Here is a 144,179-nt window from a genome sequence, read left to right as displayed (position 1 = left end):
GAGCATTGCTCCTGACTTTTGCAGTGAAATTTCACAGGTACATAGATCTCAATTTCTCAGGAAGTGAAGTGGTCTGGAAAATGTTCCCTGCTAATTAATAACACTGGATTCTAGGATTTGGTCACATTAGACATTGTATTTGATGTTTGAGAACAACTTCTGTGAAGGCAAAGGGATGGGAGAGGGCAGTGATACAGACATATGCATTTTATATGATTAGCAAAAGCTAATTTAATAATGCAGCAGAGAATTTGAAATGTGGCAAGCCTTGCCAACTGACTATATACATTCTCTCCTTCCCTCCCTCTTTCCTTGCCTTCCTCTCTCCTTTTCTTCCTCCCTCCCTTCTTCTTTTCATCCTTTCATTCTTTAATTCCTTCCTTTCTTTATTTTTTTTGTCCTTATGAGATAGAGGTGAGTGGATATATAAGTGAAATTTCAACTAATTCTACTTCTAGCTACCTTTGGAGAACACTGAGGTTAGAAAGACAGTGAGGTGGGCTATAAACTTCCTTTTGAATACACAGATATATTTTATTAACACAAAACTGTCTAATAGGTGAGTCCCTTGAGAACAAGTTGACTTCTGTGAAGTGGTATTTAATCTTTGTACTTCATATTTTATTTTAAATAATAGATCACATTTTATTTTTATAGCAATAGTCACACATAGTCATCACCCTGTCCTCTGGAAAAGCGTCCCTTTCTTTCATATGAATAACTTTACACAGATTCTCTGCCATGAGCAGTGATACCTTCTACAAATCCTTTTTCCTCCTTTCACATGCTACAGAAGGGAAGAGAGGAATTGACTGTTTTTGTTTTGCTGCATTTCTTTAGATTCTTAAGCTGTGCACACATATTTTCAAAGTTTCATTCTTACAAATGTACACATTCACAAACTATCTCCGCACAGTTCCAACTATTTTACTGGATTAATGAACAAAAATGAAACACTAATTAGAATTCCTCTAATTTAACATCCCTGCCTTGCAGGCAACATTATTTAAAAAGTTGAAGTTGCAGTACAGAAGTAGTTTTATGTACTGCATAACAGAAAGTATTTCTCATTGCACCTCAAAGTCATTATCCTGTAAAATGGCTGCTTGCCCATCAGTTGATTGTGCTCAAGCTTAAGTGAAATGGTACTTGCTTGCTATACCTTTTACACTGACTACAATTTGAGACCTCAGGAACTTTATGTTTATAGTTTCAGTGTCTGTGAATGTAAGCCCATATCTGTTGGCTCAAACTTTATATACTCGTAAGTATAGTTCTATGTTTAAGACTCCAGATGCTGCTCTCGTGGTATCTTGTGTCTCTGCTCTTTCTCACAGCCACTCCCCCTTTCTTTAGCTTTTCGGTGAGCTTCCATTTACAACTTCTTTGTGCTTCAGCTTTCTGCTGTTCAATGTGCACAGTACGCAATTCCTCTGCTTCACTGCTAGATCGATAGAGGAAAACCTTAAACACTAGAGCCAATGAGAAGACTCAGCCAGTCAACCTTCTAGTGCTCAAGCCTTATTAACTAAGTTCCACCCCCAGGTCACCAAGGTAAACCAGGAACAAATCCCCACATAGGTGCCTTCTGATGTCTACTCACACTCTGCAGGTGTACACCTCTTCACTCACATTCTGTCATCCAAAGCAACAAGATTTGAATAATCCATGGTTCATTCTTCTTTGTGTAAGTGTGATAGAAAAATAAATATCAATATAAGTGATATGAATGTTGTATTTATTTTTAATATGTGTTACCAAATTACTACAAAACTCAATCACTTGAAAGAGCACAAACATATCATTTCCAGATCCATAGATTGCAAGACTATTTGAATCTCACTGGGATAAAATCAAGGTGTCATTGGAGATATACTCCTTCCTCAAAGTTCTGAAAGAGGAGCTGAAGTTCTGATAGGGGAGCCATCTTTCTCTGTGTTCCTTCCATCTCAGTCTTCTCCTCATTCAGACTTACCTGGGAATGTGACTGAATTTAAAAGTCTTACATAGATAACATGAAGAAAAGATCGTTGCTCATCTTAAAGCTTACAGTCATGTTATAAGGTTGCTTTTGCTAAGTAGCATGCATATTAAGAGGTTCAGAATAATAAGGAATATTTTAGGGGTACCATTATTCTACCCACCTCCAGAGTTCACACAGACCTGAACAGTAGTCTAACAATGACTGAAAGAATGCTTTGCTGATGCCCATAAGGAAATGATAATGAACAAATACGGACATTTGGGCTTAGAGTAATACCTCATTGGTTAAGAACACTTTTTTCAATCATTATTGTTGTTGTTGTTATTATTATTGTTTTTATTATTATTATTATTATTATTATTATTGCAGTGAACAATGGTTCAGTATTATTATTACTATTATTATTATTATTATTATTATTATTATTATTGCAGTGAACAAGGGTTCAGTTCCTAGCACACTAGCACACCCATGGTATCTCACAACCTTCCATAAAGTTCAGTTGAGGATCAACATCCTTTTCTGATCAACATCCTCTTCTGACCTCCATGGGCACCAGGCACATACATTGTACACAAACATGCATATAAGCAAAATAATTGAACTTTCATTTGAAGAAAGTTTGAGACAGAGTCTTGGATATTTTAGAGCTCACTATGTAGGCAAAAAGCCTTGAGCTCACAGAGATCCCCCAGCCTCTGCCTCTCCCTCAGCCTCCTGAGTGCTGGAATTAAGGGCTTGAGTTCCCACATTTGCTTCTAGAACAAACAAACAAATAAATGTTAAAACAAAAGACAGAAATCTGTCTAGAGATCCAAATAATATAAAGCAAGAGTTTCAATCTTGATTCACTGTGTGGGACTTTTCCCATTTAACTAAAACATTTTCCGTTTTCATAAAAGAAAGGAACTGAAAGTGCTTAGGAGAAATTTCCTCAAATTATTCGATGGTAACAACACATAAGCCTTGATCTTCCGGCAGCTTTCACACGTGCATTATTTCGAACTGTGGTCAACTGAGAGGAAGTCAGCCTCTTTACTCCTCGTTTTCTAACTGAAACTCCATGCTCTGTGACCAACATGTCCAATTTCAGCGTCCCAGTCTCATACCCAACATTTTACCATACAGTCATGTCTGCTCAAATTTTCTTTCTATCACCCATAGCAGTTAAGTGAAGAAATGAAAAAGTAGATTTTAAATGTGCTTATCACACACAAACACTAGACAAGGCAATTGGAATGTTGAATGTTTTGTTCTAAACCTTCTTTCTCTGATTATATTCTCAGAAAAGGATCATGAACACCTTCCATATAATAATCACCACTTTTCCTCTAAACTAATTTAATACTTTCTATAATATATACATATATCAAAACATCACCCTATAAATATATGCAATTGTTTGTCAGCTAAAATACTATGAAGTAAACAGTCACAATGGTTTGTGCCTATTGGAAAGTGGGGTAAAAGAATGGAGAGTTTAAAGCAACCCTTTGCTATATACAGTGCTCAAGGCCAAGCCAAGATCTGTAGGGAATCTTTGTCATCTTTGTCACAGAAATCCAAAGACTTGGGGACATAGAAAAAGGAAATAGTGTCAACAAGCATAGAAAAAGTACCTGGATTTGATTACAAGAAACACACATGCACTCACACAAACACACACACACACACACACACACACACACACAGAGAGAGAGAGAGAGAGAGAGAGAGAGAGAGAGAGAGAGAGAGAGAGAGAGATGCCAAAAAAAATGAATAAATATTAAATTACAAAGACATCAAAAAATTAATAAATTTTGAACAGCAAAAGAAAAAAATCAAATTTATATTCCCTATCTTTAAAAACTCTATTCTCTCTGGTATTCTTTTTTAACCCGAATGGCCATCACCCCTACACAAGTCAGGTAAATAAACTCTGAAGAAAATTTAAGTGTTGAATCACAATGAAAAATAGTAATTTATTTGAAAATTGCTAACAATGTAAAAGTCTTACTAATAAATGTAATATATCTAGATTCACCTAGTGTAAGCTACAGAGAAAACTCTGCAAGTGACAGAATTTTCATATTTATCCAATAAGTTTGTCCTTGCCAGGGATTGTGGTCCATTCTTCTCTGAGGAATCCGGGGAGAAGTCAAACAACCAAAGTTACATTTAGCCTTTATCCTTCGGAGACTCAGCCAGTTAACTACTGGCCAGTAGCCCAAAAGTTCCATTTGTCAACACTACTCCAATGAACAAGGGATAAGAACCTTTACCTGAGTGAAGTTTAAGAAGGAAACATCCAGAGAACATCTCAAATTTGACATCTCTGCCAATGAACACTGGAAGAACTATAGCTCTATAATTTGTAGACAACTTTCATATCTCTCCAGTATAACTTTACATATTTTGAAGAAGCATTCTCAAAATACACATTGGAAAAATAAGGCTGGAATCATTTAGAGGGATTTGTGCAAGATCTCAAACTTAATTCCTTTGACCAAATTACTCTACTTTTTCTAATAATTGCTTGCTGTGTGGCTTTTCCTGCAGACTTACAAAAACATGTACTCATACTGAGTAGGGTACTGATGACAGACCAAAAAATTGATACAACCCAAGACTAGCTCACAGAGCCCATAAGTTCATTAGGTTCTCTCAGAAATATAGTTAAGGGATTATTCACTGGAGCATGGACAACTCATGACAGCTACATCACCGAAAAGCCCAACTCAACACAGATGAGAATTCAAGAAACATGCATCCTTGGAGCTTCCTGCATAACTTGACTGATCTGGGAGTCTCCTCTACATAGCAGTCATTTCCTTACTGCTCATATAACATTGGAATTTTTTACTTTGGATTTTGTATGTTTCAGGAACTTTCTGAGACTTGTAAATTGTCTACTTAATGTGCTTTTTGCCCCAAATTCCTTTGAATTTTAATGAGCATCATTATAGAAAGAAGGAAATTGTTATACAATATTACTATACAGATATGTCTCAAATAACAGCAAATGTAGGGTATTCACAATATTTACCAAGAGACTACATGAAAGACAAAAGATGGTTATAATTAATTTTGATTTTTTTTAGACAGTTACATGTATCCTAGATATATTGGCCATATGCCTCATATGACTTTTGGATAATTCTTTTGCCCACATATTGTATTCTAATTATTTACTAAGAGAATTTTCATGGGTAGCATCCATATAATATATACAATATTTTTCTCCATTTAGTCTCTGTTCTCCTTTATAAACTCATACCTGTTAGAGACCTGCAACTCTCAGTAAATCTTACTCATTCCCAAATATAAATTGATTCTCAAATAGCTATATCTTTTTTTTTTCTGTGCACTTCCACATTTGCTAAGTTCATATATGTATTTAACGTGGGGGTAACTTGTTCTTCAAACCCAGAGCTTTGTTTATGCTAGGCAAATCCCTATCACAAAGCTGCATGCCATTCTGACATTAACTTCCCTTTGATAATTTCATATTCATTAGATGCACCAGTTCTTTGATAAGATTCTGCCACTTTACCCTCTCAGTTGTTATTATGCCTAAGAACTCATAATCTCTGCCAGTCTTGCTGAATGCTTTTCTTATGGTCATGGAGATTTCACTGCTGAACACTACTTGATAATTATTCCTGTAGACCTTTTTGTACCTTACTGAACAGAATAGAAAATTATCAAAGCAACTATCCCTTGTACTTTAAATGTTCTATAGAATTATTAATACAATTTTTATCTTGGACTTTGCTCATTTATTTTTCTAAGACCCAGGCATGCATTTATGGAAGACCTCTTTGCTCTAACAATTAAAACTTTGCTCTTAGTCTAACAGCCCCAACTCTCTGTCTCTTTCTGTCTCTCTGTGTGTCTCTTTATGTGTCTTTCTCTGTGTATTTTTTCTGCCTCTCTCTCTGCTCTCTCAGCTCTCTGTCTCTGCCTCTCTGTGTGTCTCTGTGTCTCTTTCTGTCTTTCTGTCTCTCTCTGTCTCTGTCTCTGTCTCTCTCTCTCTCTCTCTCTCTCTCTCTCTCTCTCTCTCTCTCTCTCTCTCTCTCTCCACACCCCACACCTGGAGTTTTCTTCTAGACTCTTTAATCTTACAGGATTTCTGAAAGACTTCTCTGCACATGCTGCTGACTTGAAATGACCTAAACTATGGCATGACATTGCACAATTAATGGTTGAGAGAAAGAATTTGTTTAGTCCCAGCTGGCAGAAGGTTCTCTTTGACTCAAATGTAATGCTTTAGGATTAATTTCATTTTCTCTACAGACTCAATTACACTACTTGATCTTGCAATGAATATTTATACAATCCCAATAATGTTAATGCCATGGGGTTTTAATCTGCTCAGTTTTGTAAACAGCACATGGAATCTTAAGACTATGAACTGTGGAAATGTTGAAATTTTTTATAAAATTCAGTCAAAAGAAAGATGAAGGAAAGTAGAGAAAAGGGAAATTAGTTAATGATCATATGGTATAACTTCTATTTTTGAAATTACCTGCAACTGCTACAACTCTCTTTTACATTGCATTAACACAATATCTAAAAATATATCCTTTATGAAGAAAGGACACTTGGGGCAGGTGGCAAGATAGCTCAGTGGATAAAACTGTTGCTGTAAAAGCCTGATGACCTGAGCTTTATTCCTGGAACCCACAACAGAAGGTCAGATCTAGTTCATAAGACCTCTGATCTCCATATGTGTGACATTGTATGCATCCACATCCAGGACACACACACATCATAGGCAACACAGATGCTTACATACACTGATGATAATAAGGTAAATAAAAGGAGGGGATTTATCTGGCTCACTGATCTGGAAGTCATTGGTTTGGCACTAGTATTAGCTTGATTCCATTGAGAATAAGATGACTAAATATTTCACACAGCAGATCAAATGAGACATGGAAGTGGGACAGGTAGGATGGTCAGTCTTACACAGTACTAGCAGTTTTTTTCATAGAAGCCAACCAAAGATCCCCAAAAGAACAATCTGAATACTTTCCAAGAGCAGCACCAACAATGCTCTAATCATAAGTAGGCACAGCATTTAGAAAATCCAATCAGAAATTGGCATAATGACATGGTGACAAAATTTCTAAACATGAATCCTTGGAAGACAGAACACATTAATGAATCATAAAATGAAATTATACACCTGTATTAAACTTAAGGGGATTGCAAGAATCCCCCTCCTAAAATTGATATAAATACATGAAAGTAAAGAGATTACAACTGGAATGGAAAACTTTACTTTTGATGTTATGATCTGTCTGTCATACTTAACACAGATATGGAATTTATCTATCCTAAGCGATATCATTAAACCCCAGACTGAGAAACATAAACCTATGACAACGTGGAGTAGTGGTCTGCATATGTTTTCCCCACTCCAGTTCTTTGACTAACAGGACATACCAGTTTCTTGCCATGAGGCAGCTATCAACCAGGATATATATTTTTATTATTGACTGAGATCCCTATTATCACCACTGTCTGCTTCCTTGAGCCATACTCTCTGGAAGAAACAAAAGCCAGGTCCAAAGAAGGCCTCTTATGGTTTCTAAGCATGGCCATTTCTCAGTTGATCATGAATGTGCTTCTGAAAATACAAGGCCAACTCTCATGCTCTTCATAAAAAAAAAAAACAAAAACAAAAACAAAAAAACAGTAAACAGACCAACAATACCAGTCTGATGGAAGTACCATCTAAAAAGAGTGCTATTTTCTAATAAACTCATGACTGTTTTTCAGATACGCTATGCATGGTAGTTGTTTATGTCCTGCCTTCTTACCTAAGTGGGTAGTGTGCACTAGCCAGCAATGGTATGCATGTTAATAAAGAATATTAAAGGGAAAACTTGCACAATTGCAAAATAAGAAGCTTGACCAAACAGTGGCTGCACAATTTTTGCATCCCAATATCTAGAAGAAATAGGAAAAAATACTGAAAACAGAAGCTATAAATATTACCCTAAAATGGTATATTGAACCACCATGGAGATGAAGGGGCTCTGATTTTTTTTTCTTCCTCAAATCGAGAGAGAGAGAGAGAGAGAGAGAGAGAGATCATCTGTTAGACTCTTCCAATCCTCTTTACAAGGTAGGAATATAAATCTAAATTGCAATCCATATGCCATACCTCTAAGGAGAAAGGACATTCTGTCCTGTAACATTTAGTCATAAACCTTTTCTAAGCCTATAGTTGAATCTCTTCTGTTGGAAGAATTTTCTAGATTATCTAAACCATCTAAAGCTTATCTGGCATCAAACTGTTCTTGCCTCTTGTTTCTTTCATTCTATGAAATAATTTCCCCAACCGCTAGGAAGCATTTGGGTTCACTGCTGATTTTTATCCTGCAATGATTTTTTTATATATAACTGTAAACATTGAATTTCAGATGGCTCGGCTCCTGCATGATACTGATTTTAAGATAGTGAGGGATTAAGTGACTTTCTGAACTGCAAGTCACATAAGAGGCTGGGAGATTATATCGATCCTTAAGTGCTTCAACTGTGGACTCATTCAAGAATAAAACTCCTGCAATAGCTCCAATTGCTAAAGGATTCCTGACCGTTTTTTGACATTTAAAATACACAGACACAGAAAATTGCTTGATTTTATTTTAAATAACACTTATCTGAAGGTGAAGAATTTTTTTTTCATTAAGGATATTGGATGATGAAACAAACTGTGCTGAGGTATGCTAGCTATGGAAAGTTTGATTAAATTGACTACATACTTCTAAGATATAGGTTGAGTATTAGGTAAATCACATGAAGACAATGATCAAAAGAAAAGCTCTTAATCTTCAGAAGCATTGAGATATGGAGGTAAACATTCTGGCCTAAGAGTTAAAGTGAGTCATTTGAGTATAAGCTTCATCAATTAGTTCTGAAATACTCTGCCAGTCAATAATATTCCTAAGACTCTGTTTCCTATTTGAAGCAAGGACCTAAGTGCATCACTTCAAAAGTCTTTGATTTCTCAAGAAGATACTACTTCTATCTCAGTGACCTTTTCTAAAAGGTTGTGCAAATTTTTCCATACTCAAACACATTTAGAAAGCAGGAAAACAAATGCAATGGAAAAAATAAATGTATAACAATATTGAAAATCCATAAAAGTTGGTCAAAAATATTTGTTTTAGCATTATATATACATATATAAAATACTCATATATAGAAAAATATTATTTTCTCTAGTTCCTCCCTCCCTCCCTCCCTTCCTTCTTCCCTCCCCCCCCTCCCTACCTCCCTCCCTCCCTTCTTTCCTTCTTCCCTCCCTCCCTCCCTCCCTCCCTCCCTCCCTTCCTTCCTTCTTCCCTCCCTCCCTCCCTCCCTCCCTCCCTCCCTCCCTTCTTTCCATCCTTCCTTCCTAGTTCTAACCAAGTCATACAGTTAGGAGCCATCCATTTTGTTTGGGTTGTTTGGGTTAGTTTTCTGTTTCCTATTTGTTCACTCATGTGGAAATCTTATCTCCCAGGAACAGATGTGGAGTTTTCTGTTTAGGATTTGGGTCAATCATCCTTTAAGTCCATCAAACAGATGCAGTGTGACAAATGATAAAAATGAGAAGCAGCAATATGCACTTGTGGTTGGCAATCAGCACATTTTCTTCCTTCTCTGCAGCAGTGTCACAATAATGTCATTTTTAGGTGTTTGCTCTCTAGGGAAAAGAAAGGTCAGAGCAATTCCTCATTTGTTTCATGCTCGTCTATTGTTGTCCTTCACCAAGATAGTTCTTTGGTCTACCTACCAGAGATTCTTTATACGAGAGAATGTAGTACCACTTGAAAGAATTTCTATGATTAATTTTGCTTGGAAGGCATCTCCCTGACATTACTTTAGCTATACAACATTCTTCTCTACAGTCCCCACAACTACCTGAAGGAAACTGATTTTCTCCCTATGCACTGCCTTACATTGTTACTTTCAAACTTCTGCTCATGCTGATCCTACTGCTTGGCATCCTTTCCTGATATACACATAGTAAAATGTTTGCCATTCTGTGTTATCTATTCAAAGCAGCAAATAGTTGATGAAGGCTCCTGTGATGTTCTTGGAGGCTCAAATGACTCTGGGCTCTCTGGTTTTATCATCCACTGTTCCTATCTCTTTCAAAGTACTTTTCACTTTTAATCACCTGCATCTTTTGTAGTTGCCCTTTCATATAAAAGTGACTATGAGCCAAAATGTCTTCATCTCAGTATCATAGTTCCAAACGGCTGAAATGGAAGTAAATAACGTTAATAAAAATTAGTGGGCACCCATTTTTATTTTTAAATTTTATCAGTTATCTCAAATTTTATAAATAGTAAAATCAAGACCCTATTACAGTAGTAACTGAACCTTATAATCTTATTCTGATGAAAATGCAGTATATACATGTAGGAAATGGCATAATAAGACATACTATTGTATATAATTTGTATATCCTAACCATTAGAAAGAGGATTATTATTAAATTGGGTTTATTATTGAAATATTAGGATGCCTACTTAGACTAATATATGTATTCAAACTACAATGCTAAAGTTGATAAGAATAATGATTTGATATAACCAGTTAAACATTTAGAAAAGTTAAAATGTATTGATTTTAAAAAGACTAAAAGATGACCTAATAAAACTTATATATACTCTTAATATATTCATGATTTTAAAGTATATTTCAAGAAAAAACACAATTTTTTAAAGTGGCACATAAGACATTCTCAATGGGCTGTGAGCAAAGCAATCATTGCCTCCATGGAGTCTTTTTTCTCCAATATTACTTTAACCAATTTTAAGGGAAAAAAGGAAAAGAATTACAAAAACAGAAAATGAGGATGATGGTGATATTTTACATGATGTGATTGTATTTTGTGAAAACACAAGCAATTGTCTGAGAACCTGTCAGACTCACAGGTTCAGTAATGTTGCCAGGAATCAAATTCTAAATGAGAAATCAAAGGATGCAAGTATACAGGAAATGCTAGAAAATAGAACGGGTGAAACATACCAATAACAACACTCAAAGAAAAGATACAATTATTAAGAAAAGCTTAGCAAGTTTATATGTAGTAAAGCTTCTTATATAGCAAGTGCCCTAAAGCAATACTAGTCTCAATAGAACGAACAAGTAAAAAAAAAAAACAAACAAACAAACAAACTAAGCAATCTGTTAATCTTCCATTATATTTTAAAGAACCAACATTAGAAACTTGTCAACTTTCACTTATTTTATTTATAAAGTAACTTGATATTTCTGGTGGTTGAAATAAAAACGGCACTATAGGGAGTGGCACTATTAGGAGGTGTGCCCTTATTAGAGAAAGTGTGTCACTGGGGTAGACTTTGAGGTCTCAGATGTTAAATCCAGGGCTAGACTGACTTTACCTTCCTGTTGTCCAGATGGAGAAATCTCATCTACCTCCTCAGCACCATATCTGCCTGCATTCCACCATGCTTCCTGCCATAATGATAATGGACTAACCTTCTAAACAGTAAGCCAGCCCCAATTAAATAGCTTTATTTTATAAGATTGGCATAGTCATGGTATTTGTTTATAGCAATAAAATGCTAGGACAATATTTAAGAAAACTAATAATCCTCTGTTGCTTATGGCTATACAATAAGGTATTCTCTTATTGTTTCATGGGTTTGATTGTGTACTTGATATAAAAATTAATTATAAAATTCATAAATCAGGCTAGACAAGAATCCCAAAGAATGATCTCAAAATGACAGTGAAGCAAGGTATATCTGCTGAAAGATAGTCCATATAAAACACTTCAAATTTTTTAATGTTTTAAAAACGTTGACACTAGACAGACTGATGGACCAATAAATCATACATGGGGGAGTATCACATAGCGAAACAAATACATCAGGAATTTATCTAATGAGTATTTTTTTTTTACATTTTGTATTGATAATAGATTTTTCTCTCATAATAAATCTGAATGACAATTCCCCCTCCCTCTCCTCCTCCTCCTAGCTCTCTCATACTTCCCTTCTCCCCCAGATCCTCCACTCCTCCATCTCCTCTGAGACAGCAAAAGAGGTTTGAGGTCTGAGAGAGACTACAGGTAAACAGGACAAAACAAAATATAATAAGACAAGATGAAACAATTCATATTTAGGCTGGCAAGGCAACCCAATTCGAGGCTCAAGAGCAATATTTCAAGTCTACTGGGAAATGATGATTTAGTGATAAAGCGAACTGGTGCTATTGGCTAAATGCCAAAAAGCACAGTGTGTGTGTGTGTGTGTGTGTGTGTGTGTGTGTGTGTGTGTGTGTGTATGCATGCTTCATAATTTTGTCAGGGAAAATAGGTTAAAGATTTAGAGGCATTTTAATATAACCATAAATGAGTCAGAACCAATAGCAGGAAAAGTATTTTGTTGTTTAAGAACAGGAAAACTTTTCCATTATTCCAATCCATAAGACATAAAAATTGTAACCCATTAGCACAACTACAAACATGGCATTTTATTAAGTCATTGGTGAAGTGGAAAGGTAAAATTATCAATAAAAACACATACCCACAAGCAGAGTTTTGGAAGAATAGTTATATAGAGCATCCAAGGTAGAAGAGAAGTAACTAGAAAATTAATGAGAATTTGATAATACACATGAACAAAAATGGCCATACAAAAGAGAGAAACAGCACTGTCCTACTGTCCTACCTGTTCACATAATCTTTTGCATGTCCCATCTGAGGATACAAACCAGATAACCAGAGGCTGTAGTATACTCCAAGGATCTTTCCTCTTTCTCCACCACTAGGAAGTATAATGCTATCAATTGAAAACATGTGCCAAGTACCTTTGTGTCTCACTTATAAATCTCAGTTACATAGCACTCATACACCAACCTCAACTCCTTAGAAACTACAAGAACCTTATAGCTCCACAAAGGGTTTATTTGTGCAATAGAAGGTACATCTGGACTTGGTGACCCAAGAGCATTTCTGATACTTCTTTCACAATCATCACTCAGTGACTGCAAGAGTAAACATCACACACCACCCGGCAGATCCAAAATATGCCAGGTTGGAATATCAGCAACTAATACCTATTCAACAAAGGTGGGTGTGGTAGTTTGAATAGGAATGGCTACCTATAGACTCATATGTTTGAATGCTTGGCCCATAGGAAGTAGAACTCTTAGGAAATGTGACCTTTTGGAGGAGTTGTGGCCTTGCTGTAGGAAGTATGTCACTGTAGAGGTGGGTGCCAGAACCCAGAACATTGCTGTTCCCAAGTACAGAAGCCTTGTCCACTAGGATTACCTGAAAATGGCTGCTGTAGAATGAATACTTTGAAGGGTTGCTCTCTTAATGAAGCGAGAGTTGGTATCGCACTGCTCTATTCTAAGTTAGTCCATATTACATGAAAATAATAGTTTTTGCCTGTTTTTTTTCTAGATAGATCATCTTACAAGGAGCTCTACACCTGAGTAGACACATGGACAACACCATGTGTATAGCAGTACACTTCCTGGAAGGACAAGGATTGAATCATAATTAATTTATCAGAGTAAATGTACAGGTGCATGGTATATTAAAATTATATTAGGAAACACAGGCCTAATCACTTGCAAGACATGGTAGACAAAGGAAAGGGTATTTCTCCCTTACCTGGACTCTGTAAATAAGTGAACACCTGACAGTGAAATGGTGGCTGTCCTACCAACCCTTCATTTGACCGCCTGGTTGTATGTTGAAGGATCAACAGTCTGAGCTTCACTATTTGTCCTCACTATTGATTCAAACTACTCAGACCACCATCTGTCCATCCTCCTGCTTTCCCATCTGGATCTGATATCTTTTGCCTGCTCATTTGTCTGGACCTGGTCCTGTCTTTGACAGTTGCACTCAATCCTACAGTATAACTTCATGTTGTAGTCTACAAGAGCTGCTGCCATGCTTCTGCAGAGACCTTCACCTGGTTTCTTATGGCCAACTCCTCCCCTAGACTCCTTTGCATTATTTTCCCTTCAACTCCCCCCACCCTCACTCCAGGCCTGTAGGATTGTCATTGCCTCTTTAACCCTTGGTAACCTAACTGTATGATATGTGCAATCTGAACATTTGTATTAGGAATAAATATTGGAATAAAATACCTTGTGCTTTCCTTGGGGATATAAAGAAAAAAACAGACAATTGTGGCAAATTGCTGACATTGAAACATTTATACCTTGAGAATATATTATCAGCCAGTAATTTCAAATGCTTTGAAAAGGAAAAAATGTGACCATGTTTCTGACATAACCTGCTTATGACATATAGCTGTCCAGTACTGTTATAGAGAAGGAGTATCTATGTTACATGAAACTTTGTCAGCTATAAGTAAAATTGGACAAAAACTTGGATTCTATGATTACAATAAAGAACACACAACAGACTTGAGATAAATGTATCTCAGAAGAACGGGAATGCTGTTAAAATGTTCCTGGCACCTTTTAAGTTTACACATGTCTACAACACACACTAGAGATATACAAAGATGTATAATTTGAAGTGTATTAGGAAAGATTCGTTTGTGGGTGACATGGCAGGAAAGCTTAAAGACAATGATTTTGTGAATTATCATACTGACCATAGATCAGACAGAAAAGTCATGCTTCTTGATTTCCATTGTCCAAACCTCTTATAAAAGGCTCAGACACCCCTCCCTTAGTTCTCTACACATTGCTTACCTGTAGTAGGTGAACAGTGGGCTTATTGTACTAACTTTTCATGGGAAGACATAAGCAAATGTATATTTAACCCGGGTAGGGCACACATGAAAGATCAGTAAAACGATTCAACTAAACTCTAGGTAGGTAAGGCAGTTAGTTTAGTGGAGTTACTCAGAGAGAACAGGTAAAGGGTTACTTATATGAGAGTGGATAGTACCAACCCAGCTGCATTAGCACAAAGTCACAGTCCATCACAAAGGGGAGTTTCATGGGCGATGCATCATGGAATCTCACATTCATTTAACCTGCTTTCCTAAACACTCTACTATTTCTCAAGATCTCTTGACACTGGGACTGGAGACGGAAAGGAATAATGTCTGGAATCTTTGGTGAAGGTGCTAGGATCCGACCCCCGACCCCTGTCTTTCTAATAAAGAATGTTAGCACCTCCATCACCACTACCATATCGCTGTATTGTTCTGCTCAGTTGGTTAGCATAGCTACAGATCCGAGGTAATCTCCACTTCAATATGATGATGAGGTAATATAACACCCGGAGGGGGAAAGCCACACTGCATCATTCTACTTCTTTCCTCTAACTCTCACTTTATTTCTGCCCCTTTGTCTATTGCAATGTTCCCTGAGACTTAGAAGGGGTGGTATATGCAAGATGGCTTTCTGAGCAGTGTAGATGCCATGCTGAGACAAAAAAGTGTATGGAATAATTTAGCAGCCTATGACTCCACTTGGCTTTGGCTAAACTAACTCCTCTCTTTTAACACTTGACAGCCTAGGACCCTTACCTGCATATAATATGCCCTCTGAACTATGTACCTAGCATCCTGTTATAGCAACACAAACACTTCTGTCTGAACAAAGAAATGCTTCTTCTACCCTTAATGGCCATCAGAGTTAAATGGATTATATTTTATTGTATTTTACTTAAGTCAGGGAACAAAAGCTATGGTCTGGTCTAGATTGATTTGGGGTACATTTTTAAGAGGCAAATTCTGTCCTTAAAGTAAACTCTTAGGGCAAAACACCTCTTTATCATCTTATGCTTATACATAATTAGGCACAAACTACTAAATTCAGATGCATGTGTAGCATAAAGAGAATTATAAAACTTACTCTGTCAATCAAGCTATAGAGCCACCCATGCAAAGGATGCAACTTAGCACTCACATGACCCCCCCTTTTTTTTTGACCCCATAAATAGAGACTCCAAGCACTAATCTACACTCTATCACACTTGACAGTATGCCTAACGTGTACTATTGATTGGATTTGAATAAAATCTTGCTACTTTGTAAATCCATATGAGATTTTATAACCATTACATGAGTACTTAATATTTGGTAGCTTGAAACAAACAAACAAACAAACAAACAGCCATGACCCCAACCTGTCACGTCCAAAGGAAACTCCTTTTCCCCAAACTCCAAAACAAAAGACAAATGGCTATCTATGGTATCCATTAGTACACCAAAGCACATGCTGGTCTCCAGGCTCCTTCAGTATCACAAGTACCTGTCATATTTCAAAACTCATGTTAACATCCTAGCTCCTTCTCTATCTTCCTGTACCCTAAACTCTTCAGCTTCTCTACTCCCAGATACTCATTTTCTTATAAGCTTGATATTTTTGGCTAGGCTCCTTTCTTTGTCTTCTCTCTGTGTCTTCCTCCTTCTCTTCTTTCTGCTTTCCTGTGATCGTGATCGTCTACTTTCTGTGTTCCTTCCTTTCCTGTTTCCTTCATGGCCAAGTCCATTCTCTGTCCATATTCAGCCTCCTATTTTCCTACTCTACTCTGAACTCATCCAGATGCCTCCTGCTGTTGTTGTATACAATTAATGCTACTCAATTGATCCCTGATCTGAGTGGCAGTGCTTCTCATTACCACGCTAATGTTTTGTGTTCCTGAATGAAACACACACTCCTCTCTCTCTCTCTCTCTCTCTCTCTCTCTCTCTCTCTCTCTCTCACACACACACACACACACACACACACACACGCCTAAAACAGCTCATTGGCTGGGTCACTTCCTAACCTCCAAATGGCTAATCAACCACCCTCTGATATTTCTGAGTTATTACTTACTAAAACCTATCTTGACTGCTCCTGAGCTAGACATACAACCCTCTCAGGCTGTGTTCCCTCACACCTACATGATATCTATTCTCAATGTCTTCTACATCTCTCAGGCATGGTGTCTCTCCACCTTTCCAGACATGGAGGCTTTTGCTTCCTTTCTCCTTCATTGGTCTCTTGCCTGGGAATCCTAAAAGTCCTGCCTCTCTCTCCCTGTCCAGCCATTGGCCACCAACAACTTTATTTACCAATCAAAACCGACTGGAGCTAACATAATGAAAACAACATTGAAATAAATGTTCTTTCTTTCATATTAATAATAAGAAGCTAACCATTAATTGTTCTATGGGGTGGTCATGTTGTCAGTTTATACCTATCCCTCATAGCAATACCACTGCAGTCATTATTCTTCTTGTCAATTGGACTGATGATGAATCTCTCCATCTGTAGCCATGGACTACTGCAAGAAAACCTTTTCCACAATCAGTGCCAAAAGTGTATGGGCAGAAACACAAACATTTATCAATAAATTTCACAGTCATATCATACTATATCTATTAAAGTAATTAGAGCACTTGCTTCTGCCCAGACTTTTGTGCTGGTTAACAGAACCAGAAATGAATCACTCCTCTGAGCCACTCTTTAGATCCCATCAGAAAGATATTGGTTACAGCCATCACAGTTGTATTACTATTGCACCAATGGACACACGTTACCTGGAATTTTCCCAGTATAATATAGAGGGTTCACAACAGAGTATACTTGGAGATAATTCTTTGCCAGAAACCTGTAAGGCACAACTTCTGACACTGTGAAAACCTACCAGCAAGGAGGAAGCTTCCGATTCAACTGAAGCTTTACTTCTTAGTGGTTGCTTAACCAATGAATGCAGTGTCTATAGCAATAGATTCTAACCATTGAAGTTCTGACAATAGTGCCAAAAGCATTGGGTGGTCTAGATGACCAAGAGCTCACAGGGAGCCAGTCACTCTCCACAAAGACACTGCATTTTAAACCCCCCAGCTGCTGTTTTACTAGTGTCAAACACTTGGAGGTTAGTGCTTACCTTAGTTTGCTTTCTCTTGCTACAGTAAAATCACGTCTAAAGCCAAATTGGAGAGAAGGGCGTCTAATTGGCTAACAGATCACTGCTCATTCTCAAGGGAAGCCAAAGTCGGAACTCAGAACATGAACCTGGAGGCAGTGACTGGAACAGAAACCATGAAGAAGTGCCATATTCTGCTTTATTCCTCATTTTTCTCAGCAAGTTTCCTTAAACAATCCAGGAATACTGCCCAGGAATAATACTTGTCCAGAATGAGCAAGGTAATTCTCCATCAATTATCAATCAAGGAAATACCCCTAAAATATGCCCATACACCAGTCTTACAGAGGCAATTGTCAATTAAGGAAGCCTCTTCCTAGGAGTATCAGACTGACAACCAACAGCTGTCACAGTTCTATATATCACACATGTGGTTTTTTTTTTTTTTTTTTTTTTTTTTTTTGGTGGAAGATTGGAAGGAACTTTGAAGATTTGCTACTGTCCATTCTGAACAAGTGCAAATCATATTCCAGAATTAGTAGCTAAGAAGATGAAAAGAAAAAGTCTTAGCAATGTCTAATATAGCATGAAATACCCTGCCACTTCGATCATTTCCTCAAAAAAGTAGCTTTGGTTACAGCAGTGGAGATGATAGGCACTACTTTTTTATTTTTAGCTTTATATCATCTATAGTCACTTACCATGACACAGTTTTCTTCCTTATCCTTAGACACTGCCATGTAGGTTCTAAACCAGCAAGAAAATTGTAGCCACTACCCTGTCTCTTCCTCAGATATGATTAGCATTTGAAGGCATCCCTAACTGAAAAAATAATCTCTAAACCCAGTATGCTTTTTTGTTTTTTTTGTAGAAGAGAATTTATCTCTCCCTTTTATCTAAAGTAGTAACTTCCCACTCATTTAATTAATAGTAAAATGCTTTCCCAGTGAAAAATCACTCCATTCTTTGATATAGCTCACTTCTAGTTCTACCTAGTGCTCAGGGAAGAGCCAGGTATGGATTGAAGATTTTGTGAACTTATAAACAGTTTAGGCTTGTGTAGTACCTACACACGGTCATCCTTAAATCTCTTTCAGGTCCTAGCCCCAGATTATTCTTTGAGCAATTTTTAAAAAGACAAGAGACTGTAAGTCTGATCGTTTGGGAAGATGGAAAATTTATATAGCAAATATATCACCACATAATTTCTTAAGTACACCAGTGCTTTTTTTTTTTTTTCAAATAGTAGAAATTAGCCAGATTCAACTTGCCTACCTGATAGAATTATAGGGTTCTTTTTCTAATAAGCACACAAGGGACTTAATGGTAGAGCAGTACTTAATCGTGGTTATGACCCTGTTGCCCACTTCAGCTGTTCCTTAGATATGTTCTTTGATATGAATAGGAACCTAATGGCCAGTTTTAAGTCAGGGTCTTCTTATTTTGTTACGAGAATGGAGCCTAATTGGAGGTCTGTCTTAGTGAACAAACATTAGAAGCCTAACATCCTAAGTTTCCCTGATGTGAAATGGAGTTCATTAGCATAGTAGTTATCTTTGGGGACTTTTGGGGGCAGCACTCCCCTAGCTAAATTCTACTTGTATTGCTTAATGTTTCCTAAGTAAATCTATTAGGAAGGTCATTATAGCATCAATTCAATTGCAAATAGATGATCACATCTGTGTCTTTCCACAATGCATGAAATCGCTTAATGAAAATAAATTTACAAACTATAACTGTTGAGTTGACAGCAATTTTCTAAGTAATCTTGAGTATCTTAAGAAAAAAAGAAACATGGGTTTATTTAATCCAATCTTAGTTGCTGATATTACCTCTCAGATCACCCACATTCTAGCTACAATCACACATAATCAAGTGTATGCACAAGAATGCACACACACACACACACACACACACACACACAGTTAAAGAGACAAAAGCAGAGTTCAAGGAATTCTAAAATGCCTGAGATACAGAAGCTGAACACTGATAGCAATATAAAGAGAGTCTTGTGGGAGTCCATCAGATAATGAACCCTATTTTTTTATTATTAGCTCATATTTTATCTTCTAACTTTATTTTTTTCCATTTTTATTAGGTATTTAGCTCATTTACATTTCCAATGCTATACCAAAAGTCCCCCATACCCACCCACCCCCACTCTCCTACCCACCCACTTCCCCTTTTTGGCTGTGGCACTCCCTTGTACTGGGGCATATAAAGTTTGCGTGTCCAATGGGCCTCTCTTTCCAGTGATGGCCGACTAGGCCATCTTTTGATACATATGTAGCTAGAGTCAAGAGCTCCGGGGTACTGGTTAGTTCATAATGTTGTTCCACCTATAGGGTTGCAGTTCCCTATAGCTCCTTGGGTACTTTCTCTAGCTCCTCCATTGGGAGCCCTGTGATCCATCCATTAGCTGACTGTGAGCATCCACTTCTGTGTTTGCTAGGCCCCGGCATAGTCTCACAAGAGACAGCTACATCTGGGTCCTTTCAATAAAATCTTGCTAGTGTATGCAATGGTGTCAGCGTTTGGATGCTGATTATGGGGTGGATCCCTGGATATGGCAGTCTCTACATGGTCCATCCTTTCATCTCAGCTCCAAACTTTGTCTTTGTAACTCCTTCCATGGATGTTTTGTTCCCAATTCTAAGGAGGGGCATAGTGTCCACACTTCAGTCTTCATTCTTCTTGAGTTTCATGTGTTTAGCAAATTGTATCTTATATCTTGGGTATCCTAGGTTTGGGGCTAATATCCACTTATCAGTGAGTACATATTGTGTGAGTTCCTTTGTGAATGTGTTACCTCACTCAGGATGATGCCCTCCAGGTCCATCCATTTGCCTAGGAATTTCATAAATTCATTCTTTTTAATAGCTGAGTAGTACTCCATTGTGTAGATGTACCACATTTTCTCTATCCATTCCTCTGTTGAGGGGCATCTGGGTTCTTTCCAGCTTCTGGCTATTATAAATAAGGCTGCTTGTCAGCTGAGCAACTATGCTGCATTGTTAAGTCACAAGGACAGAGTTTTTACATGAAATTTAGTGTTAAGCTAAGCTAAGGGAGTGATATGAGGGATCATGAAAACTATTGATGTAAATGGCCTGACTGGGTCAAGATGGGCAGATACATGGACAACAAGTCCAGACAGAGGATGCTAGTGTATGGATGTTTAGCAATTAGGTTGTATAAACAGTGAGGAGTGAGCTGAGATGAAGCCCCCAGTACAGTTGAGAGTTCTCTACCGGGTGTTCCTTAGACATAATGTATATGTATATGTATATGTATATGTATATGTATATGTATATGTATATGTATATGTATATGTATATGTATATGTATATGTACATATGATCTGATGGCATGCTGGTGGTGACTAAAATCATCACCTTTATAGATATCCTTTATCAAGGTGAAGGTATTGCACCCTTTTCTCCATCCACTGTCTTAGAAACATTCTAGGGTCTTATTTTCTTGGTATCACTTTAATACTTCCAATTTTATTTTCCCATAAATTATACAGTGCTGATTTACTTTGATAATTTTATCAACTGACACCTTGTCTTCTTTAACAAATAGCTCATTTATTAGTTTGTGCCTCAAGGAGGGATTTCAGAAATATGTTTTTATTGACACTAGGGTGTAAAATCTTTCTATCTCTAGGTTTGTCCTCAAAATAGGGTCTTTCAGGACAAGACATAGGCTTTAAAAAAATTCACTGTTTAATGCCATATGGAGGAACTTCAAGCAGAACACAGCAAGATCTCAACAATCCCCTAAGATTACTTGCAATTGTGGAGACAGGAGGCTGAAGCAAGAGGAAGTTATAGCTGGAATCCAACATGAGGTTCCTGTAATACTTCCTTCATCTTCTAGGGAGTGCCAATAGCTCCATTACCATTATACAGAAGTAGCTATTACTGCATTGTTCTGTTCAATTAGTTGCCATGGTTACTAGACCAAGGTAATTTCTACTCCAAAATAGTAATGATCATTTTATACCTGGAGGGAAAAAAAATCTATGCTTCTACAGGACTAATGATGATCTTAGAAACTCTCTAAGTAGCTTTATAGAGATAATAATATTAAATTTTCAAATTGCCACACTATGGTCTGAAACTTTACATAAATATGGGTATTTTTATGAGCACACTCTTCCAGAAACAATATGTTTGTCAATAATACTTGTGTCTTTTTTACAATGTTGTAATTTATTATTGAATTAGAGGTAGAGATTTGCCTGATAATGCTGTTTCTCATGGTAATTTGACCAACCAAGGTGAACAGATTTTTTTCTATTCCAATCTTAAATATTAATGTTCACTCTCACTTACCTGTCAGACATCACACAGTAAATAGGTCAATCTACAAGTATATATCTGTGTGTGCATATGCTCAAGCACGTGCAAGCGTGCACACATATATTATAGAATAGATACAAAAGGCTATAGTTTCAAGAAGTTTCAGAAGTAGGCTAATAGAAACACAGAGGCTGTATCAATGTCATGAAAACAATACCAGAAACATAGATATACACATTTGAGGTTTTCTACAATATATTTCATAACAATAAACTTACAAGTTATAACTTATTTCACTTGTGCCAACTTACAGATATTACCACCTAGCTTGGCAATATGGCTGATGTGAATTTAAGGGCATTTATTGCGTTCTTAGCGACTAGAATTAATTTTCACAATACATTTCACACAGCTTTCTAACATGGTATACAATAACTTAATTTCTAATATAAATATGTAACATGTGGTTTTCTCAGCCATAATAAAAGGAATTTGATGGAGACATCTTTAGGGCTAAGTGTTCCAAGGTTTCTTATGTTCTGTATAATGTCTGGTTGTGGGTCTCCATATTTCTTCTCATCTGATCTAGGAGAAAGCTTCTCTGATGATGTCTTTTGCCCTCCACATTGGCAGTTTGTTGGAAAGCTATTTCCAACGGCATCATGAAAGCAAGAGAGCTGGTCCTGCCCTTCACCTGAGCAGCACAGTAGAGCTGTTCCTGATAGCAGTGTTACTGGTGAGGTGGCCCTGAAGGCATGAGGGTAGGAGAGCTGGCCCCAAAACTTGTTTTCTATGCAGCGAAATGGGTAATGGAGAAATGTCACCCACCTCTCACCCCTTGCCACATATGGAAGGCAAGACAGCTAGCCCTAAGGTCATCAGAATGAGAGAGCTGTCCCTGCCCCTCACTTGCTACAACACTTGAGAAAGCAGGATCTTCATCTAACATGTGCAGCAGGATAGAGCTGGCCCTAATTGCAAAGCTGAGACATGACACCTGAGGGCATGACAGCCAGAAAGGTAGTGGACTAACCAGCACTTATACCTCTCAGACCCAGATCCAGGGTTTGAATTGGCCCACCCAACATCTACCCCATTCATGAACTGCTGGAGTGCATGAAGCCAGTCCAAAGTTACAGGATCTCCATGACACAGGGCAACAAGAGTATATCCAAGCGACAATGCAGACACACAAATTCATGAAATTGTGTATAAGACCCAACTCTGTCTACACAATTACAGTACATGAGTTTTGACAAAAATGCCAGAATACACACTGGATTAGGAGAGCATCTTCAACAAATAGCGCTTGGAGTACTAGATAGCTACATATAGAAGCATAAAATCATATCTTTATCTTAGATGTCACATAAAAATCAAGCCCAAGTGGGTCAAAGACCTCAATATAAAACTTGAAACTTAGAAACGGCTAGAAGAGAAAATAGGGAGTTCACTAGAAGACACAAGTATAGGTAAAGAGTTTCAAGAAGAACAATAACAAGAAAAACAAAGAGAGTAAGAACAAGAAGAAGCAAAGGAAGCAAAAGCAGCAGAAGCAGAGGCAAGAAGGTTGTTTATAGTTTAAACCAGTGAACCTCTATTCATTGTGTTTGTTGTTAATTGTTACAGACATAGTGTATCAAACATTTAGTAGTCTTGTACAAAATATTTGAAAAATATACTGCCTTAAACCATTTATATTCCCAGATGAAGGACACACACAACATTTATACTTTAATATGCTTTAAGGAGCACAATAGCTAGGCAACTGCCTACCCTCCATGCTGTTAGAATCTACTTCTTATCAGTAACCCCATTATTACTTACTATGTGTCATCTTGGCTGCTCTTAACTCCAAAAAGTCAGACCTCTGAGCCATGTTCTCTTTGACCAGAGGCCATGTCAGCTCTCGTTGCTTCTCTACTGTATGTTCTTACTATCCCATGGTAACTTGTTTTCCTCCTCTTCCTTCCTCAAGGTTTCTAACCCAGAAAACCTAAACATTGCCTATCTCTCTTGCCCCCTACTATTGGCTGCTGGCATCTTTTGCCACCAATTAGAATTAACATGGGGGCCAGGTCCCAAAGGCTATGTGTTGACTCCAAATCTTGGAGAAGAGCATTTAGCATTAGAATACAAACAGCGTTAGACAACCCTCTACATAGTAGTTACAAGTTAATTTTTTATGTCTTTCCATGAAGTATTAGTGCTTATTTTATTTCATCATTTTTTATTTGATAATCCACCCAAGGTAACAAATAACAGTGGTGATAGTGACTCACTAGCCCTGGAGTAGTGAACCCAGACAATAGGGACCTCAAGATCTAGAGGAGTATGGCTGTTAAAAATCATCATTAGCGTCTCTGTGTATGGGACTTGGCTCATGCTGTGTAACCTACTGTTTGAATTTAATCTGTGCCTGTTAAACTTTTAAAACACCTGTTCGTGTGTGTGTGTGTGTGTGTGTGTGTGTGTGTGTGTGTGTGTAAAGGTCTTGTATAGAAAAAACACTTTTTTTGTCAGATTTCCCTAGAGCTTCCTATGGACAAAAATTCTTGTGTAAAGTTGGTCTACTCTGAAGCCATCTTGGTAAACTTCCCCAACCGTGTGAAGTTAGAATTCCTTCAGGGTGGTGCCAAGTTCCATTTGGAATTTATTTATGGTTGCTTGGGTGGAGAAGCCGTTGTCTTCACAAACCTTGATGTTGTTAAACTGCCAGTTACTGTTGTAACTTTTAATGAGTTTCATCATTGAAAGGGTCATCCAAGCATGGTCACAAATTGGTTACAAAATGGTTGTTGGCACACCCTATGCAATCTCAAAATTGAATAATGGTGTCAGATAAAATAACAGATGGGAATGAAGCTTGTGTATCATCCATTATCATGTATACTCAATAAACAATTTAATTCTCTTGAAAAAAATCTTTACTATAAGAAACTTAGAAAGACATCATGCACCACAGTTAACCACTCTCAAATCTATACATGTTGTGGGAAATATTAAAAATGACCGGCAAGTTCCCATGCTACTGCCAGCAACTCTCTGCCCCCAGTGCAATTCCACCACTGGCTCTGTTTCTAGCTAGCCCTCACGCTCCAGTTCACCTGTCTCTGGAGCCTCCAGTTCCTTCTCTGCCATAAACCCCTGTGGTCGGTGGTCCCACATTCCAGTAACCCAGTAAAACAAAACTCTTGAAGCTTATAATGAACCAGTCATATTTATGTATCAATAAATTCTCACTTCACAAGATGCTCATACAATAATTTCTGTGACAATTGATAATGATATAGGTTGCCCACCTAGATTAGACAAGTTACGCCAATTATTTTATTCCTATTAAATAACACATCTACCTGTGGCTATTCAAAGCCAGGCTGTTTCTTTTTGTTGTTGTTGTTGTTTTGTTTGTTTGTTTGTTTTAATTCCCATGATACTTTATTTATTTCATTTTATTTTTTATTTATTTTTTAATTAGGTACTTTCTTCATTCACATCTCCAGTGCTATCCCAATCATCTTGTCTGTCGTCCATCTTGCCTCCTCTCTCTCACCTGAGTCATTCTCTGTTCCTGCAACTCTTAGATCTGCCTCCTTTTTCCCTGTCCAATCATAGGCCTCCTGTTGCACTAATATTTTGATGTAATTGGACAGGGAAAATCCTGCCACATATCACCCTTTCTGTTTAAATAAAAAGAAAAACTTTTCTCTCAAAATATAAATTGAGTACAACTATTACTGTTTTGTAATTTATAAGGGATAAGATATATCTACACCCAGTCCGCCATTTTTGTCATTAAGATAGAACAATGTCATCAGTCCTAACTGAAAGACTTAAAATTCTACAGCAGACTTATGCCCTGGCTTTAGATAATATGCCATCTGAAAACCATCCTCTCAAATCTGTTCTCTCAATGTAAATAGCCTGGTTTGGCTATGAGACTAAGTCTTCAACCCCAGCAGAAATCCAACAATGACTAATATTAACTGAAAATATATAGGAAACCTAACACTGCTTCCAGAAATGAACATCCATAACAATTTATTTTATTTCTCTTTTCTAAGGAGAACTGTGCCCCTGATCTAGAACTCTAGAATACTAACCCCTAACTCTAACCTTACCTCTGTGATTCTGTATATTGTATCTTGCTTATCATTGATTTAACAAGTAATATCTACATATAAATTAATACACAGCATATTTGTCTTTCTGAATCTGCTGTACCTCCTCCCTTAGGATAACTTTTTTCTGGTACTATCCATTTTCCTCCTAACACTGGCACTTTTATTATTAAATATAATTTTATCTACCATCATAAACAACAACCAAAATCCATGACAGAGCTAAATCTAGGAAAGCCATTGGCATTTTTCATCTTTCATAATTCAGCTCTATTACCCAAATTCAGTCCTTCTTTATCCCATAGTATTTATCCTTTCTTGTTCTACTTTCCACATGTTATAATATTTATACACATTATACTGTTTATTCATTTATTTGCCTAAATTCAGCATATTAGTGAAAATATACAAAATCCTCTACAGCTTAGAAAAATTATAGGAGTAATGGATTTGTTAATTAGCATGATTGAGACATTTCATATACTAACACATATCAAAATGTTGATAAATATATAGTCACATTTATACATACATATATATAATTTTAAAATAGAAATAAAGATGCAAAACTATTCTTTCTTCAGAAGCTATAAACCATAAACTAACATGGTATGGTGTGATGCCTAACATGTGGATTATCATTGAACCCTGCTGGATTATCATGTCGATTTACTTGTATTAAAAATAGTCTCACAACTAATTATCCTTCATTTAAACACAACTAGGTTGTTATTAAATAAGTGAACAAACTCTATACATAGTCCTTTTTGTTCTGTTTCTATTATGCATTGAAATGGAAAAAAAAACTCAATCTTTTTTGATCCAATTAGAAACTTTCTGGATTATTCTATTTGGAGACACTGGAGCACTAAGTTCTACAAGCCAGTTTTAAAAGATTGTTTATAGGACTCAGTTTCTGAATAAAGAAATGCCCCAATAGCTCTCACAGTAATGGAAAATAATTTTCAAAATCTCATTCCACACAACATTTTATTCAAAATATATTTTGTTATGTAGGTCATTTAAATGTAATAGACCATCAGACATCAGTGTGCTAATAAAATGTTAGAAATTTTCAGAAGTATCAGCAGTGCACCAAGCTGTGTCACCTACAATGGGACTGTCTCTGGTCATTATTTGGTATCCTGATTTCTTTTCCCAAACATTGTCTGTCAATAAGCAGCTGCATCTCTTCGGCTCTTATCATCGCCTTCCAGTCTCCTATGAAGGCTTATCTGCCATCAAGCCTGAGCATAATCCTTCAAACTGTGTCCTAAATCTAAATCTTACTCTCCATAGCAACTTTACAGCATCCTCTCGATCAGTGCCCGTAACAGCCTCCACCAAGTTAGGTTTTTTCACCCATAAAAAGGTAGAAAATCTCTTTCTCTCTCTATCTCCTATTATTTTTCAAAACTTAAACTTTCAGAATCTTCCAGTTATATCCTCTGTGGTTAAATTCTTTATAAGAGGCCTACACATTTTCCTTCCCACTCGGCCATCACCTGAATGCCATGAGATTTTTATATTTCTCTCTCCATGGCAATTGTTCTCCTCAGGCAGTTACTCTTGTTATTTCTGATAAAATGAACACATGTCAGCCTTACCATTTCTTTCTGGGAGATGTAGAAATCCAGGCAAACTTTTACTGACATCTTCTCCTGAAAGGTGTTCAGAATATAATTTGGTCTATTTTTCTATCTACATTTGTAGACAGTTCCCAACCTCACATGCTGATTTCTTTCAGCTTGCCTTTATAAAACTGTGTTTTAAGAGGCCTACCCTGTTCTGTATGTTGTGTTTGATGTCCCGATGACACCATTCAGTCCAATGATTCCAGTTAAAGTGATGCCTATAAAGTGCGGATGTGCTTTGTACTCTACGTGGCTCTGATGGTGTTTCCATGTAGAAGGACACTGGAACCTTTCATTCCAGGGCTGTTTATGCCCCCCCCATGTGCTTTTCAATTCTTTAAACCAACACCATATCTCCTCCCTTTTGTGTCAATGTAATTATCCCACCGTTTAATGCAGAAAAGAGAGTTAGATTCAAGCCTTTATTTCCCCTTACTCTTCACGGTTTCACTAAGTGCTGGGGAGTCAGTCTACAAAAAGTCCCAGTTCTGTTGGATGATTCTCACCTGCGCAGTTCTGACACTGTGACCTCGCTGATTGCTTTAAATACTCAGCTCTGTCCTTTGTCCCCTGGAGTTCACACCATTAATATATCCCCGCCAACATTATAAATGTGAACTTTCTGAAATACATTTCTGTCTCTCCAGCTTCAAAATAACTAACTGGCTTCTTACACTCTCCAAAATTCAATAGCTCTCCCTGAGCATGGCCTGCCAGTGCAGAACTGGGAGTCTCTGAGCTTCCTCTCTCATTACACTTGTCCTGCAGCCTGTGATTTATCCAGATTGAAACACACCAGACAAATACTGACATTTCAGCCATACTAAAACGAATGTTATGAGTCTCTGAGAACTCATGCTCTTCTAAACATTTCTTCCTTAGCAATCGTTCTCACGTGATTCAGCTGGAGCACTGACCTTGAGCAAAGACAAGGTCATCCTGGTGTGCATCCTCAAAACTCAGTTACTGGATCCAGTTTTGTTGTGATGGTTACATAGTTTACCTGTGTGATCTCTAGGCAGATACATTCAGTATTCCCTAAGGTCATGCAAAGCGTCTTTCTCACCTCCCTGTTGCCCTTTGAGAAGGTTGTCACATATCATATAGTTCATTGGTGCCAAATGAAATATTTCAAGCACTATTTACTAATACTCTTGTGCTAATTATTTGATAACAGTGCATATATTCTTACTGAAATTTATGTGTTTAATTTTATATATGTCTACTAGTTGATTTTCTCATTCTATGTCAGAAATTCCTGATAGAGCAAGTAAAGAGGCTGAGAAGATGGCTTGCTATGTAAGAATGAGGACCTGAGTTTAAATCCTCTGGACTTTCATGAAGACATGCTCTCTGTGGTGCACTGAGAGCGAACAATCCTTGCAGCTTGCTGTAGACAACCTAGTTCCAGGTTCAGTTAGAGATCTTGTCTCAAGGGAATAAAATGGAGAGTGAGAGAGAAAGATACCAGATGCCCTCTTCTGAAGTTCATGTTGGGAATGGATATATGCACACACACACACACACACACACACACACACACACACACTCGGCAGCTTACTTATGGAAGGGAGAATTACAGCTTGAGGAGACACAGTCAAACATGATGAAGGGAGAATTACAGCTTGAGGAGACACAGTCAAACATGATGAAGAAGGCATGGTAGAAGGAGAAGGAGGTAGCTAGGCACAAGCTACAGATCAATGCTGAGGTTCAATTTCCTTTGTGCCGACTACATTCGGGGTGGGCCTTCCAAGCCCAATTAATTCAGTCTAGAATTTCACCAACTAATGTGCCCAGAGGTCCTTTAGGTGACTGTATATTCTATCAAGCTGACAATCCATAGTAACAATTTAAGTAATAGTTTAATCTAAACATCAATCAGCATTTTCCCTTATTGCAAGCACTAATATTCTTGTTTATAGCTTTACAGGCTCACTTCATAATTTTGGATACTCAAGTTCATAGACACAAAAGTTTCTCATTGCATAAAGATAACAAAATGCTGTTTTAGCAAACATCAATTTTGAATTACTAAAAGTGCCTTTGTGAGTAAGAAAGATTGGTATGTATGCCAATTAGTGCCAACTGAGTCTTAAATATTGTAAGGTGATATAAAGAAGAGGTAGTCAGAGAAACTCACATAGACTTACCATGAGTGAGAGCTTTATCCTCAGGACCATAGTAATGATGTTTAACACACAGAATCTATCCCAAAAGATGTTAAGCAGCTAACCAAGCTGTGTCTATCCTAAGAGTGTTTCAACTTCCTCTGTACTGATCTTCTGTGGACTTTGATAACTCGGTGTCTCAAGGCAAATTAACTTAAATTTTTGATTTTGAAATTTTTAATGAAATAATAAATAGTAAGAAGCAAATAAGACATTTTGCATAAATTATCCTGACCCAGTACTTCAAACACTTTACTTCTTTGCTTCTCTGAAATGTTAGATGTCCTAGAACATTTTAAGATTCATATTTAAATATGGTTGTGTTTTAAGAAGTCTTATTCATTAAGAAAATAGAAATAACTTCTACAACTTATCTAATGTTAGGTTTGCAAATTGTGTGCATATAGATGTCACATGATATCGACAATTTTTGTGGTAGTTTGAGGGATATTAATTTGCGAATTCACATACATGTCAGCTGCAAAACCTTAGATTAACCTGTGTCTTTGAGCATCGAGTTCTTTACACTGCTCAGTTCTATAGTGATGATGAGCATGTGATAGGATGCGGAGAATAATTCAGTTTTCCTTCAAATGAGTGACTCTCAGTAAATACATTTATATCAATTTGTATTTGCAGTTGTCTTCATGTATCAAGATACACACTTGTTTCAGGAAAGGAAGATCTGTATTTAGAAAAAAAAGAAACCATTTGAATAAAGGAAAACAAGTTTAAAAAGAAGGAAAAAAGAAAGGAGGATGGGAAAGGAGAAGACACAGAGAAGAGCATTATACGCCAAGCAGAAGTAGACTTCTAAACCTCTCAGGCCCAATCTCAGCAAATCCTATTATAACATTCTCTGAATGTAGTGTGCATGTTTTTCTGAGGTTCGTGTTAAGACTTTGAAAGCACCCACAGTACTGCACAACAGTGTCTTCGAAAGAACTTACCCTCTCCCCATTGAAGTAAAGGATTATTGATGTAGGACATATAAACAAAGGAAAAAGACAGAAAAAAAGGAAAAAGGATTTTTTTTAAAGGAGTAGCAGAATCTGGGAAGAGGTTGTGAACCTTGAGAAATTTGAACTGAGTCTTGAAAGAGAGGTAGGGTTTCATCAGGAGGAGAAAAAGAAGCAAAGGTGTTTCATGCTGGGAGGAAATGGGGAGCAAAGACCCTCCAGGAGGAGGAAAAACAGAACTTTCACTATCTTCTAAGGATGTGGTCTGTAAAGATGGATGATGAGGGCCACTGAGCTGAGCTTATGAACTACTTGGGTCTGTACTACTGGGATCTGTGTGTTTAAAGATGAGAAAATTGAACCCCATGGCTAATGTCAAATCTCTTTTCCCTAGCTCCTTCACGACAAAGACAGCCTACAGTCACACTTCCTACATGAGGTTAAACTGAATGAACCTCTCTCTACTTTTCCCCTCACCACTATAAACTATTTGATAATTCCTCTATTGAAGAATTAAACCATTTTCCTCCAAGTACATAGAGAAAAGATACCACAACGATTATTATTATGCAGACATGCAGACAAAAATGATACCTATTTTTATCTAGTGTGTATTTTAATAACTTTTTAAAGTTTTTTGAGTTTTTTAAAAATTTTATTCAATGTGGATAGTGTTCTGCCTGTAAGTATGTTAGTGTACTATGTTTATGCACTGCCAAGAGACTAGAAGAAGGCATTGGATCCACAGAACTGGAGTTACAGATGGTGAGCTACCACATGGTCGATGAGAATTGAACCCAGGTGTTCTGGAAAAGTAATAACTGCTTTTAATTGCTGAGCCATCTCTCCTCCACCCAGTTATAATTCCAGTGCCATCTACCCAGTTCACTGATTTCCTTGTTGGGTACCTTTTACTAATTCTTACACTTCAAACACTCCACATTCACACAGGTCAGGAAAACTGGGCTTAAAGTCATGTTGTACTGAGAAAAAACTTCTTTTCACCACTTCCTATACTATCTTAGGCTAGCACTAACCTCTTTTAGGAAAGAATTGAATAGAGTAAATTAAATGATTAAAAATTTATGGCTCATCCTCTAGATACACTGCAAGATCTTCTATAGATCTTACTAGTGTGCATCTCCAGCTTCTTTTAACTAGAGGAAAATAATTTGTCATGCATTTTTACTCTTTTTTTGAATTGACTATATTTAACTTTTTTCTATATTATATCAAGTGCAGTTCGACTTTAGAGATTCAGTTACAAATAAGCACAAGGCATTTCTAAAATCTTCTTCCAATTATGAATGTTACCTTAAAATATTCTCTAAACAAAATGGAGAGATAGAAACTAATGAATTACAGAACATATAATATCTCCATTAAAAAATATAATAATGAGTAACAAAAGTTTGACATATTTCATAGCATGATTATTTACCTAGAAAGCCCAGCAATGATGGCACCATATAAATATAAAATATAGTGACAATTACTTTCTTTGTATTTGAACTATTATGACTATGCAGATTATAGTTTTATCTTTGCTCTCCATTTCATTCACTATGAGGTGATGGAACACATAGCAAACTCCATTTCCAGTTTCCTTTGTCAAGTGAGTAACTGAAACAATTTTTAGCATGCAGTATTATAGGGAACCATAGGAAAGTAGTAAGAGAAGGAAAATGTTATCTGTCGGCCTTGCCTTCTTCCCTCCAGCTCCTTTGTCAATGACACTTCTTTCTGTGTTCCCCAAGTCATAGAAGGTCCCCTGTTGCCACACTTTGCTCTCTCTCCCATGCTTGTCTATAACTATTATTCTAATTCACTGGTGTTCCATTTCTTTTTTTTCATCTCACCAGCCTCTGTGTAACAACATCCCAAAGCAATTCACTGTATTTTAAATAAGCGTGGTTTCCCTTTCCCACCAGGGTTCTGGCTGACACTGCATGATTTTCAAAAGAATGGCATAGAGCCAGCCTTTGCCATCTCCTCTGATGACTATAAATTGGGCATGATGGGAAGACTCAAAAAAAAAAAAAAAAAGCTAATGACAGTGTCCAGCCCTCTGGAGCCAGAAAATGGTACAGACACAAATATGTACTGAACCCATTGTGCTAAAGATGTACTCCCTGAAGTCACCCAAGGCAAAACCGACCTTACATCAGTCAGTCCGAGGAGAGACCAATATGACAAAATAGCTTTCAACTCAAAACTAGGACAAAAGCAGGGTGGGGGTCAGAGAGGTAAGGAGTGATTTTATCTCCTTCACTTTGAAAGCTTCAACATTATGTTATGCTTTTCAACTTTGAAAATTGCCTTGTTCATAAAATTTTTATGGGTAATTTTAGTATTTTCTGAAAAAAAAAACCCACAGAATACACCATGATTTTCTGAGCTCAGAGCTTTTATAAGTCAACAACCAATTTCTGATTATTTAAAAAGTCACTTCAGAAAAGTTGTTCTCTTTAGGTACTCATCCTATTTTTAGTGAAGAAACACAGAGAAACAGTAGCACCATATTGATGGCCTTTGAGAATAAAGACAGTTTCCAAATGTTCAATACTTTAGTTTCAGAAAGCAGAAGGAACCTTAAATTTATTTTAGAATGAAAAAATAAATAGAATGAGTGACTTATAAACATCCATTTGCAACAGGGTTTTATGATAGTTTTATGAAGTTGGGCAATAGCTCAAGGAATTCCAAGTTCTGCTCTCTGAAACTCTACTGAGTGCTGCCAAACCAAGAACATGTAACTTGTCAGCAAACCAATACTCAGCAGCATCTTGAAAATAGATACAACAAACTCCATGATGCAAGGGGGGCCATCCAGAACTTTCCTACTTATCTTCAAGTATTTAGACTGACATAATTGTTAATTATATAAATATATATAGAGAGAAGACTACCATTGTACAATCATTGTAGCCTTACTAATACATTTTGGAATATTATTCATATATTTTTCCCAACTCATCTGGCATTGTCAACAAAGTGCTCTGACTTAACCAATGAAAACAATTAATGCCCATGGGATGTGGACCCTTAGGAAGGATCATATCACACAGATACTGTACAGAGGATGGCTTAGGATAGAATCGACAGAAAGTTCCTAAACGTGGTTCCCTACGTTCACAAAACGAAAGGGAATAGTTAGGGCTACACCCCAATGCCATATTTTTCTTTAAGATAATTTTTACTAAGAATTTATTCCACAAATGATGGAGGAAAAAAATGCTTCAGTCAGAGCCAAGCAAAGTTTTGTCCTATATTCATAGGAAAATAAAACCCAATTATTGAGTTATGCATGTCCCTAAGGACCTAAAGTTTTCTTTTCAAAGAAGAAAGTCCAGGAACAAAAACTATAACATAACCTAGAACTACCCTTGGGCTATTAAAATATTATACTGTGTATAACAATATGTGAGGTGTTGGAGATAGTCTCCAAATTAAGAGGCAATATAAACTTTTCAATCATAACTACAGTTTCAATTTTCAAGACTCCAGGATAGTCTGGGGGGAATTCCGCACACCTCACTGCTTCAATAACATCAGTGTCTCAGTTCATCAGAGCATGCTATGTGTTGTTCAGATGTATCAGAGGTCTCTTGCTCACACGTTGAAGACTGAGAAGTCTAAAGTTGAAGTGGCTGCTGGAAGACTAAGTATCTAGTGGGTATTTGCTGTCTTGTTCTTAGATAACTGGACACTAGATATGAACATGAAAGGGGCTCTCTGGGGTTTCTGATATGTACACTAAATCCTATTGATAAGGGCAAAGCCCTCATGACCTGACCTTCTTTATACTATTTCATTATTTAACAGTAGGCATTAGAATCTAACATATGGATAAAAGCTGAAGGAACTCAACCATTAGAAATCAAACAACAATATGAACTAACCAGTACCCCGGAGCTCTTGTCTCTAGCTGCATATGTATCAAAAGATGGCCTAATAGGCCATCACTGGAAAGAGAGGCCCATTGGACTTGCAAACTTTATATGCCCCAGTACAGGGGAACGCCAGGGCCAAAAAGGGGGAGTGGGTGGGTAGGGGAGTGGGGGGGTATGGAGGACTTTTGGTATAGCATTGGAAATGTAAATGAGCTAAATACCTAATAAAAAATTGGAAAAAAAAGAAATCAGTTTCACTCAGGAGCATGTTGGAAAAGTGAGATTTATAGTATATTGACTCACAAAATCTGGGTATGGCATCCATAAATCTACATTTTACAAATCCCATTGGGCAACTCTGACACATGCCAATATTTCAGAACCTTAGGTCTAATGAATGGCAGAATTCAAAGACCAAAGTGTGGACACTTTGCCCATTCATAGAATTTGGAACAAAACACCCATGGAAGGAGTTACAGAGACAAGTTTGGAGCTGAGACAAAAGGATGGACCATCTAGAAACTGCCATATCCAGGGATCCATCCCATAATCAGCCTCCAAATGCTGACACCATTGCATACACTAGCAAGATTGTGCTGATAGGACCCTGATATAACAGTCTCTAGTGAGACTAAGCCGGGGCCTAGCAAACACATAACTGGTAGCCCACAGTCAGCTATTGGATGGATCACAGGGTCCCCAATGGAGGAGCTAGAGAAAATACCCAAGGAGCTAAAGGGATCTGCAACCCTATATGTGGAACAACATTATCAACTAACCAGTACCCCAGAGCTCTTGACTCTAGCTGCAAATGTATCAAAAGATGGCTTAGTCGGCCATCACTGGAAAGAGAGGGCCATTAGACTTGCAAACTTTATATGCCCGACTACAGGGGAACACCAGAGCCAAAAAGTGGGAATGGATGAGTAGGGGAGTGGGGGTGGGAGGGTATGGGGGACTTTTGGGATAGCATTGGAAATGTAATTGAGGAAAATACGCAATAAAAATATTTTAAAAAATAAGGTCTGATATGGATGTTCTAAATAGACTCAACCATTTACAATGTAATTTGAATAGGTTACTCTTTGTAAGTCAAACTTACTCAATGAAATCAATGTAATCAGACACTCTCTGTATTATTTTCAGTGTTTTAATAAGTAAGAGCCACTGCATTGATGCAGAAAATTCAGCTCAGATCTACCCTAATGAAAGAGGAACATCAAATACCATTTTACAAGGAAGTTACTACTGAAATAAACTCCTACATGTATCCAATTCACCTTGAGAGATATCTGCATCATAAAGGTTTAAAAAGCACAGAGCTGTCCAAAATACTCCACAGGAGAAAGACCATTCTGTAAGAATGTGAAACATGGTTAATATATTGAGAGGTATAACCTGGACTTAATCCATATTGCATTACCTCCTTGGAGAAAGAATATACAAGATTTCAGGCCATAAATTATTTACATATACACCCATAGATCCTCTAAGTATCAGGGACATCCTCTTGAATATGCCAAGACCTGTGAAATTTTGCTAAAGATAGCCAGCCATGTCTATAAGCAAAGGCTGTTCTTTAGTGATTTCTAGGGCAGGCAATAGGATTGCAGAGGATTCAAGAATGTATGTCACTTCTGGAAACTAGGAATTTCCTCAGGCTTTTCTCATGTGTCTACTGTGCCTCCAAATATCTCCTTGTATCTTCCCTGTGGATTATATAAAAGATGACTTGTAGCCAGTAGAACTTCATATACATGGTTTCAACTGCTAGCCTTGACCCCATATGTTGGCTTTGAGCAGAGTAGAAGGATATAATTCAGATTCTTAAAGGAGAGAGCGCTAAAGTTTCTGCCCCTTCTGAGATAGTTCTACTGTATCTCCCAACTACAAACAACCCCCTCATTTGAAGTTTCTATAGGTTGATTCCTGGGACTGAGAGAACATGGGCCATTAGGATCAAGCAAATGACATTATCTCATATACTTTTTTACTTGAATGTTGACTATGAAGATTGTAAGAATCCACAAATAAATCCTACTGAGGTTGACACTGAGTTAAGCCTGTAACTATAGACTATTTTATGCTCATATGCAAAGAATCCTGGTATTGAGATCTCTGCAAAGCTGCACTCAGGCAAACTACTTTGAAGAAACAAAAAAGGAAAATAGGTGTATGTGTGTTTGTGTGTGTGTGTGTGTTAGTTAGGTTTTCATTGCTGGGAAGAGACATGACCAAGGCATGACAACTCTTATAAAGGAAAATATTTAATTGGGACTGGCTTATACCCTTTTAGAGGTGTAGTCCACTTGTGTCATGACAGCATATAGGCAAACATGGTACTAGAGGAGCTGAGAGTTCTACATCTTGATCAGAAGGCAGCCAGAAAAAGACTACCATCTGTTTCAAGATCTTGGTGTTTTGATGTATACTATAAAATAAAATTGCAAACAATTGAAAATAAGTGTTCAAAGGCCACTCCGTATGGGACAGTCAGCTCCTGGAATTCTCCATTCTCCCTGAATGAGGTACAAATAAGTTCTTCACAAAGTGCATGCAACAGATTATTTATACACCCTAACATTCATATGATGACATCCCCTTTCCAATGTGAGTACTGCTGTACTATTGGGATAATTAGGTCAGGAGGGTAACTAAGATTACTGGATATATAACCAAATTAATGTTTTATAGTATGGATCCCCAGGGAGCTTTCACCTTCTACTGTGTGAGGTTAGTTAGCCATATCCAACTCAGAGAACCCTCACTGAGTCTGGGCCATGCCATCACCTTAATCTTGTACTTTCAGCCTCCAACACAAGAACAAAAATACACCCCTGTTATTTGTAAGCCACTCAGTCTGCCAGACTTTGTTATAGTATCCCTAACTGATCCAGACAACACAGAAGTTTCCTTAACAAACAAAAGACATTCATTTAGTGAGATCCAAATATTTTCTAGGGACATGAGAATCTGCTGAGCTACACACACCTGTAGGCTATGGCTTTTGGGTCAAAGTTGAATGACCTGACATTTATCTTCTTAAGAAATACCTTTGAGATGAACAACTTTATAGGTTTTTATAAAACTGAAAAATTATATACTATAACAATTCAAAAATACACTTATAAAATAAAAATGTGTTCCTCATATTTCTGATAATCAATTGTTATGCATATATGTACAAGTGTGGACTTATATGTATGTATATATATATTTAATACATGTACATATCACTCATAGAGGTTTATTTATATAAATGATATTATACAACACAAAAACACATACATATTTTCATTTTATTTTTTCTTTTAAGTCAATGCTTAATAATCACTTCTGATAGCTTTTCCCCTTTCCCTTTCTCCACTTGCACTTTAGGTTAATTGCTTTTATTCTTTCTCATTAGAAAGTCAAATAATAATCACAAAAAATGTTCCATGGCAACCCTCCTGTCAGCACATTTGTGGGCATTCTCTCCTGCTCCTAGGATACCTTAGAGGATGTTGCATCTAAGGGATTCCTTCACTTAGAACTTAGTCCTTTATCTGCAAGGATCCCTCTCATTCTTCCTCATGTCCTCAGCTTCCCAGTTTTGGAATTTCTTGAGTTGGGCTTTGGATCTCATCCTTCTTTAAAGTTATGATCTAATGCTTATATCCACCAAGGAATAATCCCCACTCTGTTACCTCCCAATGTCTCTCTCTAATCCACAATGTTTCCTGAATTTATAATAGTTTATCCATCTGTTTACAGTGCTCCCTCACAGTACTCATAAATCTCTCTCAAGTTCACCATGCCTGATGCCCAGCTATTTTCTTGTTGTTTTCATTACAGCCACAGTATAGTCAAGTTTAGAAGCCAGGATTTGGGTGTTCCTTCATTACTATTGGATCTATTAAGTGAATGGACAACATTCGGTTAACAGACTATCATGCACATCTTTCAGAATGCACTTGAAACTGAGATCAATTGTTGTCAATGTGTTTTAGGGTCACTTATGAACTTATACTCTAGTTTTCAGTTCCTTCTTTCATATGCCCACAGACTATCCATAATTGATTTCAGCCTCAGTCATACTTTCATTAGCACAAGACATTCAATACCTATCTACCATCGTACCCAGGAGGTGGTGGCAAGATGGGCATATTTCTGTTCTTCAGCCTGTCATTTAAGTAGATATGTGAGTCCACGCATCTAAGTTTAGAGTGATTCATCTATAAAATGAGGGGAATGTACTAGCTATTTTCCTTTACTCTATTCCCTAGGACAGTGACACACGCTTCTCTTGGAAGACAATTAGAAACACAGAATGCAGGCCTTTGCCCCAGACATGACATTTTAAACAGACCTTTGGTGATTCATGAGCATAGCCCTGAACCTCCTGCAGGATGGAAGCCCTCATCACGATCCCAGTTCTCTTACTCTTTCTTACTCTGTTTATTGACTTACCTCTAGAAATATATTCCAGGTTTACATTCCTCTGTGGAGTTAGCTACCTCAAGAGCATGATGGCATGTACCAGTCTCCTTCTCATGTTCAGGTTTCTAACTCTCCTTGTACATCTCCCCATGCTAAATATTCTCTCCTCCATCTGAGTCTACATGGAGATACTCAGGCCCCATTGATTTCTTTTCATCTGAATCCTGGGACTCTGTACTTACCTCTTCATTGTCTCCATTTAGAAAAGCAATAATATAAAGCCAGTACAGAAATCCTTGTAAATATGTGGTCAGTTTCCTTATAGAAAAAAGAAACTGAAATGCCCAGTCATAATCCCCAATACTCATATCAGATGTCTGTACCCTAACCTGTCTTCCTCAAGAATCTTGCCAAATCAAATTAGTCTATCAGATTTTCCATTATCCTGGATGTTTTCTCTGCAGCTCAGCAAATTTCCAGCTTGTGTTAGGTTCATGTTGAACTGGGCTCTCTTACTGCTACAAACTCTGGTTTTAGCACTATACAGTGTGTCACTAGCCTCCTTATTTTTCTCCACATTCTCTTTTAGCCTCCATTCTTTCTTCTTTGCTCTCTTACTGTGCAAATTTCTCCATAAACAATCACCTTTTCTTCTCCTGTTTCCAAGGGTCTGACTTCAGCCACTGCAGGCTTCCTTACTCACAATAGAGAGGTCCATCTACAACTCTACTGAAACTGGGCTCTTTAATTTAAAGACATAGGTAGAAAAGGGAACACGTTCATGTTGACTACGTCTCATAATTCAGCATCATTATTAGTTTAAAATGGAAGAGAAGCTACATAAGAAGTATGTGGAACCAGAAAGCATCTTAACAAGTTAATTTTTCTAGGAACCAATAAAAGGTAAATTACAACAAAAAGGTGTTTTTGAGATCACAAGTTGACAGTGACTAAAAATAATAATTCCAGAGTTATACAGGATAGATATGTCTTTCAGTGTATATAGTACTTATTCTCTTTTATTTATCCAATTTATTTTTGTTTATTTGTTTATTTTGGTGTCCTTTTAGCTTTTAGTTATTTGTATGTGTGTGTCTAAAACAAAGCAACTGTCCATGTGAGTTATGGAACATGTATGTAGATGCCAGTAGAGGCCAGAAGAGGGTGTCAGATCTCTTGGAACTGAATTTATAAGCAATTATGTGCTACCTGCTGTAAGTGCTGGGAGATGATATCAGCTCCTCTGCAAGAAAAGCAAATGTTTGTAAGATGCTGAAACATCTATCTCTTCAGCCATTTGTAAACTGCATAATTGTTATTTGATTGGTTGACTGATTAATTGACTGGTATACCTATTGTTTCATAAGTTTTATTTTATTTATTTTATTTAAAAATCATCTTTTTATGACTTTTTCCTAAGAAAAATATCTAAAAGTGTATATGGGTAGTTCGCTTTAGGTATAGTCATAAAAGTATTTCCATTAGCAGAGTGATTTGGAAGAAGACGTGTCAACCAATTATTTATTTCCATTCCTTAAAAAATTTTTCTTCACCAATGCATTCCAAGCAAATGGGTAGATAGTTATTCTAACCATTTAGTTTGTCCACTTTTAGTAGTTGAAATGAAAACTTAAATGTCAAGGTAGGTGAAAGCGATTGATTAAATGTTGGAAAATAATAAAAGGATTTCTTATTTTCCTATGTCATCAATAGCTAAGCAAAAGAAAACATAAAAGAAACAATAGAATAACTGAAATCAGCAAGGTTAAAAGAGGCACTGATCTGTAAACTGATATGAAAAATATGTCCATCACCTGTAATCTCAATTTCCAGGTAATGGAGAAAGAGGAACACTCCTCCATTGCTGGTGGGAATACAAGCTGGTACAACCACTCAGGAAATCAGTCTGGCAGTTCCTCAGAAAATTGCACTTGAGGACCCAGCTATATCATTCCTGGTCATATACCCAAAAGATGTTCCAACATATAACAAGGATACATGCTCTCCACTATGTTCATAGATGCCTTACTTATTATAGCCAGAAGCTGGAAAGAGCCCAGATGTCCTTCAACAGAGGAATGGATACAGAAAATGTGATACATTTAAACATTGAAATACTACTCGGCCATTAAAAAACAATAACTTCATGTAATTCTTAGGCAAATGGATGGAATTAAAAAGTATACTTAAAAAAAAAAACGAAAGAAAGAAAGTATCATACTGAGTGAGGTAACTCAGTCACAAAAGAACAAACGTGATGTTCACTCATTGATAAGTAAATATTAGCCCAAAAGCTCAGAATACCGAAGATACAATTCACAAAGCACATGATGCTCAAGATAAAGAAAGACCAAATTGTGGATGCTTCAGTCCTTCTTAGAAGGGGTAACAAAATACTCACTGGAGCAAATATGGAGACTAAGTGTGGAGCAGAGACTGAAGGAAAGGCCATCCAGAGACTGCCCCACTTGGGGATCTATCCCATATACAGTTACCAAACCCAGACACTCTTGTGGATGCCAAGATGTGCCTGCTGACAGGAGCCTGATATAGTTGTCTCCTGAGTGGCTCTGCCAGAGGCTGACAAATACAGAGGTGGATCCTAGCAGCCACCCATTGAAATGTTGCACAGGTTCCCCAACATTGGAATTAAAGAAAGGACTGAAAGAGCTGAAGGGGTTTTCAAACCCATACGAAGAACAGTATCAACTAACCAGACCCTCAGAGATCCCAGGGACTAAACTACCAACCAAAGAGTATACATGGAGTGACCCATGGCTCCAGCCACATATGTATCAGAGGATGGACTTGTTGAGTATTAATGGAGGAGCGGTTCTTGGTCCTGTGAAGGCTTGAAGCCCCAGTGTAGGGGAATGCCAAGGAGGTGAGGTGGGAGTGGGTGGGTAGGTGAGGGAGCACCATCATAGAAGCAGGGGGAGAGAGAATGGGATAGGGGGTTTCTGGAGGGGAAACCAGGAAAAGTAATAACATTTAAAATGTAAATAAATAAAATATCCAATAAAAGAAAAGGGACCTTATGAAATTCCCCCCATCCACATTGACATGACAACTGGTATTGTCATTATGCAGGCCTTATTTGGCAACTGTGTTGTTAAGATGTCATTGGGTAGAGACACCCTACCATGCCTCAAAGACACAGTCTCACCACGGGCATCTATGAATTACCTTGTAAAATTGTGGTCTTTCTGTGATTATTCATCTGAATGCAGAAGGCTGGATAACTTACAATGGAAAGTTTATTTGGTTCCATTTGGTTCTGGACACTGATATGTTTATGATAAGGTGGCTGAACCTGGTACATTACAACATGTTCGAAAAGCTGAAGGGCAGGTAGTGGGTGTCCATCATTGAGTGCTGGGAAAACAGAATATACAACAAGCAAGTTGTAACGGCAGAGTTAAATTATTACAAACTTTTCACAAGAACAAACCCACCCCTTCAAGAAAGATGTGAAACCAATTTATTTTCCTAATTGCCATTAAATGGTGCCACTTCTCAGTGCCATCTCTGTGGCAGTCAAATTTAAGGTAATCAGAAGGGATAGACCATATTCTAACTATAGCACACTCATGAAACCCAGGCCTAATTGCCCAATCACCTCTCAAGATCCCATCTGGCATATGGCAATCAAAATTTAACAAATATGATAGAAATTACAAACATTCAAAGTACAGCATTGCTTTTTATGTCTCCCCCACACACACTTCTTTAAGTCCCTGTAGCACCATACATCTTAACTATTTTCAGTATCAATTCAATCCATAGCATTGAATAAATAACATACTTCCAAAATACAATGGCAAGGGCCGACATATGCAAATGGATCAGTAGAAAAGAAGGGAAGAGTAACAGGTCCCAAGTATGTCTAAGTCAACATAACACCATAGTATTGTAAACTGTCATCCTTGAGAATCATTAGACTCTACAACCTCTAGTCCAGATACACGAAAATGAGTACTGGGTTCATCTCAATGCTTTACTGGCCAGAATTTACACTGCTCTCATTTGATGGGGCTATATGCTTGCATTTCTCTTAGCTGGCAATATACCAGTTGACTATGCAGTTCAGGGGTCCCAAGAGTTGTTCCTCCAAAGCTTCACTAATGGATGCTGTCTCTGGTGGCTGCATATCTGCAGGACTTGTCTTCATAACGATAAGGATCTCTACAGCATCTTTAAAATCTGGATGGATGAAGCCTTGGGTCTGCAGTAGTGCATCCTGCCCAACTTGCAGAACTAGTGACAGAAGGAAACCACACAAACTTACTGTTTGGGGCCTCCAAAGTGCCTGCTATCCCTATATCCTACAGTAGGAACAAGATACTTTTACATGCGCATCTTCAGACCAGCCCTTACTGCTGGGAAAATTCACTTATATAAGAGGCATAGGAGGTTTTCTTGGTCATCAACCCATTTGCAGAGGACATTTTAACACTGAGATTATAATACATTGCTTAGTTTTCAGAGGAAGATAATTTTCTTTTTCTCTTTCCTATCTTTTCATTTGACTTCCAAAATATTTTCTTGAAACTTTTGCAACCCTTTATTAGTATACATCAAATTAAGACACATCTTAAATAGAAACCACAGGGGACTCTACCTTACCTAAGGTCAGGATGGTTTTCCAGGCCACTTCACGATTTGTGTGGTAGATAAGGTCAATCTACTTAGGACCAGCCTGTGCCACAAACTTCTGTCCTGAAGAAAGCTAAGTCAGAGAAATGGAAAGCAGTTTGACTTACTAATTTACAGTTTCTAAGAGCTGCAGACTACAACCTAACGAAATATCCATCAATTAAACTTAAAAGCCTTCTTGATAACTTTGTGGATCAAGTATTTCAGGTTGTACGGGTAGCTTCTGGAAACTGATTAAAATTCAAAATCTGTACCCAGCGGTTAAAGACAGATGCTAAGATTCTGCATCTTAACATGCTGCCTGGGGCATCCATACCTGTTCTCAGAACACACTTTTAAAAACAGGGACTTTGAAGGCGCTTGTCGATTATCTTTGGATAATGGATTTTTATTTGTAAATGGAGGAATGAAAGCAGGTTGAAAAGAGGAGGACAGTTTGAGCCTGGGGTGGGGGGGTGGTAATTCAAGCCTCTTTTAGCTCCTAATGAGGTGGGTGATCGATTGGGGCAGAGCCTGTGACACTAGAGGTCACACTGTCCTCAACATGTCCTTCTCAATAAAACAATGAGTTGGCTTTCTAGCATGTGAGATCCTTTTTTAGTAAATACTGTTTTAATTTTGCTACTTATGATGAATCATTTTACAAGCGCTTTAATTAAAGTAAACGTATTTATTTTAAAAGGCTAACTGTCCTGTTGAGAATACATCACAGTGACTATTTGGTTATAAAGAAAATGGAAAATTAAATTATCTTCCCGGGAAAGTGACCTCTTCCCTTTACGTAGTCACATACTTAATGAAACATCTAGTGGAGAATGTGGTCAAAGAACCATGACATGGAGGGTTAGGATGTGCCTTCTCCTGCAAACAGTTTTTTTTTTTTTTTTTTCATTTCATCTCAACATCTGGCTTTTAATTAACTGGTGGAAAGCAAGAGAGATGCATGTGCAATCTCTGGTGTGTTCAACAGAGTAATAGATTTTCCCAATAAAAAACTGGAATACAACTGGAATACACAAAATCCACAGTTAAAATACCATGCCTTGATGACCTAATAATAGTATATTTTCAAGGATAAACTTTAAACAGGAAGAAAAGAATGGGGCAAGAAGAAGCCGGGAGGTGCCATTTGTCTTTACAGAGCCTGCTGTAAGTGAGCTCACTCATATTCTAGGTCTTTGGGATCAGCTCTGTTTGGAAGCATCGAAGCATCCACGGGTCACCTTTCCCCAGCTGCCTGAGCCCTGTTGTTTTTGATCGCTTTCCCTGGCAGATGTGATATAATTCTTTTTGCCAGCCTTCTATATCCAGGCAGCTGCTTGAAACACAGGCCCTTACCTCAGAAGTATAGCTTCCTCTGGGCAAAAGCACTTCTGACACGGGGCATCCCACTCAGTAGGGCAGGGTGCTGTCATCTTCTGACAGCCCGAACTCCCACTGCAAGATGCAGCTCTTCCTCTGTCCCTTCTGCCCCGGTGTCACATTAAGAAGTCTGACCAGTCTATATCTGCAAAATCTCTCTTTATTGTGACAGATCATAACCACCAGGCATACCAATTAAAATACAGCAAGAGGGTACAGAGAAAGAGAAGAAAAAAAAAAATCTGCCATTTACCAAGAAGCCTGTTTCCTCGTGTGTAGGTAGCTTTCAATGCTCATTATGACATTATCTGATTAATGGATTGGTTTTATGCCCCCCCCAACCCCCACCCCGACACACACAGCATGAATACAGTGCCCATTTTAAGCTGGTCTTATTTACCTTTTATGTCGCTGAACTTTCTTTTTGCCATAATTCTTCTTCATTTTTAGGGAAAAAAAAAAAGCTCTGTCTACTTCAAGTTTGCTGGGAATGCCTCGTATTTCCATTAGTGGAACACTTCAACGCCCACACACACTTCAGAACATGCAAAGTCACTTCTTTTCACTGGCAAATCTATTTTATTTTTTCCAAGTGCATTTCACCTACTTAGCTTGCAACTTAATTTAGGCTCCAGGGTATGCTCTAGTGCTCATCAACAAACATATGGGTGGTTTTGTTTATCCTTGTTTTGATCATGGCAACTATCATTTATTAAATAATTTCCTAAAACATGTCACTGTAGATTTCTGCAATATTTACTATTTTTATTCATTTGTGTGTATATGTATGTGTATGTATATGTGTATGTATATGTATATATATGAAAGTGGAAACTATGTGATGGTTAATTGCCATTACCAATCTGACCAAAATTATAATAATCACTATGGGATCACATCTCTGAGCTTATCTATGATGGTGTTTCCAAAAAAAAAAAAAAAAGTTAAGCTAAGAAGCACTTTGAATGTAGGCTGAACTGTCCTGGTTCATAGCTGAGGTCCTGAGAGACAGGAGGATGAGAAGCAGGAGGTCAACACATGACCAGCTGCCTCACATTCTGCCCTCATTCCTTTCCTAGCCCTGTGAAGTAAACCTTCAAACTGTGAGCCAAAGAAACTCTGCTCTCTTTTGGTTGGTTTTTGCAGGGTATGCTTCCATAGCAATAATCTTAGAGCTTACATGCAATTCAACCAACTCAACTCTAATCTAAATCTGTCTGATGTCCTTATATCCTAGTCAGTGCCTGGCTTGATAGCAGTTAAAATTCATAACCTGACACTATCCTCATTTTTCTTTAATGGCCCCTTTTCAGTCCCAAGTAGTAGGCCTAGAAATTTACACAAATTGCCCCAGGATATCCTGAAAGACCATCACCAAAAAAAAAAAAAAAAAAAAAAATCATTGCTTCCCCTAGACCAATTCTCCTATATTAATACAAACTTTTGTGACTGTGCCTCTTTCCATGTTCCAGACCTCAGTGCTTATAGAAATGGTACTCTTAGCAGCCTTGGGCTATGTGAACCCTCACCTTGGTTATCTTTCTCCTCTGTAGTTATTATTCCTTTTCCTTCAAACTCATTCCATATATAAGTATCCATTTGGGAACCAAAATCTTTCATCCTCCAAGCTTCCTGATATATGCAATGATATATTACCATAGGCTCCTGTCTCTGACAATGTTACTTCTTTCCCTACCCACTCCATCCATGGTGCTTCTTCGTAATTTCTTTCCCCATATCTGGTCCTTCGCCTCCCTGATGCTCAATTCCACCTCAACCTCGGTGATGGGTCATCATGATCCACTTGTTTCTACTTCTGAATATTAATTGCTGATACAGCTGCTGAAACCAAGCAGCTATGACGATTGATGCCACCACCATAAACGCATGGAATCCGATCCCAGCTGCTCTCTAGATCCACAGGGCTCAGCAATTCCTAGTCCAGGCCCTCCATCATTCTCTTAGGCCATGTTTCCAGACCTCCACCATTTTCCAAGAGCTCCCAAGTGCCACCAGCTTAGTTTAGACTTTAACTTGCCCCCTTGTGTCATTTTCCTTAATTTCCCAAAATGTCCCCTTTATTCTCAGTATTGGAAATTTTCTCTGCCTTACAGACGCTTTCAAGGAATGCACACTCTGCCTTCTTCATCCCTGTGCTGCACATGACTTTACCTGCAGCTGATTCTTTTTTTCTATCTACAGATGAATATATGCCCCTGTCATTCTATGCATCTTTAGTTCTTTTCACCAGGAATTTTTCTATTGTTAACACATTTTCCATGTGCTTTAAGCTTTTCCCTTTCTTGTTGGTCATTACCAACATCGATTAAACATGTGTAACTCCCCTACACTCCAAATCTCTTATTGTAATCATAACTTTATGTAATTATGGAACAGAGTTTGCAATAAAATATAGTGAAGCTTTTAACTGTGTTTCAGAGGATAAGTGCTACTGTAATTAGTTTTTGTTATACTTATTAATATTCTAAAGTTATTTTTATCATAAGCATTTGATGCTTTTGTAGGTAAACTAGCACTTTGTAAACACATGAACTTTTTCCTATAATTTTTTTTTTTCAGCAAAATCAGTTTATTGGCTTTAGCAGGTATGGATACGACTGTCTTGCCATCTCTGAGCGCCCTCTGCTGGCAATCCTGAAGAATAGCACACAAACAGACCTTAACAGCCCAAAAGTTTGTAAGTAACTACAGCTAGGCCTGGTGGTGCACACCTGTAATCTCAGCACATAAGAGGTACATACAAGAGGATTAGGCGGCATATATAGCAAACATTATCTACATACTGAGTTCGAAGCCAGCCTGAGATATGAGAGCGGTACTTGTAGTTCCTAGGCTTCACAGATGTAAAACTATTGACTGTGGAAACTTGCATAGCACCTTTGGATACATAGCTCCTGGTAAGGAGAGCTAATCTTCAAGGAGGCTCCAATGGGTGCAACTTAGGCCATACCAAATCTTTGAAGCCCTGTGTATGAAGTGCATGATGCTTTCAGCAATGCCATTCTACTTTGAAGTCCAGGGAGGAAACCAAGGACAATGGCAATAGCCTATACTATTTTGGAGTCTCTTGAACTCTGCTGAACAACAGCTTGAAAACAGAGTTCCCATGGCCAGCCCCGAAGCTTTTGGTAGATGGTCAGTGACTCTTGGTATTCTTACAAGGGAGTCTGAAGTTTGGAAAGGGGGGGTTTGGAATGAGCACATCAGAGTGGTGGGTGGCTGTCTGTCAGATATGCAGCCTGGACAAATAGCTTTGAGCGGAAGGAAAGTGCATTTTCCCACTCAGTCAAAAAATCCTGGTGAGATTTTCTTAACCTTCACAGCTCATTCCTCTACATGTGTGTATGTATGGGGTGGGGGTAGCCAGATTCTTGGTCATTTTGTATTCTCTCATGTTCTCTTTGTTATTGTAATTAATGGTAATTATGAAGAACCCTATATCAGAATACAATAGTACTTTTCATTCTTTCAAGATACTGAAAAACGTGTGTGTGTGTGAGAGAGAGAGAAAGAGAGAGAGAGAGAGAGAGAGAGAGAGAGAGAGAGAGTGTATACCACATTTTGGCTAGTTTATATAAAAATTTTCAAATATGACTTTCACTTTCTCTGTACTGTATACTTCAAGTAGTTCTTATAAAGAGGCAGCTGGACTTTAGCACGCAGATAGTCTTGTCTCTTTCAATAGGAATGCTGAACACCAAAACATTTAGAATAGCTCCTCAAACGTCTTTAGTTCCATCATTTAAACCCTGCTCCTCCCTTTGGCCGACTCTTCTGTGTTTCTTCCAGACATCATACTGCATTCTTTCCCCCACTACTTACTTGCTAGGCAAGAGAATTCTCTGGATAGCCGTTCTGGTCCAACTCTTTCACTCTTCTCTTTTGTGCTTCTCAGGAAAGCCTGAAAATAGCTCTTTTAAATCAGCTGGAGATGGGAAGGGAATTCATGGGAAATCCTGAGCTCTGTTATTGTCTTCTGCAAACAAGACAGTGTCAACACAGTGGTTAAATAGGCACATCTGGATTGTAGCACTCTGGGCAGGTTGACTTTCAGGGACTCTTGACTGCAGGGCGTGGGTGGCATTTGCAGATGAAACCTCCCCTACTCTGGCAGTTATCCTGAGCAAGCTGGGATTGGCTTGAAGGGAATCTTTGCCTTCTGTTGTCCCTTTATCCCTAGCTGAACAATGTAAATCTGCTTCATATGCTTTGTACTTGAAAGTGTGCTGTCTCACTAAAAGTTTGTAACCAGATTCTTGGATATTTTGTATTCTCTCGTTTTCTCTTTGTTGTTGAAATTAATGATAATTATGCAAAACTGTATAAAAGCTTAATAGTACTTTTAAATTCTTTCAAGATAGTGAAGAAACCTTTTTTTCTCCTAAAAATGTGTTCTTAGATAAGCAACATAAAAACACCCCTGAAAGCTTGTTCCTCCTGGAAATATAGGGCCTAACACTGGGGTTTTGACATGTATCTATGATTTCACAAACTACTTAGTTACTTAAAAAGGGAAAATCTTCAGTAGTATAATTACTTTTGTATAATTTAACATCATTCTATTGTCACTTATGTGCCATTTTCATACATTTAATTTCAATTGCATCTTAAATCCACAAAATGGCATTGTTTAAAAAGTCAGTATTTGCCCCACTTGCTGGACCCCAGGCAAACCCAGCAGCCATGAGGTCTGCCCAACCATTTTGAGCTCCACCATCCAGGCCACACCTCTACCTGTAATGTCAGATCTTCACTCCACTCCCCACCCCACAGTTCTGCCCACTTCCCAGGAGACCTGCTGCCACCCAGGACCACCAGTCCCAGAGGCCTGTGACTCCCAGGGACTACCAGGCCAGCCAACACCAGAAACAACCAGATGGCTGTGAGGAGCGGGTGTGGCGGCAGTCCCAAAGGCGCCAGGGACTGCAGCTAAATCGTATGACTTGCACCTGACTTCCTCATATAAGCCACAAACATCTTGAGAGCTGCGCAGGTGTACCAGGATACTGGTGAATCCATTTTGATGGAGATATGCCCCTGCTGCCCTGATTAGCTGAAGCTGTGTGTCTGGTGAGGTGGTGTGGCCTGCTGTGTGTGGATGGGAACTGAGAGTATAAAAGAGTGAGAGGCCCAGGGTTTGGGGGAGATATAAACAAGGGAGATATAAACAAGGGAGATATAGAGAAAGAAGAAACAGGACTGAATAAACATGTGCAGAAGGATCCTGTTGCAGGGTCATTCTTCCTGGCCAGTTGGGCATGCGCAAGAAGTGGTGCCGAAACCCGGGAAAAGAAACATCTTCAGGCACAAGTGAAGACCCCCTGCTACAGGGAGGATTCAGAACTGCATCACGGGGAAGGAGCGGTTAAAAGGTTCCCGTAAAACAGACTGTTGAGAAGGATCAGGCGTGGATTCAGAACTCTTCAGCTGGGGAACGGTACTGGTAAGTCTCCCAAATTGATCCCTGGGTTAAAGGGGGATATTTTTAAGAAAAAGAAAAGATGAGGAAAAAGATGAAGAGAAAGAAGAAAGATGAAGACTGAATAAACTGCTGTTAGAAGGACTGGTGGTCGTGTCGTTCTTGCTGGTCGAGAGTGGACGTGACAATTGGTGGCCCATACGGGGAATCGACTCCCCCACCGAATTCAGAACTTTCAGCAGTCAGTGGTTGCAGGCAGGGTAAGTTCATGGTGAGTGAAACTTACGACCCCAGGAGTTTGGGAAGGACCTCGGATAAAATAGAGGCAAGCATAAAGTTGCCAGGAAACAGACACAAAGTAACGATAAGGTTCCTGACTTTGGGACAAGTTAAGGTTCCTGGCTTTGGGACAAGTTAAGGTTCCCGGTTTTGGGACAAGTTAAGGAACTATGATAAGCTCAGTATAGTGATCAATAGATCCTCGCTGTGTAGTTTTGCTTTTTTCTCCCATTGACCCTTTGTGGGTAGGTCTGATAGTTTTGGTCTTGTTTGTTCTGATATATGGACTCTGTTACTGTTTGAAACTGTGTGTAGAGACAGTCAAGACAGTTCAGAAAATCCTTACAGAGCAACAAGAGAGTATGTTGGAAAAGGAGAAGGGCTTAAAAAGAAAAAGGAAAAAGAAAGACACAGTGTTATCAGGTGGACAGAAAGGACAAAATAAAAGAGCCGAGGTGGAGGAGGAAGGCGAATTAGCTTCTGCGCCTCCTCCCTATGCCTCCTCAGCAGCCACCTATAGGCAGACCTTCTGTCCGGAGATTTGGTGTATTGACTCCCCAGATGGACACACAGGTGATTGAGGTTATGGACTCATTACCACAAGGTATTGTGTCCACCCCCCCTGGGGATCGACCGGATCCGGTGTTGACGTGGGCGAGAGGGTCTGTTTGTGTGTTTCCACAGGACCAAACGGAACCTCTTTGGGTGCCGGAGAGATTGGTGAGACGCTGCAAGAATGAGGCTCCTGATCCAGTTGCCCCTGTGGATGTGGTGGATGATCCCACAAGCACAAACGATGGAGCCGAGATGGGAGATCCTTTCGGTGTTCCAGAAGCCAATACCAGCTTGACATGACGTTCAAATTTTTCCACGCCTTTTTGATCCCTGAATTCCCCTTAAAGAGATAGCCCCTCTGGCTATCTATCCCTTGCTTCAGGGAAGATGAGCAGGGATGAGAGCCCTGGGATGTATGCTTGTTATAGTGTGTGTGTGTGTTGTGTGTTTGACACATGTGTTAGGTGCAGCGTGAGCAGGCCCGCACTTTCGCCATGGTAGCGTAGGCTTTTGCTGCAGTGGAGGCAGGACAATCTCCTCAGATTCGGTTTACCACTCTAAAAGAAATTATGCTGTGTTATGCTGTGGGTTGCGAGGCTAAGCACTGCACAGAGGATAGCTTGCTGTTGGCATCCTGTGGAAGGCATGTCTGATTGCATGAAGGTTCAGTGTCCTAGTTCCCTTCCCCCAGGAAAAACGACACGGGAGCTGGCCAAGACCTCTCTGGGTGATGAGCCCAAGGGATGGTTTTGTGTAGGGCCCCTATGCTTGCACACTGGGGATCAGACCTTTACCTTCACCCATGAGGCTTGCTTGCAGCAATCAAAATCTGGCCATAGATTAATGAACATCCTGGCCTTTTGATGCACCTGCCACAAGCAAAACACAATCTCCCCAGGTGTGGCTTGGCATGATAGAGAGGTAGTCAGTGATAAGACTCCCTGGGCATGTCACCAACCTAAGACAGAGATCAAACCAATGCTGTTTGTCTCCCAAGGACGGGTAAGGGGCATGGCTGCGGGGAGCTATCTACAGACATTCTCTCTGCCAAAAAAGAAAAAAGGGGGAGATGTGAGGAGCGGGTGTGGCGGCAGTCCCAAAGGCGCCAGGGACTGCAGCTAAGTCGTATGACTTGCACCTGACTTCCTCATATAAGCCACAAACATCTTGAGAGCTGCGCAGGTGTACCAGGATACTGGTGAATCCATTTTGATGGAGATATGCCCCTGCTGCCCTGATTAGCTGAAGCTGTGTGAGGTGGTGTGGCCTGCTGTGTGTGGATGGGAACTGAGAGTATAAAAGAGTGAGAGGCCCAGGGTTTGGGGGAGATATAAACAAGGGAGATATAAACAAGGGAGATATAGAGAAAGAAGAAACAGGACTGAATAAACATGTGCAGAAGGATCCTGTTGCAGGGTCGTTCTTCCTGGCCAGTTGGGCGTGCGCAAGAGATGGCTATAGGCAAGCACAAGAACACAATCAACAAAAGCAAATGCAATATGGCACCATAAGAACCCAGCTTTCTTATTACATCAAGCTTTTGATATCCTAACACATCACGGACCTAGAGCAACACTGACCTTAAATCTCAGCTCATGAAAATGATGGAGGCCTTTAAATAGGAAACACATAAATTCCTTAAAGAAATCCAGGAAAATACAATCAAACAGGTGAAGAAAATAAATAAAACTGTTCAAGACCTGAAAATACAAATAGAAGCAACAAATAAAATACAAATGGAGGCAATACTGAAGACAGAAAACATAGGAAAGAGATCAAGAACTACAGATGCAAGTATCACCAACAGCATACTAGAGATGGAAGAGAGAATTGCAGGTATAAAAGATACAACAGAAGACATTGATTTATCAGTCAAAGAAAATGTCAATTCTAAAAAATTTCTTACTCAAAACATGCAGGAAATTTGGGACACTATGAAAAGACCAAACATAAAAATAATAGGAACAGAAGGGGGAGAAGATTCCCAATTCAAAGGCCCAGGAAATATCTTGAGCAAAATCATAGAAGAAAATTCCTCTAACCTAAAGAAAGATATGGCTATACATGTACAAGAAGCATACACAGAATGCCAAATATATTAGACCAAAAGAGGAAAATCCTCCAACTACATAGTAATCGAAACACTAAATGTACAGAATAAAGAAAGAATACTATAAGCTGCAAGGAAATAGGCCCAGCAACATATAGAGCAGAACTATCAGAATTATACCTGGCTTCTCAACAGAGATGTTAAAAGACAAAAGGGCCTGCATGGATGTCTTGCAGACCCTAAGAGACCACAAATGTAAGCCCAGGCTACTATACCCAGCAGAACTTTCAATCACCATAGATGGAGCAACCAATATATTCTATTACAAAACCAAATTTAAACAATATCTTTCCACTAATCCAGTACTATAGTGGATACTATAAAGAAAACTCCAACACAAGGAGGGTAACTATACCCAAGAAAAACAAGAAATTAATCATCTCACAGCAAAACCAAAAAAAAAAAAAAAAAAAAAAGGATCACAATACACATACTGTACCACTGCCAACATAAAAATGACAGGAACTAACAATCAGTGGTCATTAACACCTCTCAATATCATTGGATTCAATTCCCCAATAAAAAGACACAGGCTATCAGACTGGATACATAAACATGATCCATCATTCTGCTGCATATAAGAAACATACCTCAGCAAGAATGATAGACATACCTCAGAGTAAAGGGCTGGACAAGATTTTCCTAGAAGCAAACTGAAACAGCCATTATACTATCTAAAAAAAAAAAAAAAAAAAAAAAAAAAAAAAGACTTTCACCCAAAAGTAAACAAAAAATGGGGAAGGACACTTCATACTCATCAAAGGAAAAAGGCAACAAGATGACGTCCTCAATTCTGACTACCCAATCTCCAAATGCAAGGGAACCTACATTCATAAAAGAAGCATTACTGAAGCTTAAATCACACATTGAACCCCACATGTTAATAGTGGCAGAGTTCAACACCCAACTCTCAATAATTGACAGGTTATTGAAACAGAAATTAAACAAAGAAATAATGAAACTAATAGATGTTATGACCCAAATGGACATAATAGATATCTACAGAACCTTCCAGCCAAACACAAAAGAATGAATCTTTTCTCAGCACTTCATAAAACCTTCTCCAAAACCTACCATATAATTGGTCACAAAGCTAGCATTAACAGATTTAAGAAGATTGAAATTACCTTGCATCATATCAGATAAGCACAGATTAAGGCTGTACTTCAACAACAGAAACAGCAGAAAGCCCACATTCTTGTGGAAACTGAACAACTGCATACTCAGGGATCACTTGGCCAGGGAAGAAATAAAGAAATTAAAGACTTTCTAGATTTCAATGAGAATGAAAGCAGAACATACCCAAATGTATGGAACACAATGAAAGCAGTGCTAAGAGGAAATCTTGTTCATAGCACCAAGTGCCACCATGAAGAAACTGGAGAGATCTTATACTAGCAACTTAGCAGCACAGCTGAAATCTCTAGAACAAAAAGAAGCAAACTCACCTAAGAAGAGTATATGGTAGGAAATAGTCAAACTTAGGGCTGAAATCAATCATTAGAGACAAAAAGAGCAATACAAAGAATAAACCAAAGCAAGAGCTGATTCTTTGAGAAAAATCAGATAGACAAACACATATACAAACTAAAAGGCAGAGAGACAGTGTTCAGATTAACAAAATCATAAATGAAAAGGGAGACAGAACAACAGACACTGTGGAAATTCAAAATAATCATTAGGTCTTACTTTAAAAACCTGAACTCCACAAAATTTCAAAATCTAAATGAAATGGATAATTTTCTAGATAGATATTAAGATCAGGTACACTAAACAGTTCTACAACCCTTAAAGGAAAAGAACTGTCTATAAAAGTCCCAACAACAAAAAGGGTAGATGATTTTAGCTCAGAATTCTACCCAACTTTGAAAGAAGAGCTACCAACACTCCTCAAACTATTCCACAAAATAGAAACAGAAGGATCAGAGCCAATCTCATTCTTTGAGGCCATACTCACCCATACAAAGACTCAAGAAACAAAGTGAATTTCAGACCAATTTCTCTTATGAACATCAATGCAAAATAATAAAGAAAACACTTGTAAACCAAATCCAAAACAATATAAAAAACATTCATTATGATCAGGTTGGCTTTATCACAGGGATGCACAGATGGTTTAATATAAGAAAATCCATCAATGTAATCTAATATATAAACAAAGTCACATGATCATCTCATTAGATGCTGAAAAAAACCTTTGAAAAAATCCAACATTCTTCATGTTAAAAGTCTTGGAGAAATCAGGGATACAAAGTGCACACCTAAATGCAATAAAGCCAATATAAAGCAAGAAAATAGAAAACATCAAATTAAGTAGGGAGAAACTTACAGCAATTCCACTGAAATCAGGGACAAGACTAGGCTGCCCACTCTCTCCCTATCTGTTTAATATAGTACGTGAAGTTATAGATAGAGCAGCAAAAGGAGATCAAAGGGATACAAATTGGAAAGGAAGATGTCGAAGTATCACTATTTGCAGACGAATTGATAGTATACTTAAATAACCCCAAAATTTTTACCAGAGAACTTATACAGCTGTTAAACAACTTCAGAAAAGTGGCTGGATATAAAATTAACTCAAAGGAGTCACTAGCCCTCCTTTATATAAATGATAAACAGGCTGAGAAAGAAATTAGAGAAACAATACCTTTCACAATAGCCACAAATAATATAAAATATCTTGGTGTAACTCTAACCAAGCAAGTAAAAGATCTATAAGACAAGAACTTTAAGGCCCTGAAAAAGGACATTGAAAAAGATCTCAGAAGATATAAAGATCAAACATGCTCATGGATCGGTGGGATTAACATAGTGAAAATGATGAATTTGCGTAAAGCAAACTATAGATTGAATGCAATTACCATCAAAATTCCAATATCATTTTTTTCTACAGACCTTAAAAGAGCAATTTTCAGCTTCATATGGAAAAAAAAAAACTTGAAGACAGCCAAAACAATCCTAAACAATGAACGTTTGTAGGAATTACCACCCCTGATTTCTAGCTGTATTATGGAGCAATAGTCATCTTAAAAACTGCATAGTTTTGATGTAGAAACAGGTTATTCAAAGGAGTTTAATCAAAGACTCAGAAATAAATTCACACACCTCTGTAAAAAGAAGCCAAAGCCATAAAATAGAAAAAAGAAAGCATCTTCAAAGAATGGTGCTGATGTAATTGAATTACTGCATGTAGAAGAATACAAAAAAAAAAAAAAAAACAAAAAAAAAAACATGTTTATGACCCAGAACAAAACTCAAGTCTAAGGGGATCAAAGACCTCAACATAAAACCAGATACACTAAATCTACTAGAAGGGAAAGTGGGAAATATTCTTGAACACCTTGGTAGAAGAGACAATTTCCAGAACAGAACACCAACAGCTTAATCTCTTAACAACGGATAAATGGAACTTCATGAAACTGCAAAGCTTCTGCAAGGCAAAGGACACTATGGATAGGACAAAACTGCAGCCTATAGATTAGGAAAAGATCTTCTCTAGCCCTGCATCTGATAGAGGGCTAATATCCAAAATATATAAAGAACTCAAGGAGTTAGACACCAAAAACCAAATAACCTAATTTTTAAAATGGGGTACAGAGCTAAACAGAGAATTTTCAACACGGGAATCTTGAATGGCAATAAAGCACTTGAAATGTTCCACATCCTTAGTCATCAGGAAAATACAAATCAAAACAGCTCTGAGATTCCATCTTACACCCATCAGAATGGCTAAGATAAAAAACTCAAGTGACAGCAAATACTGGCAAGGATGTGGAGAAAGGGGAATATTCCTCCATTGCTGGTGGAAGTGAAAACTTATACAACCACTCTGGAAATCAATCTGGTGGTTTCTTAGAAAATTGAAAATTATTTTACCTGAAGAACAAGCTATACTACTCCTGGACATATACCCCAAAGATTCTACAGCATACCACATGCTCCACTATGTTCATAACAGCTTTATTTGTAATAGCTAGAAACTGGAAACAACCTAGATGTCCCTCAAAGGAAGAATGGATACAGAAAATGTGGTTCATTTGCCCCATGGCAAAGCAAGGGCACCATGAACTTTACAGGAAATGGATGGAACTAGAAAATATCATCCCGAGTGAGGTAACCCAGACCCAAAAGTACATACATGGTACATACTCACTTATAAGTGGTTATTAGTCATAATGTACAGGATACCCACAACACACTCTACAGGTGGAAATAAGCTAAACAAGAAGGACAGTCCAAGCCAGGATGCTTGAGTCTCACTTAGAAATGGAGATAGAATAATCATAGGAAACAGGAGGAGAGAGAACTGGGTGAGAGAGGGGATGGGTTGTGGAATAGGGGTTCGGGATCAGGTTTAGGGAGAGACAGGAGAGAGGACCAGAGGACTAGGAGAATGAATGAAAATGGCAGCTGCCATGGGTGTGGGGCCTCTCTAGGACATGCCAGAGATCTGGGTTAGGGTAGACTCCCAGGAGTCAATTTGTGTGACCTTAGCTGAGAGGCACAGCGGTGGGGATATGGAACCAGAAAGGGCCACCTGTCATAGCCAGGCATGACCCAGTGGAAGGATAAGGACACCAATCCACCCACAAAAACTTCTGCCCCCAACTTTTTCTATCTAAAAGAAATGCAGGGATTAGAGATGGAGTAGAGACTCAGGAAAAGGCTGACCAATAACTGCCCCAACTTGAGACCCATATCATGGGCAAGCACCAATCCCTGACACTTGAGTATGCTCTTAGGCTTCCAGACAGAAGGCAAGTATATCTGTCCTCTTAGAGGCTCTATCCAGCAACTGTCTGAAATAGATGCAAAAACCCAGGGCCAAATACTGGATGGAGCTTGGGGACTCTTATGAAAGAGCTGGTGGTAAGATTGAGGATCCCGGAGGGGATAGGAACTCCACAGGAACCCCAACAGAGCTAACTAATCTGGACCCTTAGGGGACTTTCAGAGACAGAGCCACTAACCAAAGAATATACAAGTGCTGTTCCAAGCCCCACTTTCTGCACATGTCAAACGTGCAACTCAATCTTCATTTTGATCCCCCTACAACTGGAGCGGGGGCCATCCCTAAAGCTGTTGCCTGTCTGTGAACTCCGTTCCCCTAACTGGGCTGCCTTGTCTGGCATGAGTGGGAGAGAATGCGCCTAACCCTGCAGAAACTGGATGTGCCAGGGTTGGTACTGAGCGAGGGACCTCGCTCTTCTCAGGGGTGAAGGGGAGATGGGAATGGGGAAGCGGCCCTGTGAAATCGGGGGCCATCGGGATATAAAGTGAATAAGTAAATAAATGAGTGGAAAAAAGGCAGTATTCACTTGTCATCAACAAATATATACCTTTGAGTTGTATTTAGTTTTTAAAAAACATTTCTGTCTTTCATTCAAGAATTTTCTGTTGCCCAAAACACGAATATACAGATTTATATTAGTATTTTTTTGCTTTGAGGTTTTATTTGAAAAATGTTTCCTTTTCACTTAAAATACTTTACCGGGATCATTTTTCCAATAAACTATAAGAGAAGATAGTGTAATGAACCCATCCACGGTGGTTGGAATACGATCATGATCTCCTACTTTTCACTCACTTTATATCCACTAGTATCTATGAGCATGTGTGAACATTTTTCTATTTCTGAAATACTACTTTATGCTTGTTAAGATTTATTTATTTTGATTTTATGTGTATGGGTGTTTTGCTTGAATGTACAAATGTGCACCACGTGCAGTGCTGTAAGTGACCAGCAGAGGGCACCAGATCCCCAGGGACGGGAGTAAACACATACTTAGCTGCAGCCTAACTCCACAGCAGTATCTCCAAGCCCTGGAATGCAATATTCAATTCTTAATTCCATCAGTTATTGAAGGTGTTTATATTTCGCTAATTATCACAAAGTTTTCTTTTCATTGGTTTGCAACTAAAACACCACTAATGTCTCTGTCCTTTCTCCATTTTCTTTACAGATATACTTGATTTGGGGGGGTGTTATTTGTTTTGTAGTTTTTCTATATTTTTTCTGAATGCAAATTTATCTTGCTGGTTTTTAGAGACTGGAAAGAGGTGTCTCAATGGAAAAAGTCCACGCTGAAAAGCACAAGTACCTGATTACAGAGCCCATCGCCCATGTGAAACGCTAGGTTGGGACATACCTCTAATCTGAGTGCTGGGGAGGTAGAGCCAGCCCTGCCTGTCTAGCCTAACAGATGAACTCTAGGTTCACTGGAATTGCTTCAAATATAAAGTGGAGGGTGATGGAAGAAGACAGGCCAAAGCAACCCCCACAGGACACGCCCCCCCATTCACATAAACACACGCAAATCTTCTCTTGCATGTGCCCCCCCCCCATTCACATAAACACACGCAAATCTTCTCTTGCATGTTTACACATCAGTAGACACTTAGGAATTGTTTTTAAACAATGTAACTTCCAGGTGGAGAAAGAGAATGTCTAGTTCGCCTGCATTTCATGTAAATGTATTGTTAAAAATTACCTTAGTCTCCTATCATCTTCATTTGGGAATTAAATACTTCCATTAAAAGTAATTAACACTTGGTGTGTGTTCATTATACTGAGGGGCAAATTTTATTTTTGTAAAACCAGAATGATTATTCAATTTGTTAACTGAATATTACTAACAAGTTTTCAAAACACTGAGTTGGTGGTCTCCAGCCCATGCTCTAGGGAATTAGTAATTATTGGAGATTGACGTGTGTGTGTGTGTGTGTGTGTGTGTGTGTGTGTGTGTGTGTGTGTGGTGATGAGGTGTGGGTGTGCTCATACCATGGTGCGTATGTGGAGGCAATGAGCAAGCCCAGATGTTGGTTCTCATATTCCACCTTTGGTTACTTTTATTTTTCCTTTTCTTTATTATTGGAAAATGTTTTCAATTTTGAACATCGTTCCCCTTTCCTAATGATCCTGTCTACCTCTCTAACCCATCCACTCTTTCTCTCTTTAAAAGACAATAAACAAAACAAATAAACACCTCCCTCCCGACATGCACAATATATGCCCCCAAAAGCAAAGAAACTAAAATACAAAAAGAAAAGTCTGGTAAGATATATGAATGGAAAAAAAAAAAAAAAAACACAATCCCAAATAAGCCAAATGAGGCCTAGTGTCTGAGTAAACACCGTTTGATTGTGGGTTGGACACTTTCCTCCAGGCCTGAGGCCTGTCCTGAGGTGTGTAATATACCCAGTGAGAACTCAACGGAGAAAACTAACTTTTCCACTGCCAGTGAGTAGCAGTACCTCATAGTTCCTTGGATAGGAATGGAAGGCGATGTCCTCTTTGTGGTCTCAGGGCTGGGACACCATCTACGCTCTCACAATCTTTCCACCACCTTTTCTTGCCTGATCCCTTAGCCTTGAGTGGAGATGTTTGATAAAGACATCTCCTCTGGTTATTGGAATAAGTGCTCCAAAGTCTCTCACTCTGCATATTGTACAGCTGTGGTTCTCTGTGTTAGTTCCCATATAATGCAAGAAAACAACTTATCTGATGACAGCTGAGTAACTCTGATCTATGGGTATAGTAGAATGTCATTACAAGACCTTGTGCTGCTATATTCTTTGACAGAATAGTGTTTGGTTTTCCCTCAGCCCATCGCCAATCTAGTCTCAGGTTCTTGACCACTTTCGTAGTGGTAGGCATTTGTCCCACCTCCTGGAGTGAAACTTCAGTCAGAAGGTGGTGGGTACTACATCACATTTGTGACTATTACACCAGTGCATCTTACATCAGCTCACTATTGGTCAGAGGGCTTGTAGCTGGACTGCCATTCTCCTCAGGTTGCATGTCATGAACACCAGTTAGCAGGAAGCTTCAAGGCAGACATCGTCTTGACTTCCTAATGTCTGATGAGATAATCTAAGTGTGAGACAGGCACTATTCACTACTACCTACACCAAGCTAGTGCACTGAAAGCTTCCAGCTATTATCCTGTCTTCGCCTCCCATTTTCAGGTAGGAGATACTAGGATTATAAACATTTAAACTTCTGTTTCCAACCTTCACTTGGTTCTTGCGACCCAAAGCAAAGTTCTCAGGTTTGCAAGGCAATTGCAATAGCTAATGAGCTATCTTCCCACACAATCTTCTTGATTGATTTGAAGATCTGTAGTATTTTCTAGGTTCATCTTGAACATTTAATACGCCCCCCCCCGCACCCCCCTCCCGCCACCCAAAAGTGACCAGCTACTCTTTTCTGAAACCTTGTTGTATTAGGCAGTATTTTATAAAACTCAAATAAGACCATGAATAGTGATTATTTCTCCTGAATCATTTGTTTGGCATTATCAGAAGTGATGATGTTGAATATACTTTTAAAATATCCAAGGACATGGACAGAGTGACACAGAATTGGTAGAGATGAAAGATATACAGAAAGAGGCAGAAGAAAAGGGGGTCTGTGAATTCATGAGAATATAGAAACAGAAAGGGGAGCTGTGGCTAAATGGGTACATAAATAGCAGCAGAAAAAAATGGGAGCAAAGAATCATATAGACACAGGAAGAGAAATGTGGATGATACAAACATAGAAGCAGAGATAAATGGGAGAAGTGATGCATAACATATAAATACATGGAAACAGAAGTAGATGGGTGAAATATACATAGGTAGATAGCTATAGATAGAAAAATAAGCAAAGAAATAAAACATAGGGACAAAGATAGTTAAATTTAGGGCTAACATAGGTACCTAGATATAGAGAGTTGAAATTCTTTGTTGTATATCAATTTACTAATTATAAAAATTTACTTCATAATTATTTATGATACCTAACTCTATCAAAGTTTTCAAAATCAGAAATATTCTGTATGTAGCTTCTATAAATCCACAGAATTTCTTCCCTCTCTTTAGTTACCATTATTGAATTTTCTTATTATAGGCAATTGTATATCATTATTTATTATATATAAATATGAACATCATCCTTCTACTCAACTCTCGGATATGTGATAGAAACTCCATCTATTTTTCCAGTATACCCTGCAGATTATTATGCAACTAAGATATTCCTCAGTAGTTTGTATGGCTAACGGATATTTGATAGCATATTTTCTAATTTTTATGTAAAGTAATAAAATCAAGTTTCACTCATGAATACACAGAATATAGTTTTCCTAAAACAAAGTACCAAGAATGGCCCTTAGCTGTAGCACAGCTGAGTTCCTATCTTCACAGAGAATTACAAAAGCATGCGTCTGTCAGAATTAACAGTGTAACTCTTAGAAACTACCAGTGAATGAGCCCCTAATTGACTACACAATATAAAGCTGCCAACCCTAAAGTCATATATACAGAAGCAACACTGAATCTATTGGGGTAGGGAGGATTCATGTTTCTGTAATACCCAGCTGCTTTTGTTTTGTTTGCATGTCAAAGCATGAAACCCAGATACAATAACACTAGTTATTTCCTCCCCTAAAATGAAGGAGAAATGTACCTACATGTATTTTAATGCTAATCGGGTCTCCTAAAACTGTTTGCACACGAGGGTCTGCATGTATTTTCTTGGAACCTGTCCCCACTTAATTCTGATTGGTAAATAAAGTTGTCAGCAGCCAATAGCTGGAGAAGAGAGACATAGGCAGGGTTTAGCTGCCCATGGGGTAGAGAAGCAAGGAGTATGCCCTGGGCTCTGGGCCAAGAAAATGGCCCAAATGGCTGACTGGATTTAGGAGCAGCCAAGACATAGAAATCAGTAACTAGGAACTCAGAGTACAGTGGGAGGTAGATGCTAACAGCATGGAGGGCAGGCAGTTGACCAGTCAGCACGCTGCTTAAGGTATATTAAAGTATAAAGGCTATGTCTGGGTATGTGTGTCTTTCATTTGGGAACATAAAACACTGAGGTGGGTAGTAACTCCATGCTGGGATTTATTAATAAATTATACTGCAGTGAAATCATTTCAAACTCTTAATCCTAGTTTGGAAGTTCAAAGTTCTGCTAAGTCTCAGGTGTGGGGCACCACCTTACACAAATTAGAGATGCTTTTATGATTTACATTTTGAACTTTTTGAAATTTCTCTGTGCATGTTGCTTGTGTTTAACCCAAAAGCACAAAAGTGACAAGATTCTGCTAGTATTTTGAAAATATTTATTGGTACCATTTTATCAAAAGAAAAAAAAAATAAAAATTGCTTTGATGTCCTTGGTGATTTGGTAAATATGAGACTATATCTGATTTAATATATGGATGACTTTAAGATACAACGAGAGTATTTGACTTCGTATACATCCCACATCTGCAGAGGGATGTCAACACTCACAATGACCTGGACCTTCTCACAATAATTGTGAATCAAACAAATGCTCCCATCAGGGACTTGCCTAAGGATAATCTGATGGGGACATTTCCTCAGTCAAGGCCTCTCTTCTTAGCTGACTGTAGTGTCTGTCAGGTTGACAAAAAGTGAACCAGTATAATTTCCTATTAGATTTGCTGGAGAAGAAATTAACTGCAGAGGATCCCCAGGGGTATTTAACAGTAAAGTCAGTAGTAACCGAAAAAGCATTGGGCTTTTAAAAGATTTCTGAACGCTTTTATACCAGTTGTCTAGACAGTAAGATTAAAGGACAACTCTTACATGGATAAAATACTGTCGAGATGTTAGTGAGCTGATGGTTCCATTTCCTCACAACTCACTTATGTTTCAACAAGACAGGGTGATTTGTACTGAGACAAGTTTAGTCATGAGGGTTACTGTGTGAACCTTCACAGAATGTATCACCTCTGTCAACAAACATCACACACAAAATAGAGGTACTTTTATGACTTACATTCTGAACTATTTGTTGAAATTTTTACTCTACAGTGTACTGGTATGCATTAAGTTCAACTAAAGAACATGGTGAGCCATAAAATTTTACTAGTATCTACAAAAACCTAGTGGTGCTCTCTTATATATAAAAAGTAATATATGTATGTATGTATGTATGTATATATGCTGTAACTCTCTCAAACTTCAGATTTTGAGTGTAGCAATGAAAACAGTAGGCCATCATTGACTTAATAAATGGATGACTTTATTAAGAGAAAACAAGATAGGTATTTATCTCAAAACATTCACAAAAACAGAGCACATAGACTTACTCATAAAATACTTTGGTTTAAAAATTATTTAAAACACCAATGTTAAACCTGATGTCCAGGTGTAAAATACAAACCACAAAAACACAAGCTTGCATAGATGAATGAATGGATGTAGACATATGAGTGGTAGTGAAGGAAGGCTTGGGCACTGGACAGTGACTTAATGATGGTAACCAATGACGCCAGCCTCCCCAGACACATCAAAGTAGCCAGCACCGCATTTCTCATTTCTTCAACAAGGTTATGCACGGGAGCATCTTGGGCTTTATGAAGATGAGCTGAAATAGATTGTTCCCTGCAGCCAGCGCCAGCCATCTTAAGGCATCCACACAGTGTCTCCTCACAGTTTTATTCAATCTCTAGATAGGCATGTGGTTGAGGTGGTCTTTCCTCAGACAAGGGACGATATTCTATTGAAGTTCCATTCAGCTCCATAAAATATGTACTGCACAACCCCCCACTGAGGGGTGGGCTGACCATAAACTGACCAGCACTGGGATCTCCTTCACACCTCCCCACTGAGGGGTGGGCTGACCGTAAACTGACCAGCGCTGGGATCCCACACTTGTTTTATACTCATCTCTAGGTTACTGAACTTAAAGGACTCTTACCAAATAAAGTGTGCAGTTTCCTCATAGTGTAACAAAAGAAATGATTTTTTTCCAAATTATAACAGAAATAAATGGCAGTATCACCTCAAATATCCTGAGAAACTTGATTTATGTAACAAACTCTAGTACTTTCAAATCCAGCACCTTTCAAATGTTTCACAGGGATAGATTCTTCTTAGCAGACAACAGGCATTACAGAGAATTGTCATTTGGAAATGTCACTTTTATATGTCATTTATCCATATTACTTTCTAATATTTACATTATTTCATGAAATGAATATCTGGTTGCTCATTTAAAACCATGAAAAATACAGCTATCCTTGGGATAGGACATCTGCCTTTCGGGTTACATCAAGGTCTACAATCTAAAGGAATTTAGAAACGATTCATACATAAGTATAAAACTTCTCACACCCAAACTCTTATCAAATTTTTAGCTAGAATCAATTTCAGCATAGTGTGAAATCAGTGTAGCAATATATCCAAAGACTGCCACCCATTACTGCATAGCCTCTCAATGCCTACTCTTTACTGTAGGCAATTCTTGCTAATTTGTTACTCAAACCTTTTGAATTTTTTCTCATCTTCATATTTGAATTTCACCAATAAAAACCTGGGCAACACAGTTACATAATTAAGCTTGCCCTGATCTAAAATGCTTAAGTCAGCATATTATGAAAAGTAACTTTTTAAAATGAGGAGAAAAAACTTTTTTTTTTACTTGTAATACACAGAGGCATATGAAACCTATATGACCATATTAGTAGCAGTGTTCGAATTTATAAGGGCAGAAAATGGATTTTAGTGGCAAACACGTATGTAAATCAGTGTGGTTACCTGCATAACTGTACTCTTCTGTGTGCAGCCTAGAAAAGCTGTTCTTCTATCTTTTCAACCATAGCCACATTTAACTGCTTAATTCTGTTAAAAGAAATAAACTAGAGCACTTTTCAGATCACGATTCCAAGTAATACATCCATTTGGGGGAGGGGGAGAGGTTTCTCCTGTATTTGTTAATGGTAAATAAGCTTTTCAATACACAAAGGTCATCGCTAAAATTCTTAGAAATAATCTGAGTATTGTCACTGAACCAAAGAACCTTTGTTCTAATCTTTTGTAGTCACCATTAAAAAAAAAAAAAAAGGATAAGAACCCCCCAACTGTTCAGAAAGTTAACACTGGGTGAATACTCCAGCCAGGGAACTGTCTCACAGCAGTGCTCTGGCCATGCCGCTGCTATCAGGGAACTGAGAAGATATTCCTATTAATGTTACAAGTCACCCAGAGCACAGTGGGCGAGGTTCAAAGCTCTGGGTGCTGCTGCTGCTTGAAGCTCTGTTATGAACTGCATGCTAATGGAGAGCTGACAAGTGCTCATGATACTAAGCACAATGGCCTTGGGTGGACTCAAACTAATTTAAGGCAAAACTGATCTCCACAGACATTGCTGACATAAAGTGCAGGGCTCATCAGAAAGGTGACTATAACTAATGTTTTCCAAGCTCTCTACCTTCTTGGAGACGCTACGATGAAATTTGAGCATTTCTGATGAGTTATAGCAGACGCAACAAAGCCTTTAACTCTTCCCTTTAATTATCTTACATATCACCATGATAAAAACTAACCAAACAAACAAACCTCCCAGCACATATTCAGCTAATACTGTTGCATGCAGCGTGGACAGGGTACTCCACAGGAGGCTTCTGTCTGCCTGCACTGCCTTGTTACAGGGTGGGAAGAAGGAAGCATCAGTCACCAGTCAGATACAGATATGGCTCTACAGCATACAGGCACCGATAGACAGACAGACAGACAGAGACAGAGACAGAGACAGAGAGAGAGAGAGAGAGAGAGAGAGAGAGAGAGAGAGAGAGAGAGAGGAGCTGACTCTCCTGGGTCACTTCTCTGATTGTGAGATAGGAAGAGAGAATGAGTGACCGAGTCATAAACAGCATATGACAGACACATTACAGACTTCTATAAATCAAAGGTCGGGTTTTCAATGTTGTAGGGACTGTTTTGTACAAGTGTCCTATGAGAACATGGCACGGAGTTCACAGTGAAATCAAAGGGAACAATGTCTCCTTGTCAGTGTGACTTCAATGTCAGCGCTCCTTCCACAAACACCACCCTCCCCAAATGGAAGTAGCCATTTACTGCACGCTCTATTCTATCTCAGGCCTTCGAGTTATTTCTACATGGGCCTCATCTCTTCAATAGGCTGATGCTCTCAGCCAATTAGAAGTTACCTTTTAAAGGAGAGTAACATTTTCATGTTTCCCAAAGTGAGATTTATACAAAGGCATTACTCATATTATAAGTCAAGGCTGTAAAATGTTAACCACTTATGTGGTAAACAGAATGCACCATATTACAATATGTTTTTTGTCTTTGTTTTTGTTTTAAATTTGGCACAAAGTGACTTAAGAGAAGCTCTGATAGTATTAAAGCATCCAGTGGACCACAGGTCACATACTTTAGACTGCTGCCTAGGTGTAGTGACCCAGGCCACTGTGAAGAGTTTTCTTTGGGCACATTTTTATGCATACCTCTCTTCCTAATTTAGATGTTTCTCAAGATCAGAAATACATAGTTTGGTTTTGAGTTCATTACCAACTGCCATTTGTCATAAAGTCACTTGACCCCATAGCATTTCAATGGCATGCAAAGCCATTTGCAAAAAATCTCAATATTCTTTGAGCACAAAAGAAGCATTTTTCTATTCTCCCAATAAGGCAATTATGACTAACAGTAGCTTGAATACTGGAATTAATTTTCTTTCAGGTCAGCATATTTAATCTGACTTTTATCTAGCCCCTTTTCTAGGATGGAAATGAGAGAGTGACACACCAGTCTCATAATGAGGCTCCTTAACATAGTGTGCTCATCCAGGAATGCTGCTGTTAACAGCACATGGCCTGCAGAGAAAAACAGTTGAGAAACAAAAAGATTTCCCAAAGCTAGAAGGATTACTCTTATGTTGACAGCAAGACATAACACTGTGTGGACCTCATAAGTTAAATTGCATGTGCTCAATAACAGGAACAAAATAAATGCTTTCATTTCAATATAAAAATTAAAAAGCAGAGACCACAGTGAAGACTGGCAGTTCAGTAAGAGCTGTTAGTTGTTTCAATCATCTCAAAGATATATTATTTGACTGATAGAAAAAATTCTAAGTAAGAATAAATAAGAATATTTTTCTATCTTCTTACTCATAATAATTACTGGTACTCTTAAAAAAACTGTTCACTTTACAAAAGTAAAATAAGACAAACAAAATATTTTAAAACTGTAGACTTTAAAAAGAACTTAAAATGTAACAAAATTTCCAATACTGATGTTGAGCTAGCCATCACACAGGTTGCACTGCCTCTGGCCATCCACGGCGACAGGTAAGACTGCAGCATTCTGGTTAAGTGGCTTGGCATTTTTTAAACTAAAACATGTACATTTTACAGTAATAAATATGATTAAGTGAAGTTCATGCAAAACAAAAGAAATACAGTTTTTAAAGTTAAAAGTGATCATTTCATGAGATAGAAAAATAAATATTTATAAAAACAAAAATATGGCAGAAGATGTTGCCTGCTTTGCCTAATTAGCAAATAAAAATGCAACTATATTTTTTTTCTTTAAAGTTACCCTTTCAAAATATCTTTTAAAAACATGAAGTAAGATCACAGGGCAGATAATGAAAGATATAGCATTACACTAAGCTGGGAGGAAAGCACTGTGTAGACTCTGGCTTAAGGCGGGGCTTTCCCTTTGCCTCCTTCGCAGAAGGAGGATCTCCTGCATGGATCTGCTGGCTGACACGCAGGCCTGCAGTTCACTCCCTTGCATTTGCTCCCACAGCATCACTCTTAGCCACTTTTCATTCAAATTTCTATCGGGTGTCATTTTATGAAACAAAAGACTGTTCTCAAAATCAGAGATCAAAATCTGTTGGGAGCAGCCTTCCAGAACCCTCCACAAGTTTAAGACAGTTTGGAAAGACAAGGCAAATGGAAGGCAGGCAGTCCTTAAATTATTTCTTTCAGCAACCTTGTTTTCTTCTTTTCTAAATAAACAGCATACTGACATGACAGAAAATGTCAGACCCACACATTGAAAAGAACAGGAAGTCAAGCTGGGAAAATGGCAATCATATATAGGTTCAGCATAGCTGCCATTGATATTGAGTAAGTGGTATGGATGAATACACAAAGTTTTATAGAGGAGCTTAAAGGTCTTACAGAGAGGAATACAATGACCATCAGCTTAGATGTATACACCTGGATAGTGACTCACTTCATCACGTTCAACTTCACACTGAACTAATCTAATATTGCAGGTGCATAAAACATCACTGCAAGGTTGCCAACAAAAACTGCTATATCCTGGGAGCAGGAGGCTGGATGTGCACAGCTAGTTGGGCGGATGGTACCAAGTCCTATGGAAACTGTTCTATTCCTTTGGCTCTATAATTAACTTAGAAAAGCAAGGCAATGGAAGGCTGTTTGTTCTTTAATTTTGAGTTGACGCCTCATGGACCTGAGAGAAAGTATCAGACAATTAAAGTCTATACAAATTAATATTAACACATGATTCATTGCCTAAGGGCATCAAAAAGACCTGGTCCTGAGGAAACAGCAGTACACGATAACGAGTGAGGGTTACAAGGCCATCTAGAGCCTCTACCCATCCATTTATTCAGAGGAACACACTTCACTGCTCTGTGTGTTTTCCTGTACTTTATTGTTGTGGCTTTTCTTTTTCTGAAAAGGATAAAAAAGCAAAGGCTGTATCTTTCAAACTATCATAATAAACAGCAAAGCAGCTGCTCCACAGCTTTCCTACACCTCATCCATCCAAACGCTATGCTTGACTTCATAATGAATCCCTGTGCACTTCTAATTGCTAAAGAAACTCAGTTCCCTAGACGCCAATATCCTATGACTAGCAACTGTGTAATAATTTTATAGAATTACTACATCCCAGGAAACATATCCACAGAAGAGACGGCCAATGTTCAGATGCTACATTTCTTACACGGCCAAAGTGACCAAAATTACCAAAAGTTTAAAATGAAGTGAAGTACTTTTTTAGTTAAGAAAACACTTGAGAGCAACTCCCAGAATGGCACACAGAAGGACAACAGCCAACGTGGAATGCATGTTGTATCTTTCAGTAATATGTGCTATAAGAAGTAATATGTGCTATACGAAGTCCATTTTCGAGGCCGATCCCTTTTTGTTTGTATTATTTTACTGCTTGTTATGGAAGCCTAGGGAAAAGAGAAAAAGGAAAAACCATTAAAATCCAGGTAATCGGGGAAGGGGAGGTATGAGAGACAGAAAGGAGAACTGAAAGCTAACTGTCTTTACAGCTTTAATTTTGTCACAGATTTTTACATTTTTGATTCTGCAAAATAAATACTTAACAGTCAACATGTAAACTCCAACATGAAGCTCTACATGAAGTCTGAAGTCTTCCTAACTCCACATGACTTCATGGAGGTGGATAAGCCTTGAATCGGCTTTATTGTGCTATCTAAAGATTTCATTTGCAGTTCTTTATAATAAATTTTTAATAAATTAAAAAAAGATGAAAATATTTTTAATTTACTGTCTCCCTGCCCAAGATACATCTTCATTTCTATGTACTCTAAATGGCTACTCCTTGCAGTTTTAGAAATCTTTTGCTTACAAAATATTCATGTACAGAATCAATTTGTCATTTTAATACTTTGCAGCAAATATATGTTGAGGACTGACATACAGACAGACATATACTGTCCCCAAATAATACAAACTCAGTTCAGAAGAAGCAAATCCAGATGCAGCGTCCCGGCTGCATCAGAGACACTGACAACATCAGCAAGTGAAAAAGAATGATAAAGATATCACTTCAGAAATCTTCAAATAAGTTCAATCAAATACTGAGACTTAATGCTTGTAACTTGTTTTGCAATCACCTTTCCTTTCCTCCCCTACTTCCCAAGGTCCCACTGTGGGCCATGCTGACCTGGCGGTTCCTCTATCTCTCTGTGCTCATGGAGTACAGGAGTACAGTAACATACAGAATATTCTTTTACAAGGCTTACTCTACATGACTGACAACTCTGCACTAATTACTTTATTACCACTATTTTATAGATAGAGAAGTTAAAAAAGAAAACTATCTCACTATGTAACTTTGACGTGTGTGTGTGTGTGTGTGTGTACTAGAAAAGCAAATTCATCCAACTACCTTTCTGCTTAATCAACTCTAGTTCTCCACTTCTCTCATTTTCTTTACTGCACCTGTCATCTGTGAGGAACTACGTGGTATGTATGTATGTGTATACACTATTAATCTAACTCCTACCCTCAGGGATGGCCATATATCATCCAACATGCTAGAAACAAGACTGTTTTAAGTTTTGAAACTTTTCTTTGAAACATATGCATAGACTATCTCTAATTTTTCACTACTAATTGTTTGACTACTGAATGGCAAGTGAGGTACCCTTCTTTGGAAATTTCTACATCTGAAATGTTTCAAAAGTCTGAAACTGTTTGAGGAGCGTCTTAGGACTGCAAAGCTTCAGCCTTCAGATTTCAGGTGTTTAAACTATACAGATTATGCAATCCAGTCTGAGGGACTGCAATTCCCCCCAATAAGCTGAAGAGAGAACAATAACTTCTCCCTGGAGAAAAGTGTAAATACATACAAAGCCTTGCACTTAAAGCGATTTACTTTTGGCTTTCTTGTGTTTAATACCCGCTGGGCAACAGATGGCTTACTTTTTCCACCCCAGAGTTAAAAAACAGCATTTCATTTCCTATGGTAACACGAGGCTTGCAAAGAGGATCTCAGCTTGGTCACACAGACGTCCTTACCTTTCTGTGAGGACTCTGACTTTGGAAGATGCCATGTTGTACTGTGCTGGTTTGTAAAATGGGTGGGATCTGTGTCCTCAAGGCCCATCATGGTAGGTGGTGGTGGTCTGCAGGCAAACAGAATTTAAAGAATCTAAAATGTCTACCACCCTTCCAGCTCCCATTGAGCAGCACAGCAAAAGACCTCCTGTAGAATCCAAGTGTCCAGTGCTTCAGAAAGCTCCTTTGTTCCTCGATAGCTACATGTCTTTGACTAATTTATTTTTATCTTACTAGTCTTGATGTGTCTAAGTCTCTAAATTTTTCCCCTAATATGTATGAGTCATTGTTATGGAACCGTTATGTGAATGAGTTATAGCCTGCCCTTAATTTACTCCACCTTGCCAGGTTTTACCAAGGAAAGAAAGAAGTGAATAAATTAATAAAGAAAGTAAAGAAGAAAACAAGAAGTCCGAAAGTGCACTGGCTAGCTACCAAGAATGGGAGGACTTTCTTGAGCAATAGCAGTTCTTCACCCACTAGGTGGCAAAGTCCTCCTTAAAACACTTCCAACTTCCTATGCAAGTCATGTAAAAGGTCTCATGTCAAAGAGAAAGAATATGTCAAAAAGGACAATTTTATTTTAAGTACTTATTAATTATTTAATATAGACTCATGCAAATATTTGGCATTGTTGAAAACGGGAAGACAAAACAGCTTAATTCTTTGATTTTTCAAAGGTATACTTACATTTTGAGTAAAACATGGAGCCTGTAAAGCCATTATAGATTAGATCTGTAACAGTATTATATGTTGAGGCTTGAAAAATTCCAGTCAGTTTGGTACAAAACTGATTATGTAATCTCCAAATCAAAGCTAACACTGAATTTCTCTACTTGTCCTTAGCAGAATCCTCCTTCTGGGTATCGGAAAGGGTCAAACTGTATGTACAGGGAGAACCCTCTATAGCTCAACATAAGTCTCTGGCCTACAACATAAGTCTGCAGGGTAGAATGGTTACATGAGGTGAATGACTGACCCACGTGCATACACTTAAGCTTAGAGAGAAAACAGCTGTTAACACAATCAAGCAGACTCTGGAACAGTGCTCTGATCAACGCAGAGCTATACCTGTGTGTGTATCTGTAGGAGCAGCAGTACCTGCATATGACATGTGTCTATATACTTTCAAATGGAAGCTGTAGGTCAAAATCTGTACTCTGTGCAGCCCAAAGCCAAAGAGCAACAGAGTCTGAGAACTAAGGGCCTGCTAGATCTGTTTATTCTTGTATCTCAAACATTCCAACGTCATTTGGAAATGCACTTTGATATTTTTTGTATTTTTGTTCATGCTATATGCATAAAAACACTTTAAGCACAGTTTACTTTCACCACAAATCATGTGCTTGCAAATATTAAGTCTATTGTTTGCTTCTTTTCTCAATGCTGACTGACAATCTTAACACCTTAGAAAGTAACACAAAGCTTGTTAGGAAGAAGTGACACAAAACAAGTGACTTCAGGACATAGCTTCACAAGGTGGCTAAGGATGGCAGCCAAGACCAAAAGAGAGCATGTTTATCACTGCGGCAGAGAGTTCTCTTACTTTTTCATGAATTTTACCAGAGAGCCCTAAATCTGAAGAAAAGAACACTGAGATGTCCAGGCAGGGACAAGCAATTCACTCCAACACACCCTCAGGTCTCAGGCCCAGTTGCTATCAAATATTACATATGTAGTTTTAATTGAAGTAGAATTACATCACTGTTCCCTTTTCTTTTTCATTCCCTCAGGCCTGATATGCTCTCTTGACCCTCAAATTGATTTCTTTTGATTATATTTATTACATATGTATACAACATGTACATGAATGCACAAACACACACACACACACACACACACACATATGAAGTATAACCTGTTGAGTCCATTTGTGTTGTTTGTGTGTATATTGTTTCAAGCTGACCAGTGTGCACTGGACAACTGACAAGTTGGCTCATCCTGGAAAAAGCCAACTCTCCTGCCCCTTCTCCCAGCCCCCAGTAGCTGCCTGCAGTTCTTTGTTTATGGGTGGAACCCAGCAAAATATCCCCTGCCACATTAACATACCCAATGCACCTTGTTTTCACAGCCATTTCTAGAGCAGACCATCCCAGCAGACTTCCTCAGGCTATACAAGGAACATATCTAGACTTGCTATTTCCTCCGCTATTATATTGCAATGAGGATGATTGTTTCCAGGTGAGTGATATTTATCATTAAAGATGGGAAAACTCTTACAAATCAAGAGTTTATTCTGTAGTTCCTGTGTTACAATTACCCACTTCCTTCTATTAAAATTATATTTTAACTAGCAAGTCTACTAAATGTTCTTCAGAGTTCACTTCAAAAGTCCGCGCCTGGTTGCCTGCACCCAAGTCAGGCTAAGCAGCTCCTTAGGCTTCTCGTACCTAGTGTTGTTACCCATGTCACTTAACAAATCATCTGGTGACCTTGGTAATTATCGCAAAAGCAAAGAAATGTTCATTCTTAGAGTTGGTTCTTATCTTAGCCCTAGTATTAGGATGATCAAAAGATGACCAAGTGCAGATAAATACAGTTAATATCAGTATGAATGTACTAGAAAGGAAAGGAGACTTATAAAAGTTTTAGACGTTTCTATAGTAAAACTCAAAAAGCAACTGACATTTCAGTATAAAAGCCTGGAGCTGGAGTTTTGTTTTGTTTTTCCTTCTTCAAACAAGTTTTCTTCAGCAGTGGCTTAGAACTCAACCTCCTCCTGCCTCAGCCTTACTAGGTATAGAAGCATGCCCCCTGAAGTTTCTGACTTAGAAGTAATACACATTACTGACTGATTCTTAATTTCCATAGAGAAGAGGAAAGAACTTAGTATAAACTAAGAAATGAGGACTTTGACAGTGACTAGTCTAAGATTCACATGGTTCTTTTCTTGTGGCCTGATGCCACTGCTAAGCTGAAGTATTACACAGAATAACTGTGGGAACTCGGGCTCTGCTCTCTTTTACACTAACTCTGTCTATGTAAATGGTACCTAACCTTTCCATCATAATTAAAAGTGAAAGAGAACACAGACACTGCAACAGGCACATACTCACAAAGCTGCTAAGTAGGCTTTAAACTATGAAATAGTGTTTCAGAAAATCCTTATTCATTCGTTTTCTCATACACACAGTATTTTAGCAAATAATGTTTAAAACAAGTAATGCTTTCAGCATGAAGAAGACATAGCGTTCTCTGTGTGCCACTCCACTCTAACTCCTAACAGCACGATAAAAGATCAGTTGTTCATTTCAATATGCATAGGAATCTTCAGAGGATCTATTTATTTTCTAAGAATTTGTTTTTAATTTTGATTAACCATCACAAGCAGTCATCCTAGAGAGTCCTATTTATCTTCTGTTGAAGGTATTACTGTTCAGTAGAAGCAAAGGACTTTGGAGGCTGAATAAAAACACCCTAAAAATGATTTGAACCCATCTGGCTACATAAAAACCATATATTTACTTCCTGAGAACAGACTTTCTTTTTCTTTGCTTGGATGCTGTAGCAATGTACAGAATTATAAACATTCTATACATGCTTAGAAAAAGCTAAAGAGCAACAGATTTTAAACCAATTATGTTACTGCTGTCCTCAGAGAAATACAAACCCAGTATCGAAATGTACTTACCTTTGAAAGGACATAAGCTGAATCTTACATGTTTAAAACTTATTTTACATACATACATACATACATACATACATACATACATACATACATTATATAAATGCATGCAAGTGTTCAAACTTGTGTTTGTACACATGTGTGCATGAGAAGGCTTGGTGTTAATGCTTCATATGTCCCTCTTTAGCGTTCTACTTTCTTCATTAAAGCAGAGATTCACTAAACACAGGGCCTACCAGTGTCAGCAAGTCTAGCTAACCAGCTTGTGTTGAAGATGCCATCTCTGCCTCCCAAGTGTAAGGACGGGTGCCCACCAAGCATGACCAGTTTTGTGGGAGTTTGGGGATCAGAGCTCTAACTCATGCATGCAAGGCAGGCTGTCTCCAAAGTGCAGTGATTTTAATACATGTTAAATGAGAATTATAAGCCAAAATTTATTAATTCAGAGCTTTTGAAATAGTGCATTTTCTATTTTTGTTTTAGCCTCTCCTTGAGGCCTGGTTTCTTGTATCCTTATCTTGAACATGCTGTATGGACAAGAGTGACATTGGCTTTCTGATCTTCCTCAACTTCCCTACTGTGAGGATCAACACACACACATACCCAGTTTCTGTAGTGCTGGGATCACACCCAGGCTTTCTCATGCTAGGTAATACTTCTACAAACTGAGTATAGCCTAGGTCTTATTTGCTCATTTAAACTAATTTTAATGGATACATAGAAACATCAAAATAGACATATTTACAAGGTACATGTATGTTGTTTATCATGCAAATGTGATTAAACATGCCTACCTCTCTTTTTTCTTTTTATTGTATTTTGCGTGTGCGCATATGGGTGTTTTTCTTGCATGTATGTCTATAAAAACATGTGTGCAGTGCTCTGGGACTGGAGTTACACAGTCAAGATGCAATGTGGGTGCTATGATCAAGCCTGGGTCCTCTGAGCAGGCAGTGCTCTTCACTGAGCTACTGTTCCAGCCCCATCATTTCTTTCTTTTTTCTTTTCTTTTTTCTCTTTTCCTTCTTCCTTCCTCTTCTCCTTCCTCCTCTCCCTTCTACTCCTCCTTCTTCTTTCACTAACGTCTAAATTTAATGTTTTATTTCTTTGATTTTGTTTTGTTTTTTGTTTTTTTGACACTAGATTTTCCTACGTAGCTCCATGGGCCTGGAATTCACTATGTATCCCAGGACTGCCATGAACTCACAGGGACCCGTCCGTTTCTCTCCCTCTTGGATTGCTGGCATTACAGTTATGTGCCACTGTGCCTGGCTAAAGATTTTCCTTTAATTTTTTTCTTTCTTTTTTTTTTTAATTACTTTACTTATTTACATTCTAAAGGTTGCCCCCATTCCCTGCTCCCCTCCAAGAGTTCTTCCTCCTATCTAGCCTCCCCCTTGCCTCTGAGAGGGTGCTCCCCCACATACCCACCCTCTTCTACCCTCCACCCCCTTGCATCCCTCTCCCCTGGAACATCAAGTCTCTACAGGATTAGGTGTATCCTTTCCCACTGAGGTCAGACAAGGAGGTCCTCTGCTACATATGTGCCACAGACCAGCCCATCCATGTATGCTCTTTGGTTGGTGGCTTTGTCTCTGGGACCTAGGTGTAATTAATGTTTCTATGTGTATGAGTATTTGCCTACAAGTTCATGTGTGAACCACTTGCATACTTGGAGCCGTCAGAAGCTAGACCAGAGCAACAGGTCCCCTTGAACTGAAGTTAAAGATCATAGTGAGCGACCCCACAGATGATGAGCAACTGAAGCCAGGTCCTCTGTGAGCCATCTCTCCAGTTCCAATTCATTCTTTATAGTGAAAGCTTTCAACACACTTTCATCTAGGGGCTTGAAATGTACAAATCATAACTTAGTTATAGTCTGCCTCTTGCTAAATACCAAAGTTTCTTGTTCCTATTTAACTATAGATTATTCCCATGGATAGAACTCCCCCTATTCTCCTCCCCTGTTTTATCCATGCCATCCTTCTGTGTTTAAGCCTTCTCTTCATATTTTGATCAAACATTCTGGGAAGACAATATAAATAATAAAGAAAATAGAACTTTCTTTTCCAGACTCAACTGTTGACTAGTAATGGTGAAAAGACAGCAGTCCCTCAACACGTGACTGTAAGTCAGGAAGAACACTGAGCACAGTCAGCTACTTGCTACACTGAGACTGAATCTGCAACAAAGCAATTAATTGTATACACACACAACCACAGAAAGACAAACACAGGTGTGCACCTAAATGCTCTTATCTAGTAAGCTATGTTCTCAGCCTCAGTAAACATTTAAAATCTGAGATTTTAATGTAGAAATTAGTTAATTCCATCTCTTTCTAGCTGAGGGTACAACTCCTTAAATGCCAAGAAGCAGACTTAACACAGAAATCTCTCCTTTTATATCCCAGTGTCTATTATAAATATTCCTTACCTGATTATTGCCAATGTAAGATTCTGATTAGGGTTTGAAAATAACCCTTTGACATTTGAAACTAACAATTGCAGATTTTTGGCTCACCACTGGAAGGACAGTCTTCTCAGACAACCGACAGGTCCTCACTAACCCAAAGCTAACTTCCTCATTCTCCGTTTCAGGAGTCATCTTACCTTGATGGCCTGTCAATCTTGGAGCGGTGTGCTTCATCACCCTCTTTTGACTTTGAGTGGGCTGACTTTGCTTTTAACTGTGGACAGAAAAACAAACACCAAACAAAAGGAAAGACAAGCTTATAAAACTTTCCTTTAAGGATTTCTGGATACATTTAGCTGAATAAAATATTTCTATATACAATTATTCAAGTCAAAAATTGAGACACAATGGTCTGGTACAAACTGGTCTGCTGGCTAATCCAATGAGTGGGTCACACAAACACACAGATGCATGCACAAGCACATATGTGCTCAAATGCACATACATTCAAACACACACACACACACACACACACACACTGTGAACCTCACAGTCATGTGCAGACACAGTAAGTAACAAAGGTGCTGCACAGCTGACCAGAACTAGAAAACAATGTGGATGAAATATGGATTTGAGCTCTTAAGCTCTTCTCTGTGTATCCAACTTAGGGCAAAGGTTTACCAGCCAGCCATTAAAACATATTTCAAGTAAAATTTCTAAGAAAAGATTTATACCAGTAGCAGTTACAGAATCTAAAAATTGCAAAAGGGGGATACTTGCTACCAAGATGGCCCTGTCCTTTGATTTATAATTCATAAAAAGGAAAATGTCTTTTCTTGGTTAAAGAATCTAAGCATCCGTGACTTCTTGTATGTAACAGAACATTTGAGAATGCTTAACCAAAATGAAACATGTTAGGACACATCCTGAATCGTAAAGATGAGTGGACTGAAGAAATATAATTAAAATGCAAATATTATTTCCATTTGTTTTAAGACCGATGCTTAGCAACAAGTAAAGAAAAAGGGCTAAGTGACATTATCAGCATAGTTTTGAGGTATTTTTGCCTCACAATAATTACTGACACTATGAGGCAGAACCAGACACCGAGATAAGGAATATGCAGACAACAGCACAGAGATGAGACATGTCATGTGTCCATACTCTAGGCTCCATGTTCCCAAGCTAGTACAAACTCTGCTTCCCAGAGCCTTACTACCTGAATCCTCTTCCTCTGTATATGTTCTTCCACACTACTTGGCTTTGCATTTTTGTTTGCCGCCCATCATTTCTCTTATTCTAGTGACCCCTGCCTCTCTCTGGCTCTTGAGTACATCCTATCATTGTGCACCAACATAACTGGTTGTCTTCCTCTCACGGTCAGGAAAAGAGACCTTTTCACACAAATACTGATTGTCAAATTTAACTTGCTACCAGTGGACACAACAATTAGATTAATTGACAGGAGAAAAATAATGTGCAACAATGTCTGATTAACAAGGGAAAGGATAATAGTTGCAGGTCTTGCACAAGCATTGTTGTACTAGGACATAAGCAGTTGGTGCTAGGGACATGCATTTACTTGTCAGTCACCATCTATGAAAACAAGAGAAAGGTGTCTGGAGGTGAAAAGGACAATGCAGGCACACTGAGAGCACAGAGCAAGTACAGGCCACTGGGGTGGATCTGAAGGAACACAGTGAATCTGCGATGTAATTCGACAAAATCAGATCTCTGAACCTGAGTCAGTCTGAAAATGATTAAAAAGTGCTTTGCAAACTTAGCAGTATAAATTCAATGACATGTTTCATTGTGAAACAACCAAGACACATTAGTCACGCATGCAATGCATGTATTTTTACATACCGAAATAGATTTCCAGAGCTTATCCTGAAAACAGAACCCTGTTTTCACTTCTCATTTTATTGCTGATTTAAAAATAAAGCAAAACAAAAAAAAGGCCCCACATTACCTTGCATTCAGGGTCATGTTTCCTTTTGTCCAAAGATGACTTTTCTCGCTCTTTGGCTTTCTTGTAAGCTTTTTTTTCTTCAGCCATTAGAAGTCGAGCAATTTCCTAAGCGAGACACAGGCAATGGCATTAATTCCAGATTTGAAGTTGTTTCTCACAATGTAGGGAAACCTTATTGATGGGAACTGACCTCATCCTGGGCAACCTGAGCTGCTCTCATGTCCACATGAGTAGCCTGCGAATCAAAAACAACAAACAACTGGAAGATGTGCTATCCATTTAAAATGTCTTATAGAAAATCAACTGGAATTGTAGTTGAATCCCTGAAGTTGTTGGCCAGTGGATATACTTTCACCAGTCAGAACAGAAACACTTTGCAACCTACTCAACAGAATATTTTTAGAGAACCACCAAAATGTATTAATGCAGACATCAGAATATGGAGTTTTGCTGCTAATGCCTTATCAATCCACACAAGCAGATGTAGAAGGGTTCCTTATGCACTAAGCTATATCCCTGTAGGCTAAGTGAAGCTGCTTCCTGAAACTGCAGATAATGCCAAACCCTGTGAAGACTACTTTCCCAATGCAAACAAACTCAAAATGGTTTAATTTACAAATCAGTCACAGGAAAATATCAATAATTCCAGTAATGGAAGATGCCACATTGAATAATGCACTCAAAGTATTTATTTTCAATATCAGATAACCAAAACTATAAAACTTAATCATGGGTAATGGGGAGTATATTCTGCTGCACTGCCACTGGCTTGATTCTCCCCACCCCCAGAAAAGACTCAAGTTATAGAGTTCCACTGTGGGATCCGTAATGCCAACAGCAGAACTCTATCGTGTTTATTATAAAACTGAATTATGCTTCAGCTTGTACAGCCCTTTGTTTGAACTTTTACCTTAAATGTACTCACCAAAAGTTCTTCTTCTTGCAATTTCCTGGCAATTTCAGCATCATACCACTCCTGGTCCCTGTGGCTTGCTCGTGCTGGAGTAGAGACAGCTTCTTTTATTCCTCTTGGTTTCATTCCTAGAAAAAACTCAATTCAATGAGGTAACTGGTGCTGTTTTCTGAAAAGACAAAAATATTAGGAAAAAGACACTCTCCCTTAACATTTAATACTGAGGACAATGCCTCCAGTGTGTAGATTGCACCATGGGGCACATTTGAAATAAATGTTTCCTGCGCATCAAATAGTAGTATGCAAAATTGAAACATTTTAACAAAGTTATTTTCCAAAATCTACATGGTAGAAATGTTTCTCATATAGTTTTTCAACATCAGAAAGAACGAAGAACCAAAGTAAGTCATCAAAACAGGAACTGAAAAGAGAAACAGAGCCACTGAGAATGAGAATGCACAGAAAAGAAGGTTCCAGAATCAGAGTTTTAATATGGCTAAGTAAACAAACACAACAGCTTCCTCTGCGTGCATCCAGCCTATACACTTCCTGCAGAGCAGTCAGGGCCATCTACCAGTGTGGTGAAAACCTGTCAAAAATGGTCCTGCTCACCCTCTGTCTGATACCAAAAAAAAAAAAAAAAAAAAAGCTCTAGATCTTTCCCACAGCTTTGACCCATCTGCTAATGACATTACAAAATTGTAGGGAAAACAAAATATAGAGGAAGTATCAGAAAATGCAATGACCTTAGAATTCAGTCCTCTAGAGAAAAGGGCTGCCAATCATGCTTTGTTATTTTGCAATGTTATAGGAGCATACACCATTCTATATATTTCAAATAAGCTAAAAAAAAGTTAAAAGTTAATGTCTTTTCAAAATTGTGAAATTGTGGATACTTTCCTTTGCACGCTTTTATGAGTTACAGTTAGTCAATAGGATGACAATATTGCCCTCAGCAAGAACAAAACCTTTTAATGGGACCCATAGATCAGGTATCTAGTATAACCATCAGTAAATGTACACCAGGTGGACACCTAATTTATTCTAAAGGACTCTCTCTTTGAACTACTGGTCAGAGCCTCCTGCACCTATGAGAATCACTTCTGAGTGCTTGTATATTAAGACACTGTCTCAGCCGGGCGTGGTGGCACACACCTTTAATCCCAGCACTCGGGAGGCAGAGGCAGGTGGATTTCTGAGTTTGAGGCCAACCTGGTCTACAAAGTGAGTTCCAGGGCTATACAGAGAAACCCTGTCTCGAAAAACCAAAAAAAAAAAAAAAAAAAAAAAAAAAAAGACACTGTCTCTAATACCATATATTCTAACTTGTGTAGGATGAGTGAGCCCTTCCCTTGGGCATATATTTTAAGCCTTTGTAATGGGTTCTTATCTTCGCGAAACATAGAATCACTGGCTCCATGTATTATGCCATCAATATAAGCACATATTAAAATAATAGATAGCAAAAATAACTCAATAATTTGTTTCCAAAGCTATTAATACATATTATTAAATGAAAATAAAAATAAATTAGAGAATTTGGTTTATCTTATAAAATCTATTTTTGTAGACAGTCTACTTAACATTGTGGTAAATTTAAAATGTAGACTTGTGTGTGTGCATCTTATCATAAAAACAAAGAGAAAGCTTGTCCTTTTAAACTCACACTTTCAAGGACCTGACTACACAGATCACCACAAATCACCTCTAATGGTACTGAATCCTGCACTGGTCTGTCCTGATCTACAACACATTTCTCACTGGTTTGGGATAGTCTCAAGAATAGGGCATATGCAATTGGGTAAATACAATTCTCTGAATTATGATCTGCATGAGCATGCTTAGAAAGACCTATTTGAGTAGGGCACTTGGCCCTGGGTAAAGTCTGTGCAGGACAATTGTTTTACCACACTCCTACAGGAGAGAGAGGTTAGTGAGCAGCCTAAAGCCTCTCTGAGGATGACAGGTTACGTCTGGGATTCCACCTAATGAAACGGCACAGGTGTATACACTCAGCTTTCAAAGCAAGTAACATTTCCCACAGGTGGGTTCTTCTATTCGCAAAAAAATTAACTGACAATATTTCACTTAAAATTCTAACAAAGATGTATTCAAATGAATAAATAGTATTACTAAGCGGACAGAATTATAAGATTATAACTACTATAAGTTTAGAAAGAATAAATGCAATTCATTAACAGAAGTCACAATTAAAGTAATAGCTCTCTCAGGCTCAACTACATAGGTGATGACAGTTCACTCACATCCCTGCAAATTGCTGGCATTTGCAATATTCATTTCTTAGAAACTTTCAAGCCTAATCGGGACAGGCCTCCCTAATAGGGTATCCTACCCACCTGAAGTGACAAAAATGTTCTAAGTATACAGTGCATTGGAAAGTCAGCAGTATAAAAACAGAGGTGAGTGGGGAGCTTGCCACTCTAACTAGAACCTGGGAAGTACTTTTAAGTAGATGAGCTACACTTTAGCTTTCCCGTCTCACTCTCCATCTCCCTCCTCCTTCCCTTCTTCTTGTTGTGTGGTACTGCAGATGATCTTGCTGGGCAAATGTTCTACCCTAAGCAACACCTCCAGTTTCTAGACAGTCATCCTCATCCATTCTGCTTAACATCCTGCCATCAGGGAACACTAAGACTCCTCAGAAGAAACACAAATGAACTAGTCTCTTTACATAAAATTTAATATAGTAACATAAACGGAAGTGGACAGCTCACTAGACAGGGTCTTATTATGAAGTCCTAGCTGTCCTAGAACTCATTATGTAGACCAGATGGCCTTCCAATCACAAAGAGCCTCCATTTTCTGTTTTCCAAGTATTGGAAATAGATAGAGGTGTGCACCACTACTGTGACTGAAGGGAAACACAAATACTAGTGTTGAAGATAAATTTACACTAAGTATGAACTAAAATATAACTGATTAGTTTTTTGGTATTGTGTAGTATGCATATTGTATAAGAAGCATTTGACATTTAGGGCACATTACAGTGTCTCTGGGCTGGACTTCACAACAGTAAGTACAATGTAAGGTTCTGAAGGCGAGAAGAGCCTGTGTAACCAATGAGCTGTCACAGGTGTACAGCACAGTGAGCTCCTCTCAGAGTCAGACCCAGTTTAACTGTTTTAGGGAAAGTCAATCAATCCTTGCTTTAATTTAGCAATTTCATTTCCATCTGTTTTCTTGCACACCTATTCTGCAAATGCTCTTGGACTCAGTGTTGTCTGTCCTCCTGCTAAGTTTATTCATCGTTATCTGAAGTAGAATCTGGCAAAGCTGGCATATGCCACATCTTTAAGAACTCTAGCTGGTTTTAACAGCAAGAGCTGACACCAATACCTAACTCTGATTTTTTAATGTTCTCTCCTAACTACTCCAAGAAGGTTCAAAAATCAAACCCCACCAGGACCTGGGAAGCCTGAAGTCTGAAGCTGGCTGAGTATAAAGTGAAAAGCAGCATGCACTGCACACAGTAATCCTTTTAGCTATGGCCACACTGTTCTAAACCCTGTGCTAACAGAGCATACATTTACTTACGGCTCCAGTACTAGAGACTCTAAGTCTGTGCTTAATTTCAGGTGCGCAAATCTGCTTGAAAGCCCTAGCACATAAGTCAATGCACTAAAGGTTAACTGGCCTTTCAAGCGAGCACATTCATATCAGGTTCACAGAATCTGAACTTAGATATCAATGGAATCACCATGTGTCTTCTCCAACCCCACAAGTGTAATCTAGCTATAGTGTAACTTTTTATAAACCTATTTTATGAACTGCAGTATACTCTCTCTAGTCTCCCAGTTCTTTGTTCATGCCTCCCTAACATGGCACATCAAATATAAAAATGTTTACGTACACATCTTTAAATATATCCATCTGCCTCTGAAGCTTAGACACTGACAAAACTCAAAGCAACACTATATATTGTATTCAGTATACCTTGCTAAACTGCAATTTAAATTTTCTTATAATCAAGTCCTTTTAACATGAAATATGATAAGAAAGCCAACAGAGTCTAATGAATATGCAACCTAGAAACTAGTTTTTCAATCACAAGTAAAGTTTGATTTGACCATGGCAGGTCTTCCTACATACTTCTGTTACAATAATCTTTCCATCTCTGTAAACCTTAGTAAAGACTGACTGAAACAAGACTGATGAATGTTGTACCTACTAAAACTACACACATCATGGTACCATGACAGTGTTAGAGCCACAAGAAAAACCTTCCTTCAGTATGTTCCAGGCAGCATAGAGTACGCCTACTGTATCCATGATGCACTACAGATTTAAGTACCAGAGGTGCCCAAAACTAAGTTCTTCTCTTTTAAAGTTTGGGCTTTTTAACTTTACTTTTTGCAGGTAAAAATATGGTATAAAAGTATACATGTGTACAGGTGTATACTGTGTTTGTAATGTGTGTGTGTTTGTGTGTGTGTGTGTACAGACTCCAGCAGTTATTGGGTATTTTCAGTTTTTGTTTCTTTCTTTCTCTTTCTTTTCTTTCTTTTCTTTTTTTTTTTTTTTTTTTTTTTTTCCATTTTTTATTAGGTATTTCGCTCATTTACATTTGCAATGCTATACCAAAAGTCCCCCATAGCCACCCACCCCCTCTCCCCTACCCACCCACTCCCCTTTTATGGCCCTGGCGTTCCCCTGTACTGGGGCATATAAAGTTTGCGTGTCCAATGGGCCTCTCTTTCCAGTGATGGCCGACTAGGCCATCTTTTGATGCATATGCAGCTAGAGTCAAGAGCTCCGGGGTACTGGTTAGTTCATAATGTTGTTCCACCTATAGTGTTGCAGATCCCTTTAGCTTCTTTGGTACTTTCTCTAGCTCCTTCATTGGGGGCCATGTGATCCATCCAATAGCCGACTGTGAGCATCCACTTCTATGCTTGCTAGGCCCAGGCATACTCTGACAAGAGACAGCTATATCAGGGTCCTTTCAGCATAATCTTGCTAGTGTATGCAATGGTGTCAGCATTTGGAAGCTGATTATGGGATGGATCCCCGGATATGGTAGTGTCTACATGGTCCATCCTTTTATCTCAGCTCCAAACTTTGTCTCTGTAACTCCTTCCAAGGGTGTTTTGCTCCCACTTCTAAGGAGGGGCATAGTGTTCACACTTCAGTCTTCATTTTTCTTGAGTTTCATGTGTTTAGGAAATTGTATCTTATATCTTGGGTATCTTAGGTTTTGGGCTAATATCCACTTATCAGTGAGTACATATTGTGTGAGTTCCTTTGTGAATGTGTTACCTCACTCAGGATGATGCCCTCCAGGTCCATCCATTTGGCCAGGAATTTCATAAATTCATTCTTTTTAATAGCTGAGTAGTACTCCATTGTGTAGATGTACCACATCTTCTGTATCCATTCCTCTGTTGAGGGGCATCTGGGTTCCTTCCAGCTTCTGGCTATTATAAATAAGGCTGCTATGAACATAGTGGAGCATGTGTCCTTCTTACCAGTTGGGGCATCTTCTGGATATATGCCCAGGAGAGGTATTGCTGGATCCTCCGGTAGTACTATATCCAGTTTTCTGAGGAACCGCCAGACTGATTTCCATAGTGGTTGTACAAGCCTGCAATCCCACCAACAATGGAGGAGTGTTCCTCTTTCTCCACATCCACGCCAGCATCTGCTGTCACCTGAATTTTTGATCTTAGCCATTCTGACTGGTGTGAGGTGGAATCTCAGGGTTGTTTTGATTTGCATTTCCCTGATGATTAAGGATGTTGAGCATTTTTTCAGGTGCTTCTCTGCCATTCGGTATTCCTCAGGTGAGAATTCTTTGTTCAGTTCTGAGCCCCATTTTTTAATGGGGTTATTTGATTTTCTGAAGTCCACCTTCTTGAGTTCTTTATATATGTTGGATATTAGTCCCCTATCTGATTTAGGATAGGTAAAGATCCTTTCCCAATCTGTTGGTGGTCTTTTTGTCCTATTGACGGTGTCTTTTGCCTTGCAGAAACTTTGGAGTTTCATTAGGTCCCATTTGTCAATTCTCGATCTTACAGAGCAAGCCATTGCTGTTCTGTTCAGGAATCTTTCCCCTGTACCCATATCTTCAAGGCTTTTCCCCACTTTCTCCTCTATAAGTTTCAGTGTCTCTGGTTTTATGTGAAGTTCCTTGATCCACTTAGATTTGACCTTAGTACAAGGAGATAAGTATGGATCGATTCGCATTCTTCTACATGATAACAACCAGTTGTGCCAGCACCAATTGTTGAAAATGCTGTCTTTCTTCCACTGGATGGTTTTAGCTCCCTTGTCGAAGATCAAGTGACCATAGGTGTGTGGGTTCATTTCTGGGTCTTCAATTCTATTCCATTGGTCTACTTGTCTGTCTCTATACCAGTACCATGTAGTTTTTATCACAATTGCCCTGTAGTAAAGCTTTAGGTCAGGCATGGTGATTCCACCAGAGGTTCTTTTATCCTTGAGAAGAGTTTTTGCTATCCTAGGTTTTTTGTTATTCCAGATGAATTTGCAAATTGCTCCTTCTAATTCGTTGAAGAATTGAGTTGGAATTTTGATGGGGATTGCATTGAATCTGTAGATTGCTTTTGGCAAGATAGCCATTTTTACAATGTTGATCCTGCCAATCCATGAGCATGGGAGATCTTTCCATCTTCTGAGATCTTCTTTAATTTCTTTCTTCAGAGACTTGAAGTTTTTATCATACAGATCTTTTACTTCCTTAGTTAGAGTCACGCCGAGATATTTTATATTATTTGTGACTATTGAGAAGGGTGTTGTTTCCCTAATTTCTTTCTCAGCCTGTTTATTCTTTGTGTAGAGAAAGGCCATTGACTTGTTTGAGTTAATTTTATATCCAGCTACTTCACCAAAGCTGTTTATCAGGTTTAGGAGTTCTCTGGTGGAATTTTTAGGGTCACTTATATATACTATCATATCATCTGCAAAAAGTGATATTTTGACTTCCTCTTTTCCAATTTGTATCCCCTTGATCTCCTTTTGTTGTCGAATTGCTCTGGCTAATACTTCAAGTACTATGTTGAAAAGGTAGGGAGAAAGTGGGCAGCCTTGTCTAGTCCCTGATTTTAGTGGGATTGCTTCCAGCTTCTCTCCATTTACTTTGATGTTGGCTACTGGTTTGCTGTAGATTGCTTTTATTATGTTTAGGTATGGGCCTTGAATTCCTGATCTTTCCAAAACTTTTATCATGAATGGGTGTTGGATCTTGTCAAATGCTTTTTCTGCATCTAACGAGATGATCATGTGGTTTTTGTCTTTGAGTTTGTTTATATAATGGATTACATTGATGGATTTTCGTATATTAAACCATCCCTGCATCCCTGGAATAAAACCTACTTGGTCAGGATGGATGATTTCTTTAATGTGTTCTTGGATTCGGTTAGCGAGAATTTTATTAAGGATTTTTGCATCGATATTCATAAGAGAAATTGGTCTGAAGTTCTCTATCTTTGTTGGATCTTTCTGTGGTTTAGGTATCAGAGTAATAGTGGCTTCATAAAATGAGTTGGGTAGAGTACCTTCTACTTCTATCTTGTGAAATAGTTTGTGCAGAACTGGAATTAGATCTTCTTTGAAGGTCTGATAGAACTCTGCACTAAACCCATCTGGTCCTGGGCTTTTTTTGGTTGGGAGACTATTAATAACTGCTTCTATTTCTTTAGGAGATATGGGACTGTTTAGAAGGTCAACTTGATCCTGATTCAACTTTGGTACCTGGTATCTGTCCAGAAATTTGTCCATTTCGTCCAGGTTTTCCAGTTTTGTTGAGTATAAGCTTTTGTAGAAGGATCTGATGGTGTTTTGGATTTCTTCAGGATCTGTTGTTATGTCTCCCTTTTCATTTCTGATTTTGTTGATTAGGATTTTGTCCCTTTGCCCTCTAGTGAGTCTAGCTAAGGGTTTATCTATCTTGTTGATTTTCTCAAAGAACCAACTCCTCGTTTGGTTAATTCTTTGAATAGTTCTTCTTGTTTCCACTTGGTTAATTTCACCCCTGAGTTTGATTATTTCCTGCCGTCTACTCCTCTTGGGTGAATTTGCTTCCTTTTTTTCTAGAGCTTTTAGATGTGTTGTCAAGCTGCTAGTATGTGCTCTCTCCCGTTTCTTCTTGGAGGTACTCAGAGCTATGAGTTTCCCTCTTAGAAATGCTTTCATTGTGTCCCAAAGGTTTGGGTACGTTGTGGCTTCATTTTCATTAAACTCTAAAAAGTCTTTAATTTCTTTCTTTATTCCTTCCTTGACCAAGGTATCATTGAGAAGAGTGTTGTTCAGTTTCCACGTGAATGTTGGCTTTCCATTCTTAATGTTGTTATTGAAGATCAGTCTTAGGCCATGGTGGTCTGATAGGATACATGGGACAATTTCAATATTTTTGTATCTGTTGAGGCTTATTTTGTGACCAATTATATGGTCAATTTTGGAGCAGGTCCCGTGAGGTGCTGAGAAGAAGGTATATCCTTTTGTTTTAGGATTAAATATTCTGTAGATATCTGTCAGGTCCATTTGTTTCATAACTTCTGTTAGTTTCACTGTGTCCCTGTTTAGTTTCTGTTTCCACGATCTGTCCATTGATGAAAGTGGTGTGTTGAGGTCTCCCACTATTATTGTGTGAGGTGCAATGTGTGCTTTGAGCTTTACTAAAGTGTCTTTAATGAATGTGGCTGCCCTTGCATTTGGAGCGTAGATATTCAGAATTGAGAGTTCCTCTTGGAGGATTTTACCTTTGATGAGTATGAAGTGTCCCTCCTTGTCTTTTTTGATAACTTTGGGTTGGAAGTCGATTTTATCCGATATTAGAATGGCTACTCCAGCCTGTTTCTTCAGACCATTTGCTTGGAAAATTGTTTTCCAGCCTTTCACTCTGAGGTAGTGTCTGTCTTTTTCCCTGAGATGGGTTTCCTGTAAGCAGCAGAATGTTGGGTCCTGTTTGTGTAGCCAGTCTGTTAGTCTATGTCTTTTTATTGGGGAATTGAGTCCATTGATATTAAGAGATATTAAGGAAAGGTAATTGTTGCTTCCTGTTATTTTTGTTGTTAAAGTTGCCATTCTGTTCTTGTGGTTGTCTTCTTTTAGGTTTGTTGAGGGATTATCTTCTTGTTTTTTCTAGGGCGTGGTTCCCGTCCTTGTATTGGTTTTTTTCTGTTATTATCCTTTGAAGGGCTGGATTCGTGGAGAGATAATGGGTGAATTTAGTTTTGTCGTGGAATACTTTGGTTTCTCCATCTATGGTAATTGAGAGTTTGGCTGGGTATAGTAGCCTGGGCTGGCATTTGTGTTCTCTTAGTGTCTGTATAACATCTGTCCAGGCTCTTCTGGCTTTCATAGTCTCTGGTGAAAAATCTGGTGTAATTCTGATAGGCTTGCCTTTATATGTTACTTGACCTTTTTCCCTTACTGCTTTTAGTATTCTATCTTTATTTAGTGCATTTGGTGTTCTGATTATTATGTGTCGGGAGGAATTTCTTTTCTGGTCCAGTCTATTTGGAGTTCTGTAGGCTTCTTGTATGTTCATGGGCATCTCTTTCTTTAGATTTGGGAAGTTTTCTTCAATAATTTTGTTGAAGATGTTTGCTGGTCCTTTGAGTTGAAAATCTTCATTCTCATCCACTCCTATTATCCGTAGGTTTGGTCTTCTCATTGTGTCCTGGATTTCCTGGATGTTTTGAGTTAGGATCTTTTTGCATTTTCCATTTTCTTTGATTGTTGTGCCGATGTTCTCTATGGAGTCTTCTGCACCTGAGATTCTCTCTTCCATCTCTTGTATTCTGTTGCTGATGCTGGCATCTATGGTTCCAGATTTCTTTCCTAGGGTTTCTATCTCCAGCGTCGCCTCACTTTGGGTTTTCTTTATTGTGTCTACTTCCCTTTTTAGGTCTAGTATGGTTTTGTTCATTTCCATCACCTGTTTGGATGTGTTTTCCTGTTTTTCTATAAGGACTTCTACCTGTTTGGTTGTGTTTTCCTGTTTTTCTTTAAGGACTTGTAACTCTTTAGCAGTGTTTTCCTGTTTTTCTTTAAGGACTTGTAACTCTTTAGCAGTGTTCTCCTGTATTTCTTTAAGTGAGTTATTGAATTCCTTCTTTATGTCCTCTACCATCATCATGAGATATGCTTTTAAATCCAGGTCTACCTTTTCAGGTGTGTTAGGGTGTCCTGGATTGGGCGAAGTGGGCGTTCTGGGTTCTGATGATGGTGAGTGGTCCTGGCTTCTGTTAGTAGGATTCTTACGTTTACCTTTCGCCATCTGGCAATCTCTGGAGTTAGTTGTTATAGTTGTCTTTGTTAAAAGATTGTTCCTCTGTTGATTTTGTTACCCTCTATCAGCAGGCGTGGGAGACAAGCTCTCTTCTCTGAGTTTCAGTGGTCAGAGCAGTCTCTGTAGGCAAGCTCTCCTCTCTCAGGGAAGGTGTACAGTTATCTGGTGTTTGGACCTCCTCCTGGCTGAAGGTGAAGGCCCAAAACAGGATCTTTCCCAGAAGCTGTGTTGCTTTGGCCAGGAAGGTGGCCAGTTGTCTGGAGTCGAAGATGTTGCCGCCTCAGCTCTGTGGCTCTTGCCGGGAAGGTGGCTGGTTGTCTGGAGCTGAAGATGGTGCCGCCCCAGAATCTCTGTGACTCTCTCGCCCGTCCCAGAAACGGCTGGCACTCTGTATTCCACACGGTCACCCGTGCAGCCTGCCCTCCGCGGAGTCCCGGAGCCAAGAAGGCTCCCGCCGGCGCCTGTGCCACAAACCTCTCAGGCCAGGCAGACCCCCGTGCTCTCACCAGGAAGGTGGCCGGCTGTCTGGAGCTGAAGATGGCGCCGCCCAGAAGCTCTGCGACTCTCTCGCCCGTCCCAGAAACGGCTGGCACTCTGTATTCCACACGGTCACCCGTGCAGCCTGCCCTCCGCGGAGTCCCGGAGCCAAGAAGGCTCCCGCCGGCGCCTGTGCCACAAACCTCTCAGGCCAGGCAGACCCCCGTGCTCTCACCAGGAAGGTGGCCGGCTGTCTGGAGCTGAAGATGGCGCCGCCCAGAAGCTCTGCGACTCTCTCGCCCGTCCCAGAAACGGCTGGCACTCTGTATTCCACACGGTCACCCGTGCAGCCTGCCCTCCGCGGAGTCCCGGAGCCAAGAAGGCTCCCGCCGGCGCCTGTGCCACAAACCTCTCAGGCCAGGCAGACCCCCGTGCTCTCACCAGGAAGGTGGCCGGCTGTCTGGAGCTAAAGATGGCGCCGCCCAGAAGCTCTGCGACTCTCTCGCCCGTCCCAGAAACGGCTGGCACTCTGTATTCCACACGGTCACCCGTGCAGCCTGCCCTCCGCGGAGTCCCGGAGCCAAGAAGGCTCCCGCCGGCGCCTGTGCCACAAACCTCTCAGGCCAGGCAGACCCCCGTGCTCTCACCAGGAAGGTGGCCGGCTGTCTGGAGCTGAAGATGGCGCCGCCCAGAAGCTCTGCGACTCTCTCGCCCGTCCCAGAAACGGCTGGCACTCTGTATTCCACACGGTCACCCGTGCAGCCTGCCCTCCGCGGAGTCCCGGAGCCAAGAAGGCTCCCGCCGGCGCCTGTGCCACAAACCTCTCAGGCCAGGCAGACCCCCGTGCTCTCACCAGGAAGGTGGCCGGCTGTCTGGAGCTGAAGATGGCGCCGCCCAGAAGCTCTGCGACTCTCTCGCCCGTCCCAGAAACGGCTGGCACTCTGTATTCCACACGGTCACCCGTGCAGCCTGCCCTCCGCGGAGTCCCGGAGCCAAGAAGGCTCCCGCCGGCGCCTGTGCCACAAACCTCTCAGGCCAGGCAGACCCCCGTGCTCTCACCAGGAAGGTGGCCGGCTGTCTGGAGCTAAAGATGGCGCCGCCCAGAAGCTCTGCGACTCTCTCGCCCGTCCCAGAAACGGCTGGCACTCTGTATTCCACACGGTCACCCGTGCAGCCTGCCCTCCGCGGAGTCCCGGAGCCAAGAAGGCTCCCGCCGGCGCCTGTGCCACAAACCTCTCAGGCCAGGCAGACCCCCGTGCTCTCACCAGGAAGGTGGCCGGCTGTCTGGAGCTGAAGATGGCGCCGCCCAGAAGCTCTGCGACTCTCTCGCCCGTCCCAGAAACGGCTGGCACTCTGTATTCCACACGGTCACCCGTGCAGCCTGCCCTCCGCGGAGTCCCGGAGCCAAGAGGCTCCCGCCGGCGCCTGTGCCACAAACCTCTCAGGCCAGGCAGACCCCCGTGCTCTCACCAGGAAGGTGGCCGGCTGTCTGGAGCTGAAGATGGCGCCGCCCAGAAGCTCTGCGACTCTCTCGCCCGTCCCAGAAACGGCTGGCACTCTGTATTCCACACGGTCACCCGTGCAGCCTGCCCTCCGCGGAGTCCCGGAGCCAAGCTTTTCTTTCTTTTCTTTTTCTCTCCTTCCTTCCTTCCTTCCTTTCTTTTCTTCTTTCTTTCTTTCTTTCTTTCTTTCTTTCTTTCTTTCTTTCTTTCTGGCTAGGGTAGCTAGGTTTTTGTTTCTTTCTTTCTTTCTTTCTCCTTTTCTTTTTCTTTCTTTCTTTCCTCTTTCTTTCTTTCTTTCTTTCTTTCTTTCTTTCTCTTTCTTTCTGGCTAGAGTAGCTAGCTATCCAGCTTGTTCCAGGAATCCTCTTTTCCTCCTGAGTACAGGGATTGCAGGCAGCTGTTAAGGCTACCTGACTTTTTTATGGGTTCAAGAGAGTTAAAGTCAGGTTTTCATACTCATGTAGGAAGTGCTTTACCCACAGAGCAACCACCGAGCCCATACCCTCCTCATTTCTTTACAGGTATTGACAGCTTGTATACCTTGGTACTCAGAACAACAACTGTAGAGTGAAGAGTGCATATTCAAACAAAACTTAACTGAAAACAATGATTTTAAGCTTTAATTACATTATTACTTCTAGGTTTAAAAATCTTCCAAGCCCACCCAGAACTTTCCGTACCCTGTGCTAGTTATCTCCTGCCCAAATGTCCCTGATAGAGATGAGCTGTATGTCTGCTCTTTGACACTACTCTAAAAGACAGCCTAAGTAACATCTCACTCCCGGGTGAGATGATGAGAGACCAAGAGAATACAGTACTTCTAGACCCACTGGAACTACACTAGACAAACACAGATGTCAACTACAACCATACCTTCTCAGTTCATTTAAATAAAACCAAACAGTCAAGAAGTTTCAATGCAGAATGGGAGTATCTGATGCAAGGCTGTGGCAAACAATGACTAGTACCTGGGATGGGCACTCTTCCAATGAGGCCCAGGGGAAGCCCCTAAGAATGCAGCACGTGCTTCCTGGAGATAGAACAGGTCTTTCCTTCTTCCTACAGACCTAAGATCAATCAGACACCTCATACAGTATCTCACACAAAGACTCCTTTTAAGGACAGGAGTTCAGATTGAATAGAGATGAAGGTTGCTTAAGATGCTTATTAAACTGACGAGCTTTAGATACAAGATTTCCAACAGGGCAACCCATTACCTGCAACATGGTGGTGGCGAAGTTCTTTATCTTCTGAGAAGGGAGAAGTCCTGGGCCTATGTCTCCTTTCTCTGTGGTCACCTTGCCCAAGGTCCCGCCCATATACAATTTCCTTACAGGGAAGTCCTGTTTTCTGTGAAGACTTGGGTGAAAGTCTGCCATGGTGATGAGACTGCTTTTCTGGACTCCGGGTTCCAGAGCTCCAGTCAGCTTCCCAGTCTTCAGAGTCAATGCTCAGAAATACCTCCCCGCGGATCTTCGGAAGTGGAGATTTCCAGAGCCTCTCCTGACCAGATCGCTTTCTTTCCTGCTGCTCACAGGCAGTCTGGGCACCATCCCTCCCTCTGCCCCAGCTAGCAGAAGGCAGGGACCTCTCTGATGGGTGGTGTTCTTCCAGATCTTCCAAGTTCTTCTGTTGATGCCTTGGTTTCTCCTTCTGCCTTACAGTCTTCCCATCGTTTTGGAGTCTACAAAACTTTGAGTGTCCAGAACCCAGTTCCCTGTCCCTCCTTGACCTTGACTGGTCTGAGTGGAGGTAAAGGGTATAAAAGTAAAAATGGATGACTTAATGAGAGTATAAATTCATTACAAAGGGAGTTGGGACCCCATACTAATATATATTTTAGGTGAATAAAATTGCTTTGAAATGTTTACAGGTTGAGATTTGGAGATGGATACTGGAATGGCCCATGCATACATAGCCAAAAGGTAAAAAGCAAAACATAAGTGAAATAATTTGAATCTAAAAGAATCTGATCATGATTAAGAAGCGCTTAGCATGTTCATATTTGCCAATAACAAAATGATGGACAATTCTACTCTATAAAGCCATCTAGCAGCTGAAATGGGTGCTAACAGAGGCTGTAAAGTTTGGTAAAACAGTGGTTTTATTGTGTTTTTAAATGGGGTAAGAACACACCATCATTGAAGTGAGAGTAAAGAGAAAGAACAATGTTCCTGACTGCTGCTTAGTTCAAAATGGCTCACTGATCTCCGCCACGTGTCCAGAACAAGCATGCCCACACATTTCCGGAGCAGCCTACTACTCTAGTCCAGTGGAGCAGGAGAAGAGTGGAGGAAATTGTTAAGAAGTAAATGAGTTGTTATACTGAGCTAATTTTGTTCCTTATTAAAGTTGAATCTTTGCAAGGAAAAAACTAAAAGAGGAATGCCATATGGTATACATGAGCTGGGGTCATCTTCCAAATATAATCCAAAACCACCCATACTATCTTCTACATCTAAAAATAAAGTATATGCTATAAATACAAGTCCCTAGTTCAAAAAACAAAACAGCCCACCATGTACATAGGGACTTTTATAGGATCTTATAAGGCCCAAGTATATTATATAAACAAGAAAAGAAATTAATAAGCACTTTGCAAGGCCATAGTAATTTTAGCATTTCTAAAGCATTAAACAACCCTTCGGAAATAGTTAAAAACAAATTCTTATTCCGTGAAAAGATGCTCAGATAACTAAGCTGTTCCTTGCTATAATCAATCATTTGCTGAACTTGGAAACAGGTTCCATGAGTAGGCAGACTTAAGGGGGTTTTGTTGAGCTGTGTTGTTGGACTCTAATATAAAGAAAGGATGTAAAAACACTGCTATTTATATAAAGAAGGAAAGTCTTTACATAAATTCAACACTTATTTTATCCCGAGTTCATAGTCAAATTTGTACTTGACATAAAATTAACTGAGATGTACCAGTTTCTACAGTTAAAAGATCTGTTCTTTTGACGTTCATTAACTGTTTTCACAACAGATAAAGAATTGGCTTCTCCAAAGAATGAATATAATACTGATGCCCTCATTCAGAGAGGTGGTTTACAGTGTCTGTAGCAGCTTATTTATGGAGCTGTGTGAGTGGAGTCCATCATTAAGCTCACAGCACAACCAAAGATTTTTGTTTGTGCATGAATTTATGAGAGTATGATTTAGTTTTAATTTCTCCTGAACAGGTATTGGTAGTAGTTGTATTTTCTATAGTTTACCTAAAATAGCATCTTTCAATCTAGGGTAGTGGGTAACCACAGTTGAAGATTCTACCCAAATCCTTTCCGATCCCTTCTGGTTGCAGAGAGAGACTTGGATGTTCTTGAGACCAGGTTATCCAGCAAATAACATTAACGTCTTCATTGGCAATCTGTGTGTGGTACGTATGGCACGCGCACATACACACACACACACACACACACACACACACACACATATATACATTTTAAGTGTGTGCCTCCATGTTTCTCATTTAAAGGAAGTTTTTGTTTAAACAATATGCATATCCAAATGTATCTACATGTATGTATATATGTATTTGTGTAGTATGCATGTATACATGTATTTATGTAGTATGCATGTATAGCACACTTTAAATAAACTTTAAAATTACAAGTCATTCATCAAGATCTCATTATTTGATCTTTTCAGAATCTATGTAAGAAATATATATTTTATAATTTCATTTTATAAATAAGAAAAATGCCAGAAGTCAAACTACAAATTTTCCTAAGAAACTGAAATAATAATCCTCACAGGTTATTGTAGGTAAGAGACGATCACAAATATGAACATGATACAAAGCAAGTGACTCTGAAGAAAAACGTAAATTTACAAATGAATAATCTGTGCTATTTTTCTCCAAACATCTCACAAATGTTTTGGATAATTTCAAATTTATAATCTATAGTTGATCATTTTTATGATTAATTAAAGCTTATGTACAGCAAAAGCTGAAAGGGCAAAGACATTGACACACTATGATTATTGCATAATTAAGGAAAAAACAGATTTAAAAAAGACAAAAAGGCACAATCTAAGAATTGCTCAATTGATCGTGTGTGTTGGGAAAGAACCCATGCATAAAGCATATAAGGAGTGCTTTGTAAAGATAAGGTGAACAGCATACTCCTTATGGAATCCAACTTGGTCTACCACAAAGGCCGCAAATGAGAACTATAAAAAATACCCACACTATAGCCGAGCTAAAGGAAATACCAGTGTCTATACAAGTTCAGAGGAACCAACACTTGCTATTCCTTAATACTCTCAAATACCTTGAAACACGCACTTATTCTACTCTCTACATGTTTATAAAAGTAAGTAAAATAAATATAATTTTTGGGATCCTAAAACAAACAAACAAACAAACAAACAACAACCCCCAAACCAAAAAACAAAAACCACAAAATGTTTAAACAGTCTCCTATCATAAAGTCTGAGTACCAGCTCAAGTTAGTATTAGGGTTTAATACAAGGACCTAAAATGGACATTTTAGGTGACTAATGTTTTTCAGACTCTTAAAATAGAGGGGCTGAAAAGATGACTCAAGTGGTAAAGAACATTCCTCCAGAGGACCCAAGTTTGATTCCCAGCACCACAGGGTGACTCAAAACCATCTTTAAATCTAGTTCCAGGAGATCTGACACCTTCTTCTGACCTCCATGGGCACATGGAATGCACAGACATACTTGAAGGCAAAACACTCATACACATAAAATAAAATTTAAAAATTTTGAGTAATTTTTGTTATATTGAACACACTTTGAAAGCAAATTTAAAAATTAAAAAAATAAAAGCCACCACCACTAAAATTCTACATTTCTAAGATTTGATTTCTCACTAGAGAATAATAAGTAACTTTATACCTCCTGGATCCTATTATATAAAACATTGGTAATAATTTTTCTTTGTATAAGATGCAATATACAATGTCAGAAGAGAAATGAGTATAATAAAGATAGCAATTTAAAAAACAAAAGAGTTGAGCTTACGGAGAAGGAGATCAAAATCAAGTTACTTTCCAAACAGGCCAAAGAGGTGACTGCTAGTTACAGTCTTGTTAGGAAAAAAAATTGGGGAGGAGGCAGCTGGGCAGTATTATTCTCAAACTACAATAATACACACACACACACACACACACACACACACACACACACGCTCCCTTCTGCTTATTAAAGGCAAAAGCACACTTACTTTTATGAGATAGAATTCTTTAAAAGAAGCTGGTAACTGGTTTTCTAAACACTCTAAGATCATTGATCTGAAAACTTTTACTCGCTAAGCTGTTTTTAGTTTTGTTCACTGGTATCTCTGCAAGTATAATCTTCAAATTGAACCTCAAATATCAATTAACACATGAAGATAGAAGAAATGTCCTTCATTTGTTAAATCTCTGAGAGCGCTTAACTAAGTTTTGTTTGCAAATGTTCTGTTCCCAACACACTCTGAAGATGATTTGCACTGCTGCAGTGTCACCACCACCACACTGAAAAGCAGGCAATACAACGTGGGACTCCAGGGGAAGTTCTCTCCCTCACCAATTATTCTATGCGGTAATGAAGCAGCAGAGGAATCAAGAACAACAGGAAACAGTGGATTGCCAGTCTGGTACTGCAAGTCATCAGAGAAAGGAAAGGGCAGATAAAGCTCTTACCCAGTGACTGATGCATGATACTCTTCTGCACTCAAACAGCACTGCTAAGTCCTCTTTGAGGAAAATGTTACCTCCTAAGCCACACCCACCATTTTCTCTACCACAAGTTTTGCACTTAGGAAATAGTACGATACAATGGCTTTATCACAAAGGAGTGCATCAACGTTACAAAGCCATGTTCAAGTTCTAAGTCAAAAAGACAACTGTCATAAATGCAAATTACAGTCTTTAAAACAAAATAAAACATAAATTTTAAAATCAAATAGAACATTGCCACAAATCTAAACTGTACTCAGGGCCTGAGGATAAGAGATATGTCTCCAAACTCCTCAGCTGATTTACGGACCAAATGAAAAAGGAGTTGTGTAGCTGAGGCTAAGGACAGAGAAGATCACATGCAGGCATTGGCTGTTACCTCCATCCTCATGATAGTAGTTATCTCCAAAAACACTGCCCCCAGAAAACTCTGGAGTGTGTTTCTTCCTCCTTTTCTCCTCCTGTAGCTCCTTCTCTTGCAAAAGACGTGCTATGTCCTAAGAAAATAAAATAGAGGAGAAAACAAGATCATCAGAGAGTGAACAAGGTTGACACAGTGAAACCAGACTCCCCTGTCAGCTGTTCTCCGTGACGAAGATCCTTCAGACTTTCATGCACTCAGCAAATGTTATTCAGATGCTTGGCAAGAGCAAGCGTATAATGCAGAAAGGCAAGCTGGACTTTATTTTTCTCCAGTAAAAATGTACCAATGGCTCAGGCTCGAAGACCAACAATTCATAAATGAGATATCTTGAAACTGCAAAGCTTCTGTAAGGCAAAGGACACTGCATAGGACAAATCTGCTGGTTTGTCCCAATCTAGAGATTGGGAAAGAATCTTCAAGAATCCTACATCTGACAGAAGGATATTATCCAAAATTTATAAAGAACTCAGGAAGTTAGACACCAACAACCAAAATAACCCAATTAAAAAAAAAAAAAAAAGGTATACAGTTCTGTATACAGAAATTCTAAACAGAGGAATTGTGAATGGCTGAGAAGCACTTAAACAAATGCTCCAAGTTCTATTCATCAGGGAAATGCAAATTAAAATATCTCTGAGGCTCCCATCAGAATGGATAAGATAAAAAACTCAAGAGAGCACATGGTGGTGATGGTGTGGAACAAGGGGAACACTTCTTCATTGCTGGGTGAGTACAAACTTGTACAACCAATATGGAAATCAATTTGGCAGTTTCTCAGAAAACTGGGAATAGTTCTACCTCAAGACCCAGCTATAGCATTCCTGGGCGTATACCCAAAAGGTGTTCCAGCATCCCACAAAGATTCTTGCTCAACTATATTCATAGCAGCTTTATTCATAATAGCCAGAAACTGGAAACAACCTAGATGTCCCTCAACTGAAGAATGGATAAAGAAAATGTGGTACATCTACACAATGGAATACTATTCAACTATTAAAAACTAAGACATGAATTTTGCAGACAAATTGATGGAACTTGAGAATATCACCCTGAGTGAGGTAACCCAATCTAAAAAAAAAGACATGCATGGTATGTACTCACTTATAAGTGAATATCAACCATAAAATACAGTTACCATGTTACACTCCACAGACCCAAACAAGAAGGAAGGCCCAAGCAAGGATGCTTGCGTCTCACTTAGAAGGGGGAATAAAATAGGCATAAGATGCAGAAGGAGAGAGGGAACTGGGAGGGAGGGAGAATGGGTAGGGCAATTGGGGGGGAGGAGGGTCAGGGTCAGATGTGCTGAAAGACAGGAGAAATTGCTAGACAGCCACAAAGATGAATGGAAACCTGTAACTGAGAGGGGTTAATAGGTGGGGGCACCTCCAGCAGTAAACAGAGACCTGGGATAAGGGAAGTGCTCAAGAATCAATGGGGGTGACATTAGCTGTGACTTACTAAACTGGGGATATAGAACCTGAAGAGGCCACCTCCTGGAGCTAAGCAGGAAACCCAGTGGAGCAATAGAGACACCAACCGACCCACAAAAGTTTCAACCCAAAATGTATCCTGTCTACAAGAAATACAGGGATAGGAAATGGAACAGAGAATGAGGAAATTGCCAATGAACAACCAGCCCGATGTGAGACCCATCCCGTGGGCAAGCACGAATCCCTAATACTATTAATGATACTCCGTTATGCTTGCAGACAGGAGCATGTTGTCCTCTGAGAGGCTCCACCTAGCATCTGACACAGACAGATACAGACACCGAAAGCCAAACAGTGAATTGGGCTTGGGGACTCCTCTGGAAGAATAAGAAGAAGGATTCTGGGGCCCGAAGGGGATAGGAACACCACAGGAAGACCAACAGAGTCAACTAACCTCAACCCTTGGGGGCTCTCAGACACTGAATCACCAACCAAAGAACATACACAGGCTGGGCCTAAGCCTCCTCCCTCATATGTAGGAGATGTGCAGCTTGGCCTTCATGTGGGTCCCAAACAATTGGAGTGGGGGCTATCACAAAAGCTGTGCCTGACAGATATTTTCTTCTAGCTGGCTGCTTTGTCTGGCCTGAGTGGAAGAGGAAGTCCCTAGCCTCACAGAGACACCAGGATTGGGGGATACCCAGAGGGGCCCCATCCCCTCAGAAGAGAAGAGGAGGGAGATGGGGAAAAATTGTGGGAGGGGGTGACCAGGATGGGGGCAATTAGTGGGATGGAAAGTGAATAAGTAAAAATACAAATTTAAATTTAGAAAAACTATAAAGCTAGTTAAATCTATAGAGTCAAAGTTTACCTAAAGCTAATTCTAACATAATTTCTAAAATATGTATTTATGTTTTTCATCCAAATATATGATTAGGATTTGCAAGAAAATAGCAAGCTCCACAACTTAATAAACTGACTTATAATTTAGTTATAAAATTTGTACTTTTACAATACAATTAAAAGTTTTATAATTTTATGAAATTCTATTAAGATTATATTTTTACAATTTTTATAACTAAAAATCATAAGATTTTTAATTTTTGGTGGTGATTCTGAGTCAGCTTTTCACAGAAATACTGCTATGTTAACAGTAAAAGAGAAGGTATGAAGGTAAACTTCTGCCTGGAATGCACAGGCCCTGTCTGAGCACTTGGGAGAGAGAAGAAAGCAATCACAAGTGGGGAGGGAGGGACCTGGGAGGAAAAGTGGTGCTGGTAGGCTGGTGAAGGAAAAGGACTGAAGCCCTGAGAGCCAGCAGAAAGAATGGAAACAGGCAACCTTAGGAGGTAGAAGGTTGGGGGACACCTCTCTCCCCCAGAATGCACCGAAGACCTGGGCAGTGAGAGAATCCCAGGACTCAAAGGGAGGGACCATAAATGAAGTGTTCAACAGTAGGGAGAGGGAACTTATAGAGCCCACCTCTAGCAGGAAGACAGGATATCCAAGTGAGGGATGGGGTTGCCATTCCACAGTCACACCTCTGACCCATAATTGTTCCTGTCTGAAAGAATTACAGGGATGAAAATGGAGAGGAGCCTGAGGAAAAGAAGATCCAGAGACAGACCCAAAGTGGGATCCAGCTCAATGGGAGGTCCCAAGGCCTGACACTATTACTGAGGTTATGGAACACTCACAAAAAGGGAGCTAGCATGCATGACCTGTCTGCCAGAAGACCCAACAAGCAGCTGAAAGAGTCAGATGCAGATATTTGCATTCAACCAATGGACAGAAGCAGCTGACCCCTGTTGTTGAATTAGGGAAGGCTGTAAGAAGCTGAGGAGAAGGGCGATCCTGTAGGAGGACCAGCAGTCTCAATTAATCTGGACCCCTGAGAACCAAACAGACAGCATACACCAGCTGATGTGAGGCCCCTAACACACATACAGTAGAGGACTTCTGGTTCTGTGTTCATTCAGAGGTGATGCACCTAACCCTCAAGAGACTGTAGGCCCCAGGGAGTTTAGAGGTCAGGTTGAATGAGGGGTGGAGACATTCATGTGGAGACAGGAGGAGTGGGAAGGAGGTATGGGATGTGGAACAGTGGGAGGGTGGATGGGGAGGGGAGTAAAATATGGAGGGTTAAAAAAATCAATTAATTAATTTTAAAAAAGAAGAATACAGAGTCAATGGGAGTTGCCACTGCACTACAGGTCACAGGTCTCAAAGGGAGATCTCCTTCAACCTTCCAGCTCCACTGCAGCCTGAGGCACTCCTGCAGGTGACTAAAGACAACAAGGTTTTCTCTGAAAGGAGCTCCATGCAGCTAGTACTAGTCACTAAACTCGATGCTGTCAATCAACTGATCATTCTTGACAGGAACAAACCCGTGATCCTCGGTTCCCTTCCTGTTAACACAGAATCCAAAACAGATCACACTGTCTCAGCAGATCCTCCAAACAAAATGAAATAAAGCACTTGGTCCAAAGCATGCACTGTAGTTAACTCTTTAAAGTGAACACTGAAGGCTGGGGGTACAGCTCAGTGGAAAACTATCCCCAGCATCCCCAAGGCTCTGAGTTCAATTACCAGTATTGCTCCACAAAATTGCAGAAAGAATGAAAGAAAGGAGGAAGGGCAGCTTGGTATGCCACAGTTGGCTGACATCATGGGAGGCCTGCCGTTTTCTGGATAGAAATGGAGGAGTGGTGGAGGTGGGGGGGAGGAGCAATGAAACATACATACAAACGTTCTTAACGGGGCCAAATAAGCTCTCAACAGTAGAAAATACAAACACAAGGCCAAGGTCCTTAACCTCATCTATCCGGTGGAAGAGCACAGGAGAATAACGCAGAGCATGGCGGCTCATTATTCTAGCATAGCCACTAATAGCCCAGGCAGCCTCAGACCTTTCCCAGAGGGAACACTCTCCTGAACCATGGGGCTGAGCAATTTAGGGAAACTTTACACTACATACAGAAGGGTTTCACCTCTGTCTTACAATTCATAATAGGTTTTCAAGGAAAGAAAATTTTAAATTAAAAATGAAAAGATTATCTAAAAATAATGAGCTTTACACGACGGTCAGTAATAGGGGTGAAAGAGAGTATCAAACCCACTCATTTGGATTGCTACTCTACTCTATTAGTTATATTTAATAAACGAGTGCCTAACTTAGGGGGACTCTCAAAGTAGGTATAATATCAAGGGTTGCCCTATAAAGCCAGGAACCTTGGAAAGGCTCTAGGTGTAATGTAGCCAAATCCCTAGGCTAAGATGAGGAAGGTTCCCTCAACCAGAAGCCTCCCTCCCTCCCTTCCTCCCTCTGCCTTACTGCTGCATATATGCACATGTAGTTTACAGACCAAAACACAGCCAAAATTGCACTAACACAATCTACTGCTGCTTGAGCTGGTCTCAAAATAATTAACTTATATAAATACAATTCTGTGGACTCGTAACACCCTGACAATGCTACCAATAAGCACAGCTCACAGAGGATTCATTTGATTATGAATCAGTTACTAAGTTTCTCTCTTAACAGTTCGTGGTCCACATGGCTGATACACCAGAACCATGACAGAGTTAGCCAAAAGAAAGGAGAAGAAAACTTTCCTAAAATAGCATTACACCACATACACGTTTTAAATGTACAAGATATAGTACGCCTTTGTGTACACACATACACACACAGAGAGATACAAACATACACAAATATACATGTCATGCACATATACAGAGTTATAAGAATTTAAGTTATGTCAACTAGACATACATTCTTTGGATTTACTTTAAAACACCAATGAATGCCTATTTGTGACCTAAGAGATACACAACAAAATGGAATCAACCCAGACGCCGTCATCTCAAACACTACTAGTCTAGTACAGCAACAAGCTGCAGCCTCTCCAATGGGCACCTAGAGAACATTTTAACTAGTGTATTTAACACACTACATAAAAGCAATGTGAGGTGAGGAAGAGAATGGAGAAGTGGAGGGGTACAGGGAAGAAAGAAAAGGAGGAAGGGAAAGAAAATGGGGACTAGAATCATGTGAAGCAGGCAGCCTCTTGTCCTCCTTTCTACATCTGTCTGCACAAAGGCCCTGCTTTCCTCACATGCGCTCTCTGCTAACACATCCAATAGGAGCTATAATAAACACTGTAGTAGCTGAAAATGCTCACTCTCCTACACAAAGCTGTAGGCCTCTATTATGTCTCCTGAGCAACACTGTTTAGAAAAGTCCCCCTGACCCAAGAAGAAAGGCTTTGATCTTTACTTTGTGGTTAGGGCTGGGGTGGGGGCCGGGAGGTAGGGATGAGGGGATAAACTACTCAGGGGAGTTGACACAGAGTCTCCAAAGATTTAGGTGAAAATGCAGAGAAGAGTAGTTTTCCAGAACTACACTACTGAGAAATGAACTAAGCAGACTCCACAGGAAGAACAAGGAGAGAGCGAGCAGTTCATTAGTAACCAAGAGTGCTTTGCCAAAATCAGGCCAGAGACATGGGACTATCACTCTGCTTCTGAGGACCACAGACCCAGCCTTCAGCAACAAGAAAGGAACATCAGTCAATTACTACTAATAACACACAAGTCACTGAAAGTCACACTTTTTTCATAAGAATATCTTTCACAGCAGTCATCCTGATATAACTAAGGCATGAGTTTGAGCAGATAAAAAATTTGAAGAAATTTCTATGGGCCAAACATAACAGCTTAGTTGCTAAAATCTCCATGCTGGTGTTTCTCAGTTAACTTTCGATTCTACTAGGGAAGGCCAGATAGATCAACACAATGAAGGACAAGCAAAAAAAAAACAAAACAAAAAAAAAACAAAACAAAAAAAAAAACAAAAAACAAAAAAAAAACAAAAACAAACAAAAATACAAAACAAAACAAAACAAACCTTTAAACCACACCATATTGGAACCCACTTAAGTCATTTACTTTTCCTCTATTTTTGCATATATACTATAGAAAACTAGAAAACCCAGCCAGCCAAAGCAAACAAGAAAGCACTTATCAATGTCACAAGCACTGGAGGTCTTTTACATACTATTTCACTGAATTCCAACCACAGCCTCCCAGTTGCAGAGATATAGGGAACTGACATGCCTGGACATTTTGGAACTTAACACATATTTAACGAAAAAGGTGAAAATCAAACAGCTAAAAACTAAAAAGATAAAATTTAGGCCTGATCATCCCAACTTTCAAGCACACACTTAGATATTGTGCATAATGCATATGTTAGAACTAAATAGCACACAATTTCTCTAGCATCTTATTGTAGCTTGGGAGAAACCATTATTTAACACTTGCTTTCTTATTCTGCAAAATGGGATTAATTACTACCTTGTTTACTTGAACCCACAGACCTAAAATCTAGTGTTTGGTTTCTCTTTCTATCCTGTTTTCCTGAACTGAGATAGGATCAGAGAAGACAAGTAGTATTTACAAGATGTCACTCCATCTGTTAAATTACACAGAGAAGCTTCCTGTCTAGAGAGTACAATTACTTCTTTCAGCCTGGTTTCATCCCAGGAGAACATTTATTAAAGAGAAGCTAGACCTGCTGCAATAAGAAAAGGTCTCTTATCACACTAAAACAATGAAGTAAGACGTCAACTTTAATTAGTACTTGTCATAACTATCAGATAATCCTGATTTATTTCTTTAACAAACAGCTAACACTCAGATAACTCACACTCATTGGTAATTAATTAAATAACAAGGAGCAAAGGTGGCTCTGGGTATAAAGGATAATTTACTAATAATGCTGATTTACCTAAAAGTGACACATGCTGATTACTGTAGAACAATCCCACTTTACTTGATTTAGCATCACCCCCTGTAGCTATCTATGAAATGTGTCCCTGGATTGACCAATCATTTTCTTCAGTGCTATAAATCAATACAATGACCACCAAAGCCTATTTCATGAAAGGGGTGGTTCTAATGCTAAGGTCTGGTTCCCCAAATGGATCTTGATTTGTCAGTAAAAGAAGGCCAGGGGCCAATTGCTGTGTAGAAGGTATAGGTGTGACTTCTGGGTCGAAGGAGGAAAAGGCAGAGGAAAGAGAGGGGATTTTTTTCTGCCATGCTTTGGAGGAAGAAGACATGTGAGGTCCCCCCAGGGGGGTAGAGAAGGGGACTGGGGACTGTAGCCTCTGCTACAGGCTGGTGGCCAAGGATCCTGGCAGGGGCTGGGTGGGACTAGCCACTGAAGTTTAGGGCAAGTGGAGAGAAGGAGAGAGATAACATATGTCTTTCTGTAGTGCTAGAAAACTAACTCAATTGCATGTCAAGATTTCCCCACAATACAAGCCATGAAGAGACAATAAACAGTGGTCCACAGAAAACAACACCCAGGCTCGCCTGAACTCCAGATGAGGAGTCCTGCTGCCATCCAGAAAGGCTGAATTGAGCTAAATCTCTTCAATGGACATAGAACTTTAACAAAATCATACCTCATCCTTCTTTTCCTGAATGCGTCGTCTCTCAGCCTCAATGGTTAGCTTCTCCTGGATTTCCTGAGCAATTTCACAATCATGTTGTTCACTGTAAAACAAAGGTATAGGTGATATAAACAAGACAGAAGGGAGCATTCTTCTTAAACAGAAAGTTTTATTGAATACTCACTATGAGCTGATAACATATTTTAACTCAATCTGCATGGCACTGGCAAATAAGGATCAATGCCCAACCGAACAGAGGAGAAAATTGGAACACAAAGGGACTACATTGGAAAACTGGCATCTCCTTCAGACACTGTAATGAAAGCTACATCGCATCACCCAACTGGAGCCACTCTACAAGAAAGCACCGGCTCTTCCAGAATTCTGCAGAAGCTGCCTTGCCCAGGAGATCAATACCCACCAATATCAAAACACAGAACACATAGAAAAAGAATGTGAGCAACTTCATGAAAACATCAATAATTTTGTGATTATAAGTAATAGCATGGCTTTTTAAATGTTATATAAATAACACATAAGCTTTATTATTTTTAAATTTAGTAACCAAATGATGTGTTAAAAATTTTATAGGACAAAAAGAGCTTGCCTTCTTTAACTGTGGCTCCAAGTGGAGGCTTCTTTGGAAAATGCCAATTTCTCAACGCTTTGGACATTAGAAACATTGTTGCTACCACAGCTTTTTTTTGTTTTAATTTTTTGCTTATTTGTTCAATGTTGGTATTAATGCATAAAACAGAAAATTAACAAACACCTACTATGGGCCCAGAACAATGTTCAACATGGAGAAAACAAACAATCCGAAAGTCTTTCCTACATTTTGATGGAAGGAATCAGGGCAATCATTTTGCTAAGAAAAACAGAACCTTTAAGATGTATTTATTTATGTATAAGGGTTGCATATGTGTGTGTAGGCACCACATATGTCTAGTACACAAGAAATGGAGTTATGGATGGTTGCTACGGGTGGTAATGGGAACTAAACCTGGTTCTCTCCCAGGGCAGCAAGTGCTCTTTACCACTGAGCCATCTCTCCTAGCATCTTTAAAACAGAGAAATTTCATTTTCTCGGAAATAACTATAAAGTTTCAGTTTTTTTTAAATGAAAGGTTTAAAATTGTATAATGTGGTAGTCTGGGAAGTTACTGCTTTTACAAAGTAATCATTTAGGAAAGATGAACAAAAATGTGCTTAGCAATTACTACTTTGAAACAAGCTGGGGGGAAAAACAATTATATTTTGCAGTTCACCTGCTAAAAAATATATTTCCCACCATTTCCCCCCAAAAACTGAACTTCAAATATTTCTGAGTCTCAGACACGTTTGTATACTCCATGTTCAGAATTAGCATGTTACATTACACCGTACTATCAGGACAACCCTAACTTCTCTGGAGCAATTGAAACCCAAATGTTCTATTTCAACAAACCCAAGGAAATAAAAATCATTTTCATTTGTATCAAAAGTGGAAGATGTACCTGAAAGTGCATATGTGTCTATATAAATAGTATCTACTAACACTATACACTATACACATAGTATACGCATTATAAGGTAGTATTAAAACAAACCAGAGTATATAGAAGCTCAAATCAGATTTTGCTTTCAGACATGGTAGGAACCAAACAATCCCTAAATAAACCATCTATAGGCCTGATTTTGGTCAGTCATGAGCTATGGGTTCTCATGCCACTGAATAAGTTATAAATCATGGCTTAGGCTTAATGACTTTCTGTTGCAGGTAAAGTAAGTTAGGTTCTTACCCATTAAAACAAGAAATAAACGGTAACATGGTAATAATGAACAGAAAGAAAGCAGAAGCACAATGTGGAAAGCAGATCAAAATTGCAAAAGTCACAGATGACACAGAAGATGTGAAAGTGAAGCTTAGGCTGAGCTTCATGACTTCAAAGCTTTCAAGTGAGGTGAGCTCTAAGTCATCAGCTAAATATACAGAACGGCGAGGAAGGAGGAGTACCTGAGTGAGCAGCCATCAATACTGGCTAAAGGTCCCGATTGGAGTGACAAGTACTATTAATTACAATTCCTGCTGTGCCAGCTAGCTAGACTGCCAGAGAGCAAAGGCTGAAAGGTACCATTTCTAGCTTCCCAGGAGCCCCTGATTTGGGGGTCCTACAACGAAATGTTGTATTTCTCATATTTAGCACATATAACTTATCACTCTACAACCCAGTGCTTTCTAGGACATTGTGCTTCTTGAAAAGCAAGGAAATCAAAGAAAGACGGAGCAGCAAACATAGCTAAGAAAAACTAAAGGAACTCATTATAGCACATAAAAAATTGGTGTCTGTTATTCCAATGCTTTCCCCAAACAAACTTACAGTCAGAAGACAAGAGATTATTTTCTTCATGACATGGGTACAAAGACTAAATTGAAAGAGACAAACCAATCAGTTCAAAGTCACAGAGCTAAAAGCGTACTGAACATGATTAACATTTCCCAATACTTTGTTCAAAAACAAAAACATTTTTCAAGGAAAATTACTGGACAGCCACCATACAGTTTGAAATCCCAGACAGAAAAGAAACAGAGATGGGAGGGGCCCCTCCCCGCCCTAGCTGCTGTTCCCATAGGCATGCCTCATGTCCACACCATTCCCCAGATCTCACAGGGCTTTGTAGCGCTTCTGGAGCTGAGCTTGGGCTTTGAGGTCTTCCTCTTGGAGCTGCTTAGCAACCTGCAGATCATGTTGTACCAGACGGTTCCGCTGAATGTTGGATGCCAAATGATGCTCAACTGTACAGAATCATTAAAAAGGGAGTTACAATATGCTGATTGGCTAATAAAAACCTCACAGTTAATTTAAGAAAAGCCTCACAATGAAAAGATCTATATTTCCACCACTCCATTTTATATTTCTAACGATAGATAAAAGCACTACAACAATTATTCCACTAAGTACAAAGAATACAAAAAGGAGTAAGTCATTTGCTTTGGTCATATGACATAAAAGTAGCAGTGTCATGATGTCTATATAGACACTCTAAGCTGGCCACTGTTCTTTCAACTAACTTCTGTTTCCATCCCAAGAACTCACAAATTGCTATATAACTGTGTTTTACTTTCCACTAAAATCCTTAGTAAGTACTCAGAACAATCCACAATGTGGTGTTGGGATTATACCAGTATTATTTGGCAGAATGCATGTTTAGCATGCAGGAAGCCCTGGGTTCCATCCTTGACATAACAGCATCAGCTTAGAGTGGTGTTACATGTCTGTAATTTCAGCACATGGAACACAGAGCAGAAGGACTTCCAAAATCATCCTAGACTATACAGCAGGTTTCATTTCATCCTGGGCTACATGAGACCCTATCTTAAACAACAAATCCACAATGTTACTGAAAGTAAACACTACCATTACCTGTGAAAAATGCCCCAGTCTCTATTTCACAGGAAAGCCTGACAGTCTACAGATATACTTACAACCACTGTCTCCCTCCCAAAGAAGGGAGGAGAAAGTCTGTCCCGTTCCCCAGACAGTAAGTATTCTTCTTATCCCTGACTCTCACTCCAAAACATGTAGACTTCATTATGTACCCCTGTCATTTGCCTAGACCTATCCTTCAGGGTAGACTAAGGTATACTTAGTGACTTTCTCCTTCCCTCACAAGAAGAGACCAGGCAAGCTGCCACTAAAGAGAAAGCTGCAGGCTCATGAATTAGATGTTACTTACTCTCTTGTTCCTGCAGGCTATGGGCCAGGGTGTGGTCCTCCAGGACGGCAAAATCTCTACACACTGTAGAGGACAAAGAACAAAATGGAGAACTAATTAGTACTATTTCACTTTAATATAAAAATAAAAGAATTCTGTGCACTTTAGAACAATTTCAAATTTTTAGTTTATTAGTTTAAATAATTTATAATACATAAAATGTCTCATTAAAGTATAAATTCATCATTCACAAAAATCCTTAATGTTGGGTCTGGAGAAATGGTCCAATGTTTAACAACAATCACTGTTCTTGCAAAGGATCTTAGTTTGGCTTCCACAGGCACCAGGCACCCATGTGTTGCACATACATAAATGCGGATAAACACTCATACAAATAAACAAAAGTAAATAAATCATAAAATGAAAACCCATGGCTCCTGCTGAATGTCAAGTATGCAACAGAAGAGTGATTGACTCTCCTCTGTCACCTGATGTAGAAATATTAAGTACAGCCTTCAAATCCGAATTCCCATCTACCTCTCAATCTGCCTGGGGGATGCTGATCCTTCCTGGCAGACAGACAGTGATCCATTGTGTGTGTGTGTGTGTGTTATTGTATGCATAATATATATATATATATATATATATATATATATACTATATATTTTATACTATATATATATATGTATATATATATATATATATATAGTATATTGTCATCCTCTACTGAACTACTCACAAAGTACAAAGACTTCTAAAGTTTCTTTGTTAATCAGAAAAGATAAAGACATTTATCCCTGCATACTGCATACTGAAGAATCAAGTCGTATTAACCAGTTGTAAGATTGAGGATACTGATGCTGAAGAGGTAGCTCAGTGGTTTTTAAAGAGAGGTTACAGCTCTTGTATAAGAGGCAGGTTGCATTCCCAGTACCCACATGGCAGCTCACAACAGTCTAGTCCAGTTCCAGGGGATCCATAGTCTTTTCCAGCTTTTGTGGGTACCATGAATATATATAGTACATAAACATGCACACAAGCAAAACACTTAAATATGTAAAAAATGTTAAAGTCTAAAATAAGACTAATGATCCCTGTAGTTACTGGTTTGAGTTCTCATTTTCATTTATCTGGTTGTTGCATATATGTAGCAAAGAAAGAGGAAGGCCTGGCAAGTATGGAAAAGCTCAGACATCATTATATGTGATAAAGATACAGTAGAAGGGAGAAACCTGTTTTGTTTGCCAAAACTACCCACTAATATTGGATAGAAAATTTATGATCAGCCTTCAATATCCCACTTCAAATACCACTTGTCTATTAATCCAAACTTACACCAGCACATTGGGCTGTTTATATGATGGTACTATAGCACTAACTCATGACACAATTTTATTCATCTGAGTCTCCAGTACATATTGTAAATCCTGAAAGAGAGGAATATCTTATGGGCCATTTTATTCCCACTCTATAATAATGCCTGGACAGTAATTTTTAAATAGAGAATAAGGATGATTTCATTACATACACACCACACCACATACACACACACACAAACACACATACACACACACACACACACACACACACACACACACACAGAACACCCCATGCACCCATGCACGTGAAATTCTAAATGTTCCCACTCATGTCTATCTAGTATACTGATTCACTCATATTCTCCACCTACTCAAAACAGGCCTAAGAAGGTATCTATCAATCCTTCTTCAAGAAACAGCAAAATTTCATCAACCAAATTCAGTACATGTATCTGCCTCTGATAGAACCATAGAACATCAAGAAAGATGGTCTACTCAGACAGGTGGTCCACTATTGATCTCCTTGGACCATAATAAAACATACCACTAAATGTATAAAAAATAATCCTGACAATCCCGAAATGGTGAGAGTGATGCTGCCTGTAATGTGTGTGTGTTTGTATGTGTGTTTGTATGTACGTGTGCACCCACACACACATGCAATTTTAAGTTTGTTAAGGCAAGAAGCAAAAAGACTTAGGATATATGTAGCACTTTGAAGCAGAGTGTAACGTGGTAAGAAGCCGATAAGAATTTGTAGAATTTGTAATTAGTTTCTTGAGTCACTGCTTTGAAAAATCTAGCCTATGACCTCAGAAGTTGCTGGCTGCCAAATACTTTTAAAGTTAGAAAATATTAACCATATGAAAAAATTAAATAAAACAAGTCAAGGTCAGTAAGTCAAAAACAGAAAGAAAAAGTTTTAAATCCAGTAATAAGACATCTCAGGGGTTAATTCTGCAATATGGACAGCAGATAAAAAGAGAAAAACCTACTTTTGCATTAAAAAGTTCTGCAACAGGATAGATCCTTCCAAATATGCAACTAAAAGAGTCACTATGTTAGTTCCAATACCAACACATATAGCACCAGAAACTTTTATTCCCAAGGAGATATCAAGAACAACAGCATTATATGACAGACTTTATTTCAAACAGTCACTGTTCACAGAAAAGGTAAATAGCTTATCGCCTCATCCAACGTGTAAACAACAGTGATAATCACATACAGTTTCAATAGTGATCAAATCCAGCCTTACCCTGTCCAATCCAAGTAATGGTTTATATTCCCATTAAGTACTTTTATAGCACAAAGGCTTCCTCCTCTCAAACCAGAGCATTAAGTAAGTAAGTAAAATGGTCTTCAGAAAAATACAGCCTGTGACCTACAGTGGGTACCATGAACAGTGCAGTCTTAGTTTAAGCCGGAAGACATCCACATTCCCTAAAGCGTACCACTGAACCATGGCACTATGAAGCCTCCTGCTTTGCACAACACGTACAGACCAAGTAACATCTGTGGTATATACAAGTAGAAGAGCCAAACAGTGATGTTGGGAAGCCTTATAGAATACTATTATTATTATTATTATTAGTTTTAGAGCTTTATTGTAGAAAGGCAGAGAGAAAGAGAAAAGGTAGAAAAGGAGAGGTCAGCCATGGCCAAGTGGAGAGAGGGGGAAGAAAGGGGGAGAAAGAGAGCTAGAGAAAAAGAGAGGTAAGAACTTAAGAGCTAGAATACTCTTGACTACAACAGAAATATCTGACTTTTCAACTTGAGTTGAATTTTCAGAATGTTCCAGAAAGAATAAGCATAAAAAACCCTAATAATATAGCGTAGGATTACAATGTAACTAAAATTCCTTTCCTTTTGAGACATTCTATTTTCCAATAATTTTCCATAAAGTGGATACTTACAATCCTTTCAGAACATTTTGTAATAAAAAGATGTGTTTTTACAGTAGTGTAAATATCCAAACAGTAGAGCAATAAATACTCATTAGGAAAAGGACAGGTTTTAGTAGGTTTTGATTCAATTTATACTATTCCCTTGTGTTTTATGGCAAAAAATACAAATAAATCTACGTAAATCTGTCTGATTTTTCTGAAGCAGCAAATGTAAAATACAAATAGTTGTTCCACTCTTACCAGAAAAATAAATAAAGCCAGTTTTCCACTTGGAACAACTATCTATTAGCATACAATATGCAGGTGAATTCATGTTGAAACTTAAATAAAAGCAACGATTTATAGAATAGAAAGATAGGTGTGTAAGCTTAAACATGTGCATAGATGCACAAATGTCATACTCACACACACACAGAGACGGGCACACTCACACAAAACACTAGTCTAAGCACAGAAGAGACATTTTAAAAAGTAGAACAATCTAATCTCAAAATTTTAACTCTTATGCAGTTTATCAAAGTAAATTTCTGTGCCACTAATGTCTCCTACGGCCAAATTCAAAGCTAAGTGTAAAACCAGTAACTTAAACCACTTATTTGGCAAGCAGCACTATAACTAACCACAGACATAGCAGATTATAGGCCAGCAGTTCTGAAAATGCTGAGATGATACAAGTCATCAAATCAGAAGTACTACTTTACTATCGCAAGCCACTTACTTCATTATCAAGACCACAGAGAAACTAAGTGAGTATTCAAAGAGAAAACACTGAGTCAGGAATTTCCATCTGCCAGGGAAAATGACTGGGGCTCAGAGCAGCAGGGAAAACTCCAGGAAAGCAGCAGGGGACAGAAGAATTGTTACTCATACTGGTGACACTTCTTGAAAGAAATAACTTTCCATTAGTAACTCATGTTGCCCTTATAAGTTTAGAAAATCCAACTCCATAAACTTCCTTTGTTACAGAAATGAACTTTATGAGTTGAAATTACTGTGAAACCTAAATCGTTTGGCAGTAGTGACAAACCATAAGCAAGTTACATTTCAGATCTGGTCTATTTTCAGAAAATAAAGATACACATAGTCATAGATATAAAGACTTGAGTAACAACAGCATCTGCTTTCTCAAGGAACACCTACAGCTGAGATAAGTTCAGTCAGAAGACCACCAAACTGGTGGCTGGGCTCTGCCTTCTTATAGGCCATCCAGTAGACATAAGGGTGCCCTCAACACTGCATGTGATGTATATGTCCCAACATTCAGTAGACAAATTAGGTAAGACTTCATTTGAAGACCAAAAGCTGAATGCTCCATTGAAGTATTATTTATCTGTAACCTAAGAACACAGTACTTTTTCACACTATACTAGTCACATGTACCTATTTCAGCCTTTTCCATGACATGTTTCCAGTGCTAAGCTGTTACATGGAACTGGTGAGTATTATTTTGTAGGCTATAGCATAATTTTATCATCAAAGAAGTTTTATGGGGTAACAATATTCTAGATAATTAGATCTCCACAGATGGAACAGTGCTCATTTAGATAAATGCATCACTCAGGAACCTGAATTAGGCTCTACAACATTAAATGCCTAAGTCCAATACTACATGTGAACACATGTATGCAACATGAGTGTGCAGGTATATGTATGTATATGTGTCTCCAGGTATGCGGGAGCACACCTGTTCTAAGCAACAGTTACTAAATCACTTTGCACAAACAACTGAGGGTCTTGAGAGAGTGATTACTTTAGCCACTAATTTAGCTTCAGATGCTATGTCCTAAGAGCTCTCCTGTTTCTTGTGCCTTAGTTCTACAGCTGATGGCAGTTTTTGTAACTTCAGAGGGATACAAAGGAAAAGAGTCATTCTACATTTGGGAGGCAACCACTGTGGAGATACAATCACACAGCTCAAACAGGAAAGGGAGCGGGCATTCCTCATAGTTAATGGGGTTCACTCATCTAGAGTCTCATTGTACCCAAGGATCCTGTAATCAGATTAGCAAATGTGTATAGCCATGATTTTCAACAGGCCTTGAAAATCAAACTGATCACACCTGAAAAAGCTTTTTCCTCCTAAACATTTGCCTGCATTCCTTTTGAATAATTACATTGTATTGGGTTGATCTTTACAACAATCCAGGAACATCTGAACTTAAAATACTAAATTAGTCTATCATAAAAATTAATAAAACAGAAGCACCTCTATTTTAAAACATTCCATTTATTTTCAAATAAATACAGAATTTCCTCATTATCTTTATAAAAAGATGAAGCTCTCATACATTTCTGTAGTATATGTATGTATAGTATACGACACTAGTTCTGTGAGACACTCAATTATTATACACTGCACAAGAAAGCAGAAAGGGGTTACCACGTCTGGCTCGAAAATTCTCTAATTGAATATTCCGATAACATGTAAGTGTAAGCGTGGTTTCTCAACTATGAGAGAAGAAACCATCAGTAAGTACTGAAGCAAAACCAGTCATTCTACAACTACCCCTCTCATTCTGACAAAGACAGCCTCAGTCTAGAAAACAGGAGACAATTGTTAGCCACAAGGCATTCTCAAAGATTATCTATAGCAATATATATGCAGTAACAAACAAAAGTGTTTCAAAGCGTTTTTCCTCTAAAATCATCCAGATAATAAGAATTGGTTTATCCTACTTTGAATTCTTTTACCCAAAAGACACTCCACCCATCTGTTTCATTTTCTGAGCAGCACTGTCCCTGGCACTTTAATGGCCTCATAGGATTTGGCAGCAAGTTCTCTGTTTGCCTAGAAAGAAAAGCCACTATCTCCTTAAACCTCTGTAGAATAAACCTAGTGCTGCTCATTAAAACCCAAATGATCACATCCAACCCAACTTACCAGGGGGAAAACCTATCTAATGCTAAGTCCTAGTTCCTGAAAGATTGGTTTATCTAAGTCTGACTGTACGCTTTCACTTCTCTTCTGGGAGTACATACTTGGTTGCCGTGTAGTCCCCTATTATCATTAGTAAATTTATTTCATTAAAAATAAGGAATCTATACTAAAAACTTCCAACTTTATTGCAGCTCATAAGAAAAGTAGACAAGAGAAATATCTCTAAAAGATTTTCCCCAAAATTGTAAAATTCAGATTTTCATTCTGATAACTCTGTCAAAATCTTTACAAGTTTCCAGTAACCTCAAAATATGTAAAATAAAATTAGGTAAGAAACAAGTCAGCAAGTCTTGAGATTGCCACAAATTTAGTCTGAAACATCACCATATCTCTATGTAGATGACCCTGAGGTCACAGGCACCTTCCTAGACTACATTCAGTCTTGTGATTTAGGGTCCGCACAGATCAGACCTACTTTACTAGTACCACACAGGAAGACTAAAATTAAATAAGCAGTAATTACAAAGAAACCAGCCTGTGGTTCCCAGTATAAACCTAAGACTATAATACAAAACATGAGGAAATACACAAAGCTCTTTAAAGTGGTTATGTAAACTGAGTGCAGTATTTTTTTTTTTAATTTTTGTTTTTGTTTTGTGTGGTGGTTTAAACAGTTTGGCCCCACAGACTCGAGTATGTAAATGCTTGACCCATGGGGAGTGAGACTATTAAGAGATGAGGCCTTGTTGAAAGAAGTATGTCACTGTAGGGGAGGGCTTTGAGGTCACCTATGCTCAAGCTCCACACAGTGTAGAACTCCAGTCTCCTCCAGGCTGCCTTCAAATCAAAATATAGACCGCTCCAAGACCATGTCTGCCCACATACTGCCATGCTTCCATGAAGATAATAGACTAAACCTATAAAACTATAAGCCAGCCCCAATTAAGTGTTTTCCTTTATAAGAACTGTCATGATCATGGTGTCTATTCACAGCAATGAAAACCAAACTAAGACAGTTTGCTTATTTCTTTGAGGAAGAAAACCTTATTCATCTGATTGGTATTCAAATAACATAAATAAAATATTATTTTTATATGTATAGTGTATTGCCTGAGTGTATATTTGCATATACCAGATGTATATTGTACCTGCATAGGGCCAATAAGGGCTTTAGATCTCCTGGGACTGAAGCTCCAGAGGGTTGTGAGCTCCCTTGTGGGTCCAATGAGTACCTAGTACTCAGAACTGCTAAGCTATCTCTCCAGCCCCACAAGTGAATTTTTGAAAGATCTCTATTCTCAACAAAAGGCTGGAAACTCAGCTATTACTATGAAAGCAGAAAAGCAAAAAATCACCCACCGAGATGGATTCCAGTAAGGATGCTAAGCTCCAAGATAAACAGCACAACATGGCAACGTGAATATGTTGTGAATTTTGTTTAGTATTTCACGGATCTATTTCCATGGAAAATAAAACATCATCTTTGGAGCTACACAGATCCGACTCGTACATTGCTTACTCATCAGATAAAACCCTTAAGAAAATTCTTTAATCTGTTTCTTATTTGGAGAATCTCAACCACATGTTTCTTATCTGGGGAATGTAATTTATTGAGTACAAAGTTCTCAAGACCAGGAATAAAAGTTTCTGGTACATTATGGAACAATAGGACTCAGTATAAAATGGAAATAATATGAGTATTTCCATAGGCTAAAAGGCTCTTGATAAATATTTAGACACGTTTACTTTGGTTTAAACATTATGTCATATATCCATGTATCAAAATACCCAGATTTAAATATGTACAATCAAGTAATTCTAGGGATAGCTCAGTTACTGAAAAAGTATACATTAGAAATGTTTACAGTAAATGAGTCATCTCCTACACTTGATCTTAAAATAAGACAAAAGTAAAAATGATAACTATATTACATACTGCTAATGCAGAATTGTAAATGCACACATTTTGTAGAACTCCTCTCCTGCAAAATAGTTCCCTACCTTTTAAGGAAATATACAGGGAAACCCATAAATAGAGAGCAAGCAAAAAGCTAATTAAAGACAAGGAGAGTCTTCCTCTTCGTAAAATTAGCACTGGATGCATGAAGCCTCAATCATTTCCACTGCATTTTACAGTGTACACTTCAGGTTTCACTTAATGATTATGAATTTAAAAATAAATTAAGATCCTCAAGACAGGCTTGGAGACAGATATCCAGGTTTTAACAGCTAACGAAGGTGTACATTTACACGCCAGAAAGGGCTTCTGACAAGGCTCCCTCCCACTGGGTCATCACATCCCTGCTATTTCAGCAGTGCCCCCTTTCTGTTCAGAACTTTTAAATATCACCTCTGTGGAATTTTAACAGAGAAACAATAAGGGCGGAAGCTTCTGGATCATCCCAGGATGGGTAAAGACAACCTTCAAGTGGAGTGCCTGGTGTCTGATGTGATGTCATTGCAAACCAACTGGAGCACAGGAACACACAGCATGGGTCTGCCCAGCCTCAGGAGCTGGAGCCCAAGAGCAACAGATGGGTGACAGGACACCCAAGCAGCCTTGGAGAAAACAGCAACCCAGAGGCCTTTAATGTCACTAACCAAAAGTAGTATCTGTGGTATAGAAAGGTATTCTGTACAATACCAACCTGCAACCTAGCCACAAAACATTTGACCTATTATTTGCCCTGCCTGCAAAATATGCTAGGTCAATGTTAGCATCAGCTTTGTGGGAGTATCCAACCAATATCTGATTTGACTTAAGCCCCACTCCATGAGATGGAACACATACTGGTAGTTTAACCAAGAATCAGAGCCTAGATAGCCCAAAAATCGAAGGTAAAACCAGACACTACTAGTCTATAAAACAAAAACAAACAAAAAGCTAACAATAAAATGACTTCTATTAATATTTGACTATACTCATAGATATAGAGATCAGTCCCTCATTCCTTCATCAGAGATGCTTCCTCTAACAGCAGAGACGAAGAGACCCACCCTCAGACATTATGCAGAGAGAGAGAGAGAGAGAGAGAGAGAGAGAAAGAGAGAGAGAGAGAGAGAGAGAGAGAAAGACTGACTCTAATTGGGATGACTCCATCAAATAAAACCCTTAAGAAAATAGGGTGCTCCAAATCAACTAAGCAAAGTGCATATGAACTCAGACTGAAGCACCAAGCACAGGGCCTATACCATGGGTCTGAGCCAGGATGTCTGCGTATATTTTATACCTTTTAGCTTAGTATCTAAATGAGATTTCAGAGTCTGAGAATGAGTGGGTGTTTGATTCCTGTACCTGCTCTTGAGACTCTTTTCCTCTTGTTGGCTTGCCATGCCAACTTCAATACGATGGTTTTTGCTTTATCTTAATACATTTTATTTTCTTATGCTTGGTTGTTATCTTTTAAAAGCCTGTTCTTTTTAAATTAGAGACAGAAAGGGAGTAGATCCAAAGAGGAAGAGAGGTGGGGAGGAACTGGGGCGGGGAGGGAAGCAGAGTGAAGGGAAACTACAATCAGGATATAATATTTGAGAAAAGAATCTATTTTTAATAAAAGGAGAAAAATTAAGTTACATATACAGTAAAACCCAGCTTAAAATAATGAAGCCATACAACAGATATCTGGGAAAACAAAAGAAGCAGACCTCAATTAGAATCCAGCTATCACTGATTAAACAAGGAACATTTTGTAGGCAGAGCCAGAATGTGACCTATAAATGAAGACACTAACGTTTTTTAAAAGCTGCTGGCCCAGATCTTGGAACAAATGAGCACTCTAGATTCGAATTAACAGAACTAAAAGAACGCTGAGTCCTTTCTCCAATTTTCTCTATTTCCAGTTTCCAAATGTCCTCAAAATTGGAGAATGTGAGTCTTAAAGTAAATTGTGAGTTCCTCTACAGTCAGGAAACAAACTAGTTACGCTACTGGTACAGAGACAGAGAAGAAAGGCATCATTCACACTTTTAGTATAATGAAGAATTTTTTTTTTTTTTACTAGAATAAACTGAGTAAACTAGAGTAAACTGAAGGAAAGTAACCCCATCTTGAAGACTCATTACAAAAGACAAAGCAAAAATGCCCAGTGGTAGCCTCCCTGGTTATCTTCAGTGAGGAGCTTCCTTGGGACTGCAAATGCCCAGCAGATGCAAAGCTTTCAAGGTTTGGTAGCAAACTGAGGCAGAGAGTCACTGAAGTAGTACTTCCTCTATGCAAATGCACATAGGGTTTTTTAAGACAGCCAATTGTTTAAGCAGAAGGAAGGAAGGAAGGAAGGAGAAAAAGGAAGGGAAGGGAAGCAAAGAAAGCAGCAGAGAGAGGGAGAGTGGGTGGGTGAGTGGGTGAAAGATAAGAGCAAGCAAATTTATTTTAAAAGTTGGGTCTCCTGAAACCAGGTCTAAAGTTCAGTGGTGGAACGGTTGTCTGGCATATGTAAAGTTCTGAGTTTGATATGAAGGTAACGTTATAATAGTGCTCATACTGATAACTGTAACACTAAGGGAGTTCTCTTAGGTCATTTTCATTGAACTAAGTTTAAAAGATTTGTTTGTCATTTATAAAGTACCAGGCAACATCACTACACTGCAGCAGCCACTGCCTCTGTCACGACTGTCCTACAACACATTTGCTGAAATTCTAGTTTTATAGCCATTATAATTCACATTTTTGAACCATTAAAACCTTAAAAGACACCTTCAGTTCACCTGTCAAGAAAGTATATATATATATATATATAGTCACTGCAAAAACTTTTAAAACTCAAGCATCCTTGGGCTAAGGATGCCAAAATATTCTGCATCTATATTTCCCAAATGCTCAGTACAAATACAATCTTGTGTATAAAGTGAACTTCCTGGAACATCTACTACACATCTAACTGACATAAAAAAAATGAAAGAAAAAAAGAAAGGAAGGAACGAAGGAAGGGAGGGAGGGAGGGGAAAAACAGGTTAAAAAACAGGTTAGATACAGATATTTAATAAAGCTGTGCACAGTGCTGTGATGTTAAACTAAGATTTAAAACTGACATTACTTGATAAGTATATGCCTCAAAGACGTTCATTAAGAATGCCTGGAGAATTGTTCACGTTCAATTAGAAGTCTAATTATAAAAATAAGCAAACTTTGTTAACAGACTCTACAACTATTCACAGCCACATACTAAACAGAATATTTTACTGTATATAAATCTTTGCTCAATGAACTCTATTGAAAATGGAAGCAAAAGGAAAGGACGAAGAGGAATATGCAAACAAGTATTAGGTAAACTGTAAGGTTTTCATGACACTATTATTACTAACTCTCCTGTGCACACACCCACCAGTGTGTGTGTGTGTGTGTGTGCAATGTATGTGTATGTGTGCATGTATGTGTGTGTGTGTGTGCATATTTGTGCTTTTAAATGAAATGATGGTATGTTTTTAAAACTATCTGAGCATTCCTTTACACTAGTTTCTTATTTCAAACACCTAAAAAAAATCTCTCGAGTCCTCTTGAATATAACACTAATTATCCATTCAAGGTTTCATCAAAGATCTAGGTGTCCTAATTGTCTTATCTATGAAGCTAGGACATCTTTTAAGTGTGTCACCAACTAAAATTCTTCATCCAATGCCACTAACAGTGGCTACCTGGCAAAATGCTTTTAGTGACTTAAGTAAAATTCATACATCTGGAAAATGCTTACAGATAGTAAGGAAAGACCAGAAACTATGGTTTCCCTGAGTATACTTCTCTAAAACATTTAATTTTAGACAGTTCATATCCTTAAATATTAACCCTTTCATGAAGGCTGAGTACAAAAGAAAAGACAAGTGTTTTGTTTTTCTTTTTTTTCCCAAGTAGAAAATCATTGAGGTAGGGGTGTGATTTTTAATAATTCACACAATTTATTTCCTCAACCATAAGAGCTGAAAAGAAAAATGTCTGGTTAGAAAATAAAGCCTATGAAACATCATAGGAAACATTATCCCTAAAAACACTTTACAGAAAAATCCCTCAATCTTGGCGCTCAGAGTGTTCACCCCAGTATTTTAAACACTATGGATAGCACAATCTGACACACTTCACAGGTGAGATGTACATATAAACACAGCAATTCAAAAGAAACAGGTGGGAAGGATGAGCAGGGGGCGGGAGAGGAGGGCAGACTGAGCTGGTATCACAGGCCCTCAGAACCTCACCTGTTCAGTATGACCACCCATTCCCATCTCTGCTGCCCAGAGTCCTGTAACTAAAAGGGCTGCATTGCCAGCATACACTGTTTTTCTACTCTGTCCATTTACAAATGACAGTGAGCTTTATTGTTTTCTAAAGGGCAACTGTATTCTCTGTACCTGCAGTATTGCTGGGTCTGTGGTTTTGTTTGTGTTGCTTTCTATTTTACAGACCCATTTGGGGAAAAATGCACTTACTCATTCAAGAAATCACTACACTAAAATAAAGTAACAGATTTTCACCTCCTACAACACACAAGAATGTAAATGTGTACATGTTTGTTTAGTTTTTGACAAAGGGTCTTACTATGTAGTTCAAGACTGCCTCAAATTTATACCTCTCCTGCTTACTGAGATTACAGGCATGGTACAGACAGCTCAATCTAAAAGGTTCTCTACAACTCTGCATTCTATACTGCAACTGAAGGCAAGATCATAGCCATGTAGCCCAGAGCACTTTTATTATGGAGCTATTGTCTCTCTCACCTTATATGGCAAGGAGCAGATTTTCAAAGATCTGTATCGGGCAGCTACAGAGGTGGCTCACAGGTTAAGAGAACTAGTTACTCTCCCAGAAACCCTGTATTCAATTCCCAGATGGCAGCTCCTAACCATCTGTAGTAATGCCAGTTCCAGGGGTTCCAGCACTGTCTTCTGTGTTCCATCGGCTCCAAGCTCCCAAATGGTAAAGCTGTACATACAGACTAAACACCCAAACACACACAAAAAATTACACACACACACACACACACACACACACACACATATATATATATATATATATACACACACACATACATACACACACACAGTCCCACTGCTTTGTACTTAAAATGATGCCTTTAGTATAATTTTATTCTAATATAATTTTCAAAGCCAGAAGTAAAGCAAGCAATTTCTTTTGCATGTTTTACATGTTTATATTAGATATCTACATAACTGTGTATATATGCCTGTGTATATGTAGAAGTGTGTTTACAATTTCAATGGTGGCATTATTGATATGTGATATACATAATTAAAAGGAATTATGTCTTTAAAATTCTACAGTCAGAGAAAGAATCTGAAACCAGACAATGAAGATCTAAAATATGTAGACTCATTCTGTTATTCACTCACATATTTAAATATTTCATGAGTAACTGCTGGCACCATAAAAGCCATGGATCTAGATGAGGAGCAAAGAAGGAGGAGATAAATAAAATATTTGAAAGAAACCCTATCATGGACTCATGAAAACCAGCACACTCTGCTGTGGAACTTGGAAGAGAAGGAAAGGTAAACTTGCCCTGGGAGCCGCCCACAGGACAGGTGTGCTGGACTTCTGAAAGTACCCAATTAACTCACCATGCCAGGCGTGATTTTGCCCTCCTCTCCAAGTTCTGAGGTTACACCAATAATTTAATTTACCCAACTGTGCAACCTGGGAGTCTGAGACTCCTAATCAGTCAGTGCTTCCTAGGTGCAACTCTTTGTATAACTACTTCTAAAACTGCATGAAACTTTACTGTTTATTATAAAAAATAAAGAGTCACAAGCAAGGCCTGTACTCTAAAAGTAAGTCTGCATGCCGCTACACACAAGCACACAAGGGGCTGTTATGGACTCGGCAAACGATGAGCCTTGCCAGCCATCCGAACAATAGGAACACAAAACAAAACAAGACTTGGAGAATTGTGAAATGAAAAGGGGGGGGGGGTGTGGAGACTGATAGAGAAAATAACTATTTCCTTTACAAAAAATATATGGAGGTTCCAAACATATTTTGATTAGGAAATAGGGGTGTACTGACATTTAAATGGCATTTAAATGACATTTAAACTCTTTTCACTTGTATAAACTCAGTTTTGTTGTCTCCAAATTTGTTATTTTCGAAAGTATACACTTCTTAATTGTGTATGTTTGAAGGGTCTTCTCAATGAAGCTCTGCCCTCCATACAAACCAAAGAGGCAAGCATTTCATGTTAACCTAGGGAAGAAGACTGTGAAGTAGTCCTGTTCCCTGCCATCTGTTTTTGATACACCAAATATCAAAGCAGCCTTCCCTCTCTTAAAGACAGGGCAGTGAGACAGGACACACAGCCCCATTCTTCTCAGTCTCTGTTATAATCTACCCCATGATGTCAACTGTAACCTGCAGAAATCTACCAAAGTTTAAATTCAGAAGAAAAGTGGAAAACACAAGAAGTAGTGTTTGCGTTTTTAATGAGGCTCAAATATCTGAGCCAAAACTTTAAACAAAGTGCTGCTAAGTTGCTTGGACTTAGCTGAGGGCTTCAGGACTACTCAGTGTCAGAACACGCTCTGCTTCTTCACTGGTATCTTCCGGTTCTCTTTAATTAGAGGAAAGATTGTTAGGTGGTAACTGGGCCATAATTTAAAATTATATGAGAGAGATGCAAGTTATTAGGCTTGAATACTTCCCAGATCAAATTCTCGCCACTCTGGGGACTCTCCTAGTAAACCCATCATGGCCTTTGATGGTCTCAGAGCCAGGCACTGGTAAGGACGATGATCCCAACAGCTTTTGACCTCCTTCAAAGTGAGCATGTGACAAATTCTAAATTTAACAAAGACACATGGAAGAGCCACACTAAATGTCCCTGTCATCTCATCGGAGTCCCTAGACAGGATTGCCAAGCACGGCACCACAATATCCAGAATGAAAACCAAAGTAAACATAGGAAAACTTGTAGAGCTGGGGGGTGAAAAAGACTCTTGCAGGCCTAGATGGAAAGTGGGGAACTCCTTGAGAAATAAGATATTAGCACAAGTTAGGCATGTCTCGGTTAAAAAAAAAAAAAAAATGAAAAGACCTCAGGGTTTCAAAGCGTACACAAAAAAGTTCTTTCCAGGTCACTAGCACAGGTGGAAGGCTGGGGAAGTCACAGCACCTCAACACTGAAGCTTTGCACCTCAGGTCAGGTTTTGTTTGAACTCCAGTATCAGCAACACCCACCATCAATGAAAGTACTACCAAGGGAGCACTTTGTCTTCAGACAAAACCAACACCTTTGCGCACAAAACCCATATCCAAAAGCAAGAGGGGAGCTCTACAGCTGGCCTCCAGGTGAAGAACCGATATGTCTTCCCAGTGGCTCCTTAGACTCCATTAACTAAAAACTGTAATAACCAAAGTCAAGTTAGGGACAGAAACGATGGAAAAATACCAAGACCAAAAGCTCAGCCTGAAGGCATTATTACTCTTTAGAAACAATGGAGTAGATCCAAACCTACTACAATTTAAACATAAAATCATTGACTCCTAGCCACGGTGCTTCTCTGAAACCCTAGGACAGATGCAGCCAAGTAGTCACTAATTGTCTTGGGATTTCCAAATTGGCCAGAGCGAGACCATCTGAGTCACTTGAAATTGGCAATGAAGCCTAAAGTCTCAAGAAAGGAAAAACTCCTTCACTTACACAACACACACATCCCAGTCCCAGACCGTGTTGGCCACAGATCTCTGGTGAAACAAAAGAGATCCACAACAAAGACCCCCCCCCCACCCCCCTCAGAACTTATGGCTTTAAGAGAGAGCACTCTTGAACGTTCTAGGTGTTGTCATAATGGAAGTCCAGTGCTTCCCAAGAAGGGAAAGACAGAGTGACAAGAAGATGAGCCAGTAACCAAAACAATAAAAATGCTAGGCCCCGGGGAGGGGAGGAGAGATGAAGTAAGCTAGGCCTGGCCAGTACTAGTCAATCTTATTTTCCTGGACTTCAATATAGCAGCCATGGGGGGCAACGGGGGTAACAGGATCACAAGCTCCCACCCACTCCAGCCTGGTCTTTATTAAAATGGAAGTGGGGAGATCATCTTTATAGGGGCTTGAGGTCCACCATTCAAAGCAATGCCAACCCTAAGATTTTCAACATTTTTGAAGCTAAGAGCCAGCCAGACACTAGACTAGGAAGAAGAAGTGGGAGAAGGGAGGAAGGGAGAGAGGAGGGAAAGAAAGGAGGAGGGAGGTAGAGGATAGAAAAGAAAAGAAGGAGGGAGAAGAGAGGAACAGAAGGAGAAGAGGAGGGAGAGGGTCATGTTTCAAAACAAAGGCTCCACTCCACTCGGAACGCCACCCCCTGGCCTGGGCCAGCCTGGAAGGGCTGGGATTTCTACATCAAGCGTCCACAGGGCAGAACAAGGCCGCGCGGCCAGGCGAGGGCCTCCCGCAGCCGCTGGCGGACCGAGCCAGCCCGCGGCGCTCCTAGCCCGCCCCGCGCCGCGTGCCCCGCGCAGCCCGGCTCCCCGGAGCCCGCGAGTCCCGACCTACCTTCCTTCACGCCCGGCAACTTGGACTGATCTACACTCACGTCGGCCATGGCGGCCGCTGGGCCTCGGGCGCGCGGAGATCACGGCGCACGCCCACCCCGCGGGCTGGCCCGGGTGGACGCCGGACTCTCCCGGGCCGGAAATGCACCGGAGTCCAGTACGGAGGGAGAGAGGTGCCAGAAAGGCGGCGGCGGCGGCGGCGGGGGGCGGGGGCTGCAAGGCTGCACCGCACGCAGAGGCGTGCGAGCCAGACCGCCTCCCCTCGCCTATGTGCCTGCCGCGCCCAGCCCAGGCCACAGCTCTGCGGCCTGAAGGCCGGGACCCCAAGGCTGCACCTGCCAGCTAGGCGCCGCCGGGACAGAGCCTATCTGCGCTCCACTCTGAGATTTAAGACTTGTGTAAAGTGCTTATTGAGTGCCAGGCACCACAAATCCTTATATCTGGGATTAGTGGGCATATACATACATACTTACAAACATACATACATACATACATACATACATACATACATACATACATGTGTGTGTGTGTGTGTGTGTGTGTGTGTGTGTGTGTGTGTGCTTTATATTTCTTTTTTTGTTTTGTTTTTTTGTTTTTAAAGAAACCAGAATACAAGACACTGAATTAAATTCTGGGCCCTTCTGGAAACGGAATATTCACAACCAGCAGGGAGAACTGAGTCACTCAATCAACAAAAAACTATAAATGTCTACCAGATCGGATGTTCAGTTTCGGGGGTGGAGGGATTGTGACAGAGACTTGTATGGGCTTCCCCTTCCAGCATGCCACTCACTGGTCTATAATTCTGACATTTGTGTTTCTCTGAAATGAGCGACTTTTCGCGTTTCATCCTATGGATCAGTACAGATTCATGCTCCTTTAGGAACTGTCTCTTCCCCTAAAGGAAACATTCCAGTCCTAAACTGGGTTTTCACTAATCTTATCTTTCAGTCCATTAGTCCACAAACCATGCATATTTATCAAAGAATGGGTGTGAGATCAAAACCGGTGGAGCAGAATACCTCCCTAGGCTTGCTACATAAAGGGTAGAGTAGCAAATTAGTATCTGTTTCCTGAGTGGGCGGCCACTCTCACTAGCAGACAATGAAACTAAACTGAAGATAAGCAAAGATAGGAGAAGGCGGAGAAGAGGGCAGTTTCTGATGGAAACACAGTAGCAAAGCACAGTTCCTCCTCAGAGTTAAGCTTGTTGGCAGGATCATTGAACTCTGGAATGTCAGCCCAACATCTTGTCAAAGTTCAACGTGTCACTTCAGCCACTGGCTTAAACTGGCTTCCCATCTCAGCTCAGACTCCTAGTGTGAGAGGTCAGGAGGAAGTGGTATGATTTTTAACTTGACACTAAAATTGGTTAGCAAAAACTAAGATGTAAATGAGAGCAAAAATTAGATCAGAAGTTGGCAAGCTGCTACCCACAGGCCAAACCCAGCCCGCTGAAACCCCGTGACTGTATTTGTTTAAATATTACATTTTAAATTATTTTTAATATGAGTCATTTAAATTTTGCCTTTTAAGCCCAAAATCTAAAGTACTATCAAACCCTTACAAGAAAATTTTGCACAGCCCTGTCAGAGATAGAGAGCACTCCATAAACAAAGTGTGAAGAAGGAAGGTATAGCAAAGTGGCTTTAGGGGTATTTATAAATGTCCTGCCATATATGGACCTGTTTTTTAAATTGTCCTATAGTTATAGAGAGCATTTATAATGACAGTATCTCTGCTTCTCTTTCCTTCTCTCTTTCTACTTCTCCACCACGTTGTTCCACTGGAGACTGACATGGAGCTCCTTGTTTCTGCTTCTGATGAGTGTGACGAGGAGAAGTAATAAAAGTCCGAAGAAAGAGACATGATAGAGTCTGCATTCCATTCTTCTGCTGGTATGCTAAACCCAACCATGATGGGCCAGAGGAGAGTTTGGAAGTCTATTCTTTCTTCCCACTGGTCTCCAGGGGAGGAAAGGCATTCACCTTTGCTATTTGATTCATCTCACAGCCCACAGACATTATTTAAAATTCATCAGTCAGAACTAGAAAGTTGCTTTCATTTTTAAAAAGTACCCGTTGCTCTTGCAGAGGGTCTGAGTATCTGAACCCACATGGTGGCTCACAATTAACTATAACTCCAGGTCAGGGACATCTGATACCCTCTTCTAGTTTCAACAGACATTAAGCATACATGTGGTACACATATACACATGAAGGTAAGACACTCAAAGGCATACAATAAAAATAAATCTTTTTAAAAAAATCACCAGCTAAGAGTCCATTTTATTCCTTGCTTTTAACAATCGCTAGTGTTTTTAACACTGTTTTGGAGTCTTTGTCGTCTTGTTGAAACCTTTTGACTTTAAAAGCAAAGGAGTAACTGGCTACAGTTACAAGTAAATCTAGGACCTGGTAGTTTTGAAGTACCACTTCTATAAGTCAATTTAATTGGCCCCATATTATTCAAAGTTCTTTGGTTTTGGTTTAGTATGGTTTTGTTCTTTCCAGACAGGGTTTTTCTCTGTAGCCCTGGCTGCCCTGGAACTCTAGACCAGGCTGACTTCTAACTCAGAGATCACCCTTCTCCTAGCTCCAGAGTGTTGGGATTAAAGGCATGTGATACCAACACCTTGCTGAAAGTTCTTGACTATTGTAATTCTTTGCCTTGTGAAGTTCTAGGCATTCATAAGACCCCACCCCCCAACTCCTGTACCTATGACTAAGATGAAGCCAAGAGAAAGAAACAAAGCAACAACAGCCTTTTAGTTTGGGCTGGAGATGTATGTAGTTACAGAAATATTTATTCTTCCTAAGTGTGATTTGGGGAAGAAAGAGGGCAAGATTTATCTTTCAGTCCATTGCCTAGGGAGTAGAGATAAACCTGCACCCTATAAGGAATATATGAGCTCTTCATTATTGAGGCAAGGGTAAGAAAAAGATGGAGCTGGTGATGGTTTTAATAGCCCATTAGAAAAGTGAAGGCTACACAGCTGTCGCATATGAGGTTAAGGTATGCTATAAAAGGGGAAAGTAAGGTGGGATTTGAACAAAGGTAAGCAGATTTTGAGTCGGTCAGAACCTAGATTGATATTGAAATCATTTGTAACCAATTAAAGTGGAATCTGTTTAATTTTGGAACAAGTAAGCCCAATTGGCCATTGAAAGACTCTGAGACCAAAATATCAAGCAAAATGAGGACAATCGTTAGGTGGGTAAGGGGTTGGGAGTACACCATGGATGTGTCAATCTAAATAGTGACTAGAAAAACCAGTAGCCAATAGGAAAGCAGAGCCTCAGGCCAGGCACTTTGAAACAGTTTTACCCATTAGGGAAAGGGGCAGAGAGGCAGAAGTGAGCCTGTCATGCAATGACAGAATTAAAAGGATGGTTGTTTTTGGGGGGTTTTGGGTTTAGGTTTGGTTTTGTTTTATTTGACTTGTTTTTGGAAGCACCCACAGAGCAGGAAAGGCTCAAGATAGGAGGCATTTTTAGATCCATCCAATTAGTGAGTGCTGCCTGGTGAGGATGGAACAGTATCCTCTGGGCTTGAGATTCATAAAAAGGATTTAAGCCTTGTAGGTTGAGCCTGAAGGTAGCAATGACAGATTTAATCAGCACAGAGCCCAAAAGGCTCCTTTCTAGGGCTTCAAGCTGGCACAGGTCTCTAATGGGCAAATCCTTCCAATGGCCCTGCAGTTCTCTGCTCGAGTTGAATGGCTTCCCACTGTTGCTAGTTGCCTCAATCTTGCCAACACCCTGTGAATGGTCTCTTCGTTGTGTTCTTTCCATTACATCATGTTGATTGTAACATGTTTCCTGACTAGAAGCTGACTAATTCAGTGAGATATTCCACAGGTTTGCTCCCCTTAAAAAACATTCACATTTCTGGCCAGAAGGAAAATAGAAGCAAACAAAAAGAATTAATTAATTAAAGTTGTGCCTATTCTTTAAAGAATCAGCTGCTTTAAATAGAGAAAGTATTAAAAAAGGAACTCGGTCTCTGTCCAATTTCTAAAGTAGAAGATTTGGGGGGAAAAATCCTGCATGGCTGGACTTGCTTTCAATGACTCACACCCACGCTGCATCTGTCCTAAATCTGAACAATTCAAGTTTGGAGTTAGAGAATCTTTAGCTAAGAATTGAAAGCAACATAAGGGACAGCTCATTTTTAAAAGAATTTAGCAAGGAATGGTTGTATGATTAATTCCCCTAGCCATATATTTTAGCATCCTAAAATGTCAGCTTTGCAATTTAAGTAACAGTCCCATGAGAAGTGTACATCCCTAAGCTGGGTCAGATCCTAAAATGTTCTTCCAAGGTCAAATCATGACCTCAATGTCATAAGAACTGTTATTTATCAATCAATATCGGTACCACTAACTACTTTTTTTAAAGCTATGATATGTTCTCAGCTAGAAGGTTATTATGTGTGGTGGCATATACAGATGTCAGATACAGGAGGTGGAGGCAGCCAGTTGTACATTTGAAACCAGCCTGGGCTAACAGTACCCACCTCATTTGAATAGAGCCAGACAAGAGTAATTTTATATTAATTTTAAAAATACCTGTCAGAATGTGTAGAAAACGGTCATACGAAATCTACTTGGGAAACATTAAATTCCCCCAATTGGAGCAACTGAAAAGTAGACTGACAGCAGAGATTTTTGTCTGTTGTGTTGACCATCCTCCCTAATACTTAGATTAGACTTTGGTGTGAGTATTTGTTAGAAATGATCAAAGTTATCTAATTGTATTATCAGTAACCATCACAAATAAAAAAGGACAAACAGAAAACTATATGGACAAATGAATGAATGACTCTAGACCTTGACCACACAGGAATGAAGGGCTGCTCGTGGCATTATACAGAGTAGAAAACACTCTCCTTTCCTCTTTGAAAACCGACTTTGGCTGCCTCATCAACAGGATCTACACATGAAAGCCACTCCAAAATGAGGCTGTAAATATTCTACACCAAAGAGATGCTGTCTGTTCTCTAGGGACAGCAAATCAGAGCATTACAGAATAGGGGGATCGAGTGACATGTTTTTCAAATTTAGAAGAGAGAACTGCAGTACTGAGCGGTATAAAAGATATAATTTCTTCTAAAGCCTCTAACTCTTTGTTTTGCAGGTGTGTCTGCCTTGTTCATGGGTTCACATACAGTCTTTGTTCCCTGTGTATGCAATCAATATGTCTATGCTATGCCTACATTCCTTATTTGTATGCAAAAGTATCATTCACATTAGGAGCAAGCCCACTCTAAAGTTCTTACTTCCACCTAATTTCCTGTGACAACCCCTGCCTCCAAACACAGCCACATTCAAAAGGACTTGGAGTTAGCCATTCAGCACGTCTCTTTAGGGGAGCTGTCACTCAGGTCTAATAGATGCTACCAAGATATCAAATGCTTCATGATGCTTGTGTTTGTTTGCTGCAGGCCTCAAAGAATTTTCATATGGTCCTTCGAAAAGGAGGGGGATAGAAAGATAGAAAACTGAATGTGATAACATGGAAGAAAGGGGTGTGGGCACAGGACAGGAAACTTGTCCGGAAAGACACCTTGTTGATGACAATAAATAGGACCATGTTTACATGTGATTTATAACCTTGTGTTTCTTGAACAACCCACTGTCCTTCATCGACCATATCTCCACCCACCTCAAATCTTTGTTTAGAGAAGAAAGTTATTTAACTTTTAACCTTGTAAACTACATTTCTAAACAATATTTTAAAAAAAAAATTCTTACAAGGCTGGAGAGACTGCTCAATGGTTGAGTGAGCCCTGTTCTTGCAGAAGGCCTAGGTTTAGTTTCCAGCAACCATGTTAAATATATCCCAGCTGTCTGTCCCCAGTTCCAGGAGAATTTCAGGCCTTCTTCCAGCTTCTATAGGCACTTGCATTCACATGTACGTAGCCATGAGTAAAGTGGGAAGGGCTCTTAGCAGCCTTTAGAGGTGTAACTTGGGAGCCACCCAAATCCTTCATACAACATTGCAAAGGTACTTAATTACAGATCTTCCTGAAGGAGTCCATACTCATACTGAACTGTGCCTCATTCTTTTCCTATATCCCACCCTTTCTATTAACCCATGTCCTTATCGCTTGTGTCACAAATGTCTTAATCTCCAGCTCCACTTCATATTAGCCATACCTTCAAATTATTTCATATACCAAAGCCTGGTTTGGCCCAAATAGAGGTCTCTAAAGGAAAAGGCAACTCTTCTGGCTACCATAGGTGGTGGAGTGGAACTGTGTCTCTGACTCTGCTAGTGGCAACACTGCACGGGAGTTCAGGACCCTTAATCAGACTTTCAAGGTAGCACTGCATTCAAGTCTCTTCAGTATAGTTCCTCAGCCACTATCCACCACATCCTCTTTGTCTCCTGTTGGATCCACCTTTTCCATCTTTCCCTAGTGATGACTGTTACCGGAAGATATTGCAGCCCTACCAGTTCCCTAAATTAGTAACTATTTGATTTACATATCAAAATTCCAATGAAGTGGAAAATTCTGTTTTCTCTGGAAAGTCAGTTGTGTAGGAGAATATTTTGCTGGGGCAAACACGTGAAGGAGTGGCCCTCGTCACTGTCACAATTATTAAACTTCCACTCTTGGTAGACTAGCATGAATAGATGGGCAATCACTAAGAGGTGAATGGTTGTTACAACTGACTGGCTTAGAGCTGGGCATGATAGCAGGAACCTGTCATTCAACACTTGGGAAGGTGTGGCAGGGGACTCCAGAGAGCTCCAAGGACAGATTCAGATGCAGAAGGAATTTGAACCCAGTCTAACCTAAATAGTGTTCCGTCTCTCACAAACGAAGGCCAGCAATTGCTTTGTATGACAGCAATTGTAATTATCAAGTTGCTAGCACTTCATAAAAAGATGTAAACTTAATGGGTCTCTTGTGCCAAATAAAAGAATGGATCCCTGTCACAGGAACTGACCCTTGTCAGTGGAAAACTGTGTACTTTAAAGACCATGGTGAAGACTAATTGACTCCAAGTCATGCGTCAAATGACTACAAATGTCCTTTGAAACGGTTAGAGGAACTAACTATATATACCTAAAGATGTTGGCCTACCTTTCAATGAGATCTGCTTTTTAAACCAGCTTATACTTGGAACCATTGATGTCAAATGTTTTACTAGACAGATACATATAAGCCCCCTTTACCATTAGGGGATTCTACAATGGAAGTAGGTCTTATAATGAGCATGTGGGATAATGACATTCTATTGAAAGTTGGATATACAGAAATAGAGTTGTAAATATGTCTCTAATAGGCTCACAAGATGTCTATAACAACATTATGACTCATGTCACAGTGAAATAAATATATAGCTTATATAAATCAGTTACAAAACCCATAACATTGATTGACCTTTGGGATTAAAAAAATCATGACAACAACCTTAAACATCTGTAACTTCATTCCCTAAACAAAGGATGATAAATAATTAAAGCAAAGTGTAATATTCCCAAGGAATATAAAAGATCTGAGCTACCATCAAAGACCAAAAATGTTATAGATGGCCCTGGTCCTGACTTTACTTTGATGTTAATTCCACTTTCCCAGTAGGGGTTGTCCTGGCGGATTTGCCACTGGAGGATTTAGGTTTAATATGGTTTACAAGGTTAGAATTCAAGTTATGGTGTCCAGAGTTTGAGTTACCATTGTTTTTGAATTAAGTCGGTGTGGTGTATTTCTTCTCACAGTGGTTCAACTGGTTTCTAGAGAGACGGGTACAGAGGCAAAGCATGGGTTTGCCAGATGTGCACCACAAAATGCTATGGAGGTTTTGAAGTATGGGATTAACATGGTAACAGCCTGTACCAATAAAAACCTAGCAAGGTGGGTGGAGAGATTTTAGAGCTCTGAGTCAGAGAGTCTCCACAAGATAAGAACACGTGGGCCATTGCCCATCAGTGTGTGGCTGGCCAGTCCACCCGGGCTAAGAGTTGCTGGCAGTATCATGGGATAATTTTTTATATATATTTAATAATTCCCACAACACAAAAACCTGTTTGATCATAGTTATCCAGAGTTTTCCTAATCAATTCACCTGTGTGACCTTTGTAATAAGCAACTGGGCCAGAGTAGATGAGTGAAGACTTTGCTAACTTCAACTAAACTTTAGTTTTCACAATTGTGTGTATGTTAAGTGTGAAGGGTCTGAGATACGTTTTCACTTGCTAGGCAGTAAGTTGGTCTGCTATATTTAATGAATGTTGAGAGAACATGTAACATTCCTGAGTTCAAGACAAAATGGAGTGTATTTTGTTTGTTTGTTTGCTTATTTGTTTTACACAAAGAACACAACATAATTGTGGTGATTGAAAGGAAAATGGCCTTCATAGGTCTATAGGCAGTGGTACTATTAGGAGGTGTAATCTTGTTGGAGTAGGTGTGGTTCTTTTGGAGAAAATGTTTTACTGGAGGTAGGGTTTTAGGTCTCAGATGCACAAGCTAGGACCAGTATCAGTATCCTGCTGCCTGTGGATGCAGATGTAGAACTCTAAGTTCTTTCTTTAGCAGCATCTCTCTCTGCATGCTACAATGCTTTCTGCCATGACGATAATGGGCTAAACCTCTAAAACTGTAAGCCAGACCCAATTAGATGTTTTTCCTTTATAAGAATTGCATATAAATTTGCAAATTGCCCTTTCTAATTCTGTGAAGAATTGAGTTGGAATTTTGATGGGGATTGCATTGAATCTGTAGATTGCTTTCGGCAAGATGGCCATTTGTACTATATTAATCCTGCCAATTCATGAGCATGGGAGATCTTTCCATCTTCTGAGATCTTTGATTTCTTTCTTCGGAGACTTGAAGTTCTTATCATACAGATCTTTCACTTGCTTAGTTAGAGTCACACCAAGGTATTTTATATTATTTGTGACTATTGTGAAAGCTGTTGTTTCCCCAATTTCTTTCTCAGCCTGTTTATCCTCTGTGTAGAGAAAGACCACTAATTTGTTTGAGTTAGTTTTATATCCAGCTACTTTGCTGAACTTGTTTATCAGGTTTAGGAGTTCTCTGGTGGATTTTTGGGGGTCACTTAGCCATCCATTGGACTGAGCACAGGGTCCCCAATGAAGGAGCTACAGAAAGGACCCAAGGAGCTAAAGGGGTTTGCAGCCCCATAGGAGGAACAACAATATGAAATAACCAATACCCTCAGAGCTCCCTGGGACTAAATCACCAACCAAAGAAAACTCATGGTGGGACTCATGGCTCCAGCTGCATATGTAGCAGATGATGGCCTAGTCGGTCATCAATGGGAGGAGAGGCACTTGGTTCTATGAAAGTTCTATGCCCCAGTATAGGGGCTTGCCAGGGCCAGGAAGTGGGAGTGGGTGGATTGGTGACCAGGGGGAGAGGGGGAGGAGATAGGGGATTTTTGGAGGGGAAACCAGATAAGGGGATAACATTTGAAATGTAAATAAAGAAAATATCTAATAAAAATTGCTTACAAAAAAGAGAATCACTTCTCAGTAATAAAACCCTAACTAAGACAATAACATTCATCAGTATTCCAACCTTCATTCACAAAGGGTAATAGGAAGACAACCAAGAAATAGCTTGGTGATAGCTACCTGTGTAACAGTATGTTATAAGAGAGGAGTGTCACGCCTAGGTACCCTGAATCTTTTCTAGCAGGCAGTATCTTCCTCGATCTTTGGCTTGGTGAAGGGTATTATCTTTCTTATTCTGAACTAGAAATAACACGGTTGTTCCTCTGAGAAAGAAGCTACCTCTGCTTTCAAGGTTAACTGTTATTCAAACATCCTTCAAGGAAACAAAGGAGGGTCCAATAAGATTATGTGGGGGCCTTGGACACTGAAGACATGGCTCCAGTAGCAGACATAGTATCATTATTAAAGTGTAAGAGCCATCCACTGGTATTTTGTTCTGCTCTTCTCTATTACCAATCTTACTAGGAACAAGTATAGTTAGCCTTTACATAGGCTCCATTCTCTCTCCCACTCTCTATTGTAGCATAATCCTAAGATATCTTGACCAAGTTGTAGTTGATCATTCCCCCATGTTGTAAAATGCACAATAGGCTTTTCAGGAAACATTCTGATGGACTTTTTGTCAGTTTTGTGTTGATTCGACAGAGTAACCGATGCCTGAGTTATGATAGAAGCAGCTGAGCTATATAAAGCTCCTGGTGCCACTTCCCAGTTTGAAAGATTCTGTGACAATTCCTTTCAACAATCTAGATTTATCCTTTAAGACCCACCTGCTGACTTCAGTTTCATAAGAAACATCATCATATGTGGTTGACTTTCTCCCTCTGTGGTGGTTTGAATATGCTTGGCCCAGGGAGCAGCACTATTTGGAGGTGTGGCCTTGTAGGAGTATGTGTGGCCTTGGTGGAGGCAGTGTATCACTATGTGGGGGTAGGTTTTGAGACCTTCCCCCTAGCTATGTGGGAGACAGACTTCTCCTGTTTGTAGTTGAATCAAGATGTAGAACTCTCAGCTCCTCCACTGCCATGCCTGCCTAGACCCTGACGTGCTTCTTATCATGATGATAATGGACTGAACCTCTGAACTTGTAAGCCAGCCCCAATTAAATGTTGTCCTTATAAGAGTTTCCTTGGCCATGGTATCTCTTCACAGCAGTAAAAGCCTAACTAAAACACCCTGCATTCCTCACCTTTCTTTGTCTGGTGTTCTTTTGTATCCTGCAATAAAGCATCGCTGTGGGATTTTACTTCTGATTTCTCATTCAGAAGATTGAAACTAAGGAGTGACCCAGAATGTGGACAGAATATTGAAATAGAGTTGATGAGGATTTTGTATGGCTGCATTAACTCCAGATCATGGAGGCTTCTCAGTGTGGACCTAAGTATTATGATCACTCTTTGTCCTGATAATGTGGAGCACAATTAGGGTACACACAGCGTGGTAAGAACAAGGTTCTACATCAAGAAAGAGGACTTGGGCATTTATTAGCAGGTGGGGGTTGGGGGTCTTGTTCTGCGGGGTCCTGAGTTTCCAGAGCTTGAAGATTAGTCTGAGCTCTCAGCATGAGATGGTTTTATGTAAATCTTGATATCTGTGATTGGAGAAAAGCTGGGGAAGAGAGATCACTTAAAAGGAAACAACAGAGCCGGGCATGGTGGCACACACCTTTAATCCCAGCACCTGGGAGGCAGAGTCAGGCAGATTTCTGAATTCAAGGCCAGCCTGGTCTACAGAGTGAGTTCCAAGACAGCCAAGGCTATAGCGAGAAACCCTGTCTCCAAAAAACAAAAACAAAAAACAAACAAATAAAAAAACCCAACAGGTTAGAGGGACAAACAGCCTCAGTAAAGAAAAGAAAGAACTAAGTCCTTAAAGGATAAGGGGAAGATTCAAAAGAATCTATTTAGCCCCGTGAAGCTGAGCTGAAGCAGCAAGCAAAACTTATCATTCCCACCTCTCCTGCCTTTCCGGAAATCCATTCTTCTCAACTCCCACCTGCAAGCAAAGCTGTTTCTAGTGCCAATAAATCTGGATTCATTCCTCTACAGTAGTTAATGGACTTAGGGTCAGCTGAGCTGATAATTTATAGCTAGGCAGAAACTGCAAATTACACAAGTCAGGGTAAAAGCTCCCTAAACATGGACTCCAAATAACTGTATCAGAGAAAAAAGAAAATCTCACTGGAATAATGGCAATTTCTTCTTAATGCATTGTTATTCAAACAGGCACTGTGGACATATATTAAAATTCTACTTAACAAAATTAATCTAAATTGTTCAACATATAACTTTATCTACTACTGAATGTATCAATAACATGGAAGGTTTTCCATAGTCAAACCCTGAAAAATATTGTAGCAGAAACCGTTGGGATAGAGCTGTTCTGTTGTGCTTCCTATAAAAATTTGGGTCTCTAGATAGAAGGAGACTAAATTCCACCTATGGTTGAACTAAGGAACATGTGAATTTGGTTGGCCACCAAGAAATAGGTGGGGTCCACTTTGAGAGGGAATAATGGACATTGGTCAAAGAGAAAAAGATGGCACAGAGTAATGTACCAGGCAATGTATTAAATGCATGTCACACTATACGTCCCTTATATATTCTGGAAGTGGTTTCGTCCTTGGACTTCCCTTTCTGTAGTTTTTTTTGTTTGTTTAAACTTTGTTATTTCTATTGCTGTATATGTGGATGCTGTCCTGCTTGACATTTTATTTTGTTTTTGTTTTTGTTTTTTTAGTTTTTTGTTTGCTTTTGTACTTTGAGGTTCCTAATATCTGTCTGTCTGTCTGTCTATCCATGTATTTATATGATTTACCCACCTACCTATCTCTCTATCTGCCATCTGTAGTACTGTGTTACATGCATTTCCCCTTTAATCCCCACTACAAACTGAAAGAAATGTGGTGCAAGGCAAAAGGAGAACTTAGCATCTTTATTTTCTCACAACCAAGACTTTGGTTAGACAGAGATTGGCTGAAACTCTAATAGAATACAAAAGGTGGACAAACAGACATTAGCAAGGAAGGGTGGGAAAGATGAAGCAACTAATTCTGCCCTATAGAGAAAATCAAGCCACCCTCTTTAAAATTGGAAAAGCATACCCTCTGATCTATGGCTTAAAAATAATCAACTTTACAGCTACAATAAGCAAAAGTGGAGGGCTCAATGAGAAAAAAAAAAAGAATTGTGAAAAAACAGGCTGGTTTCTTAAGCACATTCTTTCACCTGCTTTGCACAGTGAAGCAAGATCAGAGCTTCTGTCAGGGTGAGAGGAAAGCAAAGGCTGAAATCATGCTTGAGGAAGAGGAAAAGGACTCCAGAAAACAGGGCCTCATAGGGGATAGGAAAGGAGCCAGGGCAGATATGGTCCACTGTGGACTGTGAAGGGGCCAAGCCTTTAGATTAATCAGTAGTACAAATCCAAAAGTCACACAGAAGACTTGGGCACACAAGTTACAGGAAGGCTCATTTATTTGATGGAATTTTCATAGACAAGGCTTTTTCTACAGAGCTTCCTTCAGTTCAGACCCTGCTTCTGAAGCCTACTATCTTCTTTTGTGATAAGTCTCAATAAAGTTCTTTCTCAAAGATATCAACATTATTTCCAAGATCAACAAGCTTTCATATTTTATTCCCCCCTCTCTCTCTCCCTCAATCTCTCTCTCTTTCTGTGTATGTCTATATGTATCCTCTATCTATCAATCAATCTACCCCATATCTATCTATCTATCTATCTATCTATCCTCTATCTATCTATCTATCTATCTATCTATCTAATCTCTCTATCCTCTATCTATCTATCTATCTATCTATCTATCATCTAAGTTTCTCTGTTTCTATCTATATGAAAACATCTGTATTTCTGTAGTTGACTTACCTACCAGTCATCAATTCACATCTGGTTACTCTCCATCTCATTCACTCAATACCACTGATTTCCTCCATACTGTAGGCTAACAGACATATATATCACCTTTTTCTATTTTGACTCTGCACTTGACTCTGCATGGTTTTGAAACCTTCTATCCCTCTACTTTTCTTGGAACAGCCCTGCGCTGTGTGGAATAGTTGGAGACTTACTCTCTTCAACACGTGAACTTTGAGTACTGCACAAACAGGACCACAAACCCATCCCATTTAATCATTACCTATCTCTGGGTGACAAATGAGGCCAACAATTCTGGTGGTTGAGAGAGACTTAGTTATACATTAGACAGATTTAGTTATAAATTAGCCAAAAAACACATGACACTTCAAATCTTATAGTTCAATGGAGAATGGCACTGGAAAAACCCAAACTACCCATGTACCTGATTTATATTTGGGATTTTCAGGAAAATCTCACAATTCGCTGGCAGTTGGGTGACAGGTTATGAGTGGGTGATGACTTTAGGCTAGAGGAATCAATAATAAATTTGGCTGAGGAAGCAACACGTTTACTGAAGCTTAAAATGCACAGTTGAGACAGAGAGAGAAAAGTGAACAGAGAGACAGATAGAAAGGCAGGGGGCTTCCACACAAGCGTAAATGTCCTGTGGCAGAAAGAAGCTTGGAAAATCTGAAGAACTGGAAGAGAGCATCTGTAGTTTAATTATGGCAAAGGAAGACAGACACAGACAAGCCAGAGAAGTGGTTGAAGACTGTGATGTAAGACCTTCTGCATCAAATTGGACCAATCATATTAGCAATCAAAAACAAATGTCAAAAGGGTTTCAGTAAGATGATTATGGACAAGCATTTACATTTCTCAAAGATTGTTCCAGTGACTTTGAGAATATCTTAATGGGAGACACAGTGGGTGGGAGGAGTCTTGATAGTGAGGGTGTTTTATTTGTAGCAATGTAAAGTGTTATCTTTCTGGTCCTGAAGAGGAAACAGCAGAGAGTTGGAAAATTCAGGAACTTGGAAGAAATAACTGAAAGTGGTGTGACACATGGGGAGATAGATGTTCTTTAATGATGAATGCAAATAAAGACCATTTACTAAAGCAGTGGTTATGAAATGAGAAAAGAAACTTAGAGGTAAGCATGAGGTTCAGTTTGAACATGACTGAGAAGTTTATGAAAAACCTAGACAACAAAGCATCCTGAGATATGTAGTTTTGTTACTCAAAAGGTAGGTAAGAAAAGAAGGATGAACTCTGGCCGGTTGTAAAACTTAACAGCACTTCCTAAGAGCAGGCTGAAGAGTTCATCTAAAAAGGGAACAGAATCCTCAAAGCCTGAGGAAGTTCTGGTTTTCAAAGTCAAAGAAGGAACTGAGAAAGGGTGATAAGCAACATAGGAGAGAACCAGGGAGTTTTCCTTACTTAAGCATGAACTCAGCACTGAACACAACCAGGGATAGGAGAAGCTAAGCATTTGCTGGATTTAACAGCAGTAACGGTTTTGAAAGGGCTGCTTTAGGGAAGTTGGGAAGGAAACAGGAAGGTAAGGTTGACTACAAGGAAGCGGGCAAGGGGTATAGCTGTAGGGAGAAAATTTGGCCTCAGTATCATAAGCTCCTTAAAAACATAGAGGAAGGAAGAAGCTGTCTCCATCTGCTATGTGAGACCATCACTAACCTGGTAACCAAACTGGATAGTGAATTAATATAGAAATCCTCAGTAAAATGCAAACAAATTGAACTCAGCAAACATATATGAAAAAGATTATATACCGTAACCAAGGTATGCTAAATATATAAAATTCAAAGTAATAATATTATCAATAAAGAGGGACTTTATTTTATGATCCTTAGTATATGAAAGGAAAGAATTCATAAAAGTCTGATATCCTTCCAAAATGAAAACACAAAAGAAGGAATTAAACTCCCTCAATATAAATATGGCATCTACAAAGAAATAACAACAAAACAATCAATAAAAACAAAACCTGTAAACAAATCAAAACAACAACTAAAACCAACAACAACAGCAACAACAACAAAAACCTTAAAAACCAGACTTCCTAAGGATCTTGCCTAACATTTCTATTCAACATTGTACTAGAAGTGCTACCAAAGTGATTAGATCCTGACGCTTTGGAGCCACCTATATTGGAAAGGATGTCCCTTATCGTAGCCAATCATTCCCCATCTCTGTGTTTGACCTAACACCTCTATGACTAGTAGGGACCCTGATATAGCTATGCCGGGGCCTAGCAAACACATAAGTGGATGCTCACAGTCAGCTATTGGATGGATCACAGGCCCCCCAATGGAGGAGCTTGAGAAAGTACCCAAGGAGCTAAAGGGGTCTGCAACCCTATAGGAGGAACAACAATATGAACTAACCAGTACCCCCTGGAGCTTGTGTCTCTAGCTACATATGTATCAGAAGATGGCCTAGTTGGCCATCAGTGGAAAGAGGCCCCTTGGTCTTGCAAACTTTATATGCCTCAGTACAGGAGAATGCCAGGGCCAAGAAGTGGGAGTCGGGGGAGGGTATGGGGGACTTTTGGGATAGCATTGGAAATGTAAATGAAGAAAATACCTAATTAAAATAAAATAAAATAAAAAATTTTAAAAAATTGTTTTGAAATTCACTAAGAGACCACTAGTGTCCACCATAGCTGGTTGATGTGAAACTTGCTGTGTGGAAGATGCTGGATTGGAACTAATTTATAGAGATCGTTCCTTCTGTGCCTTCTACATGCTGGGAGTAAAAGCATGCACCACCACACCCAATCACATTTTATATTGTTAATATTTCACTATAAATATTTTTACTATTATAGCTCACCTAACAAATTGTGGTTGTGATTATTATCATGAAGACTTTGTGTCTTGGTGCTCTTGTATTGGAGCTGCGAGGGCTTGCCACGTGCTGCCATCAGGAACATGAGTTTCTAACTAGGAGCTGTGGGATTTTACTACTGGTCTCATTTCATCATACTGAATTCCCTCT

The 144,179-nt window shown here is 39.2% G+C and overlaps 1 protein-coding gene and 1 long non-coding RNA gene across 7 annotated transcripts; both read right to left on the bottom strand.

Moving 5' to 3' along the window:
- Positions 1-42,490: 42,490 nt before the first annotated feature.
- Gm32356 lies at positions 42,491-49,555 on the bottom strand. Its single transcript, XR_384790.3, has 3 exons — positions 49,167-49,555; positions 43,932-44,034; positions 42,491-42,680 (listed from the first exon to the last, which is right to left on the bottom strand). It is a non-coding gene; the product is annotated as a predicted gene, 32356 (long non-coding RNA).
- Positions 49,556-64,720: 15,165 nt separating this feature from the next.
- On the bottom strand, positions 64,721-129,874 carry Ccdc50 (coiled-coil domain containing 50). Of its 6 annotated transcripts, none has more exons than XM_011246002.3 (12): positions 127,802-129,874; positions 111,230-111,292; positions 110,162-110,288; positions 107,525-107,615; positions 99,574-99,691; positions 94,722-95,246; positions 81,262-81,377; positions 80,527-80,571; positions 80,337-80,441; positions 78,562-78,638; positions 72,289-72,395; positions 64,721-70,691 (listed from the first exon to the last, which is right to left on the bottom strand). In XM_011246002.3, exons 1-12 carry the CDS (start codon positions 127,848-127,850, stop codon positions 70,672-70,674), a joined length of 1,443 nt encoding a protein of 480 aa, XP_011244304.1. In that variant the 5' UTR covers positions 127,851-129,874; the 3' UTR covers positions 64,721-70,671. The 6 variants fall into 6 exon arrangements, with proteins under 6 accessions (XP_011244304.1, NP_001276365.1, NP_080478.2 ...); NM_001289436.1 differs by lacking the exon at positions 94,722-95,246 and adding an exon at positions 109,873-109,918 and having other exon boundaries at positions 127,802-127,983; NM_026202.4 differs by lacking the exon at positions 94,722-95,246 and having other exon boundaries at positions 127,802-127,983.
- Between the last annotated feature and the right edge of the window lie 14,305 nt (positions 129,875-144,179).

This window comes from Mus musculus, chromosome 16 (assembly GCF_000001635.26).
Source record: "Mus musculus strain C57BL/6J chromosome 16, GRCm38.p6 C57BL/6J".
Classification (NCBI taxonomy): domain Eukaryota; kingdom Metazoa; phylum Chordata; class Mammalia; order Rodentia; family Muridae; genus Mus; species Mus musculus.
This window is presented reverse-complemented; position numbering and strand designations above follow the sequence as displayed.

Excerpts from the sequence above, each read along its gene's own strand:
- Ccdc50 (XM_011246002.3), bottom strand. The coding sequence starts at position 127,850 with ATGGCCGACGTGAGTGTAGATCAGTCCAAGTTGCCGGGCGTGAAGGAA. Across the intron at positions 110,289-111,229 it reads TAGCCTGCAGGAACAAGAGA|TTGAGCATCATTTGGCATCC; the intron begins GTAAGTAACATC and ends GATTCTGTACAG. Across the intron at positions 107,616-110,161 it reads CAGAAGCGCTACAAAGCCCT|TGAACAACATGATTGTGAAA; the intron begins GTGAGATCTGGG and ends TTTGTTTTACAG.